At 40.5% G+C, this 144,179-nt stretch overlaps 2 protein-coding genes across 5 annotated transcripts; both read left to right on the top strand.

Annotated features, from left to right (window-relative positions):
* Positions 1–10,961: 10,961 nt before the first annotated feature.
* Positions 10,962–22,374, top strand: LHX9 (LIM homeobox 9). Its single transcript, XM_059853499.1, is given in 8 exon segments — positions 10,962–11,190; positions 12,203–12,237; positions 12,239–12,272; positions 12,368–12,486; positions 14,169–14,371; positions 15,132–15,487; positions 20,758–20,960; positions 22,117–22,374. Coding segments are annotated over 8 exon segments (1,437 nt in total).
* A 45,653-nt stretch (positions 22,375–68,027) lies between these two features.
* NEK7 (NIMA related kinase 7) lies at positions 68,028–138,590 on the top strand. 4 transcript variants are annotated; one of them, XR_009487516.1, is made up of 11 exons: positions 68,028–68,176; positions 81,813–81,897; positions 86,578–86,718; positions 96,325–96,387; positions 96,941–97,051; positions 110,381–110,489; positions 112,716–112,823; positions 119,934–120,028; positions 123,085–123,110; positions 124,466–124,579; positions 130,826–138,590. XR_009487516.1 is itself a non-coding variant. In XM_059854458.1 (10 exons), exons 2-10 carry the CDS (start codon positions 81,841–81,843, stop codon positions 130,934–130,936), a joined length of 909 nt encoding a protein of 302 aa, XP_059710441.1. In that variant the 5' UTR covers positions 68,032–68,176; positions 81,813–81,840; the 3' UTR covers positions 130,937–133,771. The 4 variants fall into 4 exon arrangements, 3 of the variants coding, with proteins under 3 accessions (XP_059710443.1, XP_059710441.1, XP_059710442.1); XM_059854458.1 differs by lacking the exon at positions 123,085–123,110 and having other exon boundaries at positions 68,032–68,176; positions 130,826–133,771; XM_059854459.1 differs by lacking the exons at positions 68,028–68,176; positions 123,085–123,110 and adding an exon at positions 68,575–68,946 and having other exon boundaries at positions 130,826–133,771.
* Positions 138,591–144,179: the final 5,589 nt, after the last annotated feature.

Here is a 144,179-nt window from a genome sequence, read left to right as displayed (position 1 = left end):
CCACAGCCCCACAGTCCCCCGGGCCCACGGGCCGTCCCCGTCCCGCCGCACCGACGGCTCGGGCTCACCGGCGCACTGCGAGGTGTCCTCAGGGGACGGGGGGGAACGGCGAGGCTGTGGCTGCCCTCAAACGTTACCTTACAGCTGCCGCAGTCGCTTCTGTAACCTGTCCCCATCCACTGATTTGCCAAGTCTTTGTGAATACCAGACTATATCATTTCTTTATAAACGCATTTAATCACGAATCACCAAACAAGCGTGTTTCGTTTAAGCACTTACAAGAGAACAAAATCAAACTCGCTTGCAATATGAAACCTGAAAGAGCTGAAGGCTCCAGGGAGCCGAGGTTGGTTGCTTTTGCTTTCAGGCTGGCCAGCAGAGCGCAGTGGATGCAGTTGCTGGGGTGCTCTCCGAAGTTGCCCGCTTGCAGTGGGGTAACTGTGCGGCTCTGCGTGCAGACACGTGAGTAAGAAACCTCTCGGCATCAGCTTGCGTGTTGTCTCCGCGACTTAGTAAAATTATTTATGCTGGGGTAGTAAGAGTTGGCAACCCATCTTATGTGTTCTACCGTGACTTTAAATGAGTCAAGGACGTTTTAAGTCCAGGGAAGATCGCTGACAGATTTTCTTGGTTAAAATATTGCAGCATTTCCCATTAGCGTTATCTCCTGGAAATAGCATAAAGAGCACTACACAGCAACTATGTAATTGATTGTCGTTTTATAGAAGTTCTATTTCCCTTGGCAAGTCCATCACGTTTGGGAAGAGAACTCGGGCCAGAAAGCCTGTTTCTTTCCAGCTTTCATAAAAAAAAAAAAAACAAAAAAAAAAAAAAAAAAAAAAAAAAAAAAACAAAAAAAAACCAAACCAACTCCCGGCCACAAAAGAAAAAAAAAAAAAAAAAAAAAGAGAGAACCAGAAAAAAACTCACATCACCACACCAAACCAAGAACAAGATGCAAGGAACCAAGATTTCTTATGTGTACAATGTAGTTCAGCTTTTCAGCACTGTGTTTCAAACTTGAGGAATGATGTTTTGTGAAAGAGTGGTTACGGGATAGAAAAGTGGCAGAAGATGCTGGACTGGGTGGAAGAGTGGATTATATTCATGAAGCAACAGGATCTGGTACTCCAGCTAATGAGAAATGGCAGCTTGTATTTTGAACATCCGAGAAAGAGGCCTCCTGAGGGAGCAAACAGTGAGAGTTGTGCTGCTTTCACAAGACCAAGGCCACAATAACCCAGTGGCCAAGCTCTGTTCCTCCTCCAGGGCGTGCCTGAACCTTCACCTGGGTGCCACATGAGGTGTGGCATCTATGGCTATACCACGGTGCGTTTAACCTACAGATCACACTTGGAAACGGTGGAAAGAGTGGGTGAAAATATGTGACAGGCAGCTCGAATATGCACGGTTTGCTCCTGGATCCGGTTTTGGGTTTGGCTTTTCAAAGTTTGTATTGCAGACCGAGTGGCGGCAGTGACTCGATTTTTTGATTAATTCCCCTTTGGTACTTCTCTAAGGAGACTTGTCAGGAGGCAAGGCTTTGGGAAAATGTAATTTCAAATGATTGGGACCGATTTACAGGCAACAGCAAGAGACTGGGATCACCTCGTCCTTCCTCCTGCCCCCAGTGCTGGTCTGTACCCTGAAATGAACTATTTTTGAAGCGCCCGTATGCAAGGCATTTTTGCAGTTACACACAAAATAAAGGGATCTAAGAACAAAAGATTGTTCTGGACAGTCAAACTGGAATGAGTTGGAAGGATACATTTAGGAAGTGGTTTCTTGGACACTAATTAGGACCATTTGCTTGGGGTTGCCATTATTATCCTTTAAGACTGGAGGGCACGATAGATCAAATGATTTATATATCATTAACAATTCTTGTTAACCATAAACAGGGTTGGGCTTTTCCATACTGATTACCAAGTAATGCAATAAGGACTTGTTTTATTTCTTCTGCAGTGTTCATAGGCACAAGCTAATGTAAATTGAGTCCAAAAATAAGTGTTTCAACTCTTTTTTTCTCCTTTTCTTCTTCTTTTTTTTTTTTTTAATAGGTGACTATTAGCTTTTTTCATTCTATGAGAGTGGCTGCGAAACTGAAGCCAGTCATCTCTTTGTGGCTTCCATGGATAGAACACTGTCATTTGGTGTACCTGATCCTGGCTCCCCAGTGAATGTGTTTTAATTGTCATAAACCACAAACTGAACCATAAGTAAACGTGTATTTTCAACAGTGCATCACTGAGCCCCTTTCAGTTTCATTTACGCTACAAGTAACGGGCTACAATCCCATAATACAATTATTTTCCCTTTAAAAGAAACTAAGAAAGGGAGCATATGGGATCTGTAAATCCCACAGGTGTATCTAACATTACTTTTGTAATGATGTAAGCAACTCGATGGCCAAATATCGTTGGTACCCAGGAGTTTGGACTATTGAGAAGTGAGGGCGGCAGGGACAGACAGCGTTGTGTGTTGTGCTGGGTGTTGTGTGCTGTGTTGCTGTGTGCTGTGGAGTGTGGTGTTTGCTCTGTATTGCTGTGTGCTCTGTGTGCTCTGTGTGCTCTGTGTGTGCTCTGCGTGCCGTGGTGTGTGTTGCTGTGCTCTGTGTGCTGTGGCGTGTGTTGCTCTGTGCTCTGCATGTGTGTTCTCTGTGCTATGTGTGTGTGTGTGTTTCTGTGCTCTGTGGTGTGTGTTCAGTGTTCTCTGTGTGTGTGCTCTATGTGCTGTGTGTGCACTGTGAGCACGGCCGGGGCCGGCTGTCGCTCCTCACCGGCACAGGCGGATGCCCGGGGTGGCGGAGCGCTCCCGCCGCGTACCGGGAAAATCCGCCCTTTGGGATAAGCCCATCCCCTTCGACTGCTCCGGAGGATGCTCCGACGCCTCTGCACAGCGAGCTCGGCCATGCCTAGGCACCAGAGCGGGGCCCGGCCCCGGAGCCCTCCCGAGGGGAAGGCGAGGAAGCCGCCGCCGGGCCGGGCCGGGCTGCGCGGTTCCGCCGCGGGTCTCCGGGCGCTCCGGCCCAAGGGGGATGATCCCGCCGCCTTGGGGCAGGGCCGAAGCGGCTCCCTGACACACTTGCTACCGGATTAAATCCCCGGCACTGAGGTGGGGGATGGGAGAAAGAAAGGCTCCATAGAATCGCTTGGGTTTCTGAATAATTTAAATTCTTTGTATTTGATTGAACATCGGTCTGTTTGGCATCCAAGTTTGTAAAAACCTTAGAAAGACAAAAGAATTCGGTTTGCAAACATAATACGAAGTGTAAAGCACACCACAGATATTCATGAGCACCCAGGAGGTATTGAGCACTCCTGTACATTCGAGGCCCTTGCCAGGAGCTCCCACATCTTTGTTTCATTAACACGGAGCCCTCCTTTATTTCCTGCTAAAGTCACCGACATCCGGACCGCTGTATTTATTGTCTTGCACGACTTCTCCTACAGATCTTCATTAAGGCAGAATGGCACTCACACAACATGTTCTATCATAGTGTCGATGAATTGCTGCGCCTACAAAACACTAAATGAATCCCCAGCCCAAAAGGTATTCCTGAGATGAAGCTGGTCTGCTGCCCCCGCGGAGCACTCTGCCAGCGGGGGGACTCGCAGGCCGTGGTGGCCTTCGGGACATCCCGGTGCCTCGCAGCAGCTCCATGATGGACCTTGGCTGGGAGGGTTTGGGATTACCCGGAGGGACTGAAGTAAATGGAAAGGCTTAGGGTGTTTATTTATTTATTTATTTTATTTTTGGTGCTATGAAATGAAACAGTTTCATTTAGATGGGAAGCTATTGTCAGTTTCCTGGTGTCCCATTTTGATCGTTCCTCAGCTTGGGTTGAACGAAATGTCTTGAAACCTATTCCAAAAAAAAAAAAAAAAATTTAAAAAAAAAGAAAAAGATGCTTGTACAGGCTTCCAGATGCTAAGATTTAGATCATTTGAACGTCAGCGCAGCCTTCTGGTAACAAAAAACATCCAAATGGATTTCATTTGTGTGTTAACATCCGTCAGATGGGAGAGTAGCACAGTTTAGAGCTAAAGTCTGTTTGCATGGTTTTAGCAACTGGGTCCACATGAACATCTCGTCTGGCAAGTCAATAGGTTGAAGCTACACTGAACAGACCGAGTCCAAATATCTAAAATGACTCGGAATGGTTGTGCTAACAAATACTGATGTAATGTATGAGACCATTACTGCTGTTTATATAGATTCGCGTGGGCATGCAAATAGGTGGAGAGGGGGGTCGTTGCGGGGAGAGACAGCTCTGAAGGGACCGAGCGGGCGGCGCGCCCCGCAGCAGCGGGCGGGACCCGGGCCGGCGCCGAGGTACCGCCCGTGGCTCCGCGTTCCGTGCGCAGCAACCGAGCATCGGTCCCTGTCGCTGAGCGAGCACCGGCCCCGCAGCGTGCCGGGTCCTGTCCCGGCTGTCCATGCTGGGTGGGGAATTGGTAAGGCACGGGCCGGTGCTGCTGCCGCGGCAGCAGTAATGAAATAAAGCATAACATTAGTTAGGCACGACGCAGCAGGTGGCTTATTATGAGCCTTGCATATTCCTCTGCCTCTTGTTCCCATCAGAGCGCTGGTAATTGGGGGTGAAAAATATATTTTAGGCGATTTAGAGAGTAAGAGGAGGAACGGGGCAGAGTCGGGGGCTGGGGCATCCAGCGGGCCGGAGCCGGAGCCCGGCTGGGCTTCTCCCTCAAAGTCGCAGCGACAACAACCGTGGTGATTATGATACTAATAATTCTTATTGTTGTACCTTGGTGCAGATGGCGGCTGCTCTCTCAGGGAGGTTAAGAAGACAGCAAGTCCCATGAAGGCCGCTTCCCGGCACGCACAAACAGACGGATTCAGCTACCCCTGCCTCGGAGTTGCTCCCGCTTTTGCTCGGGATGCCTTTAAACTTCCTGGTCGCCAGCGGATTTAACGAAACCTTATTCTAAAAGCTCTCGCCATCCGAACCACGGGAGCAAGACGGGTTTGCAATGGCCCCGGAGCTGGCACAGCAAGCCCTTCGTGATGAAAGCTCATGGTCCCTGCCCTAAATCCACTCCTCCTGCAGAGACATACTAGGCTTTTAGATTCTCCACCAGAAGTACCCCCACGAACACACACACACACGCACACCCCTGACCCACGTCCCTGGCTGGTTTCTCCAGGTGAGCCGCTGCTGTTGCGTGGGATGTGCCCTTTGCTGCCCGCCCGCGTTCACGGGGACCACGGGCACGACCCGCCGCGGCGCCCGGGCTGCCCACGCTCCCCCAGCCCTGCCCGCGGGAGGGCGGGCGCGGGGCCTCCCCCCGCCGGCCGGGACGGAGCCGGGGAGGGGAGAGATGCTCCCGGTGCCACCGCGCTGTTCCCCGGCTGCTGCCGAGCTGCCGGCCCGCCGGCAGAGGCTGAGCAGACCGGGACCCGCCGTTCTGCCCAAAGCGCACGGGCAGACTCCCACCCGCCGGTGCGCACCCCGGCGGGAAGCCGAGTCCGCCCTGCTTCCTCCGCTCGCCGCCGGGGCTCCGCTGACAAACTCCAAGGACGATCATTAGCGTCCATTGCATTTTTTTTTTTTTTTTTTTCAGATAGATTACCAAGCTAGCCACGTAGACCTGAAGGTCACATGGCTCAGGGGAGAAGGACAGAAACTGTCTCAGGAGTTAAGAGGAACGGGCAAACAAAGCCAAAGCGAGAAGTCATCTCGTGTGGCTGCTGCAGAAACAGCTCCCCGGCCTCAGGGTCCTCGCAGCGAGCGAGCTCCTGCGAGAGCCGCTCCGCCGGGGCCGGCGGGAGGCGCGGCCGCAGCCCGGCCGGGAGCCGGCTCCTGCCTCCCCGTCGGCTCCCCGCTTCCCCCTGGGAGGAAGTACGAGAAATGACTCCCGACCCTATATTCTTCTATTGTTTTGAGCCTGTGGATCAATTGTCATCAGTACTGTCACCTAAGAAGCAATGATTCCGATTCATCTTGGCATCTGATTTTATTCTAATGGGTTAAATTGGGTTCACTTTTACAATTATCCCAGGTTTGACTGCGTAGTATTGCATGACAACTCACAGCTTCATCGGGTTTGGCAAAGCGAGGTTGCTCCATGAATCCGTATATCATATCACATCAGATCAGGCTGAAGTTTGCTGTTTAGCGACTCCATTTGAGAGGCTTTTTATGAAAGTGGGAAGGGTTGATGCAGTCCATGGTTGGTTCATGCGATTTGAAAAAAAAATGTGGAGAGATGGCAACAACCCGGGGTTTGCTGCTCAGCTGTGAATAAGCACAGAACGAAAAAAACGACGTGATGGGGAAACGCTCAGCTCGCTACAATATTTTTAACAGCCTCTCGGTCCTCGCCTTTTTTTAATTTCCTAATATGTTCTTTGCTTTATTAGTTTTATTTACAACCAGCTCCCCATTAACACCTCACCTGATTACTGAGGAGCTGAGACAGCTAATCAAGAAAATCCAGCAAACCAGCCAAAATCGAGAGGTGGGATTTATTTTTTTTCTTTGCTCCCATTCAAGCTTCTTCTTTATTTATTTGTTTTGTTTTCGGAAATATTTCGAAACAAACAGAAAATAAAAGGCAGGTATCAGTGCATATTGGCGAAAGGTCATAGGTTAGAAATTCACGTCAGTTCTGTATCAGAGGCTATGCAGAGGGCGGGAAGAGAGAGGGAGAGAAGGGAGGAAAAAAAAAATCTTTCCACCAAGCAGCTTGTTTATTTTAATTAACATAGGGATCCTCTGCTAGGAGCAAGGAACAACCTCCATCTACTGGCTAGATCGTTGCGTCTCTTCTCCATTCAAAACCCATCCCTCATCACTCATTAAGGAGGGTACAATTTTGGAAGAAGCTTCTAAGGTCTCAAGGTAAGCTCCTGCATGAGTCTTTGCTAGCAATGCAGCTATTTGGACCTCACGGATGTAATTTGCAGGGTGTTTCTTTGGCGTAGTGGTGTTGTTTGTTTGGTTGGGATTTTTTTTTTTGACAACACAGAATGGCACTTTCCCCAGGTGTATTCGCAGATAACATTTCATGCATCTATGTTTTAATCTAGAAAAATAGCTCAGCTTGGGAAGCCTGAGCCTTTCAGCTCAATTAAAAAAAAAAAAAAAAAAAAACACCAAAAACAAAAACAAAAGAAAACCTTCTTTTGTGCTTCTTTTAATTTTTTCTTTTTTAATTGAATGGCTTCTTTCACCTGTCTGTAATTCAGTCTGTAAGGGATTCCTTTTCAAAAGCAGCAAAATATGATAATTTTCAATGGCTTAATTACAAGCAGAGTGCAAATACGATTACAGCTAATGCCAGACAACTATGGAGCTGACAGTGCTGAGGTCCTGGGCGGTGAACAGTTTCATGTTAGACAATAATCTGCCTCTCCTGCTTTCTTCTGGCTGTGTGATCACTTGTTTGTGGTCAGTCACAGCGCTTGACTATGGAAGATATGTGTTTGGGATTACTGTGCAAAGCACCTAGTTGTTTCTGATTTAAATATCATCTCCCTAAGCAGATGAATACGTGTCTTAATTGACATGTTTTCAGATTACCGGGAGCTACAAGCACATTGGCGGTTTGGGGAGTTTTAATCCGATGCCGGTTACGGTTAAAGACACCCTGCGCTTGTGTCCCTCGCAGCGCCAGCCCCGCGCAGCCTGGCAGGGGAGGAGAGGGGCTGGTGCCCGAGTCTGGCTGCCATGCACCGGCTTTACCATGTCCCTAGCACAGCGATCCGTTACGGAACACTCGAGAGGACTCAAGGGAGGAGAAAGATGGTGATGGTAAAATACGTTGTATCGGACTCCGAAGTGGAACTTTAAATAATGTACTTTAAAATAAAAAATAATTTTTAAAATTGAGATAAAATAAACCGCAACCTATTTGAATACTGAAAACTGTATTAGCTACATTTGGTGCCACCACCAAGAGATGTAATTCTATTCAGATTTCCCTTCTTTGTGTCTAGATTGGTTGCAGTTCTCGCGGACTTTACAAACAGATGAGACTGATCATTAATAGCACTGCACTCCACCACAAGCTCGTAGAGCAGAAAATAGCGTTAGGATTTAAAAATAGACCTGGCTTTAACCACCCGACTTGCAGGCAACAGGATCGTAATCCTGTTGCTGTTATTACTAAGCGCTTTAAATTTCTGGAAATGATTAAACTGGAAGTGTCTTGAAAAGTTCAGGTGCTGACGGAGAGGGTGTGAAGCTCTGGTGCCCTGCGGGGCGGGAGGCGGCTGGCCCGGGCAGTGCCCCGCGCCTGCAGCCGGACACACCACGGCCTCAAATGCGGCAGGCGAAATCCAAACCACTTCTCCTCAAAGAACACCTCCTCCTCCTCCCCACCCCCACCCCCCGCCTGAACACCCTCCCCCTTCTCCTAATTATTGTTGGTCAATTATTAATTTGCATATAGACCTTGTCCTAAATCCCCCGAACTAAACACAAGATCGTTCACGCTGTAATAGGCTTTAGCCCGTAGCCCGTGGCCAGGGAGAACGCGGGCTCGGTGGCAGAGCGGATCCCAGGGACCGCACGCTGAAACCTTCCCAGGGCACACGCTAATGGCGAAGGTGGAAGGGCCTCCGGGCAGCGCCCGCGGAGCTGCGGGCAGGGGCTGCAGCCGGCCAGCGGGATGTCCGGGAGCTCTCCAGCCCTGCGTGGGCAGGGAAACACTGTACCTGTGGAAACCTCCACAGCGATGCATCCCTCATTCTCCCCATCAGCCCCCCATTAGCTCGGGGAGTTCGGGTACAGCCTTACAGAAAGGAAAAGACCGAGAGAGCCTGTCACGTTACTAAAATATTCTGAACATTGCACATCAGAAATTCTTTCTCAAATGCGACGGCAAAAGGAGATAAAAGCGCCCTGCGATGAGAAACTGTCGTTCCCAGGCAAAGTGCTAATGCCGATGGATTCATGAGGGGCAGGCTCGTAGATTTGGATTTTAGGTTCCCTGTCGTGTTCTTTGTGAGCTTTTCTCTCCCCCACCCCCCAAGCAAACCAGCAAAACTGTACGGAATCCCTCGTGCTATAATGGCAACCTCTCGCTACCAGCCTGCCTTAGAGCAGCGGAGTTCCAGCTCACAGCGAGGAATGAGATCTCAGGAACATTGAAATAGATTTACCTTGATCTCCTACAGGCCTTTTGGAAACGGAGAAGTCACGTTTGATGCTAGCAACAAACTTTTAGTGTCCCTTTAGGTAAGAAGTGGTCTGCCAGCATTAGGATGTTAATCAGAAAACGCCTTGGAAACCCCTGGCCTCCTTTACTGGAGCAGCAGTAGCTAGTAGCGTATCCTTAACCGTACCTGATGGAGCAGAAAGAAAGGACCCTCTAATTAATTAAGTGTGTCTAACCGGAGGAGGCTCAGTCATTTCTGAGTTTTGTTATGAGTCTGCCCAATTACTCCTAACGGCGCCGTCGAGCTAAGGTAGAGACGGGAATTTAGCAAGCAATATTTTCCGTGTCTCTGCCTTGGATGCTTTGACGCCGCACCTGCACAGCGTTTCGGTGAACCCGAGAGAGCAAACGCGAGATATGTGGGGGGAGAGGGCAGTGGTGCCCGCACCCGAGGCACCCAAGGCGGGGGCACAACCTGCTTGGGGGGCACAGGATCCCCACTTTAACTTCCGATGGGGCTGGGCCCAGCGGCAGCCGGGGGCTTGCCTCAGACCCCTCCCTGCTCCCTGCGGGCACGATGAGTTTGACGGTTCTCAGCCCGGCAGGGACACGGTCACAGCGGGACGGCGGCGGCGCTTCCGAGAGGGCTCTGCGGGGCCGGCCCGGGCGGGCGGGGGTCGGCGAGGTTCCTGCCTGGCACACGCCGGGGTATCTTCGGCAACCCGAACGCCACGGGAAATGCAGACCATTTCCAGGAGAGCACATGCAACGTGAAACAGGGGCAGGGTGAATTACCCCGACAACATAACTGGAGGAGAAAACGGAAAAATTTCCTTCGAAGGGGAAAGCACCCAGAACAAACCCTGAACGTGTTTGTAGAGCGCAAAGACTATATTGCAACGATTAGAAACAAACTCGTCTCTAAGGCAGATTTTTTGACCTCTGTCGACAGCCATCGCCGCGATTCTCCGAGCCAGCGGGCGCACGCCGGCGGTACCTGCCGGGCGCAGGGCGAGCGGAGGGAGCCCTCCCGCACAGGGGTTCGCCCCCGCCCGCAGCGCCGCCACCCCTCCCTTCCCTTCGCTTCCCTTCCCTCCTCCCGGGCCGCTCGACAAAGCCCCGGCCCCGCAACAGGGCTGGCCCGGGCCACGCAGCCCCGCGGGGGTGCCGGCCGTGCTCCCGTTGCCCGGCGGGGCTGCGGGCCACAGGGAAGCACCTCCGCCCGTCCCCCCGGGCAGCCGGGGCGTCGCGGAGCGGCGACGGGAAGGAGGAGGTGGAGGATGATTGGGGATCCCGAGCGAATAGCTCCCGTATCCCGGATTGAATCACCTTGTTTATTTTTCCTGATGTCTTATTGTGCTAATTGACTTGTTTTCTCCAAGGAAAGCCTATCTTTTCCTCCTCCTTCCCCACACACAGATTTTTTTTTTCTTCCAGTCCAGGAGTGCTCTGCAGAAGACTACGGCTTCTGGTGGGATCTGCCCTTTTAAAGGGAGGATTCCCTCAGCCCTTTTTGAGACTCGTTGGTTTTATAGCTATTACTCTCTTATTAAAACACACACATATATACAACACATTGATTCCCATCCAAAAGGGCTAATTACATTACTTACAGTAAATAGCAGCCCTGCTGTCCAGGGTCTAGTGTGCCAACAGAGAAAAAAAATCCCGGCTTATTTCACTTGATTGACTTCATCTTTGTGTGAAATTGTGTTTTATGAGCTGTATTCTGGCACTCGGAGGAATGTAACAACATTCAATCTGCAAATAACATTAATTTTAGCTACTTAGGGGGAAAGAGAGGGGAGGAAACTTGCTGCCTGAATCTTGGGTTACATGGAAGAGGTGACTCGAGGAGCCCCTGAGGATGTCTCTGGGATGCTTTGGAAAGGAAGTGGGGGCTGGGGTACTTCTTTCACTAGTCGCGCTAGGGGATGGTGCGGAGTGTTCCCCAGGGAGCGGGGAGCGCAGGACTGCCGCCAGGAAGATCCTTCGGTAGGGATCGAGGTGTCAGGAAACAGCCAGCAGCTGTTTCAGGGAAAGGCAAGGAAGAGTGGTGTGAAAAGTAAGTAGGAAAACGGGGAACGGAGGGGAGGGAGAGCAGACAGAGAGATTAGCCTGGAAGGAATGCATCGCCCGGTCCCCTGCACACAATGATCGCTCGCAGTCCGAGGCCAGGGAGCGGGCGAGGGGAGAGGGTCCCGCCGGGGCGTCCCCGGCCGGCCGCGACCGGCCCCGCGGAGGGGCCGCATCCTGCTGCGGGTACGGGCGGGGGCACCGCGGGGCAGCAGAGCGGGCAGCGCCCCGGGAAGCCCTCGAACTGGCGGGTCGCCCCTGCCTCCGCGGCTCCCCCCAGCCTCAGCACCCCCCTGCGGGCCCAGGGAGCGCTCCGGCCGCTCCGGCCCGGCTCAGCTCCCGGCACCGGCGCTCCTCTTTCTTCTCCCGCTCTCGCGGCGGAGCCAGGCACGGCGGGGCCAGCCCGAGCTGCCGCCGAACGGAGGTTCCCGCGGCGCGGCCCGGGGGGAGCGGGGCCCGGGGGGGAGAGCGGGCCACCCTGCCCCTCGCCAGGCGCCGTCGCCGCCAACTCCCGGGACTCCGTGTTTGGGGGAGGTAATAAATCCCACCCCACCCACAGCCCCGACCGTAATGTTTGTCACTGCTTGCCCATCACTAGGGGTTGAGAGGAGTATGACAGGTCTTTGTTGTCTGAATAAAAATCAGTGGCAGCTCAAGGGAGAGAACTCCTCCTACTAAATTATCAAAAATGGGCTGGCTTTAGTCTCTTAACAAATTGGACAGAGCTCCGGAAAGCAGCAGTCCCAAATCCAACCTACAGGCACTGGGAACTTTAAAGCAACCAGGGACTGCTGAAAATAGCACTTCTTTTTGCTTTCTTTGTATTCAAAACTATATCCTTTCCCGACTGATTCTACTGCCCCAGGTCCCAGTCTCTCCAGTCAGAAGCCCCCAGCTCTCCAGAACAGTAACAGATCCTTTAGCTAGCTTTTATTATTTTATTTTTTAAACTAATTATTATTACATTTTCTCCCCCTTGTTTGTTTTCTGCACATCTTCAGGAAGCCCTCAGTGCTTGCGCAAAGAGAAGCTCCTATTTGCAACCTCCCTCCCTGCGCTGTGCGCCTCGGTGTAAACATTTTGGATGATCTAAAGACTCTGGGGTCTGTATATGGAAATAGTGGGGTGCAGAGCAGAAGAAAATACTTGTCCTTTCCGTCCCCCAGCCATGCTTTTCCACGGGATCTCCGGAGGCCACATCCAAGGAATCATGGAGGAGATGGAGAGGCGATCCAAGACCGAGTCCCGCCTGGCCAAAGGGGGACAGATGAACGGCCGAGATACGGTAAGAATGGAGCTGGCGCTCTTTGCAAGGGAATCCCTGCAAGCATGGACCCGCATCGGGACAGACCCTGACTTTGGGGAAGAGAAAGACGCTGCTTCCCTCTGTCCCTTCCCTGTCACCCTTTGCTTGTGGAATCCCTTCCGACGCTCCCTGTAAACCCACCCGTAACGCTGGGTGCTGTGCTGGCCAGGCTCGGTTATACATTTTTCTAATCCATGTCGCTGCGTGTGCTCTCTGGATTAGCGGGGAATCTCTTCTAAACCGTAGCAGGGACGGTGTTTCAGCCCTTGCGGCGGAGCAGCCTTTTGCCCCCGCGGCTGCCTGCGGCCGCTCTGCCCCTGCGAGCAGGGCTGCAGCTGGAGCTCCCGAGGTGTGCTTTATTTTTATTCTGCGCTTCTGGCACCTCCTAAATTAAACCTCAAACCGCGACTACTTACTTTTCGTAACTGTCTTTGGTCTGAAATGTGTGATTGATACAGAGGCACCGCTCTGAGTGTTTTGCCGGCCGACTACTTTGCTTAGAAAGTAACATCTCCTCTTTACTTAAGTCAAAAGGACCAAAGTTTTCGGATATGTACTAAGGGATGGCGGTGAAATCGAGTGTCACGCTGCGCTTTGTGCAAAGCGAGATCTCCCTTTCTCCAACTTGTAGGGCTTCCGCCGATCGCGCACAAGGCTCAGCACACAAAGTAACGGCCTGGAAAACTGCTTTAAGATTTTGGGACATAGAGTCCTTTACCCCCTCTCTTAAACTCATGCTTTGTTACATGAGGATTTGTAATGTAAATTTAACTCACCTTTTCATTGCTAAAAAGGAAAGGGAGCGAGAAGCACAACTTCAGATTGAAAAATGAATGCAGAGTTGCCACTTTAAAACAGTTGAGACTTAAGAACAAGATGTTTGGGAGTTTTTTTCCTCTGTAACTTTATCAGCAAATGTTGCCCCAAGTTTCACGGCCGAGCTTTTGTCTCCGCCGTCCCTCCATCTCCCTTTGTCCCGAGCGGCACTCCTCGTGGGGAGCAGATCAATGGGAACTCGCAGAAGTTTACTGAGAAAAAGATACTGGTTTGAGCTGAAACCAGCCCGTGCCACCGTTCTGCCCACGTCCCTGGCCGGGCTGGTGAGCGTTCATACTCGCTGCTCTTTACACCATCCACCTGTCTCCTTTCTCTTACTCCTGTTTTAAAAGGCCTATCTTTCTTTAGAGACGCGGTTGCGGCTTGTTTAAATACGGATGAAAATTTGCCATAGAATGAATGCAAGCCTGAACCCTCTGCCATAGAAACAGCAAAGCAGTATTTTTCTACTTTAAAACGCTGTTCCTGCGAAGGGCTTTAAGATTACAACGCTAAAAAAAAAACGGGGAAGCCTCAGACTTTAAGTTCAGAACCTCAGAAAAGAATGGGCTCTGCTTTTCCTACTGCGGCCTAATCCTTCGCTTTCACGTACTGAAATGACACGAGATCGTAAGGAGAGGTTTACTGTGAATCACGGTAAACACTTTACTAGCGGGGATGGTCCCGGTTCCCCCTTAAACTTCCCCCCGGGAGCCAGGAGTTTGGTCCCAGAGAGCCGTGCCTTTGTACGAGCCCCGGGCCCTGCGCAGGACCCGTCCCCAGCCCGGCCTGCCTGCCTGTCTTTCTCTCCCTGTCTCATCCCTTGTGGTGTGGTTGTTTTGCAGAACATGCCCCCCATGAGCCCCGAGAAGCCTGCTTTGTGTGCTGGTTGTGGAGGGAAGATCTCAGACAGATATTACCTGCTGGCTGTTGACAAACAATGGCACCTCAGGTGTCTTAAGTGCTGTGAATGTAAACTGGCTTTGGAGTCAGAACTCACCTGCTTTGCCAAGGACGGCAGTATTTACTGCAAGGAGGATTACTACAGGTACAGCAATCAGTCCTCATGGGTTCAAAACACATCCCCACAAAAGGCACTGTGAACCGAAACGCTCTTTTCTCCACACGGGCTTTCAAAGGTAGCTTTTCGCAGTCAGCGATTCCTAAATCCTTAGTCCCCTCAGAAAAGTCTTGCACGTTTCCAAACTGAACGGGCCGTCAGGGGACGCGCTGACTGAGCATGTGGCCGTGCACAAACAGGCGAAGGCTCTCCCGCGGCTCGGCGGTTTCCCTCCGTAAAGACCCGAACGAAATTCCCCTCTGGCCGCAGCTGGCCGGTTTTCCCGAGGGCCGGAGCCCGCCGCCCCGCCCAGCCCCGCGGCCGGGCCTGGGGAGCGGGCCGCGCTCGTCCGTGTGTTACAGCTGTCCCGCTGGCCAGCGCCCCGCGGCTCTCCGCGGCTTGACAGGAGCGCCAGGAGAGCGGGGGCCGATTCCCCCCGCTCCGGCCCGCCTGGCCCCGTGCTCACGGGCAGCGGCAGGGCCTTCGCCAAAGTCCCGGGAGAATGGGTCAGCTCGGCGGAGAGGGCGAGCGGCTCCCCCTGGGACCTCAGGGCCGGATCCCTGAGGCTGTCCCGACACCAGGCGGGCCAGGGGCCACGGCCGGTGTCACGGGCCGTCCTGGGGCCGGGGGGGGGCGCGACCCTGTCGGGGACAGGCTCCCTCACGTGGCCGGGAGGGAAGGCGGGAGGCACAGGGGCAAGCTCTGCCTTCGCCGTTCTAGTTGATGCCCACTTTTCTGTTTCTTTCAGAAGGTTCTCCGTGCAGAGATGTGCCCGCTGCCACCTTGGGATCTCAGCCTCTGAAATGGTCATGAGAGCCAGGGAATCGGTTTATCACCTGAGCTGCTTCACCTGCACCACCTGCAACAAGACTCTGACCACGGGCGATCACTTTGGCATGAAGGACAACCTGGTTTACTGCAGGGCCCACTTCGAGTCCCTTTTGCAAGGAGAATACCCCCCTCAGCTGAGCTACACCGAGCTGGCTGCCAAGAGCGGAGGGCTGGCCCTGCCTTACTTCAACGGCACTGGCACGGTCCAGAAGGGGAGGCCCAGGAAACGAAAGAGCCCTGCCTTGGGAGTGGACATCGTCAGCTACAACTCAGGTGGGAAACACACGCCGAGTCTGCCTCCCGCTCCCCCGAACAGAGCGTTCTCGGGCTTCCCCTCAGCCAGGCAGTGCGTGAATAACTCAGCCAGGCCAAATCTTGCTTAACCATTGGAAAATCAAACAAACAGCCCTCTGAGGGTTGGAGCATTTGCAGGAAAGCTAACAGCAGCCCTCCTCAAAGGCTGTCTTTGCCTATTAATGTCAAACACCCAAACTTAGCCACTTCCCAGGGTAAAGGAAAAAAAAAAGAAAAAAAAAGAAAAAAAAAGAAAAAACCCCCACAAAACCAAAAAACCTAACCCAACCCCAAAACCACATAGCTTTCTCTGCTAGAATCTCAGAGATGCAGTTATCATTATTTATATTTGATTAGGTAAAAAAAAAATCACCACTTAAACCTCAAATTAGGAGTAACTAAATGAATCAGAAAAAATAGAATGAATGTTATAGTATATGGTTCCTCCAATACCAATGTAGTATGCATATAACTCAATTTATATATTGAATTTATAGTGATTAATTCTTCAGGCTGAATAATTCTGTTTTACTGACACATAAATGATCAAACTGTACAAGAGGTCAACGAATAAATGTTGTTTCTTGTAACTAAACCCTAACAAATGTAATTAAGGAGAATGATTTCTGTTCTCTCAACAGTAGGAAAGAACAAGTGTTCCCCTGTATTAAATATCCTCTATAACTCCAGTCACTTGAGTATCCAAACCGTATATAAACAGTGCTAGTGGCCAGAGGTAAAGGAGTTTCAGGTATGACCAAGCAGTTGAGGCAGAGTTTCATTAGATGAAGGACGAAAGCAGGAAGGGTAAATACGAATTGGCAAACTCCCGACTCCACAATCGTTTTAGAGAAACTTAAGCTTCCCATGGACGGTAACGGAGGAAAGAAAGCCGTGGGAAGCAGGAGTGAGGCAAGGTGTGCTTCCCCGTGAAGCGTGGAGCCGTCCCGGCTGGGGCAGGGAGCCGGGGGCTCCGGGCCCAGGGCTGCGGACCGCTGGCCCCACGGGGGAGCCGGGAGAGGGGTCAGGGCCTCCCCTTCCGACAATCGCGGGTCGGTAACAGTGCACCGCTCTCGGCCCAGAGCTCTCTCTCCTCCACCAAGTTCAACCCGCTGCCACTGAGATCCATAAGGAATCTTCCACCGCCCCCCTGCCCTCCCCACCCCTCCCCCGGCACCTCCTCTGGGGCCGCTCGTGAAACGGGCTTTAGCTGGGAACTAGGGAGCTATGCAAGGCGATTTCATCTCCTCTGATGCGTAGACCTTGGAGCCAGGGTAATCACTGCGCTAATTGTTCCTTGTTAATTGAAGATGACATTGGAATCCCTGGCTACGGAGCGGCTTCCAATCAATCCTGAAAGCTGCTAAAGAAAAGGGAACCTGTAGCGCAGCCAGGATTCATTCAGCCCCAGCTTCCAGTGGTGGATTTCCCGTGTGCCCGCTCTCCGCTCTGGTCTCTATCCCTGGTCCACACAGCATCACCCGATTTCCCAGATTCCTAAAGAGAAATAATCCTAGGGACAATTTAGCGTTAAAATTAGATTCAGAAGTTATGGTAAAATGAAGAGTTATGGATATGATAAAGCTCCCCTTAAACTTCAGATCAGGACTCAAGAGAGACATTATTTGGGAATGCTGACATAATCTTTGTGTGCTGGTCTTAAAGCGCCCCTTCTTTACAACAACGGGCCATATAAGATGTACCACTCACTCTAAATCAGATTTAAAAGCACCGCCCATTATGAAAACACAGCTCATTGCATTGAGAACTCACAGAATCCTCCGGGCAGCGGAGAGAAAAAAGAACAAACCAAAACAAATCAGCAAACGCTCTGATGCTTTGGACTCAGGTGACTGAGAAATCTCTTCTGTTAGGGCCGTGATTTTATTGTTTTTTATAAGCATTATCTAGCTATGTCCAGGGTTGAGACATGGTCTCGAGAAAGTTTGCAGCCAAACCGTGCATCCGGTCCATTGACCCACTGCGCCCCAAATCCAGGGGGAGGAAAGAGAATCTGGAACAGCTACGAAATGAGTTGCAGTAGATGAAACCGCTTCTTGAGAGAAAAAAAAAAGCCTCGAACTAATTGGCAGCCACTTCCCTAGACACATTTTTCGTTCTCTGCCCTGTGACTCAGTAACTGCTCTTGCACGTAATCATTTACAAAGGGCGAGCAGTCCGCAGAAATTAAATGTGGGACGCACGGCTGCCGCCTTCCGAGGCAGCAGCGGGCCCCGCAGCCCCCGGCCGCGGCGGGCGGGCGGTGTCCGGGCCGTGTCGCGGTGCGCCGCCCTGTCCCCCGCGGGGACGGGGACAGGCGTGGGCACGGGCACAGCCCTGTCCCGCACACCGCCCCTGCGCCAGAGCGCACCGAGCCGGACACCACCGCGCCCCGCAGCCGCGCCCGCAGCTCCTCACCCGCGGCACTCCGGGGCTGGGGGCACCGCGGCCGTGACCTCCCCAGGAAGCCGAGTTCCTTCCCAAACAGTCCCAGCCGCGGGGTCCATACCATGTGCCAAGCCATTATGGAAAACGACACGACCCCGAGCTTTAAAAACGAAACTCCGATGGAGCCAACAGTTTCACCCAGCTGAGCATGAGCATGTGCGTATTCACAGCCATCCAGCAGGCCCTGGCTTAGATTTGTGTGCACATTATGTTACAGGGGAGCTGAGCCCTGGTCCAGAATGGAAAATCAGACTCTGCTGCAAAATCTACAACAGCTTTTCTATTCTCTATTTTGTTTGCGAGTTTAATTTCTTTTTCACAGCCCCTCGGTTGTAAAGTGGAAACACAACAATAAATAACTCAAAATGTTATGAGGTAGAAATCACTCGTACTTGCAAGCTGTCTGGAATTAATGTGAAAAATGGAAGAAACTATTCAAAAGTACTTAAAACATTCAAGGCTTCCTCTATATTACATCTTATATCATATAACTAATATATATTTTAAGGGAAACTGTGTTGACTTAGAGCTTAGAGGATATGGAAATAAGATGGTGAAGAAGATTTCCTTAAGAAAATATTTTACACATCTGTTCCTCAAAGAGCTATTTACTTTATTTCATTATGTATGTGTGTGTGTGTGAAAAACTATGAAGAGTTCACTTGAAGAATTCTTGGCAATAAGAATCAAAATGTTCTAGCTCTTTTGAAAGCAAAAATTAAACAACCCTCCAATCCTGCTGCAAAGAAATGAGCAGTGTCTTGCCTGACTTTGTGCTTTCTCTTAGTTCTCCAGGAGATAGTTTAAGACTCTGCTCTAGGATGTGGCCAAATCACACAACACTGTATAAAACAGAGCGAGCTATAATCATTGTATAAACCAGGATTGTCTGAAGATACTTGGAGCCCTCTTCTCATTTCATCTTGAAAATAAAAACCAAAATAAAGTAGACCACCAACAAAAAGAAAAAGAAGAAAAAAAGAGTAGAATACAGAAACAAAGGCAGTAAGCAGGACAGAGGAGCCTGAGGAAGTTTGTGTTGCTGCTATAAGCCTGAGTGGCCCAAGAAAAACAACACAAACAAGCAGTTTGCAACTCTGAAGTAAAACCTGAGGTCTAAATTCTGGTACTCTGATTTATGTCAGCTCATAAGTTACAGCCCACGCAGTTTGACTGAAGGCCGTGTGATTGCTTGTGAAAACAAGTAGTAAATACAATCCAAATCTGGTCTGAAATTGTTTTTAAGGCAACTTTCAACTCCTGGTCTTTTCAGAAGTGTCAGCTTACTTTGTTTGAAAGTACAGATATACTTCTTACCAAGACTAGGAGCAAAGCTAGCTATAATTAAATATTCACCTGATTTTCTGTCAAAGTGTTGTCTTACCAGCATCTGTTCATGTTGACTTGTCTTATAATTCAAAAGAGAAAACACCTTCAAGAAGCTTTTTATTTTCTTGTGGTTTCAAGTTGCTTTGCCTCTGTTTTCAGCACTGCTGACATCAGTCTCCCTGTATTGTGTGCCTTCCCTCTTTCTCTTCTCTCTCTTTCTCTCAATTAGGAATGGGGATCAGCTAGGCCTTGTAAATAATCCAGTAACTATTGGAAAGCAGTTCAAAAATCAAAATGAGCAACTAATGAAACCGTCTAATTTACAGACATTCTGAAACATTTTTAATTAGCTCTTCTTTAATTAATATTCCCTGCTATGATGACACCATTAATTTTCTCCTGTGTGACCAAACTATCTTTATAAAATGAGTCCTAGAAATCACTAACCCTTTCGTTTAAGCTGAAAAGAAAAGCACGGATGCATTTTTTACTTTTCTTTTTGCTAATGCTGTAATTTCTCTCTCCAATATGAAGTAATGATGCCACCATCCCCAAAGAACTGCAACCCTTGTGTACAATTCACACCCAAAACTGTGTAATCTGAAACAAACTTATCTTTCATAGACACTTCGAAAATACTGAATCAGGGAAAGAAGAGAAACTCTTCAAGTTTTGAGTTCCTAGCTGCTTACTAGTAGAAATGTCCTAAACCAGTACTAACCAAGACCTACTGCTGATTGGGATTGGGCACCTGGATCAAATCTTGATGCAACTGCTTCCTGGATATGTTCTACAGATGAAGGACTTCAAGCAGTTCATATAAACTCCCAGGCAGAGTCCAAAAGCATTCATTTTATCAGCAAAACCTCAGCTTTCTTGATGAACTATCATAACAAACTTCCCTGCTGTACATCTCTTTTTATAGGTGCTTTTGATTTGGGGGAAAAGCTGAGGAACATTCAAAATGCTGGTTTGACCTTAACTCTTCTCTCAAGCTAACAATGTGTCAATGAGTAAGATTTCAAAATCTGAATGAGATTTCAAATGACTCCTTGAGCGCCCAAAGCAAAACCATCACCACAGGGAAAAGACTTGTTTGAAATAAATGCCAAAGGAGAGAGAACTTTCAAAGTCTGCCCTCAGTAGGTACAGGCCTGGATGACATAGGATAAGGATAGGAAATGACAATATTCTGGATCTCTTTTGTCTCATCAGTTATAACATCTGTACTTATCCTTGTACTATCGTAGTCCTTCCTTCCTTCCTTCCTTCCTTCCTGCCTTCCTGCCTTCCTGCCTTCCTGCCTTCCTGCTTTCCTTTCCTTCCTGCCTTCCTGCCTTCCTGTTTTCCTTTCCTTCCTGCCTTCCTTCCCTTCCCTCCTTCCCTCCTGTTACTCAAGATTTTTGCCTTGATTCATTTATCCTACATGATGCATGGCACTAACTCCTTGTTCCACTTTGTTTATTCGACAGGTTGTAATGAGAATGAGGCAGATCACCTGGACAGAGACCAGCAGCCTTATCCCCCATCCCAGAAAACAAAGCGCATGCGTACCTCCTTCAAACACCACCAGCTTCGTACCATGAAGTCCTACTTTGCTATCAACCACAACCCAGATGCCAAGGACCTCAAGCAGCTTGCCCAGAAAACAGGCCTGACCAAGAGAGTTCTGCAGGTAAGAAGCCACATGACAGGCTTGACAGAATTTTCCCCTGCTAGTCAATAGCCTTTCCCTTTTATGTAACTATAGCAATGTATGTAGAAATACTTTTGCTGGGTGCGTCCCTAGTGGGTGTGCAGGGGGGGTATGGTGTTACGTGGCAGAAGTGCCAAATGTGTGTGCCTTATTGCCCTGAGGCAGCCAAACACCAAACTGTGGTTTATGATTAGCTGCATCCTCACCATGAAGAGAATGTCTTCAGAGCCCACCCACCCAGTAGATCTCCTGGGGTCGGTGGTCTCTCTGTGGTGACTGCACTAAGGATAGAGGTGGCAAATCTACTGATTTTATGGGTGAAGTCTTTGGGCTCCCCTGAAGGAGTTAATGTGCCCCCTCAGTAAGCAGATCCCTGATGTGTTTGAAGTAAGCTTTGACCAATATGATCCTCCAGGACCAGCTGGCTCCCCCTCCCAATGCTTGTTAGACAACTGTTTTCCTTAAGGGCCTGCATAGTCAAAAGTCCCTGTGAAGGACAGCCTAGCAAATTATGTTAAAAATCCCTATATGGTCAGTGATAGCTCAGTGAAGTTAAAACGAGGTATGTATTACATGCAGAGTGCCAAAGAAGGGCAGTGAGTGAGGTAGAAGGAGAATCTATTAGCGGCAATTCCTGTCCGTGTTACATGTCACCTCAAACGCTGCCAGTGAACCTTACAGAACAGAAAGACTAGATGACCCATATCAACAATCTGTAAGACAGGAACGGTGTAATTACCCCTCCTTCCTCTTCAGCCTTTTCAAATAATCACCGCAAGCTTTCAGCCTTGGCAAAAATCTGCTCACTCACTCTTTGCTTCAATCTTTGTGTCTTGACCTCAAAGCTACCCAACTCAAGAAACACTATGTGACCATCGAGAGAGTTGCTCTCTTTGGGTAAGTGAGCAAACAGATTTTTCTCGAGGCTGCTCTCTGAGGGCTGTAAGCACCTGTAGCACTGGGCCTGTACACAGAGAGTCAGTACCACCAGTAGCAAGAAAAGCTATAGAATGACTTAGGTGATGTGCCACACAAAATCAAACATCAAAAATGAATTTAAAAAGCGAGAACAAAAACAAAAACAAGCAAAGCAAAACAAGCATCGGTAAAGAAATCCATTGGGATTGGTTTGCAGGTTTGGTTTCAAAACGCAAGAGCCAAATTCAGAAGGAACCTTTTGCGGCAGGAGAATGGGGGTGTCGATAAAGCTGACGGCACCTCGCTCCCGGCACCGCCCTCAGCAGACAGCGGCGCACTCACTCCACCCGGCACTGCGACCACTTTAACAGACCTGACCAATCCCACTATCACTGTAGTGACATCAGTGACCTCTAACTTGGACAGCCACGAATCCGGGAGCCCCTCACAAACTACCTTAACGAACCTTTTCTAACATTCCTTTTTTTTTTTTAAATTCTTACTCTTCATTATTATTATTATTATTATTATTATTATTATAATTATTATTATTTTCAAGCCTTTTTAAAAACAAACAAACAAACCCACAAAATATTTGGGAAAATAAACAGCTTGATGTGTAGCATCTGCAGCCACTTGGCAAATGAGTTTGAAATAATATGTTGCTATAATATACGAACATTTATTGTTGGTAAATTGTACTCAAATTCTTTAAATTTATCAAATGACTGAAGAGAAGGTGAAGAATCATTCCAATAAGTGCCTCTTAAAATTGTATGTTACTTATTTCCAGAACCTTGAAAAAAATTGATTGTTCTCCCCCCCAAAAAAAGAAGATTCTATTCTTCCTTGATAACCAGATAAAAACCATTTTAATCAAAAGAATGCTGCTTCAGGATTGTATGTTCACTCACAGCATTTAAGAACCCCAAATTCAATTTTATTTTCATAATGCATCCAAAAGTTTTGTACTATTTATTTTTAAATGTTGAAAAAGAAATACAAAATGAATTAGAGTAATCATGGAAACAGTCAGACTGGAAGTACCAGTGCTCTTTCCTAATGCAGTAGTCGCAAGCCTGCTTCTCCCTGAGCACTGGGGAGTCTCACTGGGATAGCTAAATGCTCCTCTGCCAGTTCTGCGCCCAGCTGGGACGTCCTTGGCCACCACTGAAAGCCATGCCTGATGGAGGACTTGGAGAGAGACCCAGTGATGAGAGCACGTGTGGGTGAGGATGGCGGGACCAGGCCATTGGCCTCCAAATTTGTGCCCCACATTAAGGAGGCAAGATCTGGAAAAAGCCCTCCAGAGAGAGCTCACTCCTATAAGAATGTCATTAAAGTAACAATAGCAGAGTAACAATGCAAGTGGAGAGTCCTACTGATCTGAAATGTTGCCTAGGGAGGGGCTTTAATTTTTATCTGTCAAGCAGCTCTGAATTTTTGTAATTAAAAAAGAAAAAAAAAATTGCAGTTGGCTACATGGCTTCGATGCCTTACCTCCAAAGCAAACAAGAGGTTGCCCAGCTACTTTAGGGAGCACAAAAATAATTTTTAAGAAGGTGCATGCATGTGTACTATTCAAATGAACTTTTGACAAATCCTACTTTTTTTTTCCAGGGAAACGGAAATAAGCAAAATATAATTTATTAAGATGTTTAAGGAAAAAAAATTTCAGTACAATTTATTCATTACTATTTTGAATTTTCTTTAGATGTTTCCTGAGATTGTATGAGACACTTTGTTTAACACAGGAACTTAAATCTTTAGTTCATTAATATCTCTAACACATATTTTAACTTTTTAAACTTTGTATAAAAGAAAAAAATGTTAGCAAAAATCACACAAAACCAGGAATTGGCAGTGAACAACTTCAAAGCCGATAAACTCAGAAGCCTTGTGGATGCTGATCTGAATACATTTCTTAGTTTACAATAGTGATCTTTCTTTTTTTAGTTTTATTTAAGCTAAAAGTCTGAATGGTCTGGGCAGTGGTGAATGTTCATTTGTATCCTTTTATTGTAGTTGAACACCAATTAGATTGTGGAGAGTCTCAGAAACAAAAACAAACTAAAACCAGTCAAGATCTATGTCTTGCTTTTAGTGGATTGTTAAGAATAACTTTGCACATATACCCCACTTTTTAGACACCATCAAATCTCTTTTTGGTGGTCAAAGTGGCTATTTAATATATTTTAAAGGTGTCCTTTTTGGCTGTATAAATGTGTGGTTACATATTGACAGTTCACTGCCCACATTAAAGTGCATTATTGTAATTTTTGCTCAGGGTTTTTAGAAAATTAGCACAGAAAAGTAGCTTATTTTTAAAAAAGATGACGGAAGAGATGTTAACACTGTAATAGAAGAAAGGTGTGTTTGCCATTATATATTTAGCAAGTATGGTTATCATCTTCTACGGATATTGAATCTTGACTTTTCCTATTTCTATTACCTTATGGGCATTTACCACTAACCAGACCAAAAGACCTTGGTAAGGCTGAGATCTTTATTAATACACTTTTACAGGTAAAAATATTGATACTTATAAATTTTGTTCTTTGACAGAACAATATATGGTACTAGAGATCTACTTTATTAAGTAGACTAATTAAAACTCAGTTCTACTATGTGCCTTATGATATACCTTGGGAGTAAGTTTGTGAAAAATCAGGATATATGTGTTGTTTGTTAAATTAACTGTTTTAAGCCCTTTTGACACCTCACTAGTTTTGTACTGTTTTACCTCTTATTTCTGAAACTCTTTTTATGGTGTATCCTGTTAGAGGGGACAAACATGTCATAGAAAGCAGTTGTGCACTCTTTCAGATATAGTTGATAAATCCAATAATCTTATATATTGAGCTTCGTGTTTATAGTACAGTAAGTGGTCTAGCAAAATTGTCCATGTTTCTTTGTTTATTGATAAATGCATTGTATAGAAACTATTTCCCCTAAATATTTATGGACCAAACAATTGTGATATATCCTATTAAATTTGTGTGAATAAACCATTTTGAATCTAAGGAGTTTTATTTCCCATCAGTTGTTTTGGGGGTTTTTTTTTGGTTGGGGTTTTTTGTTTTGTTTCTTTTTTAAAATTTAAGGTCAACATGTACCCGTGTGTCTCTTTGCTTTTATGGCACCTATGAACAATTGGTATTAAACACAGAAACACGGCCTTTTAAATATTTTAAAGTACAGTTCCTTCTTAGGTTTTCAATTTCTTCATATTCAATGTATATGCTACTGCTGGTGCAATTTAGATTTTAGCCTTTTAACCTCCTTTTTTGAACATGCAAAGTAATGCCCCACTGATTTGATACTGAAACCCTGTCTTAGCCCTCTAAAAGAGCCAGAAAACTAGGAGCTAAAGTAATTGCATGACAAATATAACCTAAATAGTATGATGAAATGAATCAAGATTTAATGCTAGGTATATTGAGCACAAAATAGAATTGCAGACCCCGAAAAGCCAGGTTGCTCTGTAGTTTAATAAATTGTCACTATGATTTCTTTCAGGGAGAACAAATCATGGGGCATTACAGCCAAACATCCCGACGTTTGAAAATTCCCTAAAGTATTAAAAGAAGGGGAAAAGTTTGATCGGAAATCCACTGCAGTGAAGACAAAGACAATATTAGGTTATGATAATCATACATTTAAAAATCTATTGAGCCAAAAAATAAAAACAAAAGACTCGATGTCATTTCCTGAATGTTAACAAAACATACGTTATTTTATGGTGTCTAATTAACAGAACTGAAGGCTTCAACAAATTGTGTGGTATCAAAAACAAATTTAGAGAACCTATGTATAAAACCAGAGCAACCTGGCAGCAATCTACCCAGCCCATATTCGAAGAAACCTTTTCTTTTTTTAAAAAAAAATCACATTTGTCAAGCACAAGTACTTGTAAAATGAAATCTGAGTGCATTCATTCCACTTGCTTGCTAATGTGTACTAGTCACATCTGTTAAATGGATTTTTGTAAATTCAAGGAGAACTTTTCACTCATCCGAGATCATAGGAATCAAAACCCAGTAATTTTAGTACTATTGTTTCAGAATTAATTTTTTTCAAATGAGACAACTCTGCATGCACTTTTCCATCTGTCACATATAGTGTACATTTCTGTATGATGAATTTCTCTTTGATGTTTCTTGTATAATACCTTTCATTAATAAACATTTTATTTGACGCAAACATAGTTAACTTTATGTAAACACATAGCTAATTGTCCCAACTAATTTAAACTTTTCTTTTGAAAGAAGTACAGTGCAGTTCCAATATGCTATATATATATATATCTAAAATCAAAAAGAATGAGGTAGCAATACTATTGCACAGTGTAAAATTATTTCCTTTGGTGTTAATTTTTTAACTTCTTGTATAAAACTGACTTTTAAAAAGAAATTACCATCAGCATCAACAATAAAACAATCCCCAAATTCTTCATCAATATAAGAAAACATGAGCAGTATAGTGTGTACTTTACACAGTGACTTTAGAGTACAAGGATATAATTTGTGGGTCCCTGAGCTGTTTACAAGGTCACTATGCAATGAGCATGTTTGCTACATAAAGTTGGTCCTAAGATTCCCTGTCCAAAACACAGATGATTTTTACAAGCCAACAAGCAAGTGTAACAATAACCAATTCTTAGTAATGAGGTTTTGTAACTGTTAAGCAACTATTTGCAGAAAGATTTTTTAAAATATATTCCTATTTAGCTGTATAGCCAAAGCATATGTTAAACAAATTAACATATAAAAGACTTGCCAGAAAATCTTTCATTAAGATGACATTTTTATTATATACTAATGAACCCTATGTAAACAATGTAACTTTTATGAATGATGGACATTAAATATTTCACTTACGTGTATCCTCAGCATTTTGCATGTTTTCTTAAACCTTTCCAGTTTCAGAATTCTAAAAAGAAAACCATACAACTACTTACTACATAGCACAAAGTTATGTACAGGTTACTGCAGCAATCTCTGGAAACCAGTTACTCAGAGTGTTCTAATGGCAATAAAAAGGTATCATTTATTGGTGGTAATTATGGGGAGGATTGTTTAAACAACAGTTTTATAGTATATTGTAAAGTTCTATTGAAAAAGGTTAGCATGGTAGACTTAATTCAAATCAGCTTGATCAGAAATTTAAGTATATTGTGAAATTCTTAAGCTGAGCCTTATGTGTATTTATTACTGCAGAAAGTAAGTAAATGTAGGAAAGCAATTATTTGTGTCACAGCCACAATGTGGTTTCCTCCTGTTGTCCTTAGGAAATTATTACAACCATTAATTATCCCAATCAGTAAAGAACTTGGTGGTGCTTAGGACCAAGAAAAAAACCTATGCATTTTAGTTTTTCTTTTGTAAATCACTGCATTCTTCAATAAGCTGTATTTCTTCTCCCCCTGATTTAATAATTAACCAAGATATTTCTAGTCTTGTTCATGTGCTGCATTTTTCACTTCATTTAAATTAGAAAAATAAATTATTTAAATAATCCTGGTGAAATACTGGCAAAATCTAAAATAAAACCAGAGCAATGCTATTCCTCTGTGTCTGATTAGAGACATTAAGTTTTGATTTTTTTAACAACACTTAGCTTTGTTTGGAGACAGTCCTGCACACAGTGCTCTGACTGACCTGACAAATGGCACTAGACAATCCAAATTTTTTCAAAGATACAGAACTGTCTCCTGCATTAAGAAAGCAAACATGTTGAAAGGGAAGCATTATCTGAGAAAGAAGAAAAGGAAACATTTCAGACAAGATTTGAGAGAATGCAAGACAAAGGTAGGTTTTCAGTATTGTTACCAGTGAGAAGTGTCTTGGGGGTCTTTCTAGTGGATCCATATCCATGTCTAGACACAGCACTTTGCTGTCCTGGTCTTGAAAAAGAAGTCAAATTGTTCAGTCCTAGAACATCTCCCTCAGAATTATTCACCAGAGAAATGGCTCACAGGACCAGGTCAAGTGACAGAAGGATGACACTGCAGCACCCTGCAATTGGTGAAATATTCTCTCTCGATTCCGTGGGCTTTGAGCCAGGAGCTGAATGAACATGGAGATTAAATTACACTCTTGTCTCTAAAGAAAGCATAGCCTTCAGAATGAGACAGAATATATGGGACAGCAATGCCGCTCTGTGCTTTGGACTTCATCCTTCAGAGCTGCTAACCCAAGCACCTGGCACATGCATTAAATTGACTTCAAAATATTTCTTCCTCCTTCAGCCAAATGCAGGACGCAAATTATACTATTGGAATTTCCAGAAGCTACTACAGTGTCAGAGACTTTATTCAGTTATTCTGCAATGCTGAACAATTCTTCTGCGCTTCTCACTTGACACAGACTTATCTCGACACATACCTATACACATATCCTTGTCTTGCCTTCAGATAACCAGTACTTTCATATTTATTTAAGTCATTCAAACCTACAGGAAGCAACTCTCCGTGCTTCCACGTTCTCACAAAGGCAGTTGTCATAATTTTTGTTCTGATGCTCCTTTACCGTAAAACATTTTTTCTGGAGTAGGTTTTATGTTAGAAGTTTGTACATTTGTCTGGTCTATTCTTTTTTTCTTTTTATAGCTTTGGACAAAAACCCCACAACTGTAGTGCTTGGTGCATCTAAGTGTACAGATTATTTTGCCAGCTTCTCTTGCAGTATCCAGAAAAACAAATCTATGGTAATTCTGAATTCCTGGCTTGCATGTAACTGTAAGGTGTTCCCCTCTGCAGATTGATTTTATCACAACAAATTATATAAAATATAGCCAATTCTAAGTTTAACTAATATGATTAATATTAGAAATGATAGGGTTTTTTAAGCTGTACCCCTTTCTGGCTCAAGCTTGCCTCTGTTTTTGGAAATTGGATTGTGAAAAAGCATCCTTTGAAATTTCTGGTATTTGCTTCTGCTAGGAACAGAAGGCTAGACTGAAGGTCAGCTCTGGCTTGACAAAAATCTGTGTTATTTTCTAGTTTGATCTTTTTTCAAATTAGGCTTTAACAGAGAATAAAAATACTGTTAATTATTTCACTGTAAGACAATGAAAGTCTTCTCTTTTGCACCTCAGTTGCACATTTCAGAATGTGTGCAATCCTCAAAAATCCTCAGAATGTATTTTTGAGGCAGAACAGACACATAACATTTTGCATCTGTAAGAATGCTGCCTATAGCAAGTAAATAATAAGGGAAAGAACAAGCTAAGAAATGGTTATCAAGCTGCAAGTATAAGCAGTCACTGAGAGAGATGTAGTTTTTTTATTTAACGCCCAATGACTTCTTATTTCACCATTTTCTTTGAGGAATTTGGACATTCCACGGAGTAGCTCGCTTTGCCACATGCACCTTGATTCCAGAACTGAGATGCAATAGAGAACAACATGTAACAAGAATTTTTCAGGAATTATTATCTAGCAAAAAAAAAAATTGTTGCTTAATGTCCTAAAATCAGTAAAATCAAATGCAGCCTCAGGAAAGCTGAAAGCACTGATTACTACTATATCTTAGATAGAGAGACATGCAGGCTTGTGATTTCTGTTTAGCTCCTAGATGATAATTACCTTTACCAAACAAATCCGTATCCCATCACAGTACAGAGCCCTGCTGTAATATCAGTAGGGACAGCTGAGAGCAGTTTTTAAAGTAACCAAGCTGGCACCTTGGAGGTGAATATTTTAATGTGCTGAGAAAGTTGCATTGTTACTGCTTGAGCTGTAGCCACAAGTGTTAGACAAGGCCTCACATTTTCTTTTCTGGCTGTCCAGCAGAATATTCTTTACTTTATAAGAAAGAGTGGGCTACAGAAAAGGAAGTTAAATGAACACTGAAATGTTCATGAATGAGGCTGTGTGCCTTTTATGTCCCTGCTGGCCCTTTTGATATGAAATGCTGCGGCTTTGAGACTCAATCAGACTTACAGACTGATATTACTGCTTTCTCTCTGCTTTATAACTGGAAGATGCCTTTTCTCTTATATATGAAATTACATAGACAAGCTGTAACTACATTAGCTGAATTAATTACCTACCTCATTTTGTCAAAACGTTTCTTAATCAAACCCTTGAGATGGATATGGGTTTTTTTGAATCTGGCTGGGATAAATTAAGAAGTTCGTTCATTATGATCTACTAGAAAGAGTTTGTCTGTCCAGAATTGTTCTGCACATACATTAATGTTAAAATTGACTGGAATGAATCAATTTCTGCTCTTTTTAACCCATAACAGAGCACTAACAGGACATCAACTACATAATAGTCAGTGGCTCAAAACACTAATTGTAACTACTTCTGTTGTTGTGGATGGATCAAAATTGAGAAGCTCTTCAAGCCACAATTTACTTCTAAAATAGTACCATTAAAAGACTATACAATTTGTAGTGCTCAGACCTTTTTAAAATAACATCCAAATTCTGAGATTTTTTTTATTCCTTTGTATTATAACACCAACAAATTAAAACTAGTGAGCTTAAAAGCATTCTTGTGTTCTTGAACCTATTCAAACTGTCTAAATTAATTGTATTTCCAACATGGACTGCTGAATTCTGGTGAAATCTGGAACTTTTGGATTAAATTGTCTTGATTTCTTTATTTGGATCTACTGAAACAAAAACTCAGTTTTATAATAGCCTATTGCACTTTCTGATCTTTAGAAAAACTCAAAAATGAAGTAGCGAATAGCACCTGTAAAGAAACAATCTTAGGGAAGTAAGAGTTTTAAAATGTGTGGGCTTTTTTCTTTATTTCCTAAGTGAAGTAACAAGGATACCCATTTTTTGGGATTATAACTAATTTCCAAAGGCCTCTCTCTTGACCCTCTCTGAAGAATTTTGCCATTAAATTAAATTCATTACAAAAATCTCTGATTTCGTAAGGGAGTAAGCTGAACCCTCAGAATCCCCCAAAGTATGTGACTCTTTTTTTCCCCTCAGTGCTTTTGAACACCCCTGTTCGCTCTGTCCCACTGCGGCCCGTGGGAAGGCCGCCGTGCAGGATTGCGGCGGCAGCTTCACCAGCGCTGCCCGTGCTGGGGGTGAGACGAGATCCTGCTCTGGGGGCGAGATCCTGCTCTGGGGATCAGCCCGAGGGCTGAGCACACCCAGCTGCTCCTCCCCAGCAGCTTTCATCCCTTTTATTCAAGCGTGTCCCTCGGGGGTGTGTGCCAGGAGCCCTGCTGGGCTGAGGGCACACCCTGCCCAGCCCCACCGGAGCCCTCCCCACCCACCTCGGCCTGGAGCCCGGCTGTGCTCCGCCCGCCTCCAGCCCGGCTTCCAGGGGGAGTTCTGAACCGGCCCTCAGGCCCAGCTGGGCTTTGGTAAGAAAGGAATAATTCATGATTTGGTCAGAGACTGCTTTTGGAATCACGGAGCTGTCTGGATTGGAAGAGACTTGAAAGTTCATGGCCGTCCTCTCCGCCAGCCGTGGGCAGGGACGGCTCCCTGTGGGCCTGCCCTGCCTGCCCCCATCCCATGCAACCCGCCTTAGCACTAAGGGGCACCAGAACCCTCACAGGAAAAACTAAGTGAATAAACTTTCTAATTCCAACTTGCATCCATATGCTATGATCCTGGTAGTGAAAATATTTATGCTTGTCTTTCATTTTCTTGCCCTGTGTGATACCACTGAAATGTATTTAAATGGAGTTATTGGCAGTACTGGACTTAACTAGAGGTATGAAATAACAGTTTAGTGTATAATTTATACCAACTCTCTTTCTGTCTTAATGATTCAAAAGATTTTCAGCTATGTTAGAATACCAGTGAAATATCCCTAAAACTTCTGAATTTTGCCTTGTTTGTGGTCAGTTGCTTATATTTGCTTAGGAATTAGCATTAGAAGGAATGGAAGCAGTTGGATTAATGGTCAAGAATACAAATGGTCAGAGGATGAAACTATAATTTGAATGTTTTGCAAATATGTCACTGCCATATATGAAATGCATTCTGCACATATGTTATTAGTTTCCTGACTGGCATGGAATGAAAAGGCCTACTTTTGGTATTTCAGGTTACAACAGATGTTGTTTCTTCTGTGCTTCCAAATTATGATACTTAATATTCAGCACAACTTTAAAGTAGCTGTGTGAGAGGCAGAGATAGCAATAAAGCCTTCCCAGATTTTGGGGTTTACTGCCAGTATATAAATACAAAGCACCAGGGTTTTTAGTTTGTGTTTGAACCATGAAGAGGATAAGCAAGAACCAGCTTTTAGAAAGCTGTAGAAGAAAAAGCTGTTTCAAACTCAAGCCTGTGATAGTTCTAGAGGTTTTTTGATCCGCATTTCCTTGCTCACAGGTGAAAGTGGTTTCCCTTTAGGTAAAAAGATTCAGGCAAGCCAAAGCTTGAGGAGGAAAGGGAAGCAGGGTCCCACAATGTCTTCCCAGCCATGTTGTGTAACCCCCAGTTCCATGCCCTGCATGCAGTCCCACACGGTCAGCTCTGCAGGACACTGGTTTGCCCCGAGCATAAATCCCTGCAGTGGTGACTGCCTGCGGTGCACAGGCAGTGCTGGAACACAGGCTGGTGCCACGTCCATGCTCCCTGCTCCTGCTGCCATGTGTCACAGCCCGGGCTGTCGTCCCCTCCCCGGCTAATGGGCACTGTGCCTAGGCTGGGGCTTCACCTGGAGGGCCAGTGGCAGTCCTGTTCAGAGCAGTGTCTTTGCACACCTCCAGAAAGCTGCTCCTCTCCCTCCTGAGGAGCACTGTGTGGATAACTGACTGGTTACCAATGGCAGAAGGCAAAAAGGTATGGGTGTATACAGTATCCTTTTGTCATGTTCTGCTTGCCTTGTGCTGTGTACAGATGGAATTCAGAATGGGTGGTTTGAGTCCTCTACAGACTTAAGTCTGTCCTGAATTCAGGGTGAACTTTGATCCCCTATTATTAAAGTTCAAAATAGCAGTACTAGGCTGAACAGGTAAATGTATCTGTGTGTTCCACAGAGGGAAGTGCTATATGCTGTGTATTTAAGTGCAAACAACAGCATGTGATGAACTGAAAGGTTCTTGGCTCAGCTCCTTAGAAGACAGTATTGTCTAGTGTGTACATTCTTCAGTGGTGAATGTCAGCTCACTGTGACCTGGCACGTACCTGGGTCACTCCTGTTTTCAGCTAAGTTAGAAGTAACTACACTTGAGCAACTTTCAAGATGAGCAGACCTGTGGGCTCCAAACTGCAGCCTCCGTGATGCTCATTCCTGTGCCCTGATTTTGCACTGCACCTTGTTTGAAAGGGAAATAGGATCATAGGTGAGAATTTGCCATCACACACACAGAGCATGTGATTGGAATTCATCAATGTCATTTGTAGCTGCCCTCAAGTTCAGCAGCCTGTCAAAGGGAGTGCAGCAGGCATTAACCTGGTGTTTGTCTGATGCCCTTAACAGCAAGGAGTGCTGGCTGGGGGATGTGGGCATTGCTGTGCTACTGCTGCAACACATTTATTTACTAGTGAAAGTGAAATCCAGTGTAGAGTAATGGGAAAAAGCAAGTCAAAATTCCTTAAAAATGCTTAATATGGTGACAAATGTAACACTTGTAAAATATTATTATTACGCTATTATATGTTTTGTTCCTTGTGGATTGATATTGCACTCTTGTTTCCTAAGGGACTTGTTTACATGACCAGAATATGCATTATGTGGACTTTGCAGTAAATAAGGGTGGTAAGCTGGTACACAGGTATGACCTGTGCACCCTGTCTAATAGCATCTTCTTTGCTCAGAGATGTTTTACTGCAGCCCTGAGTCTTGAAACACCTTTTTTTATTTTAATTTTGTCTGTGATTGTAGCATTTCAGTTAAGTTTTGCCCAAATTCACACTGGAATTGTGAACAGGATCAAAGTCTGTGGTGTAATTAAACCAATCCCGCTCACAAGAATTCAATCACTTTTCTGAAAGCTACTTCTCATATATACAAAATGAGCTTGCTTGTATGTGCTCACGTCATCTGTTTCCCATTATGCATGCTTTGAGACCTATATATGAGGAAACATTAAGTAAAATATTTTTATTAGACATTTTAAAGTACATAAGAAAATGGAGAAAGTACTGAGCATGTAGGGCAGTAGGTTAAGTGAGCTTGCTGTACCCAAGGCAGCATTTGCACCCTGTCTTGGATGGTGAGACAGTGGGGCTGCACAATTTCGGATTTTTCCTGCAATGACTGCAGCCAGCTCCATAGTAATAGGTTAAACTTGAATTTTGCAACCAAAGAAGACAGATTCACTCTGGAGCCTGAACATTGCACCCTGTGATTGTCAGCTATTCTCTCTGAAGGTTTGCTTTCTCTGCAAGTCTTTCTGAAGACACTGTTGATCACTGTATCTACAAAATGACTGTGCAAATTTGGGCTGATATCCTTATAAAAGTGCTACTTCATGGCTGGTATTAATATAGTAGTGTTGGTATGGGATTGTGCTTGGATTGTTAGACTTACTTTCATCATAATTCTATAACTTGGGCTTTTTGGATATAGCAAATCTATTGTTGCTCATGTTTCTATGCAATTGCTTGAGGATGCTGGTGTTTGGAGCAACCATAAGGGCATTTTGTGCTCTTATGGGTGTTTCATAGTCCTATAAATATGGCTATATTTTTCTGTGCTCTATTAGGAGGAGTTCTCATTTTTAATGCCAGTAGGATTTTTGGATGTAGCAAAAATACTGTAGCTTTCTGTACCCCAATTTTCAAAAATACCTGTCTTGTATTGCCATGTGAAAAATAAATCAAATTGCCAAAGTATGGCTGAACTGCAGGAGACCAGAGTGTAAGAAATATCATTGTGGAGAATGCAGGCAATCAGAATGATGCACCATAATCTGTACTTGTTAATTAAACAATCACAGCTAGAGGTGACATTAGAACTTTACCTGATTATCAGCAACAGCATATTTACAAGTAAGAATTATTCCTTCAGAAAGCTTTTTAAAAATGGTAAAATAGTTTTAACCAATGTGCTGCTGCACTGGCAGCTACGCTGCTGCTCCCTGTGGTCTTGTACTTTATACAACCTCCTCTAAAATATGGCCAAAGGCTTTTCCTCACAGCTGATTAGTATCTCCAGAGTTCTCCATTCACTTAGAGGCTAGCTCTCAGTAAGTGCTGGCAATGCCTCATGGTTTTTTCTCTATTCTGTTTTGGTCCAACTGTAGAGACCAAATAGCAAAACTTAAATGATACAGATTTAAATTTATTCTGTTTCCAAGGATCTAATCTTGTAAAGTAGCAGATGAATTTCTGCAAAAGTCAACATTACTCAATACTCTTTTTATCTCTTTTTATTTTTTGATTCTTTTTCCCAAACACAGGATAGGAAATCTGCTAATTTGTCAGCTAATATCTGGTCAGCATGTTATTTTATAAAAGCTGTGCATTATGATTTTAAGTCTTTCTGGGGACAAAAATCATCTGGTGTCTGCATTCTGCTTTTGAATGCAAATTTAATAGGGAATTTGAATTTAGAGAAAAATAGAGGTTCTATCTCTGTTAGTCTTTAGGCAGCAACATTATACTACTACTAATTGTGGTGGTACAGGAAGGCTTTTAGAGCAGTCATTTCACATAACTGAAGGAGTACCTCTGAGCATACAACCACCCTTCATTAGCACCTTTTTAATTATTTCAGTGCCTGTAGGTCAGCATATTTTGCATTGCTCCGTTAGAGGTGCTGGGCACATATTGATCTGCGGCTTTCTAAACAAATAAAACAACTTCAGTTCTTTATCAGCCTGCTGTAAATAGGAAACACAGCACAGCTGACCAGAAGAAAAAAACTCCATCTCCCATTTCTTCATCCCTGAGAACTAAAGCCTCTCTGCCACTAGAGGGTGAGACAACTACAAACCAAACATTTAAGCTTACTCTTTCCTATAGAAAGTACAAATAGAGAAAGTTAACAGGCAGTGATTGATTATACATATTGAGGAGAGAAGGCCTGCAATGGGCACAGCAATGGGCACAGCCTGCAATGGGCACAGCACACACTCTTATATTTAAATCCAGAACTGTGGAAAAATATGGGAAGAGTTTGTGATAATTAACAACAATGGAACAAAACTCACTATCTAAACAATAGATTTTTGGACCTTGGGGAGGCATAGTTATAAAAACAGGTTCTGATCTTCATATAAGTACCAAATCAAACTGTTCTGCTTCAGAAAAAACTATTTTTGGCTTAAAATGACTTCCTTTTAGTGAAAAAAGGTCTAGCTGCATTTGATCTATACTATCTATACTGAATATTTTACTTGCTTACTTGTAGATTTTTGGATTTTCTAGTATTTATTTCTTTTTACTACAAGACATCCTGATGCTGTTGCCCTGGTGTGCCTTTCAGAAATGCAGATAAATTGTTTTGTGTTGTTTAGTATGACTCTGCATCTAGTCCTGGCAAAAGCCACACTAATTCCTACTAACATGTCCAATGTTTCTTGACTAAATGTTTTACAAATAAGTCATGTTTCAATGCTTGCAGAGCCTCTTAGAAGATTGTTTTTTCTGAAGACTTCTTTAAGTCACAAAGAAAAGATGCCATTTACATTTCAATTTTAAAAAGCTACTCAAATCAGGGATTTAACAAATCAATACACTGTTTCTTCAGGAACAATATTTCCCAATTTAAAACAAAAATCAAGTCCTACAGGGAACTGTAACATCAAGTAATTTTTTTTCTTTTTTGATCTCGCAAAGCTCTCTGAAGAATTCTGTCATTAAATATGTTTTGACAATGCCTGCTGCCTTGTTACTCCGTTGTTCCTTCAGCAATCTGAAGGTCCAAACTCATGTTTCTTTTTTTCCTGAAGAACGACTTTGAGTTTGTAAAAATACTAAAGGGATTGTATAGGGTCAGAAGAAACAAAATGATGTGTCACTAAGTGGTGGTAGAAGAAGAGGCAAAAGAGAAGAAAACATGAACTATTGTAAACAGTTCTACACTATTGCCTGAGAGACTTTAGTAACTTGTTCAGCTCCTGTGAATCATTGTGGCAAGAACTAGAGTGAAATTTTGAGATTCTACTCTAGTTAGGAAAGGGCAGCATTAATCTTTGTTTAGGAATTACAGTTTTCTGCTACAGAGTGATCAGAATTTTGTTGAAAGCTTTTTGTATTTATCAGCATCATTTGTGCCCAGGATTAGCTGCATACCCAGATTTTGCTGTCTGCTGACTTAAAGCATAGAACAAGTCCTTATTGAACCTTGTTGAAATAAACAGGGCTTAGGAACACATTGGTTTCTATTTAACATTACCTTAATTCTGCTGTTAATGTTGGTTTACTCTTGATTCTTGCATAATATTCACATAACTTCAGGGAAGCTGTGGAATGATTTGCCCTTTTTTTAAATAAGGTGTTAGAAGAGCAATGAATGCTTGCTGTTTTTTTTTTTTTTTTTTTTTTTTTTTTTTTTTTTTTTTTTAGGATTTTAACTGAAAGGAAACAAATTATGAAGTGCTCTTGTGCTGACATTAAAAATCCCTGGCCCCCTTCTATGGGCTCTTTTCTTTTAGTGTCCTAAATACCATAGGAGTAATAGAGCGTTTACAGTTGGAGGCAGTGGTTGCTTTCTTCATTTCAGAAGAAGATATTTTGAGCTCTATCAAATAATTTTAACCTTCAAGCCTATCCAAACGCTTTCCTGCGAGGCACAAACAAAAATGCACAGAACAATCAGTTATAATATTGTTTTGCTGTTCTGAATGAAAAGTATGAAGTGCTGAAAGCACAATAATTTTTTTTAATTACAGTACTAGCAAATGTAGCACGTTATTCTACATTGTCTTCAGCATCTTTCTGCTTGATGATTTCTGTAGGATTTGCAGTTATCCAAACAGTTTTCATTAATTCAACACAAACCATCTTTTTCTGGACAACAGAACATAGTTTTTTTATGGTTGAGAAAACAGGAGATCTGTCCAGCTTTTATCTCCCTCCATTACAGAAACACCACCAGATCTTAACTTCCTGCTAGTTTCTAAGGTTTAGAGCCAGACCCGACACCAAATTAAATTGCTAAACTCATTACATTTAACCACACTCTCTACCAGTGTCAAAATCTTGTTAGCAGAAAGGCTCTTTCAGTTGAGCTATTATTTGATTTTAAGAGATAAGCTTGAGTAAAAAGCCTGGTCCCTCTCTCAGTTTCTAAGGCATTGCTGCTATCTTTCCTTCAAATCTAAAGGCTAGAGGCTGGGAAAACCACATCTGTATGACACCTGAAAAAGGTTTGAGGGGAGGATTGTTCTGTTAAACTTGTCTAATAGATGAACATGATAAAACTAGTAGAAACATCTCGGGCAGGCCATGGAGAGCCAGTCAGGCTATGGTAGAAGACATGAACTGCCCAAGCCAGGCCTGACTCTGAAAACTCACCTTTTTCTGGGGTGGTTGGTTGGAAACAGGAGCTTCTGCATTTTTTACAGTTTCCTTCAGATTACTAACTCAGTTAAAGCTGGGTTTAGGTTTTCTTGTAGCATTTTTGCTGGCTAGCAGAAATGCAGGAGGTGGCTGGCCACTGGGAGCCACAGGCCCCTGAACAGCAGTGCTGGCTCTTTTCCCTGGGGAACAGAACTCAGCAGCCCGGGTTCTGGGTGTTGTCAGTGTGCAGGAGGTGCTTGGCACTGTCAAAGCAGCCACTTAAGCACCACTTTTTCTTTTGTTCCATGTCCTCTGCTGTGCAAAGCAGCTCCTCAGGCTCTCTTGGAACAGCAGTGCTTGTTGCTTTGGTGGCACTTCGGTGCTCTGGGATTTAGGGAGCTTTGCTTGTCTGTCTAAGCTCCTTCTCTTCTGTGCATGTGGCTAGGCCCCAGCTTTAGCTGATGTGACATTCCTTCCCACAGAAACATGAGTGGGAATGGCAGGTAGCAGCACTGTGCTCATCTGCTACTAATTTCAAATGGGGCTGGCAGCTAGAAGCTGAAAATGCTGTTTTGTAGATTGCACCTCCAGACAGGCTACACAGCACTAAGCAAATAGCCAGGAAAAACCCTACCATCCACCTTCTGAGACCTTGAAAAGAAGGGTAATTTTATTATACTTGTTTGTTTTAGAGTTTGACAGTATTTTTAGGCCTGAAGAACTGTGATACACATTCAGATTCATCATTCTAACAGTTTTCAACTTTCACAGTAAATTATTTGTTTTAAAGGTTGAACATGTCACATGGTAATAGCATCTAACCAGCAGCTATGAAATGTCTAAGGAATCAGAGGAGAGAGAGAAATCTCAGTAAGCAAAAGATAATGACTGGGACAGCAGAACACAAACAGTCCAAACAGACACGATGGGGGGAACTCCAAAACCTTAGATATTACTTTATATTTTTGGATCATGTTGTAACATTACCAAGTTCATCCCTGTCATATAAACTTAATCTGAAACTTTTTTCAGGCTTTGGCTGATGGAAGTGCCAGAGGAAATAAATGGTAAGACAATGGATCAAATTGTGAACGTGTTTGTATATGATGAACTGCAATTATGAAGTATATTTTTACTTATTTGTTTGTTTGTTTGTTTTTTTTGCGGAACAACACTAAAGCCCAACAAACAAATTTTTTTTTTGTTCTTATTCCATTTTTTTTTTATTTTATCAGACACATCCAGCTCCAGGCAGAAGAAAGACTTAAAAAAAAAAAGATAGTTTAGCAGAAGGAAAACTTCTTGGAGAAAAACCTTCATACTATGAATCTGACACATTTATCTGCTTTTGTGGAGAAGGTATTATTTTAACTTAAAAAATCACATCAAGCTATTGACTGAAATTTCTAGCAAAAATACACTTAATGCTGAAAATGTTCTTCCTTTATATTGTACACTAAGCTACAGCGTAAGTTTCTTCAGATATGCTGGTTCATGTCAGCAGCCTCTCAGAGAGCCATCTTGTATGCAAGACAAACTCAGACTTGAAAATGCAACCATTGCAGACAGTTAAGTTTTATTTCTGTATTTTTGCTCACTTTGGGTGGGGGGAAATCCCTAAATTCTTCATTTTGTTGTAAGATGATGTAGTATAGGTAGGAAGAGTATTTCTCTAATAGAGGCTAAAAGAATGAGTCATAGTAGCTTTGACCCATGATGTATGTTAGTCTATGAGGCCTGTTGTCACAGAATATATGGGATTCTAAGCTATCTGCACTAAGGTCACTGAAGTTCATAATTGTATGCAACGGGAAAATACTAGTATAATTAATTGAGATATTAAATATTGTATACCCTATTGTATTATTTGGACTGAATGGGTTTTATAAGGTATAACCACGCTCTCTGAGTGTTTTTGAGTTGCTGCTGTAAACAGATTATGCCTTGTAGGGGCACTGTGGTTGAAATGTTGCTGTTCACTGATGCTGTTTGTCATGCCATGGACAGCAGTGTTCTGTCACCCTTCATTCCTGTTCCATGCAAGCTTCTTGAGAGATGATCTCTGCACAAACCTGACTCAGCTTACAGAACTCCTGATGTGCAGATGAGCTGCAGCATGTGCTCTTTCTTTTTGCTGCATTTGCTTGAGAATTACAAATAAAAACTCATGGTAGATCATGAGGTCTGGGATCAGTAGAACCTTCTCCATAACTACTAACAACTGGGAAAACCTAAACATAATAAGGGTAAAATAGCAGCTTCATTTTCATCTATGATTCATTCTATTTAGTAATACCAAATATGGGCATATCTGAGTTCTGTCTTTTGGGGGGAAATGTGAACTGAGACAAATTTGTCATTAAAGTAACATTGAAAGTTTTGAAGTAGTTAACATCTGGTAAATAAAGGTGGAAAAATTAAAGATTCTTTTTCAAAATAATTTCATAGAAATGAAGACAAAATTTCTGTTTTGGCGCATGGAGAAGAGACTTTCACGCCTCTGGTTAGAGAAAGAAAAGTACCATGAAGATATTGGTAGACTTCCCTTGTATCAAATATTCCAAATTATTGAAGAAGACCAAAATATTTATTTTAGGATATAAGAAGTGAAATACCTCAAAATAATAAGAGTATTGCTGGCAGCTTTCCACTGTGGACTACTGATGTCAAAGTGAATGATTGAGGTATCATGCCAGATTTTAGAATTGAGTGAAGCATATAACAAACAAGTGACAGGAACATTTAATTTAAGAAAAAGAAGTAAGAAGGAGCAAACTGATACAGCATAGCAATATATAAAAACAAGAAAAGTAATCTTGAGGTAGTTGTTGTGGTTCTGCTATTTAATAACTGTATATAAAAGGTTTGGTTAGGGCTGCTTTTCTGTGTTAGGTGTCCTGGAATTCTTTTTTGGAAGGTGTAGACAGAGGTCATAGAAGTCGTAGCTGAATGGAACAAAATGGAAAGGAATATTAGTAGAGCAATCACCACTTTTAAGTGCTGCAAAGTGTGCCCTGAATCTGTCAGCAGGATTTCTGTTGTTGTTTTTCAGAAGAAAAAGTATAGCAAAACAGATCAAACCTAACATTTTTTGTCTGAGTCCCCATCACTCACTAGAGGAAATGACAAACTCATTTTATGTGATTTTTATGGCTATCCCTTCCCCCTTTCCCTCAATTCTGTTTTATTCATTAATTGCAATTCTCAGTTTTTAAGCTGGATTATCACCTTTTCATTCCAATATTCTCTCCTAGTTGCCTGTAGTTATCACTACCTTTTTATACAGTGGATTTCATAACCTTTTGATCTGCTTTAGTACTTAACTACCTGTACTTTATAACACAATAGTAATTATTTTTCCGTATGAAAAAACTGAGTTTTGATTTCAAACTCCTGAAAATTTTAAATTTAAATGGCATAAACATTCATTAAACTCTGTTTATGGCCCAACTCACAAATACTCAGTTAACTGTAGTGCACAGAAGGTATTTTCAAGTTTAAAAATTTCTTCTTTAAATGTACTGGGAGAATTCATACATGGTTGCCAATAGAAATTTCAAAGACAGGGAATATTTACATGAAGAATCCCTGTTAAAAAAAATCCAAATAAACTAACTGAGAGGCAATGTAATTACATCAAAAATCCTCAGCAACCACAGCAGATATTTATGTTATCTGTTAAGGTAAATATTCACTTTAACTTAAATGGTCCAGGAATACAGTTGTTCATCTTTCATTTTTCTGTTGTGTTTTAAGTGTTAATAATGTTTTTGGTGAAATGCTCCAAACATTTGTCAGTAAGCCTTCTCCTTGGCCTTTTCCTTTATTTTCACCATGCTGCAGATCACTGTCTTCTGATTTGGCTTTTTTTTTTTAAACTGAAAAAAGACAGTTTACAGTGGTACTGGATAGATTTAAGACCTTCAATAAATCTCATGGATGTGATTGCTATACCACCATTGCTCCTACCCTATTAGCATGGGTTTAACTGTGAACTCCCAGGAGAAGAATTAGGGATCAGAAACATCTGCTTCTAAGTTTTTGCTGTTTAGAATGAATGATGCTTAGTCTCTGGGCTAAAGCTTGGTTTAGAAGGTTGGTGGTCAATGCTCTCATGGTTAAGCCATATCAAGTTGAGCACTTGGTGTTGAACGTGACATAGCACAAGTAAATCCTCACATCAGCACTTGCCAAGCACAGTATACAGGTCCAGAAAAATATAAGTGTAATCTATGGAAGATAGAGAAACTTTTTCACTAAAGAGAGGCCATACCAGCAACTCCAGGAAATGGCTTTGGAAATATAATTGCACCCAAAGGGAAAGAACACATTCATTGGCATGTTACACTTTACAAAGCCAAGGGAATTAACTCTCCAATAACAGGTGAATTACCTGCCATGGCTTATTGTTCATTTATTATCATAGACCCATGGAAGACCCAATTGGAAGGGACCTGAAGTGTTGTCTGGTCCAGACTTTTTTGGCAAAAGCCAAGACAAGATGACCCAGCCAAAATCTTTGCTGGGGAATCCACCGCTTCCCTGGGGAGATTATTGCAATGGCTGATTGTTCTCATTGTGAAAAATATTCCTCTTGTGTCCAATTGGAATTGACCCAGGAGTAACTTGTACCTGTTATCCCTCCTCTTTTCCATGTGACTCCTTGTAAAAAGGCAGTCTCCAGCTTCTTGTAGTCAAGTCTTGCAGTCCTTTAAATATTGGAACATGGTCACACAAGGTCTCTCCTTCTTTCCCCAAGGCTGAATAAACACAGGCATCTCAGACTTTCCTTATGGAAGGCTTCCTAGTCCTTGGATCATCTTTGTTGCCCTTCTCAGGTCCCCGCCCAGCCTATCCCCATCTTTCTTTATAGTGGGGAGCAAAGTTGAACACAGCATCCCAGCTGTGGCCTGGCAAGCACAGAATAGAGTGGGATCATGCCTTCTTTATCTCTGCTCATCTCAACAAGTGATGCCCTTGTTGATGCAACCCAGCATCCTGTTCCCTTTCCTTGCCACAGCAAGTCTTGTTGTCATTCAGGTAATGAATAAAAATATAGGTAGTCTGTTTCCTGGATTTATTTTCTGTACAAAATAAAAAAAAAAAAAAAAAAAAAAAAAAAAAAAAAAAAAAAAAAAAAAAAGAAGGCAAACAAAAAAGGAAAGGCAAATTGTCCTGAAAGAAATCACAACTGAATCCTTTCTTTTCAGAACACTGGTACTAACTGCAAGAATAGAAGAGAAAAATAAGAGTGGTTTCTGAAGTCTTTAAAAAAGAATTGCCTGGAAGATTTTTGGAAATTAAAATTAGGCAGAAAATACATAAGGCTCAGCTACTTGCTAGAACTTATCAACTCTTAATTTTACATCTGTTGTTGATCTCACTGCAGGACTTGATAATATGTTTATGATCATGTCACTGCAGTGGAAGAGGCAAAGTTAAATTGTCATGTCTAGCCATGTAGGGGTCCTGGTCTTTCATCTATATTTGATGATAAACAGTCCCACTGAAGCCTGGCTGGTGTATTACAGCAGTACCCTTACAGCAAGGTTTGTGATTCTTTGCTGCCTCAGGCATAAGCAGCTATATCTCTCAAGTTGTTTTAAACCAAGTAGAATTAAAATTATACAGACTTTTAACAAAAGAGTAGTTTCACCTGTAATCCTGGGTTTGTCTTAAGGGTTATCATTTTGCGTTTTGTTTAGCAACTGAGTAAGAGAAGCTGTGCCAATAACTGCCTGATACTGGCAAATAATTACTTGGCATTCAAGTCAAGTAAACATTTTGTATACTATAAAATTATCTAGCAATTAAATTTCAAAGTAGCTTATGATCTGTGGTGTTAACCTCAGCTTCCTTCCTTCCTTCCTCTTACATGATAAAACTTAGTAAATGTAATTTAAAATGTACTTTTATGTTCTTTTTGTAACCATCCCCCTGTAACTATCTCTCCTATAGGAGAAGCTATCATATTGCAGTAATGAAACCTGACAAGATTCCTCAAATCTAAATGCATTCAATGCTAAAGTTCAAGATGAAACCTACTTAAATAAAGGGCTGTAAGTATTTAGTTGCTATTTTTTTTTTGTGAATTCAGTTTTTTATGAGGAAAGAACAAACATATACACCCATTTCAGCTGGATACAGCAGGCCATTGTCATTTGCCCTCACTCAGCTATGCACATTCATGCTCCCAGCAGTTCAATATTTACTCCTGTCATTACCTCCCCTTGATTCTGTCTTGAGTTTCACTCCAAGCAGCAGGTTTGGAGCTAGAAAACTTTATATTATGAAGATTTTCCTGCTGTATATGTTGCAGTTGTAAATATGCCTTTGAAACAGTTTTGGAGGTGAGGAAATATTTATATTATCTATAGCTGTATTTTTTGAATTACTTGAAAAATTACTTCTGAGATCTTTTCTATTATTGGATAAGAATTTATCTATTAAAGCCAAGAACCACCTGATTAGGAAAATATGTAGCTGAACTGCTGAGCAGATGAATTAACGCAGTTAAGTATTCCTTTGGAGAGTCACCAGAAATGCTTCAGAGTCTTCCAAGATCTTGATTCTTAGCTTACTACCTAATTTTCAATCTCAAGAAGGCACGTGAAGTTGTCACCAACTTTTACTGTGAAAATGTTTTGCAAAGTGAGAGCTGCACAAATAAGAGTGGTGGTAGCTCCCTCCAAGTGATGACAAGTCCTGAGTAGAGTTGAAGCTTTACTCAAATATTTAAATGATAAATGTCCTGGATTCACAGTCACAGGAATGTCTTGTAAGTGCAAGTAAGGAAAAGTACACTTTTTCAAACCACTTGGCACTGATAACACAGCTAAGAAGCAAATTCTCCAAGCCTGATATATCCTGATATATCTCCTGCATAATCCTTGCTCCTTCCTTCCAGAGGAACTTCCAGGGAAAGGCAGTCAGGTGTTAGTGTGGAAGTGCAGTAAGATACAGAACTTACCTTTCTGATAATGCCATTTATGTAGATTTTATCCTGTCTGCAGCCCATTGCTACCCCAGTGCTCCATGGAAATGTTTCAGGCTTGCTGTCCACCGTCACTTGCTGTTGGAAATGGGGTGCTTTGTCCTAGTGGCTCTGCGCTCATCTTGGAGCTAGCTGTTGTCTTCCTCTCCTTTTATCTTCTCATCCTTTGCCTTGGATTCTCTGACAGCTATATTGCTATCTCTGATTTTCCAGTCTCCTGGGAAAGCCTTTTCTTTCTCTCCTTCATGGAAAAACGGCTCAACAGCTAGATAGGAAAGTTGTGTGGATTTGCTCTGGAAGACTTTGGTTTCTTCTCAGGACATTTCCCATTCACATCCCAAGGTGTGAGCAGGCAATTATCCAGCTCTGCTTCTCTGCCCCAGTCCTGACAGCCTGGAGATGCTCTGGCTTTCCACAGACCAGTTTGTGAGGAAGGGAAACACACACCTATTTCATGTGGTGCAGGCCAGGCTGAGCCAATTGCTGGGATCTTGAGAGCATGTGTGTGTTTAAAGTGAGTGTGAATATTTCACAGTAGAATATGAAAGGTCTACTTTGTGGTCTTTTAAAAATATTTCTGGCACAGCAAAACAAGTAAGATGGGAGACAGGCTTTTTGTATGGGATTACTTGGTGCCAGTGCAGAACTTTGCCAAGTTTTTGGTTAAGTTGGAAAGTATATTTCCTTGATTATGATGAGGCGAGACGCTCTTTAAATAGAAAATAAATTTTACTGCCATCTGCAGAGCAATCTGATGAATTAAATGAGGAGTTACAAAACTCTTCTGTTGGCCCCTTTGGAATAAGCCAGTTCATATGGATTTTATAAATCCAGAACAGGATTTTTAAATATGCCTCCTTCAAAATTTATCACAAAATATCTTGTTAGATGGTGGCAATCTTGGTCAGATTATGTTCCTTTTAGATGTTTTCTCCCAGTTTGAGATAAAGTTATTCTGCTGTGTTGCTATGAGATTTAAACCCCATATCTCTGTACTTGTCATTTATTTTGAAGAGTTTGAGATGCTTCAGGTGTTGGCATTCATATATCATCCATCAAATATAGCAAAAATCCCTCTTTATCGCCAGAAACCTTCTGTCATACTCAGGTTTAACAAGCAACCTCACGAATTAAAACAAGAGCTTAGGTACACCAGCAGCTATAAACATCTGTTTAAACATGTTAGGGATTATTAGGCAGTACCACAGCCTTGTTAACTTGAAGTGTGAGCCAGGATTGCAGTCCAAAGCAAGCATAAGAACTGTGATGTAGCAAAAAAAGAAGGGAAAACCTCAGTTTTGCAGAGAGAAGATTAATTGGACATATACAATAAGTACACACAAGCTTTTAAACTTTCATTCAAACCTACTCCAGCCATAAAAACACAGCTGTTCAAGCTAACTAGGCATTATAGGTCTAGACCTGCAAATGAGCACTTGAATGGTATTAGAAATTAAAATCTGCACTAAAAGTCTTTGGGTATACTTTGTCACATCTATACCCGGATCCCATTGGAAATAATGCCAAGTTCAGAGTCAGACTTTGGTTTTCATCATAAATGAACTCCAAAATCATATGATTGAATAAAAATTAGTCTTGGATTTTCAAACTTCCAATATAATGCTGGGGGGTTAGGAAACCTGAGAGACAGTGAGAATGATTAGTTTTTTGTGCAGAAAGATTACCTAGAAGTGTTCTTTTTAGAAAAGACAAGAACAACACATCTATTTCATTCTAGTCCTCCTCCAGTATGCTTTATGCCTTAACCATAATTGGAAAAACCTTTGCCAAAGTCTTTACTTCATCCAAGCAAAATCCCATGACTGGTGGTGTTATTGTTCTGAAAGTGGCAGGTGTCTTTACATCTTTTCTTCTCTGGACTCCTTGATTTTGTGCTGTCTAAGCCCTTTTCATAAACCAGGGAATCTGTCTTTTTACAATTGCTGCTGTGGAGATGACATGCAGATCCATCTTCTCAGTCTTTCATCTTCATACCTGTTTTCCTCCATGCAAACCACAGCTTTAGTTCTTCCGACATGATCTTATGGTTGTCTGGGTTTTACTTTGTGTGTGAGATGACTAAACCCCTTAGTGTTTTCCTCATGTTGTTCCTTTCCTCCTTTTTAATAACTGTGAACAAAATTAAACTTTGTCACTTATGCAGTAATTATTTTATCATCATCTCTTTGTGATCTGCTGATTTAGGTGATAGTAGAATCTTGCAGTGTATTCCATAACTAATTGAGATTCTCTTTTTCAATTTAGTCACACAACCAGAACATAATTCAAATATTCAGTTGTGTCAATATCTTTTATAGTTCTGTTGTGTTTATGTCTGCTCAATGTGCTGTTAAATGTTTTTCATTCTCATTTTGTTCACATGACTCAAATCTCTAAGTCCACCTAACTTCATTTTTCCCTCACACCATATGCTGCCTACTTCCATGACTTTCAAGTTCTGCCATTGTTCAATCTTCAGGTAGTTCCCAGTTTCAAATGAGATCATGAAAGCAATTCTATTTGTCAAATACAGCCAGATATTGCATATAAATAATATACATCTCTGTTATTCAGAGTCATGTATTAGGGAACCTGGCTGTTGTGCTGCAGTGTAGGATTTCAGAGGATGGGTAGAATAATGTTTAGAATACATGAGACAGTAAAAAAATAGGTGTGAGAACATATTATTAGACTATCTTGTAGTGAAAAGCTGTTTGTATTTAAGATATTGAAGGAAAATAGTACAAGCAAGTATTACACACTTCTTAGTGTGTCTATGTTGTAATGATAAAGAAGCACAACAACCAGATAGTAAAAAGTGCTAGAAATCTACCATTCATATCTTGGAATGCCAGTGGAAAGAATACAGACAAATCACTGTCATAGAAATATGCCTAAAAAGTTTGCCAAGAAGCAAATTTTGCTGCAGAGTTCTTAAATGATTCAGTATATTCTCTGGTTTGAGAGAATTACTTTTTATCTTGTTCCTGTGTGTCAAGTTATCTATTCAATTTTTTAAAAAGAGGTCCTTTTTCTTATCAGGAGAAAAAAACCCTCTTCCTTAAGTGCTGGAAGAATGAATAGCTTACAGAATTGTCTGTTTTCTAAACACATAGATTGGAAGGATGAGTATTTGAAAGGACCAGCATTGGAGAGACTTGTAGCTGTACTTGCCACTTTAAAAATTAAATCAGTGACTATAGAAATTTCCTGGACTGTAGTTCTTCATTTTAGATGTCTGTTTATGTCTTTTGGGTAGCTGGTGTTTTGAGAGTGTAAGGCAGTTTGTGAGAGCTGTATCTACCCACAGTGTCTTGGTGGAAGGTACATGGAAGCCCTTGAAGGATCTAAATCCCATCTGATCTTTGTGCCTCAGTCTGTGTTTTCTCACTGCACTCATGATTGGGTAATTTTCAACAAAAGATTGCTTTGTCTTTCTCATCCATTTAAAATGAATATTGACATTTGCAGACAATAGCAGCCCTTGTGATGCAAATGCCACTGCTGCAAAGGATGTTCACAGCTCGGAACTGAATGGTTCCAATTTGATTTTTCTAACTGGTGTCAGTGTGACAGATACATGACAAGTGTAGGAGAATGTGGCCAGTTTTCCTCCAAAAGCCTGACTGGCACATCTGAACAGTTGCTCAAACATGACAACAGTCAGAATCTAGATAAAACTTTGTACTTTCAATTCTCAAAATGTGTATATTTGGAAAAAAACTCCATCCGACTCAACAACATAAAATCCCACCACATTCTATGGGTAACCAATGATTTTGTAAGTAAAAATTAACTACCTGCTAGCAGGGGGTGATTAGCTCCCCTAATCTTCCCCCCCAAAATTAAAGCAGCTTCTTTAGACATGTGACCATCTCAAGAAATTTGTTGGAAGACATATCTTGTCTCCAGTGCAAGTCTCATTTACCTTCAAGAACTCAGATACTAAAAATAGCATTGATTTTCACAGGAAATTAAAATGGCTATTCTAACACAACATTCAAAAAAATTGAAGTTTGGTTATTCTCTACATAGCAGTAGAATTGGACCAGGAAATGCAGAAACAAATATATGGATAGTATTTCAGCTTGAGACATGCAGCTCACTGTCATTTGCTGAATTTAGCAGTGGGATGCTGAAAACCCCTCTCTGTCTATGCCATGCCTGAGCAATGAGATTTTGTTTGATTTGTACCCATAAATTCAAGATAAAAGATGAGTTTGTCTCTCTGAGAAAATAAAATAAAACAAAAAATATAGTTGAACATTTTTCAAAGAAAGTATTAAAGACAAACAGGAAAATGGCAAAGCCACTGCTGCTTAGAGTGATGCATTTGACAATTCTGAACTGACAGGTTGAATTAACGCTTGGGTTTTTTGAGTTTTTTTAGCAGTTAATTCAGTTCTTGCTTTGTTTTGAAATTTAATAATCTAAGCATGTTTAAAAATTTAATGACAGATATTTTATGCTCAAATTTAAATTCAAGAAAGCAATGACAAGTGCTCTAGTACAGAAATAACACACCTCATTTCAACACCTAAAGTCAGTGTAATGTCTAATGTACAAATTATAGAATGTATGGTAGAATAATTATTTGATTTTTTTTTTTGGTCATAGTGATACAAGGTTTTTCAGAATTGTAGAAACCCTTGAATGTTGATAAATTTTAACAGACATAACACAAATTTTTTCAGTATTAGGCTTCATCCTTCATTAAACTTCTCCTTCACTGTGATATCTACAATAAATAGGCCAGTTTTGGGGCTGCTCTTATAGTGATAAGACATATTACCTTGTATATAAAAAAATCTGTATTTTTTTCTCTCAAGCATCTGTGTGCCTCTCTTAAAACTTTTTTGAATGATCAAGGAGGACATTTCTGTTCTGTACAGACCCTGGAACAGTCGGCCACAGCCAGTACTTGCAGTTGCTATGGTAACATAACAGCTATGGAAGAATGCTGCAGTCTAAAGAGCATGATTTAGAAAAAACATGGCATAAAACCATAATATAATATCAGTTTCCTTTCTTACAGAGCACTCTTCTGTTTTTTTTGCTTCTGGTGGCCACCATGAATCATGAATTCATCTTTGGATTTCAAATGGGATGGTTCAGGTTAGTGCTGAGTGGGTGAGCTGAGAGTGAATTAAAGAAAAATAAGGAAGCAACTTTCCTGGAAGCACATATCATGGTACTGAACTTCTTGGAATTGATGGCTGAGTGAAATGGAGCAGTAGGCTGTTAAAGGGATTCTGGGTTTCTTAATTCTCATGTTAAGTAAAGGGGGAAAAGAGACTTGCATGGAAAAAACAGGATCAGGGTGAAGAAAAGATTTGTATTAACAAATGTGCATTTTTTTCTTTGCCTTTATCATACATGGGAATTCTTCCCCTCTGCCACCCCTGCAGATCATTTGCTCATTGCACACTTCATTGTGGCCCACTCAGGAAGTCATCTCAGATGTTTGCTAATGAATTTCAGATGCTGTTGCCTGCCATCACAATTTCTACCCTTGTACAGTTAAACCAGTAAGAACATTTTCATTGCCAAACTCAGAATAGAGACAATATATTCCTGTATGCTCTGGTGCTGGGAAGAAGATACTGCATAGAAAAGACTTTAAAATGATTATAATGAGGAATATGCAGAGGAAAATATGGTGCATATTTACATTGCAACTCCAACAACAAAGCAAAATTGAAAACAAAACAGAAAGCATGTTTGCAATATGTCACCCTAAAGGATACCTTTGAGTTGAAATACTAAAAGCATTCTCAGTAACAGCAGACTACGCTAGTTTAAAACAAAATCCAAATTTGTCATACCTCAACAGCTCAGAGTAGAAAATTCAAAGCAATTCCAAACTACTCAAATGTTGTCCAAACTTGTGATCTGCTTTTCTTTCTTCCTTTTTCCTAACCTCTCTCCTAACCTCTCTCCTCCCTCTTCCAAATGCCTCACATCATCTGGCTTCCAATAAATGCTGTTGGTCTGTCTGACGTGTGCCTAGTCAGGGGATAAGGGAAAAATGTTATATCTTTTTTTCATGTACTTTTTTTTATGATTAAAAAAATTGCTTTCCTCTTTATGGTAACTGGGATTTAATTAAATATATGGATAAATAAACACACCCTCCTACTTATGAAAGATTTCATTGCATTGCTTTAAAATTGTGATTTAACAGACCCTTGATAGCTATAATTTGTTTGCACCTAGAAACTGAAGTAGGGCCCTCACCATGCTAAACAGTTTATGAATGCATAGAATTAAAACTTGGAATGGTCAGAGCTTGGAGATTTACTGTTGACTGCAGCACATCAAGGATTTCACCTGTGAAAAAAACATTCCCTGCCAAAAAACCCTACCCTCATTATGAGCAGGCCAGATTGAGGAGGGGAGGAGAGGAGGCAAAGTGGTTGTGGGAGATGAGGCAGATGAGGCACAGAGCACAGAGCAGGGCCTTCTGTCGCCTGTCACAGCGCAGTGCCCAGGGCAGGCTGCCTCCACACATCACTGACTACTCATCTTGCCAGTGCCCGTGCAGAGACTGGCTCCATGAGCCTGCATTCAGTCCTTTGCTGATTCCAGTGCTGAAATCCTCTTGAGTCTCTCTGTGCTGTGTTCCAGCCTACCTGTTTCCTTCCTTCTGGGAATCCATAAGGACCTGCCTCTGGTTTGGAAAATGATTCCCAGAAGGAAGGTTTGATCTGGAGCCAGGATGGTATAAAGTTCCCTTCCCAAGGACCAGAACAGGACAAAAGAAGGATGACTGCTCACCAAAGTCATGGTGAAGAGTGTGGGCAGTGCTGTTGATCACAAAGACTTGTGGGGACCTGGGGGACAGGACTAACCTTTACTGCAGGGGACTCTCCTGGGCAGGGAGATCCATCACAGACTGCCCCTGGACCATCCATCCAGGCTTCCCAAAGCAAGAGAAATGCCATAGAGGAGAAACATACAGCACATAATCAAAAGGTGGCTCTTAAGTACTTCTAAGCTTGTTTTTACCACACTGAAACCTGTGACAGCTACTACGAGAAACTGCTTCTGGAATTTTTATCCTTTTCATTACAGAAGTTTAAGAATCACTGTTTTGGCAGCCAACAAATATATTATGGAGGATTTTCTCCTTGGAGTTATTATCCTGTTAAAAATGCAAATACAAGGCAACACAAATGAAAGTGAGGAAAAATGAAGGTGGGGAAAAACACAGGTCACTGTGCTAGCCTCATTCTGGGCTTAGACTACATTTTAGCCTCTTCAGTCACTCTGGAAGTAGCCAGTTCTGATGTGTAGTGACTGGTATGGCTGGGCTGTTACACCGAGTTTCTCAGGTAGCCTGGAGTGCCGACAGGTATACAAGACTGGATTTCACAGGCACTAAAAATCAAAATTTCGTAATGTTTTAAAAGGTTTTTTAGTTAAACAGACAAAATGATAATTTTGAGGAAGGAAACCTGGGCCACAGATTTCAGTATTTTTTTTTCCTTGACAGTTTAAAACTCAGGAACCAGTAGTCGAAAAGTCTGTTCCTCTTCATGGTAGCAAGAACCTCTTTCAGTCATCCTCAGTTTCTACCTTATTGAGAATTTCTTTTCTATAATTTATGTAACTACTTCTCATTTTAGAAACGTTTGAGAAATATACTTGTGATGTACTCTAGCTACTCATACTTCTCATTCCCAATATCCAGGAAATGGAATTTGGCAACCTGCTTACGACCTACTTGCAGGTTTTTGCCAGTGGCAGCTTGAGGTCAGATGCATGCAATATTTCTTTTTGGGAAGGTGAATTGTTGAAGTCCAAATAAAAACATATGTTTAGGTCTATTTCTGTGATATAAATGCAATATTTTAAATAACAAAATTCTAAATATCTTCCTATTTAGGAATCCTAATTAATTTCCTTTATTCTTGAGTGATCTACACATGGATTATTCCACTATAGGTAGACTGGAAAAACATTTTGCAGACAAGCTCTAAGAAAGCATGAGTATGCAATTTTCCTAAAATTTAGCTTGAGCTGTTTAATGTCTGATATGCAAAATGAGAAGTGGGAACAAAGACTAAAGGGAGTGGAATTTAGTCCTGCTCAGATTCAGTAGGAAGCTATGACTTGTGAACTACCTATCTCCTGCAAAAATCCTCAAAAAGTGATAAAGTGAAATGCCAGGTACAATTACACAATTACACTTTACCTCAACTTTGATGTGAGCTTTAATTACCATGTTCTGTGCATGCTCATGTACTCTCCTGGAAATCTGTAGGCCATTTTATCTGTTGGCATGATCTAGATGAATAATATAAACAAGTAACTTTATTTTCTTTTTTAAAGCCTTAGTGGTAGTGTTACAATTTGTTTCATATTTCTTAACTCTTCTACATGCCTGGGAAAAAAAAAAACAACTCTTTGATTTAACAATGACATATTAGAAACCAAAGCATGTGAAACATACTGGTGTTTTGCAAAAATAATTCTCCTGAAAGTTACTCCATGCTTATGCTGTTGTCAGTGCTAGGAAATTATACTTTCTTCTTTGTCTGTGCAATTTCCACACTGAGGTTTTATTTTCTTTCTTCTCTGCATTTTGCACTCATTTTCATATATCTGTCATTGGAGCATTAAAAAATCATAAAAAAGCTTGGTGTTATAAAAGTCCTGACAGCACATTTTCAGCTTGTTTTATTTTTTTCTTGTTCAATTCACAATCAATGTTTGGCAACATCAAAGACTGTATAAGAAGGTTCTTTTTTTTTTATCTAAACTTTTTATTTAGCATGTTTTTAACAACTGCTTGATAGCAGCCTCCTTTCCCCCTCCTTCTCCCTCTGCAACTCCCCAAAATATGTCAAGTTTCTTCTAAGACAAAACCAGGAAAAGATTGGGTTGTTGTCTGCAAGGTTCCTGCCAACCATGCAAGCTCTAGGTTGGGATGGCACCTCCCAAGTTCGTGTTTTGGACACTACAGCTCAAAATGATGTTCATGTAGTGACTAAACATCACATTAAAAGTAATTAGGCTTTTTCCCTGACTGTTCTTCGGGAAGCTGTTGCAGACCATCATGTCTCTAGGTCAGCAAAGAGGCCACACAGTTAACTCTGGCTGACCAAGAGACACAGCTGACATATGTAGTAGGTGCAGTGTTTCAGGAAACATCTGTGCATAGATCAGTCTCTTTTCTAGAAAATGAGTGAGAAGCTTATTGAGAGGAAAAATATAATTTGCATCAAGTATCTGATTTAATAAAGATATAAAGCAATTAAGAATCTGAACTCCTTTATAGATTTACCTAATCTTGGACAGCACCAAGCAACACCCAGACAGGTGAGTAAAGATAGGAACCTTGCTCCTGTCTCTCTGCTATTTTATGTGGATTGCAGTGCAGGAACGTGTCTCCTGTATGGCTGATCAATCACTGTCCTTGTCAGGACAACGTGCAGGAAGGAAAAGCATCCCTGTGAGTCCTGTGATAATGTGTGCAGCCTTTTTCTCTTTGCAGTGGCAGAACACACTGAGGACTTGCCTGGCTGAGAGAAGAACCCAGCAGAGCCCCGCTAGTGTTAGCAGGGCTCAGTCAACACCTGGACAAGATGTTTTTCAGGATGCTATTCACTAGCCCCATAAGTCTTTCTAATTTGATGTTATTTGATGTGAATTGTGTGTAAGTAATGTTAATTATGCAATAGGTTTTGAAGAATATGTTTTGATTGTACAGTGGAAATGTCAGTCCCATTAACAATCATTATTACCTGTCAGAAAGCAGAGCAGCTTTGAATGAATGCTAATTTTTTGTTCTTGTATCTGTGCAGATGCATACCAATGCTTCCTATGTGTTTTGTTTATTTGTTTCCTGATCATTACACCAACCTTTCTCTCCAAGTTTTCTCTCTTTGGACTGAGTCTGGAAAAGAGAGGAGGAGGCTCTAACTTCAGGCTTCCTGTGAGTCAGCTTGTATTGAATATATTTTTGAAACAAAGGTTGCGGTTCTTCAGAAAGTGGTTCATCTGCTGAAGTGTTTCCAAACCTTGCTCCCAGTGGTCTCTGGAATTTATTAAGTCTGTGGCAATGGCTCAGTAGTATTTGAGTGGGGCTTAGGAAGCTGCATTCCAAAAGGAAGAAACTTGTCCTGTTTCAGTTCGTTACAGTAACAGCAAATCTGTATGAAAAGGAAACCTAGAAGAACATTAGAAGGAACAAACAATATTTCTGCATCCCATGCTTCTTCAAAACCATGTCATATTATTAAAGGCTCTGTACACAGTCCTTTACACTGGCAATTAGGATCCACTTAGGATGATCTGATTTTCAGCCTAAAATCGTGTCTTCCTTTCATTCTAGTCTTGCAGAAGACCTAGAAGCTGAACATGAGGATGGTTCCTCCACCCTTTTCATGTTGCTATTGAATTACCTACTTAAGTTTTGCAGGAAGTATTACTGGGGGACTGGGCATTTTCTGTGCAACTTTTTTTCTAAACTTAGGACTTGTTCTCACTTGTGGGGAATATTAACAACAGCAAAGTCTTTTTCTGGGAAAATTAATGTACCCTGTTTGATTCCTCTGGGTTTCTGTTCTTTGATGTTTGGTTAATTAAGGATTGATCCATAGATCTAAACTCATATTTTAGTACTTTAATAGGCTACAATAATTACATTTGTCAATCCAACACTTTTTGAATATGTTATTGGCAACCTTTATGAAATCAGATGGACTAAGGAGTTAACAACAGCGTGCTTTGAACATGAGTGAACAGCAGAGGATAGTCAGTGTACCTGTATAGATTTTATTCACCAGCTTGTGTGTAATTGAAATGACTATTTTATTAGAAAAAAGGTGAAAAGTGAGCGACAACAGGAGCAGGAAAATCATTGTTGGCTTGCTCTGACTTCCTGTAAATTGGATAGTCTGGAACAAAGTTCTCATTCATACATATTTTCTTGTATTTTTTTAGGGAGAGCAGTCCATGAAGCCTCCAAATTCAATTTCAGCCATCATGTCATGCCAGATGAAGCAGTAGTTTGTGGAGTACCTGGAACAAAACTCTTATTCCATTTTTCACTTACAAAGGAAACCCCACCAGATTTCCATTTTTTCCTTGCGTAGGGTGGGATTAAAAGAATAAACCAAAGATGGGGGAGATTGGTTAGGTAAAAGAAATAAAAGCAGTAGGAATGGGATCATTGATGGGATGAAGTTTATAGAACAAGAAAAGGTACATTTCTAGATATTTGAGAATATTTAGTAATAATATATATGTTCCTATTTTTGTATGCATATCGTAAAGTAAGTATTTGACATCTATTAAGTTTGTTTGTTTAGGTTTACCTAAAACACTGCAGATGTAGGAGCATTATGCTACAGTAAATCTGCTGTAAGTAAATAGCAGGAACACCCTAACTGACAGGTTCAGCTTGCAGGTAGTAAAATAGTGCCCTGTTTCAATGCAGTTTCATTAAATGCTGCTGTACCCCATTATCGAGATTGTGAATGGACTGTATGCATGGATTATGTGTCCTTGAATATCTCCTAAGAAGCTTTGAGCAAGCCAAGAGTATTTTTTAGTACACTGGGTGTAAGATGCTTGTAGGAGAGTGATTAACACTGTTCGTTAGTGAGACCACACAAACAAGGTGTGGTATAGTCCCACATATAGCTTGAGAGTCTCTAAAGCTTAGGGCAGGTGAGGAGATGATACAAAGCTTTCAGTGTTTCAGATGAGAAATGTAGAACAACAATTTTTTAAAGAATCTAAAAGACTAGACTTCTAAACATTACAGCACTGCCTCATTAAGCAGATGATATGTTTTTCAGAATTACAATTCAATTGCATAAGCTTCAGATCTCAAAATGACTGATGGAATATGTCTGCTAAACATCAAGTTATCAGGGTTTTTTTCCACTACTATAATATTACTTATAGGGGATAATTGCAGAAGAACAAGTAATTAGAACAGAAAGCATGATGTTAGGTGGAAATCAAGTTTTTAAAGGAAAATCCAGGTCACAGAGAAATAAATGAAAATTTCCTTCAGCTTTAATGAGCCAAGATTTCACTCTTTAAATTTAAGGTCTTGTTTTCAGTATTCCTTAGCCTGAAGCAACCCTTTTAATGTATTAACTTCTGATTTGTGAATTTACATATAATACTTTATATTTATACACCCAGAAATCCATATGTATAATGAACCTGCAATGTTCTGGAAGGTACTTAAATCATGTGGCCAAATGAAAATATGTGAATAGTGTAGTGCTCTATAAATCAGCTCCTTGATGCTAGGTATGATCTTACATACTCACACATTGGAGATCTCTGTGGACCAGATCAGGTATGTGAGGTCAATACTGCTCTCTTTAAAGTAAATCTGGATTTATAACAGCAGTGATTCTGAAGCAAAGCTCCAGAACTCTGCTGCCATTTTAAGAATGCAGCGCTTTTCTCCTGTTCATTCAGGAATGTATATATGTCTGCAAGAAAGGTCAAAAAAAGATTTACTGCTGAAGCTGTCACTCTTATCAAAAAGTTCTGCACAAACCAAGCAGTTTGCCTCTTGATGCTTTGTCTGATAAAAACTGTTGTGAACACATCTTGAAAGAGAACATAAAATAATACCTTTACATTGGCCTTTTGATTAACTATTAATAATAAGACTGCACTGTTTCAGAGTCCAACAGGAGTTTCTCAGTGGATGATGTGCCAGGGTGATTGCCAGCTATTAGAGAGAGCATCCTTCACCAAAAGTTTGGTGAAGGGAATGACAGAAATATTTTGAAATGTAGTAGTGTATGCACAACAGAAAAAAAAAAGATTCAAATGTAGGCAGAGAAGGAAGATACGCAAATTATAAGGCAGACATTGATCTTAAACACAAATTATTTTAGTTTTTATTTTTTTTAAATGTGGCAAATCAAAACCTGTTGAATGGAGAAACTCTGTTTCCTTAATGCTACATCTTTGAATAAGATCTGGCTTCACCTTAATTAGAATGACTGAGAAAAGGCAACATTTTTGCTGGAGGTACTCGGTGGGCATGGTACAGTGGGGTTAATTTATTTATTTCCATTTCACAAAATAAAAGGAGTTCTGAAAATTCCATAAATGAATAGGGAAGCTTCTGGCTTGTCTGTGTGTCTCAGTGGCTGTACAGGATTATCCTTCACACTCTGCTTTACAATGACAGTCAGACAAGCATCCACAAGCCACCAGATAAAAAATGTGTTTCTTTTTTTGGCTTAGAAAAGGAGTTAAGTAATTTCCCCATGCTGTAAGAACTGTGACACTGAAAGTGAGGGGTGAATTCCATGCACCAAGACTGGTGGTAATACAGACCTTTGCAAGAAGTTACGTAAGCTAGAGCACTGCAGCACAAAAGTTGGTATCAGATTAATTGCAAATGAATCATTTGAATTATCTCCTTGTCTTCTCTAGAGTGCTTGAATATTCCCAAATAAATAATGAGCTTTGAAAGATATTCATCTCCCCAAGAGAGACAAGTTTCTGTAAACTTGACTTAAAGAAGTATTGCTGCAGGCAATGAAATCTATACAAGCAAACAAAGCCCAGGAGATAGGTTGCCTTCTGGCAGACTATTAGAAAACATTTCTTTAGCAACTTGCTACATTCTTCAAAATAATAACCATTATTATTTTTAAATGGAAATCTTTTCTCTTTGAAATAGTGCTTTTAAAAGCCTCAGGATCAGAGCATACCAGAGCAAATCTTATCACTAGTCCTGCTGAACGTGCCTGCAGTAGGGCTCATAGAACATAACCAGCCTTCTGTGCTTGGACATGTGGGTTAGTGGTTTGGTTTGTTTGGGGCTTTTTGGGAGGGAAGTGGGGTTGTATGTGATATATTCTATAAACTCTCACCAGTCTGGGCTCTGAACATCTGGGAGACTGCAGAGCTTTTCTGTGCTTCAGATCAGTTCATTCAATGGCTCTTCTTTAATAAAGGCCCTGCAAATAGATTTGGAGTCAAATTCTCCAAACTCTGTGGAAAACAAGTGAGCATTTATTGCAGCACAATGTTAACTTGAAAAGACAACTGAATGCAACTTTTCATCTATAATTCCATTACCATGGTACAGTACCCACCTCTAAAAAGAGCTCTAAATATGTTATATGAAAACTCTTGTTTTATGATTGGGACTAACTCCACCATACAATGGAGAGAAAGTTTGGACATCAGAAGAGGTGACGCAAGAGGTGTTATGCATGCTGTCCTGCTAGCTCAAAGTCCACTGACAACTTGCAGTGGTCTTACTTGGGGATTTAAATTTTTTTTGTTATCCTAATAACCCATCTAAGTCTGTGAACTGGACATCTGATCTCTAAAAATATATTTTCCTCCTCCCACAAACCCAATTATGCGCTTGCCACTAAACAGCTGCCTACTTCCAACATTCAGCAGAGTACAGAGTGAGGAATGTGCCTCTGACATGTACCATAGAAGATCTACGGGCAAAATTAAGGTTTCTTCATGCAAAATTAAAAAATAGAGGATGGCATAAAATCTAACAGTACCTAGTTAAAATCACATTAAGAAATTACTTGGTGGACTGTTAACTTCAGCTATTAAAATAATTATTCAGCATGAGAGAAACCTGTAACAATTATATTTAACATTGGTTTGTCAGAACTTTCTCATTTATTAAGTTCAGTGACAATGCCTTTAAGAATAACATGATAGAGGAGTATTGTACCATGAAATACAGCAAGAGACAGCTTGACTTTAACCAGCCATTTCTGTTTCCTTTAGATGAGCCACTGCATTATGCTTGTTACTAATTGATTTAAAAAGACTTCCACTTTGATCCTGTAGTCTTGGAATAGGGAGTACAGTAACTTCAGGACTGAGTTCGAGATACCTCCTTCTGTAAATCTATTTTCAAATGAGTTATATGGGGAAACCTTCAGAAATCCAATAAAGTTTTTGATGTGAAGCCCTGAAATTTCTTTTTGGGGGGGCATTTCTACTGTAGCACCAACACAATGACACTGCTGAACTATGGGGATTTAAGAACTTGTCCTGCACATTAAAAGGCCTATAAAAAGTAAAAGCAGAAGAATGTAATGTGCTGCAATTATAAATAACATCTTAGACATGACAGAAGTGCTATGTATTTATTTTTGACACAGCAAGGAATGCAAATGAATTTCTGCTAGCAACTGGTATTCTAAAGTATTAAGTTTTCTTCCTAGATGAAGTTTTCCCATTATGTCTCATTATTTCAGTCAGCATTTTTGCATTTATGCCTTTTTCTTTTTTTTGAGGAGATATTCTACCAAAAATAAATAATTAAACCACAGATGAACTGTCAAAAGGGAACATTCATATTTTAAAGCAACATTAACATTTTGGTAATTAACATGGCAGTTAATGCTTTTAGCAGATGTAACAACATTAGACTTGTAAATTTCAATTAAAGTTAATAGTTCACGATAGCTGTAGGGATCAGGCATCCTCTCTGGATACTGAAAACATGTCTAATGTGATTAGAAATACTAATTGAAGAAAAAAGGACTGCTATCGTAATGACTGTACTTCTTCATCCTACTAAATTATTACAAACCTGCAGGAACTTAAAAAAATATATCTGTAGGAAGAAGCTTAAAGAGTCAAATGCTCCCCTTTAAGAGATTAAAAGGGGTCAAAAGAACATTCGAGACATTTCCTGTGTGTTAGAAGAGGGAAAATCATTAATCGAAAGCCATTGCTCCTTCCTTACCCTCCTGAGATCATATTCCCAAGAAATACTATAAAGTTATTTGGTTACATTTCACAGCCCTTTTGGATTTAATTAGGAACTAATGTGTTAGTTTTAATTCCCTCAGAGGCTTTGAATTCCAGTAGCAGGCAGAGAAACAGGACTGGCACTGGGAACTATGACTCAAGTGGACATCTCTCAGTTTTAGTGCAAGTTAAGAGATTGGTAGTGAGTCCTTCTCACGGCCTGCTGATACATGAAACATTTAATAAGCACAGGGAAATGATTAGTTTTATTAAGGGTAATTACAAGCTGCTAGCCACCTATAAAATGCACCCCCATTTTATTGTAAAGTGCTCATGATATTTATTTCACTTGTTCTGTGCATTTTTCTTGTCTCAAGCTGGCTCTGAAGTCAGTACCTCATTCCAGCAAAATTGCCCTTGAAAATCATGTTCTTTCTAAGGTTTCAGCTAAAAAGGCTAGACACTGAAATTGTTTGCTTTTTTGACTGACAATAGTTATTTTTAGGATAAATGCAGTTATTCCCCACTCATGCCGTTAGCTCCATTTCTGTCAACACCCTTCCAACATCACCATAAATTATTATTCATTTGCATTGCAGCACAGGCATAGGCTCCATTCTACCAGGCAAAGTGCAGAGACATGGTGAGAGACAACTCTTGTTTGGAAGAATTGCACTCTAACCAGTTGTGACACAGGCTGAGAGAAAGGATGCTAGCAGAACAAATGCTGGTTTATCTTCATTTTGTTGCTATCTGAAAGGCTGGAACAAGAGATTAGGAAATTTGGTCAAGCTTATATGGAAAGAATGAATAAAATGATTTTAATTAAATTTATCAAGTAACAATGGAATTGAGAACATATTGGTCAAAGTCATATTAGACTCTGGGCAAAGTGCCTACGTGCCAGCTATGTACCTTTTTGTTTAGTGTCAGGACTAAATGTAAACTCTAAATGGTGTTTAATTAATCATGAGCTTCAGGCTGCCTTTCTCCAAAGGTGTACATTTTCTTGAGGTCAGGTAAGACCCAAACTGTGTATTTAGAATAGCTGCCAGGTGTATACCTGGAATGAGACAGTGGATAACAATAACATTTGAATATGCACCTCCATGAGATCTGTGGCTTCATTGACTTGTGTGCTAAATAGACAAAAATGCATTTATGTTACCTATCCCTTTCCACTAAAAACATCCCAGTATATTTAACAAACTTCTAAATTTTACCTGTGTTACTGTGTAAGGTAAGGTGCTTCTATGGACACCCCAGATTTTCCACACTGGGGGTACAATGGCATGGATGTCTGATTTACCTGGGAATTTAGTCAGGTGGGAGAGGAAAATTAAAGGTGTGGTTAAGGTTTTAGTAATTTCTTAGACATCACATCCTCCTTTCCTAGGCAGCACTGGGATTCTGCATTTGGATCCATATGCATATACTTACTTTAGTTAGCTTAAAATGTAATAACTGTGTTCATTAATAATACTGCATTTTTGTTTTGCAGTATTATTGTAATACACAGCATAACACAATTTCTAGCAGCGATAAATTACTGAAGGAAAGGATGAACTTGACTAAATTCCCTTTTTATTTGTTAAAATATTCAGATCCAACAGCTAAGGCCCAGGTCTTCAGCTGTGTAAATCAGCATGACTCCAGTGAAGTCAGAGCAGCTACAGCAGCTTACACTGGGTAAGAGCCTGAACTTCAGTGACACCAGCTATACAGTTTACAGGCTTTATTGGCAAGTACATGTTTATAGACTTGAAGGCAGTTTCTAATCCTGTGTCATATCGTAAACACTACCGCCTTGGACAAACAGACAGAACAATTATTTGGAAGCTGAAAGTCTTACCCACTTCTGTAAGAGTATGTTTTAGATGAATTATGCTTCTGTGAAAGAACTTCATGCATGAAGGACCATTACCAGACAGAACTTAGCTTCTACCATTAGCAAAATGTACCAATATTCAGATTCTGGCATTCAGAGCAGGGTAATCAACTTGAGAGGTGAACAATTGGAAAATATATGAAGGGAATTCCTTGCCATCACTGATTAGACACATAGTTCATTGCACATTCTTACTGAAACTTACATTTGAATGTTTAAAATGGGTTGGACCTTTAGATAAATGTAAAGAATGACTTAGCAAAAAAAAAAAAATCTTGAGAAGAACAGTTTGGGGTTTATGATAAATACTTGTTAAACAGGAAGAACTGAGGTAAGACATAATACAGATGAGTATGTCTGTTGCTGGTTCTTGAACAGTCTCTGCCATCCTGTGTGAATGGCAAAACTATCCCTAAACTGCATCTGAACACTCTGCCTGTGTGCTCTGTTACTGACCTTGCTAAAATGGGGGCGAGCAGTGCTGCCCACAGAGAACATGGGGAATGCCAGGACATGCTGAAGGAAGATGTGGATGGACTGGGGTATGACAAACCTGAAGCCTGCTCAACAGGCTGCAGTGGAGTGGGAGTCTGGATGGACAGACCAGCTGGTGCTCAATGAACCTGCCCCAAAATGTACTTTTCTTTATTACCAGTAAGCTAGGTTAGGCTAACTGTGCTGACTACACATACAAATATTTTCTTCCTTCAGTTAAACAATAACATGTGTATTATGATAATACATCAGAATAGCAGTGTGCTAGAGCAAAGAAAAATTTTGAAAAAAATAACTGTATTTAACTGTGATTATGTATATAGAACCAAATTTTGGAAAAAGGTATTGCACAGCACTCAATATTGCTTAGTACTGATCCTTTCTTTGTATTGCAATGCAGCTTAAGTTATTTAAGCAATTTTAGTGATTTGTTGAGAAGTTTTACTGAAATACAGGAATCTCCTATCATCCAAGCTCACTGTTTCCACATACCTTTCCAAAAACTCTCACAGGTTTCTGTGGTATAAAGGGGTTCCCTGAGGAACCTCTCATAATATCCACATAAGCAAACAGTTTTTCTATCCTGCAGGCTTCCTGCTTCTGATGTGTTTGGAAGAGGTTTTACAATAAAGTTTTATACCATTACTAACATTTTCCTTCAAATGCTTTTGGTCTGCCTTTTACAGTTTCACATGTAGCCTGCCAGAGGTTTTGCTATTTTCTGTTTTTCTCATCTGAACACCCTTTTTTTAAGGAGCTCCTTTTCCTTTTTAATAATATCCTTTATTCTCATGTAGAGCTCTGCTAGTCTTTTGGAGACCCTCTAACTGGCTTTGACAGATGATAGGTACTTACTCAGAAACTGTAATACAGATCATTTTCTCCTAACTTACTCTTAACAAACTTCCTTGATTTTATGTAGTTCTCTTTTCAACATTGTTGCTATGGTAAGTTTATTTGGCCTTTTCACTTTTAAAGGTTTTGAATTTGAATATATTATGATCAAAATTCTAAACCAGTTCTTTGATACAGAAATTCAGAAGATCTGGTACCCTGCTTGATACAAATCAGTTCTCCAAGCTCCTCTGGATTGCTCCATTTAATGATTTATGTTGTCTAAAAGCTTAAGTTCTGCATAAAGCCCTATCATAATATTTATCCAGTGCAAATATAATGGAGATCTCTTTACTCCTGCCTTCACAGCCTTTCTCATTTCCACATCCATGTCACAGGCAGCTATCCTAGCCTTTTTACTGTTAGTAACAAAGAACCAGGAGAGAGGGAGACTTTTCAGGCTTCAAGGACTTAGAGCAGAGCAGTTGCTCCTTTTGATTAATTTCCTGGACTTTATTGATTTGAAGAACCTGAAGAATTGTTAAGCAGTGAGCTGTTATGTTATGCTCCTATCTCTGTGACCTCAAAGACATCTATCCCCATCCTCCACTGTCCTAGTGAGCTCTTCTGCCTGAAAGTTTTAAAGTTTTCAAATCTATATTTTTCCTGAGTTTTCAGTTTATTCTGTTAATGAACATCTCAAGTCTCCAGCTGTACAGAGCCCTGGATAACAGCGGCAGCGAGTTAGGAACCATCTGGGGAGTTGGGCTAAATGTTGGAATTCCTGGTTGATTTTTATGTTGTTACCTAGCCCTCTCTAGGTGCTTTCAAGTCTAGCAGCTTAGTCCTGACAAAGGACACATTTTCAGAGACAATCCAAGTGTCACATTGCCATTCCAAATAATACCCTTGGTCGTCACTGGATGTTTTTTATATTCTTGAACCCTGACTATATTTATAGGTTATGTATATTCACAGATTTCAATGATCAGAAAAGGACTGGTGCAGCTTTCTTAAATCAGTGCTGAAATGCAAACAGGTTAATAATAGCATGGCTAATGAAACTTAGCATCCACTGACAAAGAGTGAGGTCCTTGTTCTTCTGCCTCTGGCCTGTTCAATTCCAGGTGTGAAGCATTTGCTGCCAACACCTTCAGAAGTTGGTAAGACTTAGGGAACAAGCTGTGTTCTCCCTCACAGATCCCTAATTCCAGCATGTCTTTGTCCATTTTCTCTAATCCTTTGCTAGCTGGTTAGGCAGTGTCCCCTCTGGCCGCTGAGAGAAGCTTTAGCCAGAGATAAGCCTGCTCCTTAACAATCCCTGAGGCTGCTGGATCTTCTGGAGCCTCTTCTGCCTTTCTGATTCTGTTTGATATAAAATCTCCATTACAGGGAATATTAGACAAATTTATTTAACTGTAAATGTGCATTGAAAAGCAAAGAAAAACATCCTTCTATAAATAAACATTTGTACAGCCCAGGTCTGAAGAGGATCTTCTGTGGAAGACATGTCACTTTGCAAATTTAAAATTATTGGGGGCAGTGTAGTTACATTTATATGAAAGTCTGTTTGCCTGGTTGTAATGATGAACTAATTAACTAAAGCAGACCCTTAATTTTTAGCATCTCTGAGTCTCAAGCATCAAGAATAAAATAGAAACAACTATCTTCTAAGAAAGATAAGTTGGAGTACAGGAAAGAGAAGATGCTTCATCACCTGGTAATGTCAGGCTAAAGTAGCCATTGGATTCAGGTATCTAAAGTGAGGAGTCAAAATAATATGGAACTGTACAGTAAAATTACACCATGGAGAAAATCAAAGAAAATGAATGAAAGTGAAAGAGCAGTGAGTATAAAACTAGGAGGAAAGAAAAAAAAAAAGAAATACTATCAGATTAAACAAAGGAAGACTGAGAAACCTACCATAAAAAAGGCAAGTAAGCCCTGGGTATTCTCTTTTTATGCATGAATGTAGAGAAACCTTCAAATGCTACCCAATTGTAGGTTGTGAATTGCTCATTTTTCATCTAATAGAGGCTAGAAAATAGCAATAGCTGAGTATTATAGTACTATTGCCTTTACCTGTGGAAACATGAGACCTAATGAGACTCAATATTTTATGGTCAGCTACACACCAAACGACAATCTCTCCTTTTTCCATCAGAGGTTTTGCAAATAGGTGACTGCCCTCACAGAACTCCATTTCTGGTTGAGGCTGAAGAGATTTTTGGAGATGGAAGTCAGTGGAATTGCTGATTGTAATTCTTTAAAGTAACTTCTTAACATTGTATGGCAGATCTATCTAGTTTTCACTTTATGGTATGTGGGGAGCCCTAATGTACTGCACTTTCTGCAAAAAAAACAATCCAGTGAATTCTTGTTCAAGAAACTGCATTTACAACATAATTTATCCACAAAAAATTAAAAAAATCTATTAATCATGATACCAATGAATTCTTTTGGACTACCCTAAAGAAGTTCAAAATGCACATCAAAGGGGAAGGTCATAGGGTATGTCTGATTCCACAGCCTCGGTGGTCACCTTATCACTGTATTTGGCCAGTGGTGTCAAATCCCAATGCTAATAGAGAGGAAATGTGCAGAAAGATTAACAAATCAGAGACATGAGAGCCAACAAAAATAATTTCCTTTCAAATTTCATTAGACTTTGTATCACTGGCGACATTGCAGATGTCTCAAAGCTGAAAAGTTTGCCTCAAAACCAGATATAATTTCATACACAGGGAAGTGAATAGACTTTTTCCAGACATACTGGCCCATTTCCTACTTCTTTTGCAAGGCTTAAATCAAGTATTACTTTACCTGTTACAAGGGGAAAACTGCAGCAAAACCTCCAACCCTTATGAGAACTCAAGTTTTGCTTTGGAAAAATCAAGTACATCTGATTCAAGGTAATTCTCAATTACTGTTTTCTCTTTTTTAGATTACTGGAGTGCCTTTTACAGAGGTCTTCTACACCTGAGGAAAAAAGTTATTTGATCGCCGTAATCCATAACCTTACTGGGGAAACTGGTCAGCTTTTGTACTTTTCCCCCATCATTGGTTCTTAAGATTTCTCTTCTGTGTAGGTAATTACCTTTCCCTGCACTGAAGCAGGGTGGACTGTCAGGAACCTGAAAACCAGTAGTATTCTGGAATTCAGTATTTTTTTATCTACTTAAACCCACTGTTGTTGCAAAGTAGAAGCTGGTGGAACAGGAGTCACCAAGTGTCTGCTGTTTTTTGTTCCCATCACTTTTATTTCTCCCGGTATAGCAAAAAGGAGTTTGTGTCACTTCCAGCTGATGTACTCAGTTAATATCGAATGTCTCTCAGACTGACTATCACAACTCAAATTTAAAAAAACGAGCAAGTCTGGCATGCTGCGCTTTTAAATCTGGCAGGGCCCAAGCCTCAGAGCAGTGCTGCTCAGAACAGTAGGGCCAGTCCCTGCTCCAGAGGCCGGAGCCGTGCTCCTCCCGCTCCCGCTTCGGGAGCTTCCCGTGTCCTCTACGTAACCGCAGTGCCCGGGCCCCGCCGCGCTGCACGGCACGAACACGCTGGGATGAGCGCTCTTTTAGCTCACCGCGCGTACAACCCCGGTCATTTCCAGAGGAGCTGCCAGCTCCCCGCGCACAGCCGGAGCCGGAGCCGGCCCGCCAGGACCGACCGGGACCGACCACGGCCGGCCCGGCAGCGGAGCGAGGCGGGGCCCAGAGGCCGCCCCGCCCCATCCTCGGGGATGCCGGGATGTTTACGGGCCTGGCAGGAGCGGCGGGGGGCGGAGAGCAGGTCGGGGCTGTTGCCGGTGCCAGCGCCGCCCGCCAGGAGCCCCGCTAGGCGCCCGCTGCCAGCGCCGGCGCGGCACCGGGCTCGAGGCGCCGGAGAAGCCGGGGAGGAGCGGGGGCCGGTCCCGGTCTGCCGCGCCAGGAGCAGGCGGAGCCAGGCTGCTCGGTGAGCGGGGCGGCGGCGGGACCGCGGGGGGCGGCGGGCCCGGGGGGTCCCGGGGGTCCGGGCGGCCGAGCCGGCGCTGCCGCGGCCCTCCCCCCGCCGCGGGGGCAGCCGGCGGTCCCGCCTCCCGCCACCGCCCATTGGCCGCGGGGCTGCGGCGCGCGGCGCCATTGGCCGCGGCGGCTGCCGCTCCGCCCGCCGCACGGGGAGGGAGCGGCGGGGGGCCGGAGCGAGAAAGTTTGTGCGCGGCGCTGGGGTGGGATAGCCGCGGGCTGCGCCGCGTCCGGGGCACCGGCACCTGCCCCGGGGCCGGAGGGGCGGCGAGCCGCCGTGTGCCGGCAGGGCAAGCTGCGCCCTGAGCGCTCCGGTGGCGTCTCGCCCGGTGTCGGCTGCCGCGCCGCCTCCGCTAGAGGAGCGGACGGCCGGGGACCCTGCCCGGCGGCCTCAGCCTGCCTGCGGCCGGGCCGCCCCCCGTGCCTCTGCCGCGCCGGGCTCTTTGCGTGCCTGCCGCAAGCGGAGCTGCTTTCCTTGGTGTTCCTCGTCACTTTCCCCTGGTTTCCTCCAGGCTCCCGTGCCCTCCTCTCGCTTGGGGGTGGGTGTCGGGCAGATGCTGCCGGGACAGCCCAGCCTGGGAGTGTCGCACGGCAGCGGGTGACGGCCCGGCCGCGGCCCTCCCTCTGCCGGGCCGCCCGGGTGCGGGGTTTGCCCGCGGGCTTGAGGAGAGCTGCGGCCTGGTGGGACACGCTGGAAGTGAGGCGTTCTCCGTCAGAGGAGTGAGTGTCCCCGCCTTCAATTTACCGAGCATCCAGGCACGGTTATCCCGGTGCCGGCCCCAGGAACCGATCCTGCCTGGTTTTTGGGTTCAGAAAGCTGTTCTTCGAGTGCTGTGTGCTTTGACTTGCTCGGCATTTTTTGAGGGGAATGGTAAAACTGCTTAAGATAATCACCCTACTTCTGATAAAATATGATGAGGGGATGCGTATTCATTAATCACACAAATATTTAATTCTTGATATTAGATAAAACCTTTCTAAAAGTTTTTTTCCCATTCTTGCACCAACTGAATGGTAACTTTTGTCACCTTTTGAAGTGATAGAGGTGTTTTTTCAGATTGCAATAATGGCATCACTTCTCAGGAAAGGTCGCATGTGCGCAGTAATTTTGTGGAATGTACTGGATGTATTTCCTGTATAAAGCTGTATTACAAGCCTGAGATGCAGAAATTGCACAGGATTCACACTTTGGATCATTTGATCGATGGTTAGATTCACAGATTGGCTAAATCAGGGCGAACTAAATTTAAAAGGTTTTGGCTTTTTTTCCTAGGCAGTTTAGGAGAGAAGTCAAGTGTTGCAGTGCTGTAGAAATGTCTGTTTAAACAACAGACTTGCACTGTCTTGGGAGAGATGAAATGCAGTGGAAAACAGTCATTAGTTCATGGCCTATGGAAAACTTAGAGGAAGGAAAACTGTGGTGGAAAGAGGGAAACTTACAAGCAAGTCCAGCAGCTTTAAAGTAAGAATTTAAAGCCATGTTTGTTATTTTTAAATGTTTTGATACTAAGAATAATAATAAGAGCACTTTTTCTTTAATTTCAAAATATGAAGATACTATATTTAGAAATACCTGATGTTTGGGTAGATGGCTTGTCAGAGCATACTTAGAAATTGTTCACTGTAAGGATGGAGATACTGCCTTTGTCATAGATTTCTTTTATTCAACATACTAGTTAGTCATTGCAGTAAAAAAAAAAAAAAAATTGAAATCAAGGAATTTTATTCAACCAAAGATCTTTTGGACTTATCACAGCGTCTTCCTTACAAATTAGATAAGTAGATTCTATCCTCACCATGTAAGCTTGTTTCAAAAGAAGAAAAAAATCTAAATTTTAGAGTTCATTGGAAGGCCTGTGAGCAAATGAGAAAGATGAAAAATAGAGTCAGGCAGGAAGTCAGCTGCTCATTTTACTGTGACCTGTGGTATCTTATACATTGTAAGACAGCCATATAAGCCCCTCTGTGAGCTCAGTTGCACAAAACATAGTCCTGTGTATTTGTGCACAGAGACAATTTGTTGAGGCAGTACTCTCTGGTGCTAAATTCAGCTTATCAGTGCCTTGCCGCCTTCTGAAGTTTGATATTGTTCCAAACATCTGTGCTGGATGCTTGGTTGAGTTCACCTTACATTGGAAAGTCCCCTAGGAAAAGTCCAACTGCACTAACTTCTTCTCTACCTCCAAGGGATTTTTTTGGTAATTTGGTGTTTATCCAAAAATCCCTTCTGATTTAGGATTTAGGAGATGATGGGATTATCCTGTGAAGGTTAATACTATGGATAGTTTATGGATACCTTCTGATTTAGGAGATGATGGGATTATCCTGTGAAGGTTAATACTATGGATAGTTTATAGATACCTTCTCATTTAGGAGATGATGGGATTATCCTGTGAAGGTTAATACTATGGGTAGTTTATGGATACCTTCTGATTTAGGAGATGATGGGATTATCCTGTGAAGGTTAATACTATGGGTAGTTTTAGGAGTTAACTGACTAATTTCCAGAGAATTTGTTCGGTTTATCTGCGTTCCATGTGCTCTGCAAATGAGATGAAAATAACTGACCAAAATACCAAAGTGGTGATACGGGCAGCCTTTAGAACCCTGATTTGCTGTATTTATCACCATTTCACTTCCCTAGCCACGTGGGAAGGAACTGAGCCCTAGACTGAAGTACGTAATCTCGCTTTTTGTTTCCCTAATAAGTATTCAAGTGATTCTTCTTGTCACATTAGTTTAAAAAGCTGTAGAGAAGCAATGCTGTGAAAATGAGTTGCTTCTTTGGTGAAGAGACTCCTGTGCATTTGTCTCAGGCATGTAAAACAAATCTTTGATTCAGTTGTGATTTTTGTAGCTAGAAAATACGCAGGATTTCAAGTGCCATTGTAACCTGTTGGGCATATAGCACTTATTTATGCAAGGAAATTAGTTATAAAATTTTAAACAACACATTAAAAAGAGGAATTTATAAGAAAATACTGTGAACAATCAAGTTAAAACCTGATTGCATGTAGTTAATCTTGTGATATTAGTGACTTTTGTATTGGATTATAGTGACAGAGTAAATAGACTGCATCCTGTGGCATTTGGTAGTCTGCATTCAAGCCTCTTCAAGCTGCTTGGAATGATTTATAGCAAAGTTATTGCTGTCTTATTTAATAGCTGTGTTTATGTTTCACCAGATGAATTATTTTACAATGTCATAAAAGTTCATGTAGAGCTTGTAGATTAGATTGTTGCTGAAGCCTTTGGGAGATACTTGAATAAGGTGCTGTGAAGTATTGATGAACCAGTCTTTCCCAGTTAATTTCAATTTTCTGTAGTTAGAGAGTTTACAAAATTATTGATTCTTTGATAGCTGGAAGGCAAAAGTATCACAGGTGAATTAAAAGTTACTTCTAAAAAGAAGTAAAAACTTTTGATGGGAAAACACATAGCCTCCTGCCCTGCAGAGGCCCTTCTTCTGTACCCTTTTTGTTCTCATCTGAGAGCAAATCCAAAAAAGGAGTTGTCTTTGCAGCAGTGAACTTCAGTCCTTGCCCTGACTGAAGTTCAGAACTGTGTGTTGGGTGTGTGGGCTGTGTGTGAACTTTGCAGAGACCTGCAGGACCCGAGGAGCAGCCTGCAGACAGTGCCCAATGTACTGCTGGTCATTGAGGGTGCTCCACAGCCACGTGGATCTTGCATCTTTGAGACAGCGGTGGTTTAATGTAAAACACAGGAGCAGCAGCTGCAGACTTGAGTGTTGGCTTGCCTCTGAAGTGAGTGTGCTGGCTGCTGCCTGCCTTGCTTCTGGACCCAGGGATCCTGGATTACTCACTGCTTTCAGGAGTCAAGGGTAACGCTGCTCAGAGGTTCACAGAAAGCCTGCTAAATGTGGCTGGTGTTTCTTTTCTGATTCTTTAGAATGCTTCGTTTATTTTCTCATCTTTGGGGTAGCAGATTTTAAACTAGATATTACAGATAAATTTTTTAAGCTTGAGAATGTGCATCTAATGCCTGCAGTAGGATGTCTTGCAGTGCTTTCTAAGATACTGAGAGATTTCTTTGAGGAGTGTGTGGAATTTCTTGTTAAATGTATTTTACTCCACCTGTAGCAACATGGACGTTGTCAGCCAGAGCTGTTGCACGCTTGTGTCCACCCAGTCTTCTAACTGGGATGTGTTTTTCCTGTGCTTAGCCATAATGAGTTTCTCTGACAGTGCTTTCACTCTTTTCATTTGTCTTGTGTTTTTAACTTTTATGTGAAGATCAGCTGTTTACACTTTTAGTGAAATCTCTTTATGAATAATTTGCTTTTATAGGTGTGTTTAAAGTTGTGCCCTCATTAGGACTCCCTCTCTTGTGTGTGAGAGCTGTGAGGTTTTGCACCTGTAAGGGTTTCTAAAACATATTTTAGCTTCCTTTATCTGAACTTCTTAGTTTTTGAGGTTTTTTTCTCCTTTAGTTTCTTTTCCTTTTTCCAGTTTAACTTGTTATTCTTATTTATGTGCCTTCTGTTAATTTAGTTTCCTAGTTCTACTTTCCCATACAGTATTTTGTTGACAAAACCCTTGGGTTGGTGTTGAGTGAATTGCCTTCTCTCTGTGAATTGCCTTCTCTCTGTTCTGGTGCTTGCCTTGCTGTTGCAGCTTTTTGAAGTGCTTGTTCACCTCCCTGCTGAGGACAAAGCACAGTTAAATGTGGCGAGCTAACTTTCCAGTGCATTATTGCCAGAGGGAATATGTTCTGTTTCTTCTGCAGTCCCTTTCCTACATCTCCCATGCTTGAACTTCCCCTTCTTACTTTTTTTCTCTGGTGCTCAGCAGAGTGCCCCATGTGCTGGTTCTGCTCTCTGCTTGCAGCGCAGAAGCCCAGCTGCACCAGGGAGTTGGATCAGCTTGGCAGCAGGGCCAGAGAGTTCACGATGGCAATGTGGGACTGTGTGGCAAAGAAAGTGAGAGAAAGAAAGGTGTTACTGAACTGTTAGATTGACTTGTGTAATTTCATTTTAGAGATGTAATTTGGCAGTAGATTCATCTGATCCAAGTTAGCTGGGGCTAGAGCAGTCCTGTATCTTCCCCTTTGTCTTTTGCCATCACAGTTCTGTCCTTGTCTCTGCAATGCCATGATTCTGGGAACTGAACTGGGAAGAAGTGACTTTGTCAAGGTTAGTTTTCAGCGAGTTTCACTTTGCTTACTAGGAGTCTGGCTAGCCACAGCAGCCCCACTGGAAGGAAGAGGATTTGGGAATCATGGCTGAAGGCAGGGGAAGGGGCAGCATCACATCATCTGTTCACCCTGTCTTAGAGCTGCTCACTTACAGATGCAGGAGCACAGCCTGCTGTGGTGTGGGCTGAGGCTTTGCTTTCTAGATGGTATCATGGTTAAATACAGTGCATTGTTCACTGCAATACTTCTCACTGTGATGTTATTATCTACCTATGCCCTTTATAATTGGCTATTGAGTATGAAGAAATAGGTTATCAAATTTCTTTCAGGTGAATAGAAACTAAATGAAGACTGTAGAAGCTTGCTGCTCAAGCAGTTTCAGTTCCTGTTTCTTTTTCAGTTCATAAGAAATAACAAACAAGCAGTTCAATAAAGGGCAAGTCAGTGCATGTATAACCCTTTGGGAGCACCTTGCAAGATAAGCAATTTACTTGAGTGACATAACTGAAATGGAGAGGGAGAAGTAAACAAACTAACTTTTTAAATTGTGCAAATGAAGAGGAATGCAAGCGGACTTGTGAAGCGGGAGAGCTTTGACTTTCATCTTCTAGTCAGACAGCACTGACAGAGCAAACTCTTAGTAGCTGGAGAATGACAGTGAGTGGCATGTGTGTTTTTGGGGTTGGAGTGAAAATAAGCCTGGTGAGTCGGGCCAAATGGATGAGAAAACTGCGTACAAACTCTTAGTCTATTCCCCTACTTTCTTCCAGAAGGGTTATTTGTGTATGGCTGCTCCTGCTCTTGCTAAAACCAAGTTTTACCCCAGATTAACTGTCTGTGTGTTTTTTGTCGGCTTTGACTGGACTGCCCTTGGGTAGGGAATTTGGATATAAATTTGCTGAAAAATGCAGTATTTCCAATTAGGTAGTTAATATCTACCTGTAGGTTAACAACTGCTGGAAATTTGTGTTGCTCAGATTCAAGGCCATCCCTACAGAGGGGAGGAGTGACTTGGCATCCTGTGGGGAGTATTGATCTGGGTTTTAGAAACTGCTTCTAAAATGAAAATTAATCCTTCGTGAATATATATGTATATGGATCTATACTGAATCACTTTCAGTACTTTAAAGTTGCATATACAGCTTCTCTCTGTGGATGCTTCTGCAGAGAATTTGACAAATGGTATGTGTTTTCCACACTTTAGAAGACATTTTAGGTTTTTTGGATAATATGAATCAAATATTTACTATTAGCTGACAGTGGTAAAAATGAAATATTCTATGTACATACACAGATATAAGTACATAATCTGTGTACAGATGTGTACACATATATATCTTAATATGCATATATATAATTTTTATATGTATGTATGTATACTAATAAAATGTGACATTTTATTGTGATAGTGGTGAACTTGGTCTTCCAGTACTGAGTCTGCTTTGTCCCTTGTCAGTTAGTCTTGGCACACTAACTTCAAGTGGGTGTCAGCTTAAATGCATTTTGCATTGTTAATGCATACATATAAAAATATATGTAAATATAAGCATTACAAACTGCAGCCTGCCCCTGAGTTGCCAGCATTGAGTGGGTGCTGAGGAGTGTTCCTCAGTGTTCATGACCTGACAAAGTGTGGGCTGAGTATGACCACCAAGGCAGTTCCCTCCAGTGGCCAAGTTTTTGCCTTAAAGAACGACTTAAGTCAGTCTGCCTTACAAACTAATTCTGTGGCTGTTTTTTGCCCTGCTCACACCAAGCTGAAGAGCCAAGCTGTTACTGCAGGCTGTGAAGATTGTGTCCTCCTGCCAGGTCTGTGGTGCTGGGAGGTCATGGCAGTGTGACTGCAGGTGACAGAGAGCCGGGCTGCAGTCGGGCTGGCAGTGTGACTGCAGGTGACAGAGCAGGGCTGCAGTCGGGCTGGCAGTGTGACTGCAGGTGACAGAGAGCCGGGCTGCAGTCGGGCTGGCAGTGTGACTGCAGGTGACAGCAGGGCTGCAGTCGGGCTGGCAGTGTGACTGCAGGTGACAGAGCAGGGCTGCAGTCGGGCTGGCAGTGTGACTGCAGGTGACAGAGCAGGGCTGCAGTCGGGCTGGCAGTGTGACTGCAGGTGACAGAGCAGGGCTGCAGTCGGGCTGGCAGTGTGACTGCAGGTGACAGAGAGCCGGGCTGCAGTCGGGCTGGCAGTGTGACTGCAGGTGACAGAGCAGGGCTGCAGTCGGGCTGGCAGTGTGACTGCTGGTGACAGAGAGCCGGGCTGCAGTCGGGCTGGCAGTGTGACTGCAGGTGACAGAGAGCCGGGCTGCAGTCGGGCTGGCAGTGTGACTGCAGGTGACAGAGAGCCGGGCTGCAGTCGGGCTGGCAGTGTGACTGCAGGTGACAGAGAGCAGGGCTGCAGTCGGGCTGGCAGTGTGACTGCAGGTGACAGAGCAGGGCTGCAGTCGGGCTGGCAGTGTGACTGCAGGTGACAGAGAGCCGGGCTGCAGTCGGGCTGGCAGTGTGACTGCAGGTGACAGAGCAGGGCTGCAGTCGGGCTGGCAGTGTGACTGCAGGTGACAGAGCAGGGCTGCAGTCGGGCTGGCAGTGTCACTGCAGGTGACAGAGAGCAGGGCTGCAGTCGGGCTGGCAGTGTGACTGCAGGTGACAGAGCAGGGCTGCAGTCGGGCTGGCAGTGTCACTGCAGGTGACAGAGAGCAGGGCTGCAGTCGGGCTGGCAGTGTGACTGCAGGTGACAGAGAGCCGGGCTGCAGTCGGGCTGGCAGTGTGACTGCAGGTGACAGAGCAGGGCTGCAGTCGGGCTGGCAGTGTGACTGCAGGTGACAGAGAGCCGGGCTGCAGTCGGGCTGGCAGTGTGACTGCAGGTGACAGAGCAGGGCTGCAGTCGGGCTGGCAGTGTGACTGCAGGTGACAGAGCAGGGCTGCAGTCGGGCTGGCAGTGTGACTGCAGGTGACAGAGCAGGGCTGCAGTCGGGCTGGCAGTGTCAGTGCAGGTGACAGAGAGCAGGGCTGCAGTCGGGCTGGCAGTGTGACTGCAGGTGACAGAGCAGGGCTGCAGTCGGGCTGGCAGTGTCACTGCAGGTGACAGAGAGCAGGGCTGCAGTCGGGCTGGCAGTGTGACTGCAGGTGACAGAGAGCCGGGCTGCAGTCGGGCTGGCAGTGTGACTGCAGGTGACAGAGCAGGGCTGCAGTCGGGCTGGCAGTGTGACTGCAGGTGACAGAGAGCCGGGCTGCAGTCGGGCTGGCAGTGTGACTGCAGGTGACAGAGCAGGGCTGCAGTCGGGCTGGCAGTGTGACTGCAGGTGACAGAGCAGGGCTGCAGTCGGGCTGGCACGCCCGGGCTCCCTGGCACACCCTGCTGGGATTAGCGCTGCTGCGGTGGGCTAAGCAATTGTGTCGGCTGTTCAGGGAGGCACTTGGAAATATAAACCCGTGTTTCCACAGCACTAGGCTTTTTTTAGGTTCAACCAGGGGGGCTGTTTGAATGTTCTACCTACGTTTAAATTGTGCTTTTGGGTAGCTGAGACTCAACACGTGATATAAGCAAATGGGAATATTTCTTTAGCTTGTATTCTTACATGGAAATGTAGAATTGATATGTGTTGTTGGCTTCCCCCCACCACCCCTCAGCTGAGGCTGATCCTTATCTTTAAATTTAGTAAAGATACATGAGAAGTTGGTTGATCTAAAATTTTTCATTTTAAATCCATGTTAGATTGAAAAATCTAACTTTACACAAAATTTACAAGAAAATTATTTACAAAAAATAGTTGTTCCTGAAGAGCCTTGTCTCTAACTTAACTAAAATAATGGTTATAGTAAAAACTGAAAATATCTGCCTTAATTGGTGGTGTAATCCAGAAGTAAACATAGTACATTCCATTCTTTGAGAACAGCCAAATTGACTGTGTTCCTGATCAGCACATCCTGAACCAGTGTTACTCCTTGTTTCTCTGTGTTAGCAATTATGTGGAGTAGTTATAGCTATACTTTGCAGAAAAAAAAAGACTGAGCTTCTCAGATTCTCAGCAGAACTGTAACATTCTGAGCATTCATTTAAGTATATGCTCTTTTCCTAAAGTATAGCTGTTTCTGCTTTGACATTGATTACTGTATGTTCTCACTTAAGATGCAAAATTGACAAACAAGTGCATAGCAAGTAGCTAATGGAAACCATGTATATTGAGACTATTAATGATGTTTTCTACAGGAAAACGTATTTTTTTGTTGTTGAAGAACTGCCATCTGTTAAAGCAATAACATTTTTGCCTAAATACTGTGTGAATTCAGTGTGAATGCTTTATGGACTTGGAGCTATGAAACTAGTTCTTAAAAAGTGTGTTTCGTGTGATTAAGCAGTGCATTTAATCTTTTTCTCCTGGAATAGTCTGATCATGTTTTTAAAGACATAGTTGCAAGACTTAAGTCACAAGGATTTCAAGCTTTTCCTATTTTTTTTATTTTTTTAGATGTTATTTTAGAATACATCTGAGTGAAATGGAAGTGATGAGCTCTGACTCCTGTTCTGGAGTGGCTCCTCTGCTCTGGTTGCCCTGACAGCTGTGGGTAGTCCTGCCTCTCCTCTGGCAGGCTGCTGGAAAGCACCTGGAAAGCTGAGTGCTGCCTGTGGGATGAGAGCTTGGGTGTGAGAGCGAGCTCTTGCCTCTTGGGCTGCTTTGTATCTGTGTGATCTTCGGATGTGTGGGCAGAGAGCTCTGACAGGTGGCCACTGGGGAAGTCAAGAGGACAGCCAGGCCTGTTTGTGAGGGAAGGAAAAGGTGTTACTCCCATTTCAGGCACTTGGGGTTTGATCGTCTGACTTACTGGTGAGGGCTCCTTTCTGCCTTGTGGATTAAGAGGAGTTGCTGTGCCCTTGTGATTTCAGATGAAAAATTGTCTGTATCCCCAAGAACTTCGTTCTGTATCCTTTATGTGTAGGTGCCAGCTACTGTTTTGATGAACTGAAAAGTCAAAGATTTAAAATATTAATAATTACCCAGAAGCATTAACTATATTTGTCAAGTGCTAGCAGCTATAACCAGAGAAAAAGATTTATGCCTGTGTTCCTGTGATCCATATTCTGTGCAGATTGTCCAAATCCAAATGGTCTTCATCATCAAAATGGCAAACATCATGTTTGCAAGATAAATGATTAAGAGAGGTCTGTTTTTTGGCAAGGGGTATGGTGAAGACAAGGAGTCCTTCCCTCCCTATGTGGTTGGTTTGAGAGCATTGAAAAACATGAGCTGCATTTGGAGGTTTTGTGGGGTGCTGTTGTAGTTAACTTGCCTCACCTCACCTGTTAATTCTTTTCTGTGAACTTTTATCAGGGTGATGGATTTGCAGAAGGTGGTCATTGTGTTATTTGTTTAAAGAGGTGACTGACATGTTACAAGTAGATGTGTCTTGTGTTTGCATTTCAATTTTAAACAGTCATGGACTCTTTGGGGTATTTTTGGTGTCTTGTCACTTTAAATTAGAACTTGAAAACCATCTTTGGAAGAGACGAAATTATTGCCTCAACTGAAATTTAAAGATGAACAGTATTATGACACTATGTTTTGACTTCTGGAGTTAATATCAAGGTGAAAGGTATGCCTGACAATGAAAACAGTCTTCAAACAACAAAATCCAATTCTTACTTATATTGTGTTTTATAGTACAAAAGGTTTACTTTGCATCCTTGGCAATTGTTTGCCTCTTCATGATTTTGTATGATCAAAATGCCACAATTCTCAAAAATGTGAATCTATCATGCAGTCTTCAAAGATGAAAAATTAAAAAATAAAGTAACTTTCATATATGGACATAAAATACTTATCTTTGTGTTTCTGCAAAAGGAACAACAAATCCACTAGTTAATAAATCTTCCATGCTTTGTATGGTAGAATGTTTTACCTCTTTGGTTTGCTTGCTTTTATTATAAAAATAAGCCACAGAGGGCAGAGTGACTGGCAGTGGTAGTAATATGACTTCTCCCATTTCTAATCTTGTCTCAAATTTAACAAGAAAAGAGAGGCACAAATTCCTGAACACTTTCAGTCAGTGCTTCTGACCATTCAGATAAGCTGAATGGGTTATACATTTTGAATCAACATACATCATCTAAACATTTCAGCTTAGGTTTCATTCATCTTTTGCAATAGAGGGTAAAGTTTTTTTTATTTACTTCTTGGCAATATAAAGCAAATGTTTGACCCATAGGAATTACCTGTTGGTGGTCAAAATTTTAAGTGTTGAAACATATTAATGGAACCTTCAGTAGAAATATTGATGCTATTGAAGAGAGTTCAAATCATATAAAGACTCTTCAAAATAGCACTTCAGAAAAAAATTATTTCCTTCTTAGGAGTGTTAGGAAGAATTATACAACAAGAAGTTAGCAGAAGATTCTGTAAGCTTGCTGTACGTGCCTCCCCTGGGGTTTGTTGCGACTACATCAGCCCCTGTGAGTCTACCCAAAGAGTCTAAATTCTGAAACTGTGTGACAACACTTGAATTTTCAGTGCTGTTGTGTTATGGTTTCTTGCCTCAGAGGGGAGGTTGCATGCCAGATGTTTTAGAACTTGCAAGAAATGTTGGTATTGGTGTCCTAGTGCTGGCTGAAAGATTGCCTGGTCAGTGGTGTGCCCTGGCTCTGGCAGCTGGCTTCCCTTTTCTCAGCATGGTCATTCTAACAGTCTTGGTAATCTTGGCATTACTACCTCCTGTTCTCTGCTTCTCACTGTAGTTTGGTAATTGTTTTTTTTTTTTCTGTTGACCTGCCTGAAATTGCTTTTTTTATATCTCCTTTATGTTTGAATCAGTTACAGGTAATACAAAACAACAGGAAGCCCCAACCTGCGTGCTTTGTGTGGAAGTATGATGGATGGAAAGGCAAAGCCTAAGGGGACCTTTGGTTGCTCTGGAGTGTGGCTGTGGTTTGGTGTCAGGAATTGCTGATGGAGCTGGGATGGCATGTGGGTGCCTGCTTTCAATGGGCCAGGGAGAGCAGATCACTAATGATTTGTTTGTGTATTCTGTCCACTGCTTACTACACAAGGGCAGCACCCCAGAAACTGCAGAGCTGCTTGGTGACTCTTTTGTCTGTTGGTGATCTTACCACAATAATACTGTAAGAGTGGCAGCAGTGCAGCAAGCACAAGCCATTCATTAGTTTCTTGAATATTCTGTATTTGCCTTTGAAAAGCTTTTCTAAGGTTTTCTGTTCAGAGTTATTTCTAACCCTTTGAATAGTCTAGAGAAATTACTGGGAAGATTTGCGTGTGTTTTAACAACTATAGGAATCTGTGTGGAGTGTAAATAGCTTTCTATGTGGAAGAACATAGGTTTAGCAGAATAAATTTATTACAGGAAATGTCCTCATGTTAAACATTTAATGGTGTCAGAAAACAGGTTCTGTCTGTCTGTCTCTAGAACATTCAGGATTTGGAGCAGGGAATAAGAACACAATAAATTGAAAAGGAAGGATAATATCCCTGTCAGACACATGATTCTTGTTCCTCTGAAGGTCTTGGCAGGTTTGACTGGGTAGTAGGCAAGGATACTTCATCTTTGTGTGATGAAAAAGTTGTTCAGGCCCCTTGCCTCTTACTTGTATGAAAGCTTATTTCATTGTTTGACTTTGAAGCTGCCAGTGAACTTTTGTGTTGTCTTCATCTGAACAGGGCTTGCCCTTGTAAGGCATCAGTAGCACTGGCTGCTGCACCTGCTTCCCCTCAGGGGTGCCTAAGAAAGGATGCACTTAGTTGAGGGAAAAAAAAATAATCTTATGAGTAGTTGCATTTTTGTCTCTCCTGTTTTTACTGCTAATGGTTCAGTGCATTTTGCAACTCTTATTACTGGTGAAAGCCTTGTGTGTCTATCTTGGGAATGTGGCAGGCATCTTTCCTCCCATCTTACTGATGAGAAATAAGAAGTTCACAGTATTCCAAAGGCCTCTTAACTGGCTTGTCAGAATGTACTGTGTACCTTTTTAGCTTTTTTTCCTTTTTGGATGGAACTAATCTTGCATATTTCCAAAACCTACAGATAAATCAATGCAATGCAGTATGTGTGCTGCAGTTGTAACTCTTCTGCTGATCTGCTCTTTCCCCTGCTGCCTGTAGGTCAGACATCTACATAGTTAAACACATGGCTGGTGCCCCTGAAGAGTAATGGGATGATGCAGCTTTTATCAGGCAGAGTCATTTGTCTGATGCAAGTAGTTTTAATTCACATTATTAATAATAAATTCAGGTGCCTGTAGTGATTTTTTTTAAATTTTATAGAACAGCTAAACATAAGAAAACCTCCTTCCCCAAACAGTGCAGAGCTAGTTAAATGTTCCTAAACTCAAGCTACAATTGAGATGATGAATTCCTTTGTTCTTCTGCTGATGTTCATTAATCATAAATACTGGGTGAATTACAGTGTAATGACTGTATTTTTCTTTTCAGGACATAAGGGAAATTGCTGCTTGATAGAATGGATGAACAATCACAAGGGATGCAGGGGCCTACTGCTCCACCATTTCAGCCACAGGTATGTATATCTGGGGGTTTTTAACTGTAACTCATTTCTTAAATAGGGATAACATTGTTTCTTGTGGTAACAATGAAACTGTGAACACATAGAAATGTATTCTCATGATCTTGAAATGAATTCTATATCAGTCCAGTAATCCATAGAAAATAATTGGTTTTAATTTTTGCCTCCTGCTGTTTCACTGACTTTGGGAAGTTGGAGTTGTAGTGTGAGGAGGAAGCAAATAGGAATACAGTTGTTTCCTTAAGAAATGTTGAGTTGTTAAACACTATGTTTCAAAATTGTATCTAAAATACCCTATTTATTCCAGGCTGTTGGCTTTACCTACATCTTCTCATAGTATTGCTTCTGGCAGTGATACTGTATGAATTTCTGCCCTCGCATTGTCAGAAATGTAATGGTTGAAACCAGGCATCAGGTTTCAACTCCACAGCCTCCCTGGACCACCTCCTTTTGCTGTCACCCTCACAGTGAAAAAAATCTTTTCTGATGTTCAGATGAAACCTTCAGTGTTTCAGCCTTTGCCCATCACCTCCTGTCCTGTCATGGGGCACTGCTGAAGGAAGCCTGATTCTGTATTTTACCATGTGTTTTTCAGGAATTTAAGCCCACTGATGAGATTCCCCCTGAATCTTCTCTTCTGTAGGCTGGATGTTGCCAGTGCTGTCAGCCTTTCCCCTGTGATCTGTGCTGCAGTGCCCTGGTCGCTTTCTCCAGTATGTCTGTGTAGGGGTGGCCCAGAGCTGGATGCAGCACTGCAGATGTGCTCCTGCCAGTGCTGAGTAGAGGGGAAGGATCATCTCCCTCCTCCTCCTCCTGGCACCACTCCTCCAAATGCAGCCCAGGACATCCCTGTTCACGTTGGTGTCCAGTGGGACCGCAGGTCTGGCCTGTGGGACTGGTTTCCAGCAGGTCAGTGCCCAGTGTTCCTGGTGCATTTTGGGGTTATCACAGCCCATGTGTGGGGCTTCCCACTTCCCTGTGGTGAGTTGTGTGAGGCTCCTGGCAGCCCATTTGTGTAGTCTGTCAGGGTCCCCTGGGATGACATCACAACTCTCTGGTACATCCAGTCCTTCCAGTTTGTGTCATCAGCAAACTTACCTAGATCACACTTGTCCCCATTATCCAGATCTTTAAAGATGGTGTTGATCAATACTGGACTGAACCCACTAAAGATTGCTGAGGTACACTGCTAGCTGCAGTCCTCCACCCACAGTCAGTGCTATCAGAAACTCATTTGCTGTTTGGAATGAAGTGCCTGAAGCTCCATCAGAGTTTGTTATCTATGAAGTTAAAGTGCTGTACTCCCTTACATCACAAGGATGTTTTGGGAGTGCAGATAGTACTCCCAAACTGCTTACACATTGTGAAAAGGTTATGGAGGAAGATAGAAAAATGTGTATTAGGAGTCTGAGGCAGTAGACTCTTAAATTCCAGAACTTTTGTGAGAGTAGAATGGGAGCATTTTAGCATCTAAATAGAGAAAAGCATTAATCTCTTACTAGACCTGAAAAACCATAAACTGAAGGCAGCATGTGCATCCCTTACTTTTGGGGGTTTGTTTTTTGTTTGGGGTGTGGTTTTTTGTTTGTTTTGGCATTCCCAAAGCTGAAGAACAGTGGTTTATTAAGTCTCTTCTTATATGGAAGCTTATCTCTGCTCAGCATTGCTATTCTGCTCTGTTTCCTTGTTTGCCTGTGTTCCCCTCTAAATGAGCACTCAGAGCCCTGTGCAGTATTCAGTGTGTACACAGTGGACTTAAGTAGTGAAACATTTTGTTGTCTGTTTCATTCAGTTGCTTTTCAAAGATGTCTTACTTACTTTTTGGTGATAACTGATCAATCAGTTTAACTTTTCATGGAAGTTTTTCAATGGTGGTGTGTAAATCTTTTTCCTGTGTGGTAATAGCTAATGTAAAAGCAATGATTCACAGTCTTGAGGGTGGGATTTCCCATTAAGTTTTGGATTGGTAATCTTGAGATGCTAGCATTGGGTACCAGGGTGAAAATCTAAGGGAATCTTCTGCAAGGCTTTGCAGCCATATTTTCAGCTGGTTTTCTGGATAAATTGGGAATCTAAAGAAACTTTATTGCAGCACTATATATGTTGAATAGAGCAGTTTCCTTTGGGATTTCACTGGTAACTTCTCCAAGAAAATAACTTTTCTGCTGCTGTTTCTCATCTTGGAGCTGGCTGTTAGTCTGCTTAATGTTCTCTCTCAACCTGAGTGAGCTTAGTTTTATAGCTTAGGAATCCTTACTGAAGCAACCTGGCTTAACATTTTTAGAAAGGTGTGGTGTGATTTCTTCAACAGAAAAGGCCAGTTAGGAAAAACCTGTCTGACTCCACTCTTAACTGCTTGTTGGAATCTCTAAGTTGTTTCAGTCCAGCTGTTTGTTTGGTTTTGTTTTTGAACTGAATCTGTAAGTAATTAAAAAGAAATTACCAAGTTTATTTTGAGTTTTATTTTAACAATCCAGATGAATTTTTGCCCGGATATAGTGCACTGACATACAGTGATGGAGTAATACTGGGGAGGTTGCAGTGAGAGAGAACAAGGACCTCCTGTGAAGTCTTGCTCACTGGAGAAACTGATACATACACTGGGATATTTTGGTCAATAAAGTCTTAGTTGGCTTCTTCAGTGTTGACTTAACAGATGTGAGAAACATGCTGTCTTTTCTTGTGCCTGTCTAGGTCAGTACTGAAGTTCATTGATATTTTATAGGGCATGAAATGCTTTTGAAAATGTAAATCTCAAAGATAATGGGAAGTGAGTGCAAATAGAAAGTTTTGGAGAAAGAGTGAAGTAGAACGTCTCTTGAGAGCTCTGGTTAAAGTGACAGCCACTGTCTGGTGTATTTTTAGAAGTTAACTGTGAATGCCTGCTGCTAACTTCTGTGGCCTTCCTGAGGATGCTTTCTTTCCGTGGAATCCTCTGCTAAATTGTCTATCAGCTCTTTTCTGAGACTGAAACAAGTCTGAAAAGGAGTATGATGGTTTCTGTGGAGATTGTCTCTGTTTGCTTGTTGTATAAATGAGCTCCTAATGGCGTGATTGATTAATTAGTATATTACGATGTTTGTCTTTCCTCTAGTAGGAATGTTTAAGCTTATCTTTCCTCTCCCCACATTTCTTCTGTATGCAGGATCACAACCGAATGTATGGCTGAGATTTACAGGGGTCTGTTCAGACAGGAAAAAGAATAACATTCTTGCAGTTTTAATACATTGTTTGGCCAGAAGTTTAAAAAATAAATTTTAAAAAAGGGAGCCCCTCTGGTTATTTTAATGTTGTCAGAGAGATATCTCTTCCGTGGAAGCTGCGATATTCGGAGTCTCACCGATTTCCTTGGCAGTACAATGTAATGTGATCATTAGCGAAGTGTATATAATCTGTTCTGTTACGGTCTCAGACCGAGGGAAATCTTTATCCTGCACAAGCCTATTCCCCACAAATTGCATTGTGGTGAGGAGAGACCCCGTGGTAGTTGGAGATGTGCAGCTATGTTGCTTCTCATGTCAGATCTCCACATCTAAATTGTGTGACAGGACAAGGGAGCAGATGAGACAAGCTGTCACTCAGCCACGCTGCCCTTTGAAGAAGGGCCATGGGGGGGAAAAGGTGCCGCAAATGGGCTGTGAAGTTTACATACACTGCCCACTGTTAAACAGATTACCTCTAATGAAGTGTCTAATGCTCAGGCCATATCAGCCTAATCCTTGGTGGCAGTTCATCCCTCAACTGCCAAAAAACACGGCCCTCTGGCCCTCTCTCGCCACTCTGGCCGCCAAGCACAGGGAGGTGCCCGGTCTTAATAAAGCAAGACAGTGTGTGATCTGACATGCAAATGTAGGTCATTGCATATGTAAATGTGTGATTACAAACCTGCATGCCAAAACACATTAGTGAGACTTTGCTCTCAGCATGCGGTTGTCACACTGCCTTAGTAGTTCACGATAATATTTGTCAAGTTGCTGTGCAGAGGCTGCAACTCCCAATTCTAATGGGAAGTACACAATACTTCTTAAATATAGCCTATTTAGAGAGTCTGTATCTTGCAGCTCTGTGTAGAGAATTTAAAATCTTGAAGTGTAATTTCAGACCTTTTCCCTAAAAGGCCTATAACTACCTCATTAAGCTGGCTCCTGCGCTTTGGGATGCACTGGAGCATTAATGCTGCACCACTTTTGTCAAAACGAGAGTTCTCATATTTTGATTTCTGGAGCAGCAGAAGGAGATGTAAAAATATACTGCATAGCCACTGAAAGAGGGACATTAAAATACTGTCATAAAGCTGATCCTTTATTATGGATTTGGGTAGGGTTTTTTTTTTTAATTTTTGCATGCTAGGGGAGCTAGGACATAGGAATCATGGCAAATTTAAGCCTGATAGGATTCCTTCTCTTCTACATCTCAAACTTCTGATAAGCTGAAAATATTCTAAATTCACTCCAGAATTTATAATTTTCAATTCTCACTCCACAAAGGGTACAGTAAATGTTTTCTTTAGAACATCTTGTGATTAGTCAGGAACAGTTTTGGTTTTAATGCATTGGAATGGAGAAATTTTAAACGTTTAAACCATATTCTTTCATATGTATCTTTACACTGGTGTGATTAGTCTTACTGGTTTAGTCTTAATGCAAACTTTCTTTGCAATATCTTTGCTTCTAGAAAGCCTTACGACCTGACATGGGCTACAACACCCTTGCCAATTTCCGAATAGAGAAGAAGATTGGCCGTGGGCAGTTCAGTGAAGTTTACAGAGCAACCTGCCTGCTGGATGGGGTACCAGTGGCTCTGAAGAAGGTTCAGGTAAGGATGATTTTTGTATAAATATTGAAAGGATTGGTACAGTTAAATTTGAAAGGCATGTGGCATTCTGATGTGATTTTAATGAATTTTTAAATGTTTTGAGATAGCAGGGAATTAAGAATTTTGAAAATTCTTACATGACTTTATATAGTATTCCACAAACCAGTGTTTTGAAATTGAAAGTAAAATCCAGAGTTGCTGAAAAAGAGAAAACATATAAATGAGCTGTATTTCCTAACCAAAGCTTGGAATCTAGAAATAATATGAATATTTAGTGGTGTCTAGTGTGAAAATATATTATGCATTTTTTTATTGAATAAACATCTGTAATCTTTCAGCTAAGTAGCCATGCTTCAAAAGTCCACAAATCAAATAAGGTCTGTATGTAATGAAAATTGTAATAGTGAAAAGGAGGGGAGGTACTGTTTCAAAAGACTGAAAACTACCTAAGACAAATACAAACCAAAACTCTACTTGAATCCATTGCTCAGAGTTTCCTTCAGATTTTGGGATACAGCTCAGTTCACCTGATCATCTTAATGAATAATACATCTGTGTGTGGGACTCTCCATGCTAATTAAATGCAAGTGCACTGTGGATCTAAGTGAATTGCATTGGTCCAAAACTTTTCTTGAGGAGCCTGACTGTTTCCAAGGTTCATGGTTTAGCCAGTAGTGAAACAGAAGTTGTCACAGAAGATGGAAGAGCAGCAGGCAAATTAAGTTACTGTGGCCAAGAAACATTAAGCCCAGCACTTGTAAATTTTAACATAAGAAATGGACTAATTTTGTTCAGATACTTTGTCTTAGCAAGTAGCAATTTTTAAAATGTTTAAATCAAAAGCAGCAGTTTAAGTGGAAACAGCTTTTCAGACTGAAACATTTCTACTGTCACACAGGCAATAGACAGCTCGAGCTATGCCTCCATCCAGTCTCATTTCCCTTCTCTCTTTTTGTTTGGAGCTGCTCAGAGATGTTGTAGGACCATTACCCTGTGGATTTACTATGAAAGTTCTCTGACAACGTGTTTAATTTTGAAATCAAAACTTGAATTGGCATTTCACTTTTAATCTTGAGATAGGTGTAGTATAATACTTGAAGAAGTACTGACAGGGTATCTGAAAGGGTGTTTTTACCTTTATACACTGCAAGACAGTATGTGTAATATTCTGTAGATTTTCTAGAGTTTCTGCATTTTAATAGTTTTGGTTTTGCTGAGTTAAGTGCATGCACTGTAAATTTCTCTGTCATATCTTGACTTGCTGTTCCATTTCTGTGATTTCCTCTGTGCTGCAGCACCAGGAGGCAGGGCTAGTTCTGGCAGTCATAAAAAAGGAGACTTGGTTCCCCCTTCTGGGAAAACTGCCAGATATATACTACTTCAAAAGCTGAAATATATTCTAAGAACTTTGATCAACAGTCTTAAAACATTAGGCTAATTCTTCCTTCATTTTCAGCGTGTGAGGAACCAAAAAGGTCAAATGTGACTTGAAATGCATGTCAATTAAGGTGGATGTGGAATGCTTAGGTACTTGAAGAAAGTCATAAAAGTCCAACCATGAAATTTTTATAACAGTGCTTGCATTAAGAATACAGAGGCATTTTAGCATGTGTACTCCTAACAGCATTTCACAAGTCAGTATGTGTAGCTGTATTCTCACAGCAGACTTCCCAATTTGACAGAAGATTTTTTCAATGTCTGAAGATGACATCATACTGTCCTTATGCAGGTGATGGTTTCTACAGCAGAAAAGCTTTCTTACTTCACTTATATTTAATCCTTTAATTTTCTAATAATATACTTGGTTGTTGGTAGGAAATAGTGTTAAAAATTTGTGCCTTTCCCAAATGGCTTTATTGTGACAGGGTTCCAATTGTCTTTAAGTGTCCAATATAGGTTGTTGGTTTTCCAGTAGAAATTATTACCTAGGGCACATCAGGAGGGGCTGTGTTTTGTGTAAAGTCACTTTCCTTGTGGAGGGTGGACGTGTGTAGGACACTGCTGTCTGAATAGGAAGTGAGACTTGCTTAACCTGGAAGGGGAAAAAATTCCTAAGCACATAATGACAGCTCAGAAGGCAGCACAGGGTGTTTGGCACAGCCATTCCAGCTTGCATAGTTGATATCTAAAGCTGTTCTTTTTGGACAGAAAACCATCTAAATTGTTACTGTGCTCCTGTGACCTTTCCTAAGATTGCCTAGAAATATTTTTTGGCAAATATAGTCACAATATATAATTTCACTATAAAATTTATTTTCATAGATATCTTTTATTGAGAAGTAATTACTTTTCAGAGGAGCTGAAGAATGGGTCTGCTCTATGATAATGCTTCTTCCTTTTGATTTCAGTCATGTTTGATTTTATTGACATTAAAATACTCTTTATTTCTGATGCCTTTTTAATGGAAGCTCAGCATGGACAGGAGAAATGCTTCTTTCAGTTAGGAGAGAGGGGCTTTATTCTCTGTTTTATGCCTGTGCATGGGTTTCACTCTCTACATTAAGGCAGCTTAGTCTCTAAATGCTCTACAACGTGTTAAGTAACGTAACTGAGATGTGAACTTCTACTTTTCCACTATCTGCCCATTCTCATCTCACATCTTCTCACATCCTACATGCCCTCCTTCCTCTCCAATCTTGCAAGTCATGTCTGTGCCATCCCCTCCCCATTTTTTTTTCCTGGCTGGGTTAGATGTGTACCTGTTTCCTTTATGTATATTTGGTAGTGGTACCCCATGTGTGTCTCTGCTGTCAAGGGCTTATGGGGCTTAGAATCCTTCAGTTATCCTCTCTTGGAGTAGCAGGATCTCAACCCGTTATTTGTTCCAAAAGGATTGCCAGTTTTGGGTTCTTACAAAGCTTTCCAACAAGAATGTTTATTTTTCGCTAATAAAATTTTATTTGGCTGAAATATGTACAATATTGATAAATGTTATATTAATGTGTACAAAATATATGTTTGTGAAATAAAATGGGAGCAGAAGCAAGTAGCAGTAAGATGCTGTGGAAGAAAGGACAAGCAGATGGTGACAGAAACCACTCTTCTTGAATTTGTAGTTGCTGCTGAGTCCAGATGACAGAAAGAAGTAGTATTCTTGATTTGGTTTTTATTAGGGTGTGTAGCAAAGTAAGAGCTGTTTCAGGTTTTTTAATAGTAACTTAACCAGCAGAATTCACAAAATGGCATACTGGGTCTTTTCTTCCTGTTGTACTCTTTGTGCTTCATCCTCCCATGTTTGATTTGTGTTTTAGGAAGGTAATAATTAGGTTCTCTCTCTTTCCAGCATAGAACTATGTTTCTGAGATGCTGCTAAAATATTACCTAAATAAAAACAGAAATAAAATCATATCTTCACTACTGAACTTTTACGAATGTCTAAGCTATATTTTGAGTTAAAGAAACATCAGAAAAGGTCAGCCCCAAGTAAGCTATGACCATAGCAGTATAAATGGATAAGTTTTTAGGTAAGTTTCTTAACAGGTGCTAAGTCTGAGATCCAAACTATACTGCAGATGATGCCTGAGGAAGCAGCAGTGCCTCTGTGCTCCTGCAGCTCTGGGTAACCCCTGCAGCAGAACACCTGGGATACAGGGCAGTGTTCTGAGCAAGGACCACTCCAAGGGCAGAGTAAGCAATCACTGGCCACAAATCATCTTTAAATGGCAAAAGAGTGGTAAATATCAAGCCAGTGACTGTAAGGCTGGATGAGTTCACTCTAGGAGCTATTTTTTAAGGAAATACTAGCTACTCACAATTTCAAGTATGTAAAGCTGCATATTTCAACAAAATTTCAGGTTAATTGCATTTCTGCCTTACATTGTTCCATCTTTCTTTTTCTTTCATTCCAAAATTGGAGGCCCCATGTTAGAGATTCAGACAATGAATCCTTTTATCTAGGACTGACATTCATTATTCATTGTACATTGTCAGTGGATTGCTACTTCAGGCCTGAATTACAGTTAATTAATCTTAGAAAAGCACTTGTAATTTCACACTGTATGAAGCACTATTGTCTCAGCACAGCAGTGCTGTGGTGGCAAAATACTCTAATGCTTGTTGCTGTTCAGTATTGTATCTCTTAATATTTCTGTGCATTTGGGTCTTTATTTTGCTTGCTTCTCTGAAGGTTTATGTTACAGCAGTCATGCTTGTGATTTGGTTTGGAAATGTTTTTTGCTGGTTTTATTGTGTACAGAATTTTGAACAGAACAGATGTAGGTTTATAACTTTTAAATTTATCCTTTTCAATGCTGAAAGGGAAAATCTGGAAAAGTGATGGTCTAGAGCAAGTGGAATTGGGTGGATTCCCAGCTTGGCACTTCACTTCAGATGATGGATTTAGTTGGTAGCTGGTAATTGATCAGATACAGTCTGGACTTAGAAACTAGGCCTTGATGTTCTCCATCAAGGTGATTCCATGTGGTTCTAAACCTTTTTGCTATGCCTGTAGCTTTTTAGGTGATGTGTATATAAGAACTTCACTCAGGAAGTTAAACTCAAGTACTGTAACTCCTTTGTTTAGTTTACACATCTGCATAGGAACAGTTCCTGCTCAGAAGCTTGTAACAGCTTAGAAAGTATTCTAAAAATACCAGTATCTCTTGACTGTACTTACAGCTGACATTTCTGGAATGCTGAAAGAAAAAGGCTGTAATCTATGCTCACAGGAAGGTACTAGAGAAGAGATTGAGTGCAAAGTTACCAGAGATCCTGCAGTTGCATAGCACATGGAAGTGTGACTGTCAATATATCTTTGTCCTTCTGCTCTCCCTTTGTACACAGATGATTGCAGGATGAGATGACAAACTGAGAGCTAAAAAGGTTTATGTCACTCAGTGTGCTTGCTAAGTGGGAAAAAACTGCTAAGGGCTTTTAAAATGCTCCTTTTTAAAATGCTCCTTTTTAAAATGCTCCTCTTTAGCTGTATTTGCCTAATTGTTTTAAGCAGTTTGACAGTAATTGCTAACGAAAGTAAAAAGCTTACCACTATTAGACTTTTTGATTACACTCTTTATGAAAACTGGCACATCATAGAAATATTTACTCTATTGTTTGCTGCTTATTAGTTTTTTAAAAGCAATCATAATTCAATTTTGGAAATGTTGATCTTATTTTAGTAGTTGAAAATAGAAATTGGGGGTAAAGGAGTAAAAGTTTAAATAAGAATAAATTACACTGTGCAGTTTGTGCTGAGTAGAATTGATGCTGACTGGAGGAACTTGCCTCCAAACTGAATTACCCTGTGATCCTGACCTCATAAGTGGAGCCAAGAATTGGAATTATTGTTAGTCTGGTGAATACCCTAGCAGTCTAATCTAAATACAGCAGTTTTTATTGTTAGCCAGTTACAGTGATGGTAACACTGGTTGTCTAATTACTGCTGGTTTCCAATAACTGATGTGTGGAGCATCATCAGTGACCTGAGCTCTGCTGGGAGGAGGATGCTGGTAGTGTCTTTATGTGAGACTTTACTGGGTGATTTCAAGCAGTTGGTTTGTGTTGATCCAAAAGCTTATTGTCCAAGCCTATACAAAAATCCAAAGTTGTTTTAGACTTTTGTTGTATCTGCTGTAGTTTCCTTCAGGCCATGCAGTTGCACAGAGCCGAGCTGGATCTAAAACGGGGTTAGGCACAAGTCATTTGACTGCAATGACTTAGTTGCAATTAAGTCACTCAGCTGCAGGGCACGTGCTGCTACAGCCAAAACCAAGCTCAGAAAACGAGTGCAGTCCCAGGGAGGGCTGGACAAAAGGTTACAAGTCCTTGGGCAGTGTGTCTGGAGTGGGTGAGACCTGTGGCCTGCTGATGGCCATGGGGGTGCTGTCTGTGCAGTGAGAGTTTTGTGTGTGAGAGAGAGTCTGTGTGACACTCATGCTGAGCATAGGCTGACCTTTCAGCTGGGCTTGCTGAGTCATAGGAGCTGGAGGTGGAATTCATCTGCCTGCAAAGCTATGGAGTGTTCCAGTCGTGATGGAAGTACTGCCATCCCTCCACAGTGTTGCACTGATGGCCAGTCTGCAGCAAACCCCAGGCAAAGGGCAGCCTCTCCTGCTGAACAGCCCTCAGAGTGCTGCCAGGTGTCCTGTGCACTTCTGACATGCACTTGAAAGGGTGTTCTCCAAGTCTTTCATTGCCACTTCCATTTCTCAGGGTGAGACGTTCTTCAGTGTTGAGTCATCTGCTGGTGAGGAACACGGAGGTTTTTTCCTTGTGTTTACAGTAACCTCCTTGTGTGAGCTGACATGGCTTGTTATACTGGCATCCTCTGAACTGCAGCAGTTTGGCAAAATAAAAGATGATCTGTTCAGAGAGAAAATCTCTGAAAGCTTTTTGCATCTGCTGTGATTCGGGGGTTCTTCAGAGGCCATGGACTGAATGATATTTTCACCTTTTTTTAGTTGTTTATTTTTAAAATATATTGGTGGAGGAAGTTAATGTCCGTGAAACTCAAATTCTAGATTTCTGAGAAATACTATTTATAGTCTTTTGAGGTTAGATCTGGATCAAAATCTGAGAACCACAAGAATGCTAAACAGTAAATCTTAAGATTGTCTGTATTTGTGGTTGTACAGATCAGATAAGACTTATTTTTACTGCCTTGCTATATTTAATTTAGGTAATTTCTGAACTACTCAGTTTAGCTGAAGCTGTGACAAATTTGCAGAGATGCTTATGAAGTGCAACACAAGTAGAGGGAGTCATGTTTATAAAACTTAAGTCTGTCCTTTGGGAAGAGCAGCTGCTTGGTCTAGTCTATTCCATGCTGTTTAATAACAAATTAGAAGTACTGGGATTACTATCCAGAATACACAAACAAAATTTTGTCTTTCTTTCCTATGCCTTGATTCACAATTTTTCGCAGGCCTGAGTATAGGGTTTTATTTTTGTTGTTATTGCTGTATGAGAAGTACTGATTCATCTCCCTAGCAGAGGCTTAGCTTGTAAAAAAACTTTTCTTGGAAAACCTGTTTGTTTAGGTGTGTAGGGAGTTGTTCCTGGAATAGGTATATTGGTGTGCCTCTTGGCATATTGGAACACACATGAGCAGGTGTAGGCTGCCCTGTTTTGTCACACAATGAAGCTCATTTGGTTTGAATCTCAAAACTTTGTTTCTGGTCATTTTCCAAATCTTACAAAGAGATAGTTTGTGTACAGTTTTTAGTCTGGAATGCTGTCCCCAGTTTTGATTAGGTTTTCCAGGGTGTTTGGAGTTGAATCTCTGTATCACTTAGAAGGAATGATCTTATCTCACTGTTGTCTAGGTCTCAACAAAAATTGAAGCCTCAAGATGCTCCCTTGTACCTGTTCCCTTTTTTTCCCTTGCTTCCTGGTACAGTTTCATTGGTTGTTTTTGGGAGATGCTGTATAAATGTTTCCATGTTCTGGTCTCTCAGGTAATAAGGAAAAATACTTGATTTCATGCCTTCTCAGTATTTCCTCAGTTAATGTGCTACCTGTAATATTTAGGATTTTCTAAAATGTTTCCTAGGAAAATCATTAGACTCCCTCATGACTGTACCAAACCCTAGCACTTAAATGGTTTGTTAGAATTATTAAAGGACAAGGCTTTTTCATGCAAAGTGCAGATCTATAACAGATGCAGGCTATTTCATCTCCTTCACTAAGTTTCCAACTTGAACTCATAAGCTCTTTTCTATTTTAGTCAGTGTTACTTATCTTTTAATACCTGTACCTGTGATTTCACATATATTACTCTTTTCTTCTACTACATGTGAAATTGCTTTATTTCTTAGTGTGAAATTTCTTTATTTCTTAGTGTTAGCATTCCTTTCTTATGATTTAACTTGCTGTGTTTGTTAGGTCACCCCCAGTCTCCTGCTTTAATGACTGCTTTTAACTCTGATGGGATGATTTCCCATCATCCTGGCATTAGTATACAAGTAACTGTGTAGTGGCTTATTCCCTTTCTTTCTTGTTCAGTAGTTTTGTTTTCTTTTTTTCTTCTTTCTTCTCTTCTACCCCTTTTCTTACTATCTGCTAGTCTGGTATTTGATTTTTTTTTTAATTACTTTTTCTTTCCCTTCTTCAAAAAGTGAGTCTGATATCTACTACAGGCTCTCCTTTCTGATACCAGCTTTGAGGACAGAAGATGGGATGTGTGAAGAGAAGTAATGGTTAGTCAAGGACTTGTGTGCTCTGTGGGGCCTGTGCTCCATACATGAGGTTTCCAGACTTCTCCTTTAATTGATTAAAGGAATGACAAACTCACTGTGCAGAGTGGTGTAGAAAATGAAGGTGAGGTTCAGCAAATCATGTGCAGACTCCCTGATGTGTCTGAACTTCTTTGGGATGGGGGAGGGAAGGTGTGAGTGGTGTGAACAGTCAGGCAGCTGGTTTGAGATGACCTCTTTGCAGACTTTCAGTACTGACACTGCTGTTAATCCATAGTTTTGTTTCTGGAGTTAGTGGCAAGATATTAAATAGAAGTTGTCAGCTGTTGAGCTTTTGGAACTGATACCTGTGATCTTCACAGGGCATAATACATCTTTTCTTTGATGACTGTCTATCTAGAAACATGACATGCATGAGAAGTTCTAACTGGAAAAGGTAATTTTGTAAATGTTGTGGTGATGAATAAAGCTGAGGGTGCCTGATTCTTCTGGATAGTTCAAATATAATATGCAGACCAGAAAGAAGTTGGAGATTATTTGTTTTGTTTTGTTAAATTCAGAAGGTAATCATGAACGAGAGAGGAAGGATTCTTAGAGGAAGTAGCATTTTGGTCATTCTTAAGAGAAATAGTGTATGGAGGTGCACATTAGCGAAGTGAAAACCCAGAGGTGGTGAAAAAGGGAGTGAAAACAGACATCATATTAAATATAGATGTGTAGAATTTGGGCAAGGACTCTAATGGCAGAACACAAGTGCTTCAAACAAAAAGTGAAATTAGTGAAGAGTAATTCTTCAGGCTAACTGGAGAAGGCAAAAATGAGATACATTGCAAAATAATTTGGAGTAGATATGAGGTGGGGGGAAAAACGAAGAGCAGAGATGTCTAACTGTAAAAGGCTATAAAAATCAAGGTTACAGATAAAGGCTTAGAAAAAAGGGCCCTAATAAACAAATAGCATAATCCAAGTCACTTCTTTGGTGGCTGAAGGGAAGGAAATGGGAGAGAAGGAGTTGGAGGTGACAATGAAGTTTTGATCCTGAGAGTAAAATAATGTGTTTTTTAGAATTGAAATAGAAGACTGTAACAAGAGTAAAGGGTAAAAAGGTATGCTCAGTACTAAGGAATCAGTTTGTGAAAAGGTGTGCCAGAATGGGATAGGAGCCTGAGATTTGAAGCATTTATAAGGTGTGCTAAATTATTGCTGTGTGTTGGAACAGATATGCAGAGGTGGCAATTAAGTCATTGGAAAGCTTGTACTTAAAATGGACTTGTTTCCTATGAGGGGGCTAAAAGAGTGGCCACAGCACTAAATCAATGCATCAGAGCATTAGAAATACTTCTTACTGTAATATTGCATCTTGCCATGAAATGCGTAATTCAGGTTGCTTTATGGATGCTATGAAATAATGATAATGATTACTCAATTTACTGTATTTTTATCACTTAATAAAAATGTTTTATCTCTTGTGCAGATATTTGATTTAATGGATGCCAAAGCCCGTGCTGACTGCATCAAAGAAATAGATCTTCTTAAGGTAAGAGTTTAGAAAATGTGCAACTGTCATCAAAAAATGTGTTATGTTTTTCATAGACATAATTGAGGTGTCCACTGTATTTTGTGTAGTGTTTTTAAATGCCTCACTTTGAAGAATTTTGTGATCTTTATTACTTTACAAGTTAATATTGAGAAGTAAATCTGTAATGAGTAACACTTGTAGTAAAAGTTTCTGCCAAAATTAAATTACTGTGTCCTTTGTATAGTAAAATCCTGACTTCAAAAATTGATTTTGCTATCTACTTCAGAAATTAACTTTGCTCTTCCAGTTAAGTTTAGCATGCTATTGAATATATACATTGAAGCAAATTTGTAAAACTGCAGTGTCAGTCACCCTGTAGATCCTAAAATGCCATCTTGTTTTTGCAAATATTTGTAAATGCTTCTTATCAGCATATACTTCTTCTAATTTCTATCATAGTGAAATAGATTTTAGGGGTTGTTTTGTTTGCCTAAATAAGATGTTTCTTATGTTAGTCTTAAAACATGGTGTGGTCTGCACTAAAATGTGAATTACTATTTTGCTTTCTTAGCAACTGAATCATCCAAATGTAATTAAATACTATGCCTCATTCATTGAAGACAATGAACTGAACATAGTGTTGGAATTAGCAGATGCTGGAGATCTCTCTAGAATGATAAAGGTAGGGATTAAATTTTTTTAAAATATAAGAGCTTGTAATGTTCAACTTTGGCTTTTCATTCTGTTGATCATCACTGGGTGAAATGCAGTGCAAATGTCAGGATCTGAGAAAAGTAAGGTGTTTAGTTTTATCTTTTGTTTTTTTAGTGTATGCCAATATTGAGGCTTATGTAAGTATTTTTAACACTTTGCTCAGAATGTAAGTGCAGATGGGGCCATAAGTAGACTGAAGTTATATTAGCACTGGGGAGAAGAAAAAAAGCCTGTAAGGAAAAGCACTGTCACCATTTAGAACAATCCATTTTAATGGTATTCTGGGTATTTTTGCACAATTGTGTTTTGAGTTCCAATATTCTTTTCTCAATAATAGCAGTGAAAGCAGAGAACTGTGGCCATACAGCAGAAGTATCTTCCAGATCTTGAACTTGAACTGCTAAAAATATATTTCATATTTCTTTGAGATCACATGAAGTGTGTCTACTGATATGTGGTTGTGCATTATGGGTTAATTGTTTGGGGTTTTTTTGTAATATTCAAGTGCCTATTTAGATAATCAGTAAAATTTATCCAAGACCCATTATATAAAATTCTGTATTCTAAAACTTCTGTGAAGTTTTAACTGCCTTTTTAAATGTTTCTTTGTCATTTGACAACAACTTCCTCTTGTTCCCTTCCCCTTTTCCACTGTGTCTTGAGTCTAGTATGTCCTTTTAGCATTTTTCCCTGTGTGCACACCAGCATTATTGCTGTCAACACAGCACAACACCACTGTGGGCACAAACAATGCCAGTCAATTAGTGTTCACTCAGCAGCACCAGGCACTGAACACAGTTGGGCTGTTTTGCTTGGGACCTACATGAATAGAGAATGTTAATTTTTTCATTAATGACTTTCATGCTGTTTTTTTTTTTACTTTTTGAGCTTTTGAAGAATATTCCTTTCTAAATTGATAATTGTGAGGTAGGACAGTCAAAATTTAGTTCTAAGCAGGTTGACAGCGTCTGTTAATATTTATAGCCAAATGTGATATTTTTCTTCATCTCATGAATTATTAATTCTGTGGGCTTACATTTCATAAAACATAAAGGAAGGTTTGTCTTTTCTTTTGAATGTTCAGTTTTGACACAACAGTTACTAATATGAGTACTCTATGACAGATTGCCTTATGGCATGTCTGGTCTTATGACCCACTGAAGCTTTTTCTTTTTTTCCTTGCTTTTTTTTTATTATTTAATTTTAAATCCAATGTGTGGCTTTTCCAGTGCAGTTGGCCTCATTACACCTTGTTCAAGTCGGTGGGTATTTCTTACAGGCTCGATCTTGGAGGCACTTTGTGATTGTCCTCTTAACACAGGGATCATGTTTAATGTAGCAAACTTAGATTGCTGTTTGATGTTAATGACAGCCTATCAGGCTATTATTAAATATGTATGAGGTGTCACAATGCACTGTCTTCATGCTGCTGGTGGAGGAAATGATTTGGTAGATTACTTTGACAATATGAGTTTAAATGTGGGGCTCACTAGTCTTAAAAATGTATTTTAAAAAATTGCCTGGAAAATGAATGATATGTAGTAGCATAGATTCGTCCTAGAAGAGTGGCTGCCTGTCACACTCTTAAGGTAAATAACTATGTTGTGTTATCAAGACAAACTGCTTTGGTTTCCAGTGTTCTTGCTAGAATGTTGCTCTAAGTTGTTGGAGAATGTCGAGACACCCTCAGAACAGTGTTTGGGTACCAGGGGATCAAGGATGTTTCTGAAATTGTAGATGACCACAGCTTGAGTGACACTAAAACCAATGTTAATGTGAGGGAAAGCTACTTAATTAGTTTACTTAGGTATTTGTTATGACATTATTGGCACATCAGAGAATACTTACAAGGCTGCCTGCCTCACAGTGCACCTTAATGAATTCTTTAGTTCTTCCCTTAATGAACGACATCCTTACTGCCCCAGCTTTCATACTGTCCCTCTTGTCACCTGCAGATAATGCTCTCTTTGTCCCCATTGAGTAGGCAACTGAGGGAAATCACTTGGTGTATTCAGATGCATTCTAATAGAATTCATAGAATCTGCTCTATGTCCAAAAAAAAGCAGCTGTGCATTGGCATTTGCATATCACATAATGAAAGCAGAGGTATTTCGTGTTCTCTCTGCTGTTTATGTATGTACATACACAGATTTAATCCACTTTACCTTCATTATTTTTCTAATTGTCTCTGTTACAGGGAGATGTTTCAATATAGCCTCCATTCTCAAAAGCAAGAGAGTTCAAAATTGAGGATTCCTTACTGTACAGCTTTTAAAGGCCTGGTAGAATTGTTGAATGTGGCATATTGGCATATCAGTACAACTGAGAGGGAAACATGAGTGAGGGGGAAATCTCTGTGTTTGACTCTGCTTTTTTTGCACTGCAGTACCTCAGCACTGTGTAACCCCTCTGTGGGCATGGTGAAAGAAGGAAAAAGTCTTGATTTTTCTGCCAGTGAATTAGATTGCTGGATACTATTACCTCCAAGATATTACATCATTATTACAAGTAAATCATTATTAGCTATTGTGCTAAGTCCCAGTTGGTCATGGTCTGTTGTTTGTCTGTGGTCTCCACTGCAGAACATGTGATAGTGCATGGCTGCCAAGGTTCAGGGTAGTTCATGAGAACTGGTGTTACCTCATAATACAACCTCCTTCTGCAATACAATAATATGTTGTAAGGCAAGTTTGAGGCTTGGTCCCTTTTCTTGTTAGACATGGTTCTCCTCTGCCACAAACAGTGACAAAGTGAAAGTTTTCTGTGGATTTTTTAGTTTTTCTTGTTTTCAAGCAGCAGCTGATATATTGGATAAAGAAATTGCCACAAATAAAGAAGAATCTACTAATTGAATGAAGAAAATGCATTATGATAATTCAGTAAAAGGAGCTAGTTTGTAAAGTCTGTCCTGAAGATGTTGGAACAAGAGAACTTGAATTGTTGTGCAGAATAATTAGCATATAATTTAAGGTTAAATATAAAATTACTAGGCTTGCAAGAAGGGATGTTATCGAGGCACTAAAATCTTGGGGGTTTTTTAACTCAGCAGTAAACTTCAAAGTCTGTTTAATTTCTGCAGTTATTTTTAGGTTTTAGGTTCTTCTGGCAGATAATCTTAGCGCACTGAAAAAAATTGCAGACTTTAAACTGAATATGTCATACAGATCTTGAGGAAGTTAATCATGTTTTGGAAACAAGCATAAAAGCTTTCATCTGAAAAGGTGAAAATATGTGTGCAGCCTTCTCAAGATAGATAGAAAATAACTTGAATTCTACAAAATGTCGCCTAGGCACTTCAGTCACTCCTCAGACAGCACTTTTTGTGTGTGTTTTTTCAACTTTATTTAAAGATAACCATAATAAGCTGAGTAAAATAACAAATATTTTAAAATATCACTATGAATTTCCTGTTGGTGTCTCCAGTTTCTATAGCTAGGACCAGTCAATTCTTTGTCCTTGAACTTGCTTTTTATAGGATAGTCCAAATGCAGGAATAGTCATTTCTTCCCAAGTAACTGATGCAGATCTAAATTGTTCCTTGCAAGAGCTGGAGCTCTGTTCAGACTTGTTTGAAATCTCATTGATTCTAATTTCAATGTTTCACTAGTGGTGGATATTTTGGGCTTCACTGTATGAAACTGCATCAGGCAATTTCTCCTCTCCACGTGGTCTGGAATGCAGCTCCTGCTTTCCGTGCCAGAGTACATTAGCTCTGGAGTTTGAGACTTCTTTGCAGCACTCTGAGGTTGGCTAGCGTGCCTGTGTAAGGGCTAGCTGCCCTGGCTGCCTCAGAGCCCATCGTTGCCCATTCTCTCTGCAGTGAAGCTGCTTGTGTTGCTGGGAATGGAGAAGTCACTTGTTTTTTTTCCAACTGTTTTCTGGTGGATTGCTGTCCTGGGAATGTGCTGGAAATGTAGAGATGCTTTAGCAGAAAGCAGGATTTTCTGATAAGTATTTCTAGTACATGGTAGCTCTAGTTTGACTGTTTAATTGCAATAGCAGCAATTTTATTTTGCTGTGATATTTGCAAGAATTTTGAGAGTATGAAGTTAGGGAAGCATCTGTGTAGGGAAGAGGTGCAGTGTCAGAATTTAGCAGACCAGGTGTCAGATTCTGCATGCCCTTTCCCGGATTTTGGGAAACCTTCAGCTATTAACTGAGGGTTATTATTTGGTTATCTCTCTTTTTATTATCCAAAACATTGATCTAAAACTTTAGCAGTTGTAGGAGATAGTTGGTGTTCCTGTTTGGAAAGCTGGTGGGAAAAATGATATTTCCTGTGTATTTTGAATGGCAGTGTTGCAGAAGCTGTTTTCTGCCATGCACACACATGTCCAGCAGGACTAACTGCTTGCTGCTCGGATTGACAAATATTTAGTTGGGTGAGAATGTTTTCAGTTTGTCAAAATATAGCAATTTCCTACTAAAATGTTGCATGCCAGTGCTTCATTATAATGTCTTGCAATCATTGAATCTGAAATATTCCAAGCCCCTTTGTGCCTTGAAACAGATGTAAAACTCAGGGGATTTTTCTTACAGTAATGGCTGTGAAAATTTACCTAAATTTCAGTTCTTCTAACATATGTGCTTAACAGAAATTGCTGGAGCATAATGCCAGAAATGGAGAATTTCTGTACATGTGGAGCTGTGTGAACCTGCTGTGTCTGTTGGTGCTGACATGACCTGAGTGACTGTCAGTGCTTGGACCTGGAGTAGGACAGGTGATCAAAGTGGCACTGCCAGAAATAGCTTTTTCTGGATGCTTTGGATGGGCTGAAGCTTTCAGTGTCTGGAGGGTGTTTATTCTTTCTAACAACCTGGGAAAGGGAGTAATCTGAGATGAATCTGGAGAAGAGGGAAGACAAGGCAGACTGAGGAGTAGGCTGGGACAAGTAGCTGAGTGATCCTTAGGTGCAGAGGGAGGCTCTGCCTGGGAAGAAGGAGGACAAGCACACCTGTGCTGGCTGGCTGGCAGGGTTTGGGAGAAGGCAGACAGGGAATTTATACCACTGGGAGTAGAGACTGAGGAGTGTAAGAGAATAAGAGCAGTGTATTGGGAAATTGTGAAATGGGATTTCCAATACTGGACATGAGGACAGGGAGGTTGGAGAAGAGCTGATGTGTTGTTGTCAGAGAATGGGACAGATGGGGCAAGGATACTTGGGGCAGACAGACTGACAGTCTGCAGGGAGAGAGCCTGGCTAGGTCAGACTGGCTGGGAACAGGATGGGATGTCACTCTGTTAAGGCTGCAGCTACTCTGTGCAGAAATGGTTGCAGCTGTGCTGCCTTCTTTCCTGCAATGGTGGTTTACCAGACAGGGAATGTGAAAGACAAAGGTTTTGTGATTAGTACAATTTAAGGTTTTTCCAAAGACCATCCTTACTTGTTCTTTTCCTAAGGGATACTGAATAAAGCACTTCGTCCACTGCTTTTTGGGAATAATTCTAATTGCTTATTCTGTGTTTCTGACATTCAAGGCAAAACTCTGGGTCTTGATTAGTAGAAGTATTGAGCATTCACAGCTTCATTCTGAGTGGAAACTGCTTTGAAGGTGGACTGTTTCATAAAGCTATGTATGTTGAGAAGGAGGTGCTTAAATTGGTGCCAGAATTAATTAACACTTTTGATCTCTATTCTTGGCCCACATTCTAGTCTGTAAAATGGGGATATTACTACCTCATCATTTCTAAGGCCATTTGCAAAGATATTTTATTAATCTGATATTCCAACAATGCATACTAGGAAACTGTATCCCTCCCTGAAACTTATGTTTAATAATAGGTTATGAATAGTGCACAATAAACAAAGCCTGGAGACATTTTCAAACTGCTCATTAGCTGAGTGTCATGAATGAATGAGTAAAGGGTCTTCTAACATAAAGAAAACAGAACTGAAAATTGCATGTGCACACTCTCAAGGGGGAGAAATTATGGTGGCTCTAATTCTGAGATTTTTCTTATACATATATTTATGTCAAAATAATTGATATAATGGTTTTGGGAAAAGTATTTTTAAAGTAGTCTTTTTTGCACGTTTGTAATTTTTTCTTTTCATGATACTTATCTACCTTGATCCGTTATTGCAGATTTTAAAACATAGAATCTGGTTCTTTTGGCTTTTAGCAGTATCCGTGTCTCTCGTGCCTTTTTTTCTTTCCATGGCTGCTAGATTTAATTTAAAGAACAAAAAACCCCAGTACCACCACCCCCACGCCAATCCTCCTCACACAAAGTATTTTTATTGAGCATATGGTTATATTTTATAATATAGAACAGTTTGGCACTTTGCTGAAGTTACATCGTTGATATATGTTAAAAGCTTCAAAATATTTTTTTCCTCAGTGGTTTATTTTTTGCTTTCTGTATCACCTTTACCTTAGCTTTTTTCCTTACTCATTTTTGAAAAAAGCTTCAGAAGATAGAGTGTAGCTGGAAGAAGCCTTTAATATAATAGGATAGTGTAACACAGAGTGTGCTAATTACAGATCAAAGCTAAACTATTTTTATGTGCCTTTTCCTAAGGGAGGAACCTGGGGCTTTGAACCAGTCAGGCTGATTTTTGCCACTAACCTTTTTTAAGGCTGCTAAAAACTTTTTTTTTCTTTTAAATTTTTTTTACCTCCTGTAATTAAAAAATAGTTCATCCTATTCAACTTTGTGTATCTGTTAGCTGTGTAGAAGGTAAAAAAGTAGGGGGTGGGGTGTTCTGAGAGGAAGTGGCTGCTCTGTGGATGGAGCTTTTTCTTAGAAGAAAAATTGAAGGCACAGAGCCCTGGCAGGGTGGTAGAGCTGCTTCTGGTAAGCTTTTCCTCCATCCATGTATGTCACTGGGGTGTCTGACAGGTGCTCCACTGTCACCATTACTGTCAGCCACAAGTGACCACAGTGAGAACAGCAGTAGCAGTTTACCTTGTGTGTGTTACATACAAGTGCTGGCAGAACTAGAGCTGGCTGGTCCCCCAGTTTATAATCAGTGGGATAATTGGGCTGGGTAATTGCCAGGCAGCCTTGTTAGTTTTGCTGCGAGTCAGCCATTGTGTGTGTCTGCTGCTGCTGGAATAATAAGAATAAGAGGGCAGGTTTTCTGCTAAAATAATTAGACAATCAACAGTGTTTTGTCTTGTGGTCAGTTGCCTTCACAGGCATCACACCTGAAGCTGTTGTGGAAGTTCTGGCTGTACACACAGGAAAATAATGGTGTCAGTCAGCTGTGAAAAGTTAATGTGACAGTAAACTTCATTAAACTTACACAGGCTTTGGAGATTCCAGCTCCACCTTTTCCCACTGGTTCTAAAATTGTCTGTGAGCCTTTAAAGAGCAGGGAGAGTTGGAAGATTTTATTGAATAACAGTTCTGGATACTTTTATTGTTTGAAATGACCTGCGAACAATACTTGGGGACTAATTTTCATTTTTCAGAGTTGCATTTGAAAAATTTGCACTGTCAGTGGGTAACTTGCTCAGAATAGAGATTTCAAATCTGTCTGCCTTGTTTGTAGAGAAAAGAAAAAAAAAGGTTAAGATGATAGCCTCTGTATTTGCTGTGTCCTGTTTTTTATTAGGAAGTAGAGTTAATGATTCAAGCATGAGTTTCACCTCTTCATGCTGTACCAGTTTTCCCAAGGGGATTTTTTTGGGAGAGAGATGCATGTAAACAAATGCTGTTGAATTGAAACATGTGGCTGTGTGTTTTAGGAAGCCCCACTCACCAGTAACAGCAGAGACAAGGAAAATGATGCAGTCTTGGAAATTTTATTTTAGTGGTTCTGGAAGTATATTGGATTTCAGTAGGTGATGTCTATTTCTGAGCACTCTCTGTTCTTGCTCTTTTGCATCAGCAAAAACGTTAGGTGGAACAGAGGGACTGTAGGTGGGCTGCTCAATAAGGAAAAATGAAATGAATCCTTGCAAAGAAAGTTGGCTAAAAATACATTTATGTAAAGTGACTTTGTCCAGAGCTTTCTAAGGAATATGAGTTTAACCAGAAGTCTTACTAAGTCTGATTATTAGCATGAAAGAATATATACTAAAATGGAAAACATGAAAAATTTTTTACAAGGCTTATTTCTTGTAAGTGAATATCCTTTTCTTCTGAAATAAGATTCTGTTTGAGAAGATGCTTCAGTCTCAGTTCTGTGGTGTCCCTGCAGCATTCTTCTATTTTTTTTTTTAAAGGAAAGACCACAGTTTAATTCTACTGATTTGTCCTTCTGATGCTAATAGGTACTTCTGTTAGTACCATTATTTTGTGTGTTAATTTTTGTACAGTATCTTAGTCTTTTGCTGTTCTTCATGAAATAAAGTTTGCTGTATACTAAGATGACCAGTAAAGGAAGATTTAATTTTTTAAAACTCTTTTTCTTGTGAATTCTGAAAGGCTAAAAAATAAATGTATGGCTTCTTCAGTAAGGGGGGATATAAGCAACAGTTAATCAAAGTTGGAAGACAAACCAGGTAAATATTTTCATTTTCATCACTTTATTGGCTGAATACTTGCTGCATTTGGTATGTTCAGTTGATAGATGAAAAATAGTTTGGGTGGGTTTTTTTTTGTATTTGTTCTCTTTTTACAAGTAAGAGACAGCTGCTACTCTTGAAATGTAGGCAAATTTGATGACACTGTATATCAAACTGAATGAATGAATCAGGATGTGGTGAGAAGTTCTATTTCTGTTCTGCATAGAAAGCAAAGAAAAATGGCAGCAGACTTGCCATGGTCTAAACAGATGGGCAGGTGAATTAATCAAAGAACAGAACTAGACAAAACTCCTGGGATGCTGTGTTGCTACCAGAATTATGTAGCTTTTAAAATAGAAAACAAGACTTAGGTACAGACTTCCCCTCTATATTCATGAGTTTCCAGAACTTTGGGATGTAGCCACCCATCTTCACTGGCCTGTCTTGCTGACTCTGCACGCCCTTGCCTGTTGTGGTTTGTTTCTGTTGTGTTCACAGAGTGAGAGCTCTTGCTTGTGCTTCCATAATTTCCTGTTATGGCTGCCTGACCTCCTCTTTCCTCTTTGTTCTTCCTGCTCGTCCATGTTAAAGAAAGCTCCATAAGAAACACAGAAGTGGTCAAGAGCTTTCTTGTGTTACTCAGAACTTCTGTGTCATCATTTTGCATCTCTCCTTTTGATGCAGGTCAGATTTCTTCCTGCTAGTATCTGTCATTGAATCACTGTGTTGTAAGTTTCTACAGTAAAGTATAAAACCTTCCATGCTTTATATTTTTGTAAGCTGTAAATGAAGTCATGAGAACAAAAAGATGTGATCAAGGTTGTAATGGAATCACGAAAGAATGGAAGGAATCTGTTTAAAGTAATGAAATCATCATTCTCATTTTACTTTTCTTCCAAATACTGTCTTTTAAAAACAGCTCTAGGCTATAACATGTGCAGGGAAAAATTCAGATAGATGTTCTTGTGGGCTTGTTTGACAGTTCCACAGTTCTTTTCTTTTCCTAAATAATGACTGCAAAATTGTTTGGATGATCCGTTTACCAACTCTCTGCAAGAGAAGTTCATAAACATCTTGCTTACTTTACTTCAGTTAGCTTCTTGAACACTCTTTGTATTGTCTTTTTTCTTATTTATTCCTATTTTTTCCTCTATTCAGTGAGACCTAAACCAGACTAAATCACACCTCAAAATCCTTCAATACACCAACATCAACTGAATGCTAAATTTTGTCCAGGCGTGGTTATTGAGATGTAGGCAGTCATTATCTGAATTTCTAGTTGTGTGGAAATCATCTGTGTTCACTCTCTCTACTCATCTGCAGGACATCTTAGTTTTCTTAGAAAATCCAAACATAGTCCTGTGTCTTTGCTGTAAGTATTGTCTGAATTGTCCTTTAAAGCCTAGGTAGGACCAGCTGCTAACTGCTGTTGCTTTTACTTCTGGAGTTTGACCTTTAAAGCATCATCTTTAGAAGCTCAGGATAATAAAACTTCCTGCCTTTATGCTGGCTTCAGATTTTTTTCTCCATCTGTCTTTTGTTTTGTTTGTCAAGAAATTGAATGGAATTTGCTGTTTAGGTCCAGGGAAGCTATGTTTAATTTCATTATTATGGAAATATTTGGAAAATATTTAATTTTTCTTTTAGCAATTCATTAGAGAACCAAGAGAGATCTGTTTTTCCATGATGAAACATCTCAGTCATTCTGTAAAAGGAATAAAAATATGAACTGGTGATACAGCCTACCTGCCTTAAAGCTCTTTAAGGCATTTGATGAGCTAATTCATGACCACCGAAATGTCCAGTTGTATTAAATGACTGAATTGCAGTTTTATCCACAATGAACTGACATTGTGGTGGCTCTTCAGAGTAGTTTCTTGGGGCTCCATTCTCAGATGGAGATGGAAATTTCATGGGATATGGCTTTTGAAACAAATAATCAGGGAGCCAGCCTGCTGCCAAAGCGTGCCTGGTGTTCTGTTTACCTGACAAAGCACTGGCTTGCAGCACTGCCCAAATTTTTACAAGCAGCTCCCTTTTTGCCCAGTTTCAGCTAGTTTGAGCTTGATTTTTCACCTCAGAGAGGATCATGTTTTTTTAATGTCACACCCTAGAAGGTCAGTGGTCTGAGGGACATCAGGGCTGTCCTTTGAGCCTAAGACAGGTGGAAGAAGGAGAATAATGAAGTCTTGAAGATGAGAGCACTTCAGAGAGAGCTGCATGTCAGGCTGAATTCCTCTGAGGGCAAATCTGGGCAGGTAATGCCAACCTGTGTACAGTGGCAGAGAGCTCTGTGAGGTTAACTGGGTGGTGTGGACCTCAGGATGCTTCAGGCACCAAGCAGTGGATAAATTTCAGCATTGGCTGTGCTGCTACTTTGCTTTGCTGCAACAGAGGTGAAAAATTATTGTTGCAGCATCTTATCTTCTGCATTTTGGCTTCCCTGTAGGGAGGGAGCAAACACCACAGTTGTTAGAACTGCAGTTTGCATTGTGGACTATTTTAAAATGAAAGAGAAAGGAAAGGATCCTGCTTTGAATACAGTTCATGTGTGCTATTTGAGTTTAATTATGCTGTTTGGCATAAAAATAGGTTTGCCTGTGTTTTCCATGAACTTACATTTCTTGTTGGAAGGTAAGGTTCTAAACAGAAATGGAATTTTTATTTTGACTTTGCTCGGAACTGTGTCTGCTGGATTGTTTCCTAAAACATTGTTTCAATAGCTGGTTTTGCAAAATTTATCTTTTTGCTGATGGCTTTTCATCACTGTTTTGCCTATTGGTAGACAACAGCCTAAGAAAAAATTGAGAATGTGTATTTTGAGGGGAAAAGAGTAATTAATTACTGAACAACACAATGTTAATTGAGTTTATTTTGAAGATAATTATATTATTTTTAGGCCCATACAAATGAAAATGCTGCTTGTTTCTTTGTTTAGTTTTAAACATTGCTAGCATATCTAGCAGCTCTCTTTTCTATCCTCTTTAGATGGATCAACTCTCTGGGGTTAAGTAATATTATTGATGCTTTCAGAAGGAGGTTATTATTGTCCTGCAAAATTATTAATGCCTTCAGCAGAGTGAGGCCACTTTAGGTTGCATCCTTGCACTGTAGGAACTGAAGCCAATTTTGTAGTGTACATCAGCTACAGTGCTAGGGATGGCAAGTGAATCAAGTGTTAAAAGAAAACTTGTACATAAATACTTTGAAAGTACACTGCTGTACTTGAGGTAAATGGGAATTGCAATGTGTAATTGAAAATCTTCCCATTTCAGGCATTTTGTGAATGGCGTTTCATCACCGCATTCGAGTTAAAAAAATAATAATTCAGAATGTTTAAATAAAGTACCCAGTTATAATTATGATAATTTCTGAATGCATTTTAAATCGAGGAACTGTGCTTTCATGTGCATGTACTTAGATGTATTGTGTATTTGTTTTTAAATGAAAAGAAACCTGGTCTCCATCTTCCTGTTGACATCAAACAATCCTCTGATATGCAAATCCAGCTATGGGGAGAACAGATACACAGGGTTTGTTTGGATTCAGTCCAAGAGTGAAAGAAAATTATATTTAAAGACATAATTTATATGCTTTGCCTCATTTAAATGAAAATGCATTTTGAAATAATCCCTATAACGAAAAACATTTGGTGGAATGTTAAGATCCTTTGTACAACTGATGCATTTTGCTATAGGTAGTTTAAAAGCATCTCTCTCATACTCCTGTGTGTCTGTAATGTGCAGATGCAGCTGTCAGCTTCTCAGTGGCATGTTTTAACATAGTATGGAAATTTTTTTTTTTTTTGCAAATTAATAAATGTTTGTTATGTGAACTTTCTTAAAGCGTGCATGAGTGTGAAGTCTGTCTGTACCACAATTAAAATACATCAAGTGCTTTGCTTTCCATCTAAAATTTTGCTAGTCCTAATGTTGTTTGTGTATTTTCTCCTTGTGTGGAACTTCAAAACCTGACACAATACAATTTCTTTGGAAACATAGGCTAAACAAGCGACAATTTTTCAATCTTTTTCCCTTTTGCTGCAGAATTTATAATGATGAAACTTTTACATTTTAACATTGGCTGAAATCCAGGTTTTTGTTAGGCATCTTTGGAGGACTGTTACTCAGTGCCTGAATACCACATTTGAAGCTGATATATATAGCAGAGTGTAATTGCTTTGTGTAAGCTTTAACAGGCCAGTGAACTGTTACCAGTGATCAGGAGCGGGTTTTTATACAGGATAGAAAATATTAGAACAGGAGTTACGTCACTGTGAAATTTTCAGAAATCATTTCCTTTAATTCCCTTTCAAGTACTGCAGAAGTTTTTAAAACTAATGTGACCAATTCTTCTTACATGATCTTTGTGACTGTGTGATACTGCTCTTCTTTTTTTCCTTTGTTTTAGAAAATGAGGGTATGGAAAACAATTTTGGTGTAAGGAAGTGTATTTAATTTGGGATGTTGTGTGGCACATAACTTGATATCTGGCCTCTATTTGTTCTCTGGCTGCTTTATACTAGGTTACTCTGACCACATTAATCCAACACTGAGGAGTGCTAAATACTATATAAATCCTTTTTTGGGGTAGGAGTTTTATTTCATTAATGTTATTTGTGGCTGTGTGTGTAGACTGACTTATTCACATGCAGTGATGGTACATATATTAATATTTAAGGGGAAAGTTTTCTGTGTAAAGAAGTTTTGCTAAACCTTTCTCATTAGATTGTGAGCCTCTTGTATTTTTTTTATTTTTTAATTAGTGATTTTTCTGTCTTTTTTCAGTAATTTTATGCAAGTTTTAATTTTTAATATTCACTAACCATGTTTTTTTTAAGCATTTTAAGAAACAGAAGAGGTTGATTCCTGAAAGAACAGTTTGGAAGTACTTTGTTCAGCTTTGCAGTGCCTTGGAACATATGCATTCTCGTCGTGTTATGCATAGAGGTAATACAGGATCAAAGATGATTTGTTCTTACTATACCTTTGACTATGTGAGAATTAAGCTGGCTGAAATCAATTTTGACAGCTGAAGCATTATATGTTTCTGTAAGATTTTCTAAGTAATAGAAAACTGAGAGAAGGTTGTGGTTGTACATTTGTTGTGGTAGGCATTTGTTTGATGGCAGGTTTTTCAAAGTAAGCGATAGTTCTGTGGCTGATGAATATCCTGCCATAGCTACTTCATTTTTCTGGCTCCTATCTTCTGCCCTGTATTTATTCTTTTATATTTGCCTGTTGTCTTGCCCAAGTGCTGCTACCTGCCTTGCACAGATCTGTCAGTCCATTCTTTACAGCTCTTGCACCTGGCTGTCTTAAGAGTATCTGCTCCTGCCCTGCTTGCTTATGATGTACAGGCCTTTCTCCTAGTCCCATCTCTGTTGGATTATTTGCAGGTGTGAGCATTTCCTCCAATTCTCTGCTCCTTTCTACTATTTCCAGTCTCTGTGTCCCAACAGCCCTTGTAGTTGCCAGCTTTCCCTGTCTGGTACTAAATTTCCTTGGCCCATTTTCAACCTCGGTGCTGCTGTCTCCTCTGGATGTGGTCTTCATTTCACCTCATAACTCTTGAGTCAAAGAAAACAGATCATAGTATATCTTCTCCTTAGATCTGCTATATTTTTCCCCTTCTGAAATCCCTCTGGTTATGACATTGTGAGTTGTGTGTGGGCTGTCACTTCTTAGGTTCAGGTGACATTGCCTGTCTTAGGTTGGTGGCTCCCTGTGCTAGAATGCAGCTCAGTGCCTGAGAGGAACAGACCTTGGATGTCTGCTGAGCTCTGTCATTTGCAGCTGGAAATTTTGCACCCTTAGCAGATGAGCTTAGATATTCCTGCCCCTGCAAATGCCTTTCCCTTGTGATTCTCTTTTTTTTCCCCTTTGTGCATTTGTACAGGTGCCTGCAAGTGTGAATGATACAAAGAGGACATAAAATACTTGCACCCTATGGAAAGAATCTGTATCTTCCTTTAATATGCTTATAATTAAATTAGTTAATTTCTGTATATTTTAGCTCATAACAAAAGGATTTAAGTTCCTTAAACTGAAGTACTAAGGTCAGAGCTTCTGGCAAACCTATGGCAAATCTAGTGATTCCATGGTTACATGCCAAAAGCGATGGCAATTAAAGCTATTTTTAAATTGAGCTATATCTGTGTTGGATTATTACACAAAGGGTTATCCAAACTCCTGAAAACTGGGTCAGGTAGCAGGAGAACATAATTGCTTCTGTCTTCCTCTAAAGCTTGTAAGGTTTTGTAACTTTTTTACTTGAAACCTGAAAATGCTGGTGTTTGAAGGGTTATTAACCATTCCTTTTACCGTGTCTGTATCTTATGCAAACTGTAATCCCCTCTTATCAAAGTGAACTGATTTGTGTAAGTTTAAGGCTAGGGTGGATTGCTCTCCAGCACAGTAAGAGCTAAACTCCCTTGCCAAACAAATAACAGGTCAGTTTATTTAGAAGACTAACAAGGTAGGTATCTTGTTAGAAATCCTAGAATAAGAGTCTCTTCTGTTGTCTCTAAGGGATTGGATTAAAACTTAAACTGGGTATTACTTGTGAAAAATAACTGTCTGGGGTATACATCATTATTTTTCTTTGTTTCTACTTGATTAGCCCAATTCTGTTGACGAGTTCAAATAACCATTCTCCTGAGTAAACTTGCTTCTTTTTTAATGCCTGCTCTTATAGAGAATCAGTAATCTATTTCAAATAAATGATGTTATGCCACTGTGGGTAATTTGATCAGCAAAACTGATGAAAAATGCTGTACAGTTCTTGAAAACATATTTAGGCTGTTACTTAAGACATAACAAAAGAGGTTCTCTAGTTCTAATGTAAGTCTCTCTATGTAGCTTATATAAAGTAGTAATGAACTCCCCTGTATAAGGTTCTGGACCTTGGGGGTATGGGGTTTTTTTTGTTTGCTTGTTTTTTGAAAAAAATACTTTCCATGGCTCTTGGTTTTCTTTGCTTGAGTGATGGTTGTACTGTTAAAATAGTGGATTTGAAATTTTACCTTCTGGACCCATTCTTTCTGAGTAGCACTGTCAAATTTTACCATTATTACCTGTAAATAAAATCCTCTTTGGGTCTGCTATTAATAGAAGAGTAGCTTTTCTTGCAACCTCACTGTGACTTTTAAATTTTTAAATTTATTTTCCTTCCAGATATAAAGCCAGCCAATGTGTTCATTACAGCTACAGGAGTAGTAAAGCTGGGGGACCTTGGACTTGGTCGATTTTTCAGCTCCAAAACCACAGCTGCACATTCTTTAGGTAAGCTTTCTCTGAGGTACAGATGTTGGACAGGTAGAGTATTTTACATGGTGGAAATACTGTGCCCACTCAGGAGGAAGAAGAAAAGGGTTAGGACCAGCTAAAAACGTTTTTAAGTAATAATAAAAATATTAAAGGTCAGCACCATGGACAAATACAGAAACATCGAGGTATTAGTTTCAGCATACCTTGGGTATTTTTCCTCCTTTGTTTCATAATTTAGTGTACATTTCTACCTCTGAGCAAGTCTTTAAGACAATAGTGTTACCCAGAAATGTTAGGAAAAAATAAGGTGGTAATATGGACGCATTTTTTAAAAATTGCCTTGAACTTTATTCAGTGTTGGGAGAAATCTCATAATTCTGTGTGCCTGCATGAGTAGCATTAATGACCTCTTGGTTACATGCTTTCAGAGGGCTCTCAGAGGAGCTTCCATTTTTTAAGGTGACATTTCTCAATGTAAGCTTAAGTAGTTGAGGGGAGATCAGAATTAACGAAAAAGCAATTCACAGATCGCTTTTTTCTGTTTTTTGGTTTTGCAAGTTTTCTGAAATGTTCAGTTTATTCTTTGCTAGCACACAAAACTAGAAGTATATTCTGTCTGTCCAAACAAAATTTTCATGTAATTTGCATCTTTTGAGTAACATGTGAATGCTAGGTTGATTAAGAGGCCTTTAAAGAAGAAAAGTTAAATATTTGGCATATATTTAAAGTTTAAAAGTAGGTAACAGATGAATGATCTAAGAGGATCTCTGTAGAAGAGAAAAACCTTGGAAATAGAGTAACATCTTCTTTAAAGAGAAATGGAGGAAATAGTATTCATAATACTGTTAAGCTGGGGTTTTTTAGATACAAAAATGTTTTTTTCCCTCACTGAAGTGTCTGTGTTTGGTGGTTGCTGAACTCAAGCCTGTTCATTGATTACATGTTTGTACCATGTTTGAGGAAGGAGTGATACATGTGTTAATGGCCAAAAATATAATATCTTGGATGGGAAACTTTTGACACTCCTTACTTCCCTGTCCTCCAAAAAGCCTTTGGTCACTCCTTTGTGCCTCCCAGTTTTCCCATGTTTGGTGCAGACTGGCAAAGTCAAACCCATGAGTCACTGGTGAGGTGCTAATAGGAGCCCCAGACGCAGAGTGCAGCCCTGCATTAGCAGCAGACTGAGGAGGAGTGCAGAGCCCAGGCTGGAAATGTGCTGGGCTTCCACACTGAGGGTCACTCACATGTGACAGCCAAGTGCTGCTCTCACAGGGTGGCCACCCAGCTGTTCCTGCTGCCCTTGGAAGCCAGTGGCCATCTCTGGCAGCACTGTGGTGAGGCTGGGTTGGGCTCTTGCAGGTGGGCTGTGCTCCTGCCTGCAGATGGAAGGAGGCTGTGAAGAGGGAGCTGGAAATCCTAATCTGAGGAGCTGGAGTTCAGGAATAGGGCAGAGGTCAGCAGTGAGGGTGGGAGAGCAGACCTGCATTCTGAGGCACAAGCCAGGAAGTTAAAGAGGAGCAGACTGCCTCAACTCATGATTTTTTTGGCTCCTGGTAGGGGAATTGTTGTGAAGGCTGAGCTGGAAATTAAAAAAACCTGAAGACTGTGCCAGATTTAAAAACAGTGTAATACCCCTGAGCCCTTTAAAGCTCCTCTTTTACAGATCCAAGAATCATCCAGAGAGTGGGGAAGGAGGGGAGGATAGCATGGCAGCTTTGTTTCTTCTGTTGGTGGCTGTGTCTTGGTAGAGGAGTTGTTATTTTTTATTTTCTTTTTTCCCCATCTCTTTTTTTCCCATTTCCCTCTTAATTATGGCCTAATGTAAGAATTCAGCCTAGAAAAAAGGTTTGTGTCAGCTGTTAACTTAGTCAGTCTCCTCTCTAGCCTTTCTTATTTGTCTTCACTAGCAGAGACCACTTTCTAAATTGATTTCTTCTGCAGTTTCTGATGCTGGCTTTCTTAAAATTTCTTTCAAAGTTGTATCTTTTTATGATTCTATAAACCTTTGGTGCATGTAACCTAGTAAATTGCAAACATATGTGTAGCAATTTATACTTGTTTACAGGCTTTATAAAAATTTCAGTAGCAAACTAGATTCAGGCTTTCAGAGATAAAGAAATGTACTAAAATTTTAATTAGCTACAGCTTCTAACTGCTAATTATGAATAATACTGATTTAATTAGAATCTTTACTGATAGTCCATTTGAAACAAATGAAAGAACTGCACTGGACAGGGTTTTTTCATGTTCTTAACTCTTTCTATACAGCTTTATCAATAATTTACTATTGTCATGCCTATATCTTTTTGGAAATGGAAAACATTTCTGCCAAAAGGGCAGAGGAAATGGAGGCATTTGTTATTGTTGATTTGATACAAACCTGACAAAATGTCTTGTTTTCAGAAGACTTTATATTAGAAAAGGGAATGTGATCCAACAAAGACTTCCTACTCCTTTCCCTATAACTCTGTTAGGGTTTTCTTGCTGCTGTTCTTTTAATGGCTCAATGCCAGGCCTTATGCTCTCTGGTGAAATGGCAGTTCTAAGGCCAGCTCATGGATATGTGTTTTTTTCTTTGTTAGCCATTCAGTGGATGTAAATATAAGTCTTTTCATGTTTCAGTTACAAAAAGAATCACTTGATCTCTGTGGTGTGGCTGTGCTGTGAGGCTGCAGTGTGCTGTCCAGGCAGGCACTGCCACCAGCACAGGGATCCCTTCTTGCAGGGCAAAGGAGCAGATCTGCAATCTTCTTAAAATGCTCAAATGCAGAGAATCATCTGCATGGAATTCTGATCTTCTGTGTTTTGACAACTTCTGTCATTTCTGTGATACTGCTGTCCCCAGCACAGCCTATGTTATGTGAGGGGTTTGACTATAAACTCACACAGGTTGTGGAGAATAAAATACCTTGTGAAAATGTGTGCAGATACTCTCCTCTCCTCTCCCATATGGGTCTCTAATGCAGTAGAGGGTGTGCTGAGGTGGTGGTTTGCAGCACCATTCTGTGGATAGAATAAATTTCACTGAGATACCCAGCCATACTCAGAACCTGCACCCTCAGTGTACAGTAGTGCTGGCAGGGAAATCTGCAGCTAGCTGAGTCATTGCAGTCATCAAGGAAGCTGTGTTAAAATAGCTCCTGTATTTTATGAACAGAAACATGAGATCTCTTACAGTAGCTTGAAAGCTGAAGAGAAATGATTGTGTTGTTACAGAATAACTCAAGATATTTATAGATTGACTTATGTAGAAGGACTGTTTGCACATTGTGGGCTAGGTTGCAGAGTTACTTTGGATAAGTGCAGTATTTTGACTTAGACATCTCCTATAACTATATTAAATAAGTCCAAAACCCTGAACATTATAGAATCAGTAGGGTTGGAAAAGGCCTCTAAGCTGCTGGTTTGTGATGTGGTTTGTCTGCTTTCAGCATCCACATTCATCTTGTTAAGCATGTTGTATTGAACTCTATATTACAGAATTGCTGTGGTCTTATGGACGCTGAGTCATTGATAGTTTGTCTTTTGGTTACTGAAATTTGGCCTCTTTAGCTCCCTTCCTGAATTGTGATAGCTGTGTATGCCCATGCATGAAATGTCAGTAGTGATTATGTGGCCATTTTTAAAACTATGGTCTGTTAAACCTGTCCTGAATAAAACACTGCATTGTTTTGTATAAGTAGATTTAACATTTACCAGATGCATTTTTCTCCCAACCTAAAAGTTCTTGATAGCTTTTAGAGCTAGTAACTATTTCAGAACTTAGTATATTTCATTCCACTCCTTGATGCACTTATTTAACTTTACTCAGATGCATTGTGAGTTGTATGTTTATCCAGGTAGTAAGATGGACTGTTGATATCATAACTTCCTTTTATGTAATAATTCTTTGCCTCTGATCCTTCAGATCAGCTCCCTGCTCAATAGTAACTCCAATTCCATTATGTCTATTCCCTCTGCCAGGAAGGGGAAGCTTGCATAAAGAACCAACACTTTCTGATCTGCAGCATCTTTAGAGGGAGGGAGCTCCAGAGCAGCAGCAGATCCTGAGGAGACACTGTATTTGACACAGACCATTTTCAAGGAGTTTACTGTTCAGACTTGCAGGTTATCACAGGTCTGCAAATGCAGCAAGCAAACCACTGAAGTTAGTGATTTTGTTCTTAAAAATGTAGGCACCTCAATGATTTAGCTAATATTCTTGTATTATCCCACTTATGTGTCTTCAGAAGACTAAAGAAAGTGAGGAAGTTGCATATCTCTATACTACTGGGATGCTGTATTTCACTTAATAGTAAAAAAATATCCTGGAAGGAAATAAAACATAGAATCACACTGGTAGTTGCTTACCAGCAGCACAGCTATGTCCTGAGAGTGCTCACTGTGCTAAAAGGATCATTGCAATGCTTTCAGTAGTTCCTGAATGTCAGAATAATGAATCTTTAGTGTCATGTTCTGTTAAAAACAGGTTACAAGTAGTAATGATGTCTGAATCTTTGGGTTGTTTGTGTGATTCCATGAGTAACAGAACTAATTTCAATTCCTCTCACTAGTTGGCCATTGGGGGCTGCAGGTTCTGTTGCAGTGGAGGTGTTACACTAGGCTAAACGCTGTAAAATGGGAACATTTGTTCTTGCTTTTCACTATCATCAATCTTTCACGGTCATATCAGACCCCTAATGTATCAGCAGGCTTCCCAGAGCTACTGGTTAAAATTACCTTTGCTTTTGGTAGACTATGAACCTTCAAACCTCAGTGTTTCCAGCTGCCCCCTGTGGATTCTGTGAAGCCTCTTTCTGGCACATTACTCACTGCCAGCCACTTGTGTGATACCTCAGAGCAGCAGAGGCACTGCTGCTGCAGCCAGTGAACAAACACATCACTGTTCAACTTATTTCTGTTGTTAGATGAATTCTGCCAACAAAGCATCAGAATATACTAAACCAGTGCTTTAATTAATGGATACAAAATGCAGCTGAAATTTTTCAGAGATGTCCAAGCTGACTAGTTGTTAGGGTGTTAAAAAAAATTGAAGAGGGAAATAAAACAGTAAGATAATAAAAATATGAAACCTGTGTCATTCCAAATGCTTAGTTGCAGTTCTAATCTGAAGATATCTGTCATTAAGTGCCCATTAAAATACTAATGTTGATACATTAGAAAACAGAGTCTCTTCTGGATATTTTGATAGTTATTTTGGCATTGTGGTTTACCCATTTGCTTGCCTATTGTTTCTCAGGGAAAAGACCATTCTCTGTTGTGGGTGAATGCAAACATCCTGTGAAAGTAAATGTTTCCCACACTACTCTCTTGAGTTGCCTTTCCCCAGCCTTTCTCCTTTTAAGCTGTTACCATTGTTAGTTCAGAGGTGCACTGAGTGCTCAGCCCAGTGCTGAGGGACAGGGGCTCTGCCACTCTCAGCTTTCCCAGAGTGGGAAATCTCCCCCAGCATGTTTAAGGGGCCAGATCCATTGGAGGATACCACATGGGGACCTCTGTCTTTGCCAGTCTGTTACAGAAGCAGTTTATGTGGGTTTTCAACATTGTTTGCCAAGGAGCAGATCAGGTGAAATGATGGGTTACCAGCAGCAGTGCCTGACCTGAGATAGGGAAACTCAGAACCACCTATCTGAGCTGGGCCCTTCAAGTAGTCATTCTCCCTCCTCCTTACTTCCTTAAGACATTGTTTGACATGCAGCATTTCTTAAAGGCAGAGCACATTGTCAAAACAAAACCCTTAACTTTTGGAAGTTATTAGAGTAAAATTATCTGTCTGATTGCTTAAAGCTATTTAACCTGATTATTCAGATGTAGAAGTACTTATATATTCACTGTATCTCTGTCTTCAGTTTCATACAGAGATCAATACTGAGTTAGCCTTGTCTATTTAGAAGAGCAGAAGTGAAACCAGATCATTGTGTTACAATACTATGTGAGGTTCATACCACAAAGAACAAAAATGAAAGATTGCTGATTTTAATCACTGATGGTGTTGCAAGATGTTTGGTTTCAAAATCAAATCAACTTGAATTGGCAGAAATCAGCTGGTTTTCATCATCAGGATTCAGTGCCTAAGAAAATATTCAAACAAAATTGAAATAAAAATCTGTATAGATCTGTGCCTTATTTTGCTGTTAGGCAGCAGTTTTGGGGGATACAGGGAGAAAGTTCTGAAACAATGCACTAAAATTGCCATTACCATTATTTTCCAAAACTTCTTATTGCTCTGTCATACAGGAAACCATCACTCAGCTACTTCCTTGTAATAACATTTTTTATAGAGCTGAAACATCTCTCAGTATTTCTCTGTTCCAAGTAACTTGTGACACAGATGGGTAGAGTTTGATTAAAATCAAGGGGAGAGATGTTCCATAGTATCCAACATAAATTTACTCTGGGACAGTCCTAATAAATGCTGCTTTTCAAGAGCAGACATATCCAGAGCCCACAGCTCTGAGGCAGGATTAAGCTGGGACAGGCACAGGTTTGGGAGGTGCAAAGCTCTTTTGGAATTTCATGCTCCAGCTGGTGGCTGAGTTGCCCTTAGGACCTCAGCTTCTGCTGGGCTTGCTGGTTTTCCTGCCCTCATCTCTGAAGGGCCTGAATCTCAGGCTCAGCTTTAATTTCAGCTATTCAAAGTGCCTGTGTTTTTTAGTTCCAAACCCAGCTTTTTCAGATTTATATATTCTCAAAGGAAGAACAGAACTCGTGAAACAAAAAATTCAGCCCATGTCAGAGAATTTCTAGTGTTGTTTCTAGCCACAGCCATAACAGTTTGGAGAAGTAGCAGGGATGTGTGTGGGGGTGTGTGGGGGTGTGTGTGTGTGTAGTACCTGCCCTTGGTTCTCTTCAGGAGAAACAAATTACTTATGAGGTTCCTTAAAAGCAAAATTTGGAAGTATTACAACTGCATAGCTCTGGTCATGAGCAGTGAAAATAAAGCTGCATTGGATGAAATAGATAGATACTAATTTGTGTATTTTGTCAAACTGAAGTATCCGAAGTGTGAGGTGAAGTTTAGCAAAATGAGAAAGATGAAAAATATTCTTTTACTGGGAAAACAGTAATTTAACTACTGCATAACAACAGAAATTTTCATTCTGAAATACTTGTGGTTTTTTGCAGTTGGTACACCTTATTATATGTCTCCAGAGAGAATACATGAAAATGGTTACAACTTCAAGTCTGACATCTGGTCTCTAGGCTGTCTGCTGTATGAGGTAATACTGATACACACAGTGAACTTACTAACACTCTTGCACTTCCCCCTTCCCCTGCCCTCCTCCCCTTACATAACTTCAGCATGTGAAATACTTTTATTTGTGTTTTACTTGAACTTGCTTTTAAATGGGCTTGCTGCAAAGCTTTTACAGCAATTTTTTGAAGATTGGGTGTGACTGAAGGATTAGTAAATGGATAATAGCAAGCACATGTAAAATTGTTCTAGGTGTTTTCATGGCCTGTGATGGTTATATGGTTCTGTTAATAAATGCATTGAGAAGTAGTAGGACTGATTTGAATATGTAAGTAATACTTTCAAAAACTGCAATATAGATACTTTAATACAAATTTTTTATTTTTCTAACAACTTTAAACCTAAGTAAAATGATGAAAAAAGTTTACTGTACTTACTGTTACTAGCTTGGATGAATTCTAAATTTAACAACTTCTGCTGCACACACATGTAACTTTTTGTTATTCTCCTGTGATGGCTAAACTGCAGTTGTTTAGTTTCTCTGTTGGTACAGTTGAGATTGGTAGGTGACACATAATTGTAAATACTACTATATTTTGAGAAAATAAAGGTACAGGGCTCATTGAAATTGAGACAAATGAAGGTGTGAAGAACAGGTAGGCTTCTAAAACAAATATATCTTCCAAGTTCTTTGCATATAATTTTCTGATGAGAAGAAGTAACATTTGTGTTGAATGATGTGGGGGAAAAAGTGGTTCCATCAGCACTGGCAGTGGAGTCTCCCCAGTCATGTTCCAGGTAGAAACAAATCTACTCAAGTCATTTTTTGTTTACCTACAAGCCACCTGCCTCAGTGGGTCAGCAGAACTCATTTAACACACACTCAGCAGTATCAGCACCTCCTTGTTTCTTTTAGGACTGTGTAGAAGACACTGGCAGCCTGTTGAGGTTGGATATTGCTGCCAGGAGAATCATCTCCAGTAATATTTGTTTACTTTCTATCACTGACATGTTGCTTTGAATATTAAAAGGATGAATAGCTATGCTGCAAGTCTGCAGTTTACAGATGTTTGTATAGCTGTTGCTTTAAATATTGGGGATCATTTGAGGAAGGAAGTCCAGCTGCTAGCAGCTACCTAGAAGTTTGAATCTTGAACTGAAACTTAATCCTGTGTTGGGATTCCTCAATACCAACCATAGCAGCTGCCTTGAATTTCAGTGCTCTGCTTTGCACACTTGTGCAAGCCCTTAGGTAGCATAAAGGTAGTTGAGCATTTTTCAGTATTACTATTTCTTTGCCTCTGCTTGGTTTACTTGAGGATTCTTTAAAATCTGGAAATAAACAAATAAAACCTTTGAATTACTGTTATGTAAAACCCCCACAGTTTAAGGTTAATTTTTCTTTTATGTTATATGAAATTAAATTGCTGGATATAAATCAATATTACTTTTCTAAAGAATTTTTAAGCTTGATGCCTTAGTGCTGGTAGACTATATTAAACACCTATGTGAATATTACATTTTTCTTTGATGTGGTGGATAATCCCAAAATACCTAAATAACTTAGTTCCATTGATTAACTCAGCATCTTGAAACACCATTCTCCTTTGATTTTAGGGGTTTTACCAGGGTGCTATTTAAGCTGATGCAGGGTAGTGTTTGTTTTCCTTATTGCAAGAATAAAATAATTATTAAGACCCTTTTTGTTGATATGTAGCTACAGTATTGGCCATTGTCTTCAACTATAGCTTTTAATTTCTTTTAGAAGTGCATTTAGTTGATTCTGCAACACACCAGATATTTGTGATGGGTTTTCTTGTTTTGTTTTGCAAATTTATCTTGGGAATTTATCTCTAATTTTGAAATTTCAGTTATAGCAAATTCAAAATATATGCTGAGCATTTTTCTCACTTAGTATTTTTTCTTCTTATTGGAAGGTTACTTGAGGTTCTTCAAGACTTGTGTGGACTAATGAATAGTGTTTTTTAATCTGTACACTTTTGTGCTGAGTGTCTTTCTATGATTTGTCTATTGCCTGCATTTTAGCATGTTTTATTCTGTTGGTTTCATGGTGATGTGTGTTCATATGTACTCTGGATTGTCTCCAGCTTAATTGGAAAAAAGCTGTGGCAAGTTTATCACATTTCAGTAAATGCCTAATTGCCACTAAACTCTTCAGTTACATATTTATCTAGGTTTAAACTAACTTTTTAAAAAAAATTATTATTTCTCGTGTGTATAACAGTCTATTATTCAGTGCTAACTGCGTGGCCAATAAGATTTTGCAGAAGTATGTTTTAAAGCCTGAATTTTTTAGAGCCCCAGGTATTTCTGTAACCTCAAAAACACTACCAGTGGAGTTTTAATTGATATGCAACAAAGTAGACTTTACTAATTAAAATCAAGATGCTGTGCTTTTGCTACATGGACCTTTACATGGAAAAGTAGGTCTTACACATTTCCTTTTATTGTTCATCGTAGCAATTGCATCCTTACAGGGTTGTAGGTTGGTGGCTTACAGTTCAAAAAAAAAAAAAAAAAAAAAAAAAAGAAAGGGAAAAAAAAAGAGAGAGAGCGAGCTGCCACCAGCCCTGAAGACAGACAGTGGGCTTTCGTCCCTCAGACACCCCCAGAATACTAATCAGCAAAGTCAGACCCTGGAGGTCAGGGAGCAAGTCAATCATTCTAGCGATCGTCTCAGTGTGGAGGATCAAATTAGCCTGAAAAATTCAGCTGCTGGGAGGAGAGGGCGAGCAGCTGTCAGGGGCAGCAGCGAGATGCACTAATGAACCAGATGAATAGTGCAAAAGCTTGAAAATAAAAACAGGACAGTTGACATTTTTCATCTGTCAAAGCAGGAGATGCATGAAAATATAGTATTCCTGTTTTAACTCCTTAGGGGACGTTCAGAATTTTTTTAACACTCGGCAGCATTCAAACAAAAGTACTTTTTAATGAACACCTAGAGTATGAAAATGAGTATCTGTGAATTTATTTAGAATTTCTGCATGCGTACAGACCCTGCAGTTGATTTTTCTTTTTTTCTTTCTTTTTTTTCTTCTTTTCTTTTTTGGTCTTCAGCTTGCATTTTTAACATTCTTTTTAAGGTAAGAGACAATGTCATAAATACAAAAATAAACATTATCTTAGTAATACAGATTGGAAGGAGTGTAGGATGGAGCTGCAGCATAATAATTGTTTTGGGAGCTTTAAATTTTTTTATTCTTAGTTGAAAGTAATATGAAAAAGTACCGAACTATTTGAGAGCAAATTAATTTGAGATAAAATAAACGGAAGGGAATTTTGCTAATTCCTTTCATACATTTCCCCCGGTGATATTGATGCTTAGACATGAAAGAGTTAAACTTCTATCTGGAAGACCACAAGACAGATGAGAGCCATTTTCAGCTTGTCCTGTCCCTGCTGAAGCTCACTGAGTAGCACAGCATGGACTAGCGTGTTTCACACACACTCTGCCTGTCTGGGGAATGTACACATTGTCCTTCCAAAATCAAACTTATTAGCACATGTAGAAAAGGGTGACTGACTTTGGGGCAGCTCTGCACTCAGAGCAGCATTCGTGCTGCTGCAGTTAAAAGATTTCTTAGGCTTGGAACAGAATGGAGAGATTTTAAATGAATTTTTAAATTTCTAATCCAGCTAGCCATAGCATTTGTTTCCATCTCAAATGTCAAGTTGTAACATTGTTTGGAAATAAAGGGTAGGTTTATTAGTGCTGGTTTTAAGCTGATCAATTACATAAGTGCTTTGCAACAGATTTTCTTAGTTTTGTATGGTAATTGTAGATTATTGCCATAAGTGCTGCTTCTGTGCTTCTGATGGAAGTTTGCTTGTTTTTTTTTTTCCTAAGTATTTTTGAATAACATCCTGAATTATGAAGATTTAGGATCTGAGATTTTGGAAGTATAGATGATAGCTTTTTCTTGCTTTCAGAACCCCCAGTTACATTGAAGTCAAGTGTCATGGCTATGGGAGGTTACAAAATCTGCTACCATTATCTAGTGTTACCTACACAATGCATTGCTTTAGGTTAGATAATGTTTTCCTCTAAGTTCCGTGTTTTCTTACAAAAGGTCTTCCGAGGAGAAGTACAGGTTTGGATTTTTTTGGTGTCCCTTATGGTGCAAGGACCCTCCACTCTCAGCAATATTGTAAACTACTGAATTTCCTCTCATAGTCTATTAATAAAACCCCAACAGTGTGCAATTCAGATACTGCACTGTAAGGATGGTGACAGCTATGGTTGTATGACATAGAATAAGTACATACAGTGGTTACAGGAATAGTTTTGGAACTTCTGTTATCATCACTGCAGGGCTCCCTCTAAGCAGAGCATTGAGAGTCATCAAGAACCACTTTTGATTTGTTACTATTACAGATTTTATGGCAAAACAGCTTTACTTAAAAACGCAAAAGAAAACTGTACATTTTCTTTAAACAGATGGCTGCACTGCAGAGTCCCTTTTATGGTGATAAAATGAACTTGTACTCTCTGTGCAAGAAGATAGAACAGTGTGACTACCCACCTCTCCCTTCAGATCACTATTCAGAGGAAGTAAGTAATTTTCCTTTTCATGGGCTGGATCCCCAGTTTATGTAAGCTGGCATGCTTCCAGGGAAGTAAATGAACTTGTGTGATTTTATGTTATTTGCAGATTATGCCTATAAGTGTTTGCTTGTTGAACTCACTCAAATGTTGCTGTCAAAACAAGTCTCATGATTTATATTTGAGGGTATTAATGATGGAAACGTCACACTGTTAGATTCCTAATTTCATTGGGCTTCTTTGCAAGTATGACAGTGCTTTCCCAGAATGCACAATGATATGTTCCACATGCCAGGATGGGATAGAGCCTTACATCTGTAGGGTGTTTTTCTAAAAACACAACTATACACCTTTATGTTGCACAGTAAATTAGTGCACTGGCCCTGTTCCTCTAGGGGCCTGCATTAAAATAGATATAATGTAACTCAGTAGTAAAAACAAATTGTTCAGGTCCCATTTGTCTGCATTATAAAGCTGGGATGTGCTGTTAAGTACAATTGAGCAGCAGTTCTTTTGCAAGGAGTGGTTCTTGACAAGACTAAGAGTAAATTTCAGAGAAATACAGGCAGACATAATATAATTGAATTTGAACAATATACTTCTGCAAATCTCAGCAGTGTTTGTTTTAAGCTGAGAGCTAACAGTTCTTACTGTCATTAGTGTATTTAAGGGGGAGTACTTGCTTTTATAAGCTCTAAAATGAAAAGAAACTAAACAAAATAAATATTTTTCTTAGTGTAACAGAATGAAAAAATATAAACGCTTGCTTGTTAATATTCTGAGATGCCAGTTTTGAAATACTTTCCCACTTTGAAAAGAACAGGGCAAACTGATAGAAGCTGTAAAGCAAAGAACAGTTATTAGTAACCAATTCTAACTGAATTCAGACTACATGAATTAAAGATTACTTTGAAAACCCAAATAAACACAAGCACTGAAATACTTTTAATAAACATAAAGCGTTATACAATTTATAGAGTAGGGGTTGTAATTCTGAACCTTAAATTTTCTTGCATTCACAGACAGTGATTGGACTATTAATAAAAGATTACTGCTCAGTGTTTTGTTTTGTATTTATAGTGACAATTTTCCCCTTTTATGAAACCAACTGGACTTAAAAAGATAATTTGATGATGTTACAAAGGATGAAATAATGATCTATTGTGTAATTTATACACTCTAGCTCTTTGTGGGTTTGCCGATTAGTCATTTTACCTTGGCCATTTTTAATTATTATTTATTGTAGACTCTGAATATGGCAGTTCATCTAACCAACTTCAGAACTGGAGGCCTGGAAATACAGTAGGGTGTGAACAATAATGCAAAATGATAGCGAGAATGTCAGGGGCCGTTCTTTGTTGTGTCATTCATGCTGTCTTCCTTTTTCCATGAAGCACATGAATATTTCACATATCTGCATCCTCATCCTCTATTCTTCTTGACTAATTTTCAGACTGTCTGAATTTGCATTTCACATGGTAGCTGATTAGGAGATGCCGAATGCAGCAGCGAAGCCTCAGCAGGCGGTTTCCATGGTGACCTTCAGCAGGATTTTAATGATGATACCACTAGTGGTTCGTTGAAGTTGGCCTGCCTGCAAGGCTACTTCGCTGCAGCTAAGTGTGAAGTGGGAGATGTGGATTCCTAGCCAAGGGGCAAATATCAAAGTCTGGCCCAGATAGAAGGTCTTAGAGTTTGGGTGGGGAGAGAGGTTCCAGCTTTTCCTTACATCTGTATAGGTTTTTTGTTTTGCAAACACATGCAAAGCACAACATGTTACTTTCTATTTATTTCAAAGCAGACATGTACTTCTGCACCTTGGATAAGGCAGTTATCTGCAAAATACATGTAAGTTGTTCTTAATGAGAGAATCAGAGCTATCATTGGTATTAAGATAGGTAAGAAGACAATTTCTTAAAAGAAGCTATCAGTTATGGAAACAAATGGGAATATTTTTTATGTTCTGCTATGAAGACTTGTGTCTTCACTAAGGTACCTGGAAAACATACATTTATTACCTATTGCACTATTAAACCATTTTTAACTTGTATGAAAAATACTGTGCTGGCATGAACTTAAAAAAGAGAAACAAACAAGTGTGATCTGTCATATTAGAATACTGTGCTAAATGTTTCACCTGTACTGGAAGTACAGATGTCAAACCTTTAACCAGGTGAGAAGGATATTCAGTGAGCAGTTAAGATCAGGGATCACTGAATATTAAAACCCACTTCATTTTTTATGAAAAAGATTTTTCTGAAATAAAAACTTCACTGAGTGGATCTCTGCATCCTCTAATATAGAAGTGTAAATACTTTCATTATGAATTATAACACAAACACTTTTTCAATTAACTTTTTGTAAGTAGATTTTTAGTGAGTTTTAAGGTGTGACATTTTTTCTAAGTTTTGAAACCTCTGTAAGAGTAATGTGTTTGTAATTGTGTCACATCTGTGTCATCAGGGAAGAGTGTGACAGAAAGATGCACCTTTAAGTGGACAGATGGGTAATGTTTTTAAAAACCTTTGATTAGAAATCCTAATAGTCTGAGATTTATTTTCATGATGCATTATTTCAGTGGTAGATACAAACCAAGATTTTCAGATGCTTAATAACTTTGGATATCTCAGTTTTTTAATATCCCTTAAAAACATTGGGTATTCAGAGCCAGTACTCAGCATTTACTGAAAGCTGTTCTGCTTTTGGGAATTCAAAGCTGGGCCTCCCTTGCCACCTCCAATCAATACTCTTAAAATCTTGTCAGCTAATCTTAGTATCATATTGCTTTTATGATCAAGTTTTAAAATCTTCCCTTTGATTGAGGTGCATTTCTTCTAAAGTCCATTGCCAACCTCCTACCCAGATGTGAAAGCAGAAGGAGCCAGCAGGTCCACAATGGTAGTGTTAGCTGCCAGCAGGTCTTGAGAAGAGCACTCAGAAAAAGGCTTTGAGAATGTTTTATTCAGAGTAAGAATGATGTTGTGTGTGGTTTTTTTATCCAAACTTCCCTATATGAAAATTTTTGTATTTCAGCTGGCTAACAATGGAAAGTACTTGCCTGTCATATTTCTGTCTTTCCCCACTCCTCCTGACTTGAGTGATAATTATTTATTTCATAGCTGAGAAACCTGCTAGAGTTAAAGGAAGTGTGTCCCACTGCTGCAGTGTCAGGCTAAGCTCCAGGCTAAAGCCAGTCACTGTGCTAAGTGCACAGAGGAGGTTAAGAACAATAAGCAGACAAAGAAGTTTGCAGCTTGGGGAGGCAACAGGAGGTCCCTCTGGCTCAGTCTGCTCTGCCTCTTGGCCAGTCTGTGCCAGGTAGTAAAAAATCACTTCTATCTCTAATGATAGTCTGATTTTAGACTCGCAGTGCCTCTTCCCATGACATTGGTGAGCTTTTCTGATACATTGGAAATTTTATTAGTACTAGAGGGGCTGACAGATGGATTTCAGGTTTATTGAAATGGATATTCCTGTAGGAGTAAAGGATCAGTGCTATAACCAGTGCTATCCAGTGTCCCAGTTTCACTCCTAAAAGCTGTGTTCCCATGTAATTTTTCGTCCTGTATAGCAGGAGTAATTCACCTTCTTCCAAGGGTTTGCTGTTCAGTTACAATGCTCAAAAGAGCTCAAGGATTTGGAAATTACTTGGGAATCTGCACTGTTGTTGGGCAGTGTCCCAGGCATGGTCAGCTCAGCATTCCTGCCTTACCAGTGAGATTCTGGACCTGCCAAGGGAAGAGGGGCATAGAGACCCTGCAGTAATTGCAGTGACTGCCATTTTAAAGAGGTCTGTGACAAGGCTCCTCAAGTGACCAACAGGTAAATTTCTTGAAGATCTATTTGTGCTGCTCTGCAAACAGTAAAGTATTGATAAACAGCTAGAAAAAACCAGGAGAAAAACCACTCTGCTTCCCCTCTGATGCTGGCTTTATGGGTTTTAACCCTTCCAGGTCCTTTAGGAAGACTGTTCACTGTATGCAGTTATGTTGAACAGATATAAGTCTTCAAAGAGAAAGAGAAATGTATACATTCAGGATTAGATGTATTTTGCAGATAAATTATACCTGTGTTCTCTTCACAAAATGTTTGCTTTTTTGACTCTTATTTCAGGCTTGAAGGTGTTGGATGTTCTTCAGTCTTTCCTGTTTTCTATGCAGGCTGTCTGAGGTGTTGCATGGCAAGCTGCTCATCTCTGCTTACACTCTGCCTCCTGCTTACCCTGTGTCCCACCTGCTTCTTCTGCAGGAGATTGTTTGGCTTGCATGTTTGTATTACATGCTGGCAATTAGTATTTCTTACAGTAGCTAATGATTTCTAGTATTCTGTTCTTCAAATGTTTGGGAGTTATTGCAGGCTAATAGTTTTTATTGCCACTGGCATTGTATTTTATTTGACTGCCAGAAGCAATATGATGGCTTTTATAACTCCATCAGTGATAATATACTTAATGTATTTAAAATGCAAATAGCAAGTCTGTAACAGATTATTTTGATTTAATATTTCTTTTCAATCTGGTAATCTGACCACTGTCTTCAGAACTAGCTCATTTTTAATATTAAGCTCTTCTTGCTAAAGAATGGGATGTCTAATGACATAGATTTCACACTGTTGAATACAAAAAATCTGTACATTATGTACAGTTTATCTGCAAGGACTAATGGACAAAGCTTTATAGAGTGGTATGCGGTGCTTCTTCCTTTACTTCAGGAATTCCTATTCCTGTGCATTTAAATTAATCTTCAGAAAAGTGAAAGGAGTATAATTATAATTTAAAATCCTTCTTGTTCTTTTTCTAAAAAAGCGGAAAGGAAACTCTCCAATGGCAGGTTTAAAAAGGCAGCCTATGTTACTTTTGAATAATAAGGGTGATGAGGTCGCTCTGTGTTAGTTGCAATAATTATAGATTTTTTTTCAATAAACTTACCTAGTAGTACTGGCTGGGAGACCAAACTAAATTTGTTATATTGTCATAGAACACTGGATTACAATGTGTTTGGAGTGTCCTCCTCCCCCTCCCTCCCCAATGTTATAAGGAGGTCCAGGAGGATTTGGCAAAGCTACTTAAAAGCATAAAGGAAGATCTTCAGAGTTGGTTAAATTGTTATTGCAAAGCACTGTGAACATTTTAGTAAGTCAGTATGAAAGAGGTACGTTCCACATTAAAACATGCTTAGGAGATGCACACAATTTAAAATAGATGCCCTATCAGAAGGTTATCCACACAATATATTAAGTTCTAATGTCATAAATTTTTAGGCATATCAGTGGAGGGAGAAAAGCCTGCAAATGTCCTGACAGTTTGTGAAGGGAATGCAAAGTATGGAGGTGGTGTGGAAGCTCTTTTGGGTTGCTTATGCTGAATATGTCTGTTGAAAATACCCAAAATGTTATGGTGCTTCTGGAAACATGGGGTTTTCTGGTCATAGTGACTTGTTTATTCCCAGATAGAGGCTTTTGTGAATATTTGTTAATTCTGTGCTTCTTTACATAAAGACCACTATAAACAATATAATCCTAAGGATAAGTATCAGGATGTAGCCCAAAGCTTATTTATTCCAATATCATGTCTTCAGCAGTGGACAAGTGGAGTAACAGGGCCAGCATAATATGGTACTTGCCCAAAATACTTTCTCAGCTTCCAGTTTTATATTCAGATATTTCCTCAAGGGTGGAGTCCTTGTAACAGGTAGCCCTCAGTGGGTTTAATTTGTTCAGTAGGTGAATTGAATGTGTGTGTATTGGTAGCTCCTGGCAGCAGGAGGTTAACTGTGTGTTAGATGGAGCACCACTGCCTTTTGTTTGTTGGGCCCTGTCAGGCAGAAGTGCCATTTATTGCTGGCGAGCTCCTGTATGGAGACCGAATGAGCAAAGCAGGGCTCGTTTACCTGTGCTCTGTGCTCCTTTCAGTCTTCTGGGCTTTGCAGGCACAGCCCTCCAGAAACACGGGGAATTTCCTATAAATCATGTGGGACTGGACTAAATGCATGTCTAAAGTTGTATGTTGAAAGGATTAGAACTTGAATTTGCTCCTCAGTTTTTCTGGCCAGCAGTGCACAATGCAGAAATCAGGGAGCGCGTTGCGTACGCGTTTGCATAAGGCAGCGTGTGAGCGGCTGGGGAGGGCTGCCCGTGTGCTTGTGCAGAATCGCCGCTTGCCTCATTTTGGCCAGTTCTCTTCATTTGAATTTGATCGTGCACAAATCCTGCTTGTAAGAAGGCCAACGCTCCTGTCATGTTCTCTCCCTCTCGTAGCTGCGACAATTAGTTAATATGTGCATCAACCCGGATCCGGAGAAGCGCCCAGACATCACCTACGTGTACGATGTAGCGAAGCGCATGCACGCTCACACCGCCAGCAGCTGAACTGCCAGCGAGCCCCGAAAGGAGCAACAAGAACCAAGTGCTTGCAATAAATCCTCCCACCTCCCCGTGTGTGTTACACAAATGTAATTATTTGAAGCTTACTGTTGTGCTTTGAATTGTAAACCAATTTATATACAAGCTTTGTTGTTTTCTGTTCATTTCTGGGGTTTGTATTTTTTATTAACTTGCAGCCGTACAACAGGTTTAAATATATAAAGTGTAATTTTAAGATGCTGTGAACCGCTGTTTCCATGTTAGTGGGTTCAAGTATACTTTCTGTAATAAAATTGTATTCAGTTGGGCCTCAGTTCTAAAACACAGTTGCACTTTTGCACATGATACAGATATTAGGCTTATTATTGAGAAGCAAAATGTCTGAATCTCTCACCTTTTTAGTAATTTATGGAAAGTATGAATCAGCACAGTTAACTTTATTTTAATCTTTGTTCCAAGAGGAACATAATTATTACAGGAGCTTATTGTATTTTATATTGAATTGTAGTTTGCAGTTCTTGCTGTAAGAGTAGACAAGGAATAGAATTAGTTCTCTGCTTGCCAAATGCAATGGAAAAATAATTTCAGGAAAAATTGTCATGCTGAAATTTTTGTAATGTCCCCTTTTGTTTTGTTAGTCTCTCCTAATACACAGAACATTTGTTGGAGGTTTTCTGGGAAGATTTAAGGTGTTGATTCAGCAATCGGGTCGTTTTCAATAGACTTGTGCAGCACTGCCCTGGGGCGATGGGAGTCTGCATAGTTCAGTCTTAAAAACATGCAGATGCTTCTTGTAGCCAATAGGGTTCTTTTGTGGCTGTCCTTTGAGCAGGTCTGATTAAAAGATATGTGATCTTTAAGTTACAACTTCCCAGCTGTTTGTGTATATGTCACTGTTTGTAGATTTTTGTGTTTAAAATAATTTGAATGACCTTACAGTATATTTAAATTTAAATTTTTTTTTCTAAATACTGAAATGTTTTGGCAAAGATATAATAGTCTAGTATAACACAAAATGTATTCTACATAAATATATGATCTTTGTATACTATATCTTGAGACTTAGTTTTATATTTAGCAGAAGTAGATTATAGCTTTATGTTTAAGAGAAAGTTGCCACGCCTTAATTTGGAAAATAATTATATATGCAAACTATCTTACAGATACTTTATTAGTTTAAAAGGAAATGCTGAATATTTTTGTTAGACCTTAGTGCCTTTTGGGGTATGCTTATATAATATTTTCATTGTTAAGGAAGGAATGTGTCTTGTTTTTAAATGTGGTAAAAATGGAGAGTGAAATGAAATTCCTTGAGTTTCAAGACTGACCTTTTTTTATGCGATTGTCAAAACGTAATTTTTATCAGTGATAGCAGCTAGGGAGCTGTTAATGTCAGTTAAGTCTTTTTCTTTATGTGGGTAAAAAGTTAGTTCAAATAAAAGCAGAAGTATGTACATACATAAATAGGTTCTAGATGCGGTCACATCCCTCATTCTCAGATTTTTTTTTTTTTGCTGGTTTGTTTCTCTGTGCAGCTGTAATTTTTATTTGATGTAACACTCAGAATAAAAAAGCATTTGTGGAGTTTGTGTTCAAGGGAGAGGGGTCGGGGTTGTTTTTTTGGTTTTGTATTTTTTAAAACTACAAATACTATGAAAGTTGTGTTTGGAAAAAAAGAAGGGGGGGTGGCATTTTTAGATGGTATGTGCCAGATCATCAGCTTATCTTAATACATACATTTTTATTTTTTGGTTCCAGGTTTTGTAGGACAAATTGTATGAAACTGTAGTTTTATTTCTCACTTCTGTGTGCACTTAACCTTATAGAACTTCAGTGGAACAGTTTGTTGGAAAGAAGTATTTGAGAAATTTTGGTTTATGTTTAGCAACCTCTAGATTTATTTTCATTTATTAAATGGTTATATAATTTAAAACATGATGATTATATTTTGTAACAATGTTTCACATGTCATAGAATGAAGTGCTTTGTATTGAAAAAGGCAGCACAATATTTGCTTGACTCCCAGAATTAGTTCTTACTATGCACAAGAACTCAAATATTTTTTTTTTTTTTCTGAAATGTGCTAGAACATTTAAAATCACCGAAAAGCCCCCAAATGCAATGCAGGCTGTTTGTGTCTAATATTACTCATGAAGTATTGAACTTTTCCTGCTAGAAACTGCTGACAGATATCCCTCCCCTGGAAGGGTATGTTGAGTAAAAGAATCATGAGTTAAGAGTTAGCAAATGTGCACACTTAAGCATTTAATTTTTTTTAACAATGTGGGGTTTTTTTTAGTATTTATGATTAAATATTGTGCTGAGGAAAAGAAATAGTTGTTCCTGACTTAAAATCTGTGAAATGAATGGTGCACCTGACTTTGGTACCAAACTCTGTGATTAAAAAGCCAATGTGGGTTAACAGAACTGCTTACATGAGTGGGGATTGTAGAATCTCTCCCTAAAGTGAAATACCTGGTAACATGAAAATGATGTCTTGTTACAACACTCCAGTGTATGCTATGTGCTTATAAAGTATTTTCTTTTCTGAACCACCATCCTGTTTTTCATATGTTGATGATAACATTTGGCACTATTTATTTTAAGCTATGGCATTATGTGTTTATTTTCTTTAAAGAAAAAATTTTACATTTCTACCCAAAATGTCTGACCAGCTCCTCCTTTTATTTCAGTAATGCTCCAGTATTAACTTGTGTCAGGAGTGAACTTTTTGTGCTTTGAATGACATTGCATAAAATCCCTTTGTCTCAAAAGCTCCCCTGCTGTGCCGTAATCCAATAGAAATAAAACATACAGATATTAAATGTAATGTAAAAATTATAGTGTTTCTATTATATTTTTCAAACTTTTCTTTTTTAGAGATATATATGTTACAGTAGATGCTGCCTATCGTGTGGACAACTTACTGCTTCCAGTAGTTGATTCTAGGTGAGATTTCTTGACTGTAACAAAAGTTAGTACACTAAAAAACGATTCATTTTTGTATTATTTGTTAAAAGATTATCTAAAAATACTATATCCAATATGTTGTGTGTTTTAAACGAAAATTTTAAGCTAAATTTAAAATAATTTTCAATACTAAAATATGTAATAAAGCAAAAAAGTAACAAAGAGCTGCTATTATGGCCCCAGTCCTGTCCAGTGAGCTCTTGTTTATATTTCAGCTGGTTTTTATGTAATTTCAGTTATTTTGAGTGAACCACATCCACACACATGAATAAACAGTAATCACTAGGGTAGATAGAAGTGATGTGCTCAGCTCACTTTTTATTCTCTGTGCGTGTCACTGGTTTGGTAGCAGGGAATAATTTGGGTTTTCTCCCCTGTTTTGTTGCACTCCTAATGATCCCGCTCCCAATTGTATGAGCAGGCAATAGAAGTGTGTTGTCTTTTTGTAATGAGCAGGAACTTTAAAAACATGCCAGTATAGCAGAAGATGAAATGCAGTATTAGAAGTGTCTGAGAAGGCTGGTGTTTTATTCATGCTCATGATTAAGAAAGCCGTGGAGTGAAATTCTTGACAGAGGCTTGGAAATGGAGAACTTTTATGCCAGTGGTTCTCAGATAACTCTGAATGGGACCCAAAATTGCAGTGATGTTTGTTTGCAGCAATCTGTCTGCTTAATCTCTTATCTTTGCTGTTACACAGTGCGGTGAGACTCTAAGGAGCTGAGCTGGAGTGTTGGTGAATGCTGCATTGGCTGTGTTAGCTGGTAGGAGCAGGAGGTGATGTGAGGGAGAGCCAGCGAAGGCTACCTGGTCTTGTTTTGTGAAGACATAAAGGTGCTGGATGGCAGAGGTCAAATCACTGGGATTTCATAAATTTTAATAGTCTTTAATAGTCTTTATCTACTTCAACAGTCTAAATTTTCCCAACCCAGCCATATGTCCATATTATATAGCCAGTGGCAGTGTTGGCAGTGCCCTTTGGAATTTCTGATCTCTGGTTTGATCTGGGTGAGTAAATCTTTCTGACAAGGAGGGAAATAGAGGTGCAGACCCTTCTCGGTGGGGTGCTACTTACGTTTCTGAACATTACTCAAATATAGATGTTTAGAGTTGTTTTTTAAACTTTATTCCCTTCTCTGATGTTTTTAAAAAGTGGTTTCCATTCATATTCATCACTAAAGTTCTGTGACCCCTGGCTTCTGCTTTATTAGTCCTGTTGTCAGCCTTACCCTCCTCCTGGTTTGAAGTCCTCTGTCTAATTTTCCTAGTGGTCATTAGTTTGCATCTTTCTTTGTGTATTTGCTAAACTCAGCCCATTTCAGTGTTTTCAAATTTCATCCCTCCCCATGGGCAAGGCCAGTTCCTTTCCCCTGATGAGTACTTTAATCCTTTGTTCTTCATTCTGTTTTTCCAGCCCAATGCCTGTGATTTCTAGTTTTAGATAGATTTTTCTTACTGCCTCAATCATTCCCATGACCTTGTCTTTGCTAAATACTGTTCACTTTATTATCTCTCATTTCTAAATTCCCTTTCTCTGATCACTACCTGCTCTCTTTCAGCTTATCTGTCTTTCTCTCTCCTCTACCCTGTCACTCACTCCTTTTGGGATCTCCAGTCTATTAACCTTTTTGACTCCTTCGTCTTCACTGCTGCCTCCTTCCTTCATTGGCCTCACTTCTTTTTACTCACTGGTCTTTATTTTTATCTCTATCTGCTTCTCTGTACATGGTTTCTTTGGCTGCTTCTCACACTACCCTGTGTCCATTCCTCCCTCCAGACATATTCTCTTGTAAGTTCTTAATTTCCATTCCAGCCTTTCTGAATATCTGAAGAGTGTGTCAGCACAACACAGCTTTGGACTCAGCTTTGCCTTACCTGCTTCAATGCTCTCCCCAGATGGACTTTTAAAGCACTTTTATCTCACCTTTTTTTTCTCTTGTTGAGCTTGCTTGCAGATCTGCTGTTCATATTCATTCTCCATCCATTCTTGATACAAAATCTTCAATCCTGATTTTGTTGCTTGACAAGATCCTTTCCAAAGTTGTTTTTATTCTCAGGATCTGTTTCTGAGCTGAGTTTCTCTGCCTCTTAACTTTGCAAGTTTGCCCCTTTTATTTCTGTATCTTTTATGTGTCTCATTCCTTCCACTGAATTCCTTCCTTCAGTAGCAACCTTTCACTGAATTCCTTCCTTCAGTAGCAACCAAGTGTCTCTTTTCATCTGTCTTTAAGGGGGTGGCACCATTGTCCTAACTGTTTCTGGTTTTTAATACTTGGTCCTTTTTTTCTCTCTCTCATCTGATTTCATGTACCTAAACACCCTCTCTCCTGTTTGTTTTTGGATTTTTTTAATGTTGCACTTCATTTGAATGCCCCAAAAATCCAGTGCTTCTCCCCCCTAGTCTGGTTCTCCCATGGTTCTGTCTCTGGATTATTCCTTTAGGATCCAGCCAGCCTCAGACCTGTTCAGATTCAAAGATGTAATTTTTATTTCTGACTCCCTCTAGACTATTTTCTAACATCCCTGACAATTTTACTTGCCTGTTTTCCAAGGCCACAACCTTTCTATCTCTGGCACTTCTCCCATGCCTGCGTATCAAATGTCTCAGATATATCAGAATCCAGCCCTCTTCACTATCTGTTCTTTCTTACCTTTTATCTTCACTGATTTAACCTCTGTGTCATTTTGGCTTCTTTTCTGCCTTCAAAGTATCAAAATTGACAGGACTAAACTGTCATTGGGCTTTCACTGTTTTGTGTGCTGAAGAAGGAACTCCACCAAATTACTACTTGTTTTGTGTTCTAAAGAGACTTGAATCCCACAAATCTGATCTTATTTCAGTACTGTAGAGTTGGAACAGATTGCTTCTCCAAGTATGTCAGAAGTCCTTGAATTTGGGCCTTCAGTTTTCTGTCATTTCAGATAAAGAGATTTTTCCCTTAATTGCTTTGTATTTACTGTGTGTAACTTTGTCTTGTTGCTGCACTTACAGCTAACAGTTGTTTTCCTGCTTCAGCAACTTGATTTCAGTGCTTTTAACTATTGCTTGAAATAAGAAGGTGCCTCAGAGCTTCCCTGGCTGGGCCCAGAGTTGGGCACAAGGCTCCTCTCTTGCTGTGCCCCCAGACCGTCCCGGTGCAGGAGCGAGCTCGGCGCTCTGCTGCTCCTCTACCCACGCTGCCCCAACCCAAAGCCAAACCAAAGCTGCCTCTGTGGTGGCTGCATGGTTTTCTGTGGGGGTGCATGGTCTGACTTCACAATTTAGCAGGCTTTCAGAGGTGGGGGGTTGTGTGTTTGCAGAGATTCACTGTTGGTTAAATTGTCTGGCCTTGACTGCTCATAATTAGCCTTAGATATGTTGAGATTGAGAAACAAAAATCTCTGTAAAACTGAAAAGTTTTCTGGTTTGGAACTGGGGGTTATAGAGCTGAATGTTACATTTGCTGTGGGTATACACACATTTGTTGACTTTTTATTTACACCAGGGTAATTATCTTCTTTTAGAGGATCAGTTGTTTGCTGGCACAAAAAAAAAATCTAGTGCTTTTCAGGTTTTATATTTATTCCTTGTTGCCTGCCTGTATCACATTGTGCAGTTAGTTCTTCTGCAGCTGCCTTAGTGGTGGGTGTTTGCCTTAGTTCTTTTGACAGAATTGACAGAAAATTGCAATTAGACAATTTCCTATTAAAAATAGCAAATTGAGTCCTTCCTGGTAGTTTCACTTGCTTTTCATTTAAACCCTAGCAATAGATAGAGGTCTCAGCCAGGAAGAGAAATGCTCCCCAGGATAAAACAGATGTTCTGGGACTCCTTACTTCCTTTCCAGCTCCCAGTCCCTGTTTCTCTGGCTTCCCTGGAATACTTGCAGGGAATATGGCATTGCCAGTGTATCAAGGGCCAATAGAAACTTTCTCAGTGTGGACAGGAAATCTCCCAGTTGAAAATTACTAGGAATATATTTAGTATTGTTATACAGCTGATAATTGCCAATGTGTAAAGAGCAATTTAAAAAATCTGTGTTTGCTGTTACAAAAAGAATTTTAAAGTATGCAAAGGCTTTTTAATGTGGTGTTGGTCTTCAGTAGACCTTATTTGCTGCTTGTTCCTGTGATTTCAGTCATGCTGGACTGTTGTCAAGATGATTCATTAAAGATGAGTGTTGTTTTTTTGTTGGGAGTTGGGAAAACAGGAGGCATTCACTGATTTGTTTGTATTTGGCTGCTGACTGTGCTTGAATCAAATTTTATAATCATTCAGATTGGAATGGACATTGAGACAAGTCTCTAGTCCAGCTTCCTGCTGAGAGCTGAGTCAGTGCTGAATTCAGGGCAGAGCTTCAGACTTCAGCAAGACCTAGAAACCCTCAAGGGAGGGTGACTGAGCAGCTTCTGTGGGCAGCCTGCTCCAGTGCCTCACTGTAAACCTTGCCTTGTGTGCAGCCAGAAACTCCTCAGTTACAAGCTGTGGCCATTCTTTGTCCTTCTGCCACTCCTCAATTGTTCTTTATATTGCAAAAAGGTAAGTCAAGTATTGGGACAAAGAGAGAACTTAGGATGTTTTATTTTCTGGAATTTGTTTTTGCTAACAAATATGTTCACGTAGTACTTCTGCTCCTGTATGACGTGTACACCGTATTCATTTGCAACTCGAGTGTAAAATAAAACTTTTGGCAGTAAAACTTGATACAAATGTTCTGTGGTGTTTGTGGCCTGGATTTTCTCAGTTGTTACCTTTCAAATCTGCTAAATGTTTCCTGGCAGATCAGTTGTGTCCACCATGGTGAAGCAGGGAAGTTGGGATCCTGAAGATACCTCTGCTTCTGTTTTCTGTAGCCTGCTGTGGGGAAGGGAGCTTAGCACTGGGATGGGGTGGGAAGAGGATGAAGCCAGCAGGTGTCAGATCACTGCTGGTTATGGGAACCTTACTTTAAACCCAAGTGTTGGTGGAAAAGTGCTTGGAGAGATTTATCAAAATTGAAATTTGAGGAGGAAAATGACTGGAGCAGAGTCAGATTTCAAAGCAGTAGGTTTTTTTTTTTTTTGGTAAATTTTGCCCTGTATTAAATGAAAACTTGAAACTTCTGACAAAAAACTTCTTGGGAGCAAATATAAAATATGACAGATTCAGTTTCAAATCTGTCAAGTTCTTTGAGGAAACAATTTCTGTAAGCTAAGAATAATTTATTGATGTTACAAAATATAATTTAGCAGTTAGCAGTCTGGCAGGAGGGTGGTGGTGGCTGTGTGTAATTCTTGTACGGGAGCTTTTAAAAGTGTTCAAAGGTTAAAAAAATTAAAAGGAGTGGCAGATGATTTAGAGCTTTTACTCTTGTAGGAGAATATTTGAGAAGGTAATTACCAAATTGGTGTGCATTTTTAACTTTTATTGCTTTTAAATTTAATATGCATTTTTATCAATAATAACTTTTGTTCCTCATTCTGGAACAAATAATTATTTTAGATTCTGATTTCTGCATAATGATTAGGAGTAAAATTCTTCCTGCTGTACTTTTCCTTACTGGGAAAGAGTTTTCCAGAAGTGTGGACAGTGGAGTTGCACTGATTTCAACCTCCAGAGATGGATGTCTTGCTTGAGTCTGGGGTGAGTAGTTAAAATGCTGCTGCCTATACATGGAAGGCAGAAACACTGCTAGACAGTCATAAGACAACTTTCTGAGGACTACATTAAAAACTTTTATTGAGTTAGCAGGGTAGAAAGGGATGCTAAAATGTTGTTACTGTGGAGAGTATTTTTTAGTGTTGTGGCCTCTGAGACAGGCTTTGGAAATAGGGGGGCCACCAGCTGCAGGATGCACTGGGCTGAATTCAAAGGAAAGGCTCCTTGTCCTTTCTCCTTTAGCTGAGAGGTCTGGACTGCATGTTTGGGGCTGAAATGGCTGAACACTCTTGCCTCGAGTGGGAGAGTTTTTGTAGGTAGTTTGCATGGAACATCCAATAATAATAAGTCAGTAATTTGAAGAACCTTGTACAGTTATCCCATTTCTATAATTCACTTGTTCAACTCCAGAGCATACATGGGTACAGAGATGACTTTAACTGCTCCATCCTTTTATCACAGAACAGGACAAGGGTTCCCCTGTTTTGTGGTGTGTTTTTTTGGTTGGTGGTTGTTATTTTTTTGGTGGGTTTTGTGTGTTTGCCAAACACTTCTCACCTTAAAATGATAATAAAAAGTGTTCCATAAATGTGAAATTTATATACATTTTCACACACATAAGCAAGGCTTACAAAACACTGCATTCTTCTTTGTAGCAAACCACTGTAAGTGGATCTGCAGTCACACAGATGCTGTTGGCTGCCCTTGGCTGTCACATGGCACCATTGTTAATGTGAACATCTTTTCTTTGTTCCAGTCTAAGGGCTGATCCTAGGAACATAAAATGCAAGGTGTATGCCTTTAACAAAAACCTCCTCATACTGCAAAATGAGGCAATTACTTGGCTTTTCCAGAGCCCTGTGCCCTGTGTGTGGGTACCTGTGGTAAGCCTGGCCTGGAGCGAGGCTGGTGCTGGCTCCAGCATCATTAACTGGGAGCCTGCTGACACTGCCCATTGATCCAGCAGCCAGCACGGGGCCTCTGGGCTGCTGGCCTTCCTCCCCCAGCTCCTGCTCCTCCCTGGGGATAACCAATTGGAAGGAATGCCCCGCTTGCCTGGAGTTTGGAGAAGCAGTGGGCAGTTCACTGTCAACTGTCAGCTCAAGCAGAAGGGCTGAGGATCGTGTGGGTGACCCTTATCTGTTACTGGTGTTCTGCTGCTGTAACACTGGGCCATCCCTCACAATGTCACAAATCCCAAGAAGACCTTGTGAAACTCCACCAGTGCAATAACTGGAAAGCTGTCATCTTTACAGCAGTAATGATACAAAAGGGTGGGGATGGTTTTGAGCTAAAATGCTTTTTTAAAAAAGTTCTGCCTGTTCAGTAAGTGTTAAAGATGGTAAGCAATCTATTTATAAAACTATATTTTATTGGACAATTGCTTTATTTTTTGTTTTCTCAGAGTGCATATGTTGATGACAATGGTCCCAAATGGATAGAAACAGATGGATGTTCAGGTAATATCCATGAAATTGAACGTATTACTTCTCATAGGTACCATATTCTTCCCATTTATTGTTGCCTTCAGTCTTGGATGTTTTCTTTAAACAGCACTGATAGCTCTAAAAACTGTCACAGGTTTTATAAAAGCAACCTACACATACACTGTGCATTCTACCACAGGGTGGTATGAGAATTTTGTGCATGTTTTGCTATTAATGATTTATATTTCTTTTTCTGTATGAAAGTTAAATTAGACATGGTTTGGTTTTTTTTTTTTGGATTTTTTTTTTGGTAAGAGGAGTATCCAAGTCCCATTATAATGATCAGAATCCCACTGTAACTTAAGTGGTGTGTCTGTGTGAGAATATTTTCTGTGTTGAGCACAGGTACATCTGCAGTGTGTTGCCTCACAGCTTGATTTGGAATGCTGGCAGCCATTTGCCTGCAGCAAAGCACCTTCCAAATGTATAACTTCTTGCTTTATGGAGCTCTTGTTGGAATTTGGCCCTTTTATTTCCTCATGATAATGAATTTCTGGCTTTGTATAGGACCATCAAGCTACTGCTAAAACAACTAGAAAAAGAAAGGAGATCATAACTGTAATTTATTTCACAGTAATTGGGCATAAAATTCTGTGCTTAAAATGCAGTCCTAAAACACAACTTCCTTTTAAATCAGACACTCTGCAGTTCTCTCATAAACTTTAAAATATTGTCAGCATTATATCTTTACATACTTCATAGTTTTATGTAATGAAAACTTGAAATAGAAATTCTGTTTGAGTGCATGGAGTGCCTCTGAGTTTAAATTGCAAGAAATCAATCGTGTTCTTCAGACCTCTCAATAATTGTCTTTATATTCATTCTTTAAGGTCCTAGCTAAGTTGAAATGCACTATTTCATTCCTGACATTTAATCCATTAAAATGTCCTTGGAGATGTATTATTCCCTTAAAATAATTTACGTGTCCCCTAAAATGAACACAGACTGCTGGAGGTATTTCAGTATAATTTTTACTCTGCTCCAGTAAATAAATAGGAAAGATACACATGCCTTTTTTGAAATTAGTTATATAATTGCCATATGAAAACCATATTGTCATAGTCTCAGGACTACTTTTTGTTGCCATATTTGTTAAAAATTATCAAACTCTTAACAAATCATGCCTACATGAATTAATATTGTAGCTTTAGTTGTTCTGGCTTGTGTGGCATTTTGTTCAGTTTGTAAATGAGTAAAAGTGGTAGTTCAGTCTGCCCAGAGTTATTAAGATCCAGTAGATCTGTCCATCTGCACTGCCAGTGTGACAATTTCCTACCAGACACTGACCCCTGAAGGAGAGGGAGGCCGGTTCCAGGGCAGGCTGTGGGATGAGCTCCCCCTCCAGCAGCCGAGCTTGTGCAGCCTCTGCCGGGCTCCTGCCTGGCCACGGGCAGTTCTACAGGCAGGGAAGTGCTGGCTGGGTCATTTAAGGTGTGTGGTGTGGGAATACCTGCTCCACTGAACTCCATGGACCACCATCAAGGGACTTGATGGCTCACGTGTACTGAGCATTTATTATGTGGACGTGGGTGTTGCAGATGCTTTTAAACTGGGTATCTGAGAAAATCATTTGCCTGTCATTGAAAAGGCTGATCTGCTGCTCAGTATGGAAAAACATGGCACACTTTTTACCCTAATGACCTGTGTTGAACAGTTTGACTCTAATTATGTCTCACTTTCCATTTCATTTTTGTGTGCAGCTTACACAGTGCAGGCTTCCATCATGTTCCACACAGATGTTCCCAGGCAGAACACTTCACAGCAAATTGTCTGAGTGAGCAGGAGTCCTGGTCCCTGCTCTTTCTGGAGTGGAGCCAGTTCCTACAGTGCTTCTGGCCTCTTTTAGCATTCCCAGTTTCTGTGGGATCCTGCATTAGACACCGTGCTTAGCTGATGGTTCTGCATTTTGCCCTTAGCTTTGCTCCACCCTGTGCTTTGGAAATCTTCTCTTTCCATGTCACACCCTTTTCACAGCACCTGGCTTGGTATCCTCTTCTTGCTCTCCAGTAATTTTGTGCTTGCTTTCTAACCCACCTCTGCTGTGATTTGAGGGTGAGATGGCTTTGGTCATTCCCTTCCCCATCTCCCTAGTGGGACACAAAAAATCAATTTCCATTCTGGGAATCTGGCAACATTGCAAACTGCTTTGCCAGAGTCCTGTAGAAGCTGGGCTAGGAGCCTCTGAGCAGGCTTTGTCAGCTCAGCTGAGCACAAAGGATGATCACCAAACAATTTGCACATGGCAGCTGTTGAGAAAATTGAGAGGCCACAGTATGGAGGATTTTGAAAATTTGCCTGAGTGAAGATCTCAAGTTGTGCTCCAGGACAGGGTGGGATTAGATCTTATGCAAACACTCTTGTGAAGAATATTTATGCAGCATTACAAGGAACAAAACAATTACCCAGAGGATAGCACCTTTCAAAATAATTGCTATAATTTGGCTAGTACTGGTAAACTTGCTGTTTTCTCTGTCTGTATTGTCTCCATTAAGACTCACTGTGGAGCAAAGCAAACAGTGATTTCTTTTTTCCTGAGAGATTATTTTGTTGATAAATGTGGACTGTATAAAAAAGAAGGATTTTTCTGTGCTTCTATAACAAATGTACTTCTCTTTGATTCAGAACTAATCTTTAAGAACAAATGAGGATCCAGGCAGGCTTTTTTTTTTTTTTAATAGCACTGCCTTTTTCTGTTGCCAGGAAAGATAACTGCATGTTTGGTTATTGTTCCATAATAATATTTTCATTAGAACATGTAGTTTCTTTAGCTTTCCTTTCATCACAAGATGTGCTGCCCTTAAAGGAAAGTATAAAGAGCAGCAGTATTTTGCAGAATCATATTTAATCTGAGATAGATGTTGTCTTCCACACAGCTACCAATGCACAAATACTGAAATGCTTCTAAATCCTTGAATCTGCTTAAGAGATTGATACATTACTCATGCTCACTTACTTTTGTGGATCAATATTTCACAGTCTATTTACTAATAATACAAAATGAATGTTTCTATTTTTGGCTTAAAATGTGGTGGGTTGGTGGTTTTTTTTTTCTTTTCCCAGTTTCTAACAAATTGCTGCTTTGATTTTTTCAGGCTTGATGGGCCACTGGCATTGGCAGGTGGTGGAATGACACAATGCAATATGATATGCCAAAGTAGTTGGGCATCACTTGTCA

Source organism: Haemorhous mexicanus, chromosome 9 (assembly GCF_027477595.1).
Source record: "Haemorhous mexicanus isolate bHaeMex1 chromosome 9, bHaeMex1.pri, whole genome shotgun sequence".
NCBI lineage: Eukaryota > Metazoa > Chordata > Aves > Passeriformes > Fringillidae > Haemorhous > Haemorhous mexicanus.
This window is presented reverse-complemented; position numbering and strand designations above follow the sequence as displayed.

Bases quoted from the DNA above. Each gene is read 5' to 3' on its own strand.
- NEK7 (XM_059854458.1), top strand. From the start codon at position 81,841: ATGGATGAACAATCACAAGGGATGCAGGGGCCTACTGCTCCACCATTT. The intron at 81,898-86,577 runs GTATGTATATCT...CTTTGCTTCTAG, and splicing joins CTCCACCATTTCAGCCACAG to AAAGCCTTACGACCTGACAT. The intron at 97,052-110,380 runs GTAGGGATTAAA...GTTTTTTTTAAG, and splicing joins ATCTCTCTAGAATGATAAAG to CATTTTAAGAAACAGAAGAG.